General features: G+C 46.1%; 21 non-coding genes across 21 annotated transcripts; 8 read left to right on the top strand and 13 right to left on the bottom strand.

Annotated features, from left to right (window-relative positions):
* Positions 1–33,698: 33,698 nt before the first annotated feature.
* trnaa-ugc (transfer RNA alanine (anticodon UGC)) lies at positions 33,699–33,770 on the bottom strand. The gene has a single exon. It is a non-coding gene; the product is annotated as a tRNA-Ala (tRNA).
* Positions 33,771–35,196: 1,426 nt separating this feature from the next.
* On the bottom strand, positions 35,197–35,268 carry trnaa-ugc (transfer RNA alanine (anticodon UGC)). Its single transcript has one exon. It is a non-coding gene; the product is annotated as a tRNA-Ala (tRNA).
* A 472-nt stretch (positions 35,269–35,740) lies between these two features.
* Positions 35,741–35,812, bottom strand: trnaa-cgc (transfer RNA alanine (anticodon CGC)). The gene has a single exon. It is a non-coding gene; the product is annotated as a tRNA-Ala (tRNA).
* Positions 35,813–36,061: 249 nt separating this feature from the next.
* On the top strand, positions 36,062–36,133 carry trnaa-cgc (transfer RNA alanine (anticodon CGC)). The gene has a single exon. It is a non-coding gene; the product is annotated as a tRNA-Ala (tRNA).
* Positions 36,134–36,594: 461 nt separating this feature from the next.
* trnaa-ugc (transfer RNA alanine (anticodon UGC)) lies at positions 36,595–36,666 on the top strand. The gene has a single exon. It is a non-coding gene; the product is annotated as a tRNA-Ala (tRNA).
* A 4,411-nt stretch (positions 36,667–41,077) lies between these two features.
* On the bottom strand, positions 41,078–41,149 carry trnaa-ugc (transfer RNA alanine (anticodon UGC)). The gene has a single exon. It is a non-coding gene; the product is annotated as a tRNA-Ala (tRNA).
* A 466-nt stretch (positions 41,150–41,615) lies between these two features.
* Positions 41,616–41,687, bottom strand: trnaa-cgc (transfer RNA alanine (anticodon CGC)). Its single transcript has one exon. It is a non-coding gene; the product is annotated as a tRNA-Ala (tRNA).
* A 1,278-nt stretch (positions 41,688–42,965) lies between these two features.
* On the bottom strand, positions 42,966–43,037 carry trnaa-ugc (transfer RNA alanine (anticodon UGC)). Its single transcript has one exon. It is a non-coding gene; the product is annotated as a tRNA-Ala (tRNA).
* A 447-nt stretch (positions 43,038–43,484) lies between these two features.
* trnaa-cgc (transfer RNA alanine (anticodon CGC)) lies at positions 43,485–43,556 on the bottom strand. Its single transcript has one exon. It is a non-coding gene; the product is annotated as a tRNA-Ala (tRNA).
* A 1,608-nt stretch (positions 43,557–45,164) lies between these two features.
* Positions 45,165–45,236, bottom strand: trnaa-ugc (transfer RNA alanine (anticodon UGC)). Its single transcript has one exon. It is a non-coding gene; the product is annotated as a tRNA-Ala (tRNA).
* Positions 45,237–47,089: 1,853 nt separating this feature from the next.
* Positions 47,090–47,161, bottom strand: trnaa-ugc (transfer RNA alanine (anticodon UGC)). Its single transcript has one exon. It is a non-coding gene; the product is annotated as a tRNA-Ala (tRNA).
* A 457-nt stretch (positions 47,162–47,618) lies between these two features.
* Positions 47,619–47,690, bottom strand: trnaa-cgc (transfer RNA alanine (anticodon CGC)). Its single transcript has one exon. It is a non-coding gene; the product is annotated as a tRNA-Ala (tRNA).
* Positions 47,691–47,939: 249 nt separating this feature from the next.
* On the top strand, positions 47,940–48,011 carry trnaa-cgc (transfer RNA alanine (anticodon CGC)). Its single transcript has one exon. It is a non-coding gene; the product is annotated as a tRNA-Ala (tRNA).
* A 471-nt stretch (positions 48,012–48,482) lies between these two features.
* Positions 48,483–48,554, top strand: trnaa-ugc (transfer RNA alanine (anticodon UGC)). The gene has a single exon. It is a non-coding gene; the product is annotated as a tRNA-Ala (tRNA).
* Positions 48,555–49,979: 1,425 nt separating this feature from the next.
* Positions 49,980–50,051, top strand: trnaa-ugc (transfer RNA alanine (anticodon UGC)). The gene has a single exon. It is a non-coding gene; the product is annotated as a tRNA-Ala (tRNA).
* A 22,196-nt stretch (positions 50,052–72,247) lies between these two features.
* trnag-ucc (transfer RNA glycine (anticodon UCC)) lies at positions 72,248–72,319 on the bottom strand. Its single transcript has one exon. It is a non-coding gene; the product is annotated as a tRNA-Gly (tRNA).
* An 8,518-nt stretch (positions 72,320–80,837) lies between these two features.
* trnaa-ugc (transfer RNA alanine (anticodon UGC)) lies at positions 80,838–80,909 on the top strand. The gene has a single exon. It is a non-coding gene; the product is annotated as a tRNA-Ala (tRNA).
* Positions 80,910–82,621: 1,712 nt separating this feature from the next.
* On the bottom strand, positions 82,622–82,693 carry trnaa-ugc (transfer RNA alanine (anticodon UGC)). Its single transcript has one exon. It is a non-coding gene; the product is annotated as a tRNA-Ala (tRNA).
* A 462-nt stretch (positions 82,694–83,155) lies between these two features.
* Positions 83,156–83,227, bottom strand: trnaa-cgc (transfer RNA alanine (anticodon CGC)). Its single transcript has one exon. It is a non-coding gene; the product is annotated as a tRNA-Ala (tRNA).
* Positions 83,228–83,476: 249 nt separating this feature from the next.
* Positions 83,477–83,548, top strand: trnaa-cgc (transfer RNA alanine (anticodon CGC)). The gene has a single exon. It is a non-coding gene; the product is annotated as a tRNA-Ala (tRNA).
* A 472-nt stretch (positions 83,549–84,020) lies between these two features.
* trnaa-ugc (transfer RNA alanine (anticodon UGC)) lies at positions 84,021–84,092 on the top strand. The gene has a single exon. It is a non-coding gene; the product is annotated as a tRNA-Ala (tRNA).
* Positions 84,093–103,883: the final 19,791 nt, after the last annotated feature.

Here is a 103,883-nt window from a genome sequence, read left to right as displayed (position 1 = left end):
TTTTGATGTTTATTTCAAGGGACAGGAAATAAAAATGAGTGGCAGTTATGTCACAGTTATTCAGAGCTCTGGTTAGAGCTTATTTAGAGTATTGTGTTCAGTTCTGGGCACCGCACCTCTGGCAGGATAAGAACATAAGGAATATGAGCAGGAGTAGGCCTTACGGCCCCTCGAGCCTGCTCCGCCATTCAATGGATCATCTGCTCTTAACTGCCCGATCCCCATATCCCTTGATTGTCTTGTCCAAAAATCTATCAAACTCAATCTTGAATACACTAAACGACTGAACATCCACAACCCTCTGGGGTGGAGAGAACTGTATCGACGAAGATAAAGGGAATGAAATGAACTGTGTCATACAGTTACATTTCGCTGCTCTGTCTGACCATTTTAGTCACGACTTCCCTGCAGAGGGATTTGAAAATTCGATGGAAAAGCGTTGGGTGAAAGATCCTTTTGCTTTCGAAAATCCTGAATCTATAATGAAGCTAAATTTGATGCCTGATCAAGAAAACGGGCTGATGCGACTCACCTGTGACAGCGCACTGAAAACACGCCTCAAGTCATTCAGTTTGTCTTATTTTTGGATCAGTGCTTTCAAAGATTATCCACTGTAAGTAAGATTAGTGTTCTGTTGTTCCTGCCGTTCACAAAAACCTACATCTGCGAACTGGGATTTTCGACTTTGAGAAGGTTAAAAACAAGAGAAAGAAACCGACTCAACCCTGCCTGATATGCGTGGAGCGCTTTCATCTTGTGATCCAGATTGGAACGAGATCATGAACAACAGGCAGACACATCCGTCACATTAAGTAAGTGAAACTCAACCTGAACTTTTATTTACTGTATTGACACAATATTTCAAATGTTTTTCAAGTAACGTCGATGTCTAATTTTAGTTATTACTTGAAATGAAGTGAAGAGCATGGACTGACCTTTATTGGGATTTGATGAAAACTCCAGCCGGAAGATATTATTGTTTTGGATCCCTGGGGGAAGTGTTTTCCTTCCACTGGGTCACGAGGAAAAATGTTTGTGAAACACTGTTCCACATTGTACGGTCAGTGTCTGTTCAGCAAACCGACCCTCAATTCCTCAGTCCGTATTTCGAGAAACGCTTCTGTGCGCGACGCCGGCAAAAAAACACTGACCGACTCCCGGTGACTAATGGCGGCCGGAGGCCCCACAATCCCCCGCGCCCCAGAAACCCGTCCATCTCTCCAAGGCGCTGATTTCGCGATCAGACTGCGCATGCTCCCCAGGCCCGCCCTGCATTCTGGTAGCGCTTCGGTCCTGCAGTTTGTCGCGAGTCGGACTCGGTGGAAACAGGAGAAGAAACCGGGAAGCGGCGGGTGGGACGAGGGAGGCGCTGGATGAGGGGTTTAATGGTGCTAAGGGCACCCGGGCCGCCCGTCCGCCGGGCCCCCCGGCTCTGATTCGGGTTCTGAGCCGCACTCGGTGTTGCTGAGACTCCGCTCGGCCCCGCTCAGTGTCTCGGACCAGCACCGCGCATGCTCAGGCCATGGGCCCTTCCCGCGCCTGCGCGCTGATCCCCTTCGAATTCAGGTAGAACGTATTCTACCGCGCGGGGCATTTTGGGTAAGATTATCGCCATTGTAAAACCCTCTTACCGATATTTCTGTGATGGGGTGTGAAAGGGCGAGGTTTACCAATCAAAAGCAAAATACTGCGGATGCTGGAAATGTGAAACATAAAGAGAAAATGCTGGAAATCCTCAGCAAGTCGGGCAGCATCCGCGAAGAATGAAAGAGAGTTAACGTTTCAGATTAGTGTTAAGGAATTGTCAGAACTTGAAGAAGTGAAAGAATTAACAGTTTTTGAGCAAGTCGAGAGGCAGGGAAAGAGGGGGCGGGGAGGAAAAGAACAAAAAGGAAGGTCTGTGATAGGGTGGAGGGCAGGAGTGATGAAGCAAAAAAAGGGATGATGCTGCAAGGCAAGGTGGGTGGTAATGGGTCAAGTAAATAAACAAAGGATGACTCCAGTGGAGCTTCAAAGGACTGCATTCAGCTGGATGTGTGAATGAGGCCGTGAGCCAAAGGAAGCGAATTTGAAGCGGAGAGAGAGGGACAACCTGTGGAACCGGGCGCAGACACTCATCCGCAGCCCAGACATCACTTCTTTCCCACTCGGCGTGAAAGGACTATATTAATTACAATCATCCGTGTTATTTCATTTTGAATAGTTTAGTTTCTAAATTGAATCATGTTTCTCCAATTATATTTCCCAACTCAGATGCAAGGCCTCCAACCCAACCCAAATGTTGGAGATGGTGCAGAGGGTTTGGGTTTCAGCAGAGGTAGGAGGGTGAGTGTGTGAGACTGGGATTTACTGTCTGGGGGGAATGAGCAGGAAGAATGTTCCATAGAAACTAGAATTGCCTGTTCTGAATTTCTATTCTGTATTCACAGTGAGGACTTTTGTAAACTCCAGTGCACTGATTGCGGAAAGAGCTTTAACCAGTTCCACAACCTGAAAAAAACATCGCACCATTCACAGCGGGGAGAAACCGTACACGTGTTCTGTGTGTGGACGAGGCTTCAACTGATCGTCCAACCTGGAGAGACACAAGGACGATGGAGAAACCGTGGAAATGTGGGGACTGTGGGAAGGGATTCAATTACCCATCCCAACTGGAAACTCATCGACGCAGACACACTGGGGAGAGGCCGTTCACCTGCTCCGTGTGTGGGAAGAGATTCACTCGGTCATCCTACCTCATTGAACATCAACATGTTCACATTGATAAGAGACCCTTTGAATGTTCTGACTGTGAGAAGAGCTTTAAAAGGACAAGGGATTTACTGAGACACCAACGTATTCACACTGGGGAGAGGCCGTTCACCTGCTCCGTGTGTGGGAAGGGATTCACTCTGTCATCCATTCTACTAATACACCAGCGAGTTCACATGTGACTGCAGGGGTTGGATTCTGCTGTTATTACTGCTGTTAATCACATCCAGGACTGAACCGTGTTCATTCTGGCAGTTGGGGGTTGTTTCTGATGTTAATAATCCATTTCACTGGACTGCAGTATTAGAATTCTGTACAAGTGTCAAATAAATCAGCTTTCTTTTAAACACAGTATTTCTTGTCCTTGATATCTCGATGATAAGACAAGGTGATTGAGGACTTATGATGAAGTGAGTGGAATCCATCTTAGAACTGAGTTCCTCCACCTTTTTAAAAGATGGATCTACAAGATGTCCAAGTCTGACAGGACAGAAAATTCTATTATATCACAGGGTCCACTTCAATCAGCCTGAGCAGATTTCCACTACCCTTGTGTGAAAAAGAGATTCCTGATTTCAATGCTAGATGCACAAGCTCTAAATTTAAGTTTATGCCCTCTTGTTCTGGATTGCCCCACCAGAGAAAATAGTTTCTATTTCTACCCTATTGAATCCCTTTATAATTTTAAATATCTGGATCAGATCACCCCTCAACCTTCTAAACTCAAGGGAATGAAACCAAGATTATGCAACCAGTCCTCATAATTGAACCCTTCAAGCCCCAGTATCATTCTGGTGAATCTGCACTGTCCTCCCTCCAAGGGCAATATATCCTTGGTGAGGATCAGTACTCCAGATGGGCTCTGACCAAGGCTCTGTAGAACTGAAGCATCACTTCCTCCCCTTTGTATTCCAGCCCTCGAGATAAAGGCCAACATTCCATTAGTCTGTGATTTTTTTATCTGTGCACGAGCTTTTCGTGATTTGTGTACATGGACACACAAATCCCTTTGCTCCTCCACCGTTCCCAATCTCTCAGTTTATGAAAATACTCCAATGTTTCCTTCTTGCTTCCAAAGTGAATGATCTCACACTTCCCCACATTGAACTCCATCTGCCACAGTTTGTCCATTCACTTAAACTGTCTCTTTGTAACTTCCTGCTCCCATCTACACCACTTACTGTGCCTCCTAACTTAGTGTCACCTGGAAACTTGGATCTACAACTCTCTATTCCTTCATCCAAGTTATTGATAAATATGGTGAAAAGCTGAGGCTCCAGTACAGATCCCTGGGGTCACCACTTGTCACATCCCACCAATCAACGAACGTTCCCTTTATCCCTACTCTCTTCTCCGACCTCCCAACCAATTGCAACCCAAGTCACAAGGTCACTTTCAATTCTGTGCATTTTTATTTATTACATAAGAACATAAGAACATAAGAAATTGGAGCAGGAGTAGGCCAATCGGCCCCTCGAGCCTGCTCCGCCATTCAATAAGATCATGGCTGATCTGATCCCAACCACAAATCTAAAGAACACAAGAAGTCGGAGCAGGACCCGGCCACATAGCCCCTGGGCCCTCTCCGCCACCCACAGGGCATTGACCGATCCGAACTCAGCTTCATGTCCAATTTCCTGCCCGCTCCCCATAACCCCTAATTCCCTTTACTTCTAGGAAACTGTCTATTTCTGTTTTAAATTTATCTAATGATGTAGCTTCCACAGCTTCCTGGGGCAGCATATTCCACAGACCTACCACCCTCTGAGTGAAGAAGTTTCTCCTCATCTCAGTTTTGAAAGAGCAGCCCCTTATTCTAAGATTATGCCCCCTAGTTCTAGTTTCACCCATCTTTGGGAACATCCTTACCGCATCCACCCGATCAAGACCCTTCACAATCTTATATGTTTCAATAAGATCGCCTCTCATTCTTCTGAACTCCAATGAGTAGAGTCCCAATCTACTCAACCTCTCCTCATATGTCCGCCCCCTCATCCCCGGGATTAACCGAGTGAACCTTCTTTGTACTGCCTCGAGAGCAAGTATGTCTTTTCTTAAGTATGGAGACCAAAAGTGTATGCAGTATTCCAGGTGCGGTCTCACCAATACCTTATATAACTGCAGCAATACCTCCTTGTTTTTATATTCTATCCCCCTAGCAATAAAAGCCAACATTCCGTTGGCTTTCTTGATCACCTGCTGCACCTGCATACCAACTTTTTGATTTTCTTGCACTAGGACCCCCAGATCCCTTTGTACTGCAGTACTTTCCAGTCTCTCGCCATTAAGAAAATAACTTGCTCTCTGATTTTTCCTGCCAAAGTGCATAACCTCACATTTTCCAATATTATATTGCATCTGCCAAATCTCTGTCCACTCACCCAGCCTGTCTATATCCCCTTGCAGGTTTTTTATGTCCTCCTCACTCTCTACTTTCCCTCCCATCTTTGTATCATCTGCAAATTTTGATATGTTGCACTCGGTCCCCTCCTCCAAATCGTTAATATAGATTGTAAAGAGTTGGGGACCCAGCACCGACCCCTGTGGAACACCACTGGTTACTGGTTGCCAGTCCGAAAATGAACCATTTATCCCAACTCTCTGCTTCCTGTTCGATAACCAATCCTCCACCCATGCCAGAATATTACCCCCAATCCCGTGATTTTTTATCTTAAGTAATAATCTTTTATGTGGCACCTTGTCGAATGCCTTCTGGAAGTCTAAATACACTATGTCCACTGGTTCCCCTTTATCCACCATATACGTTATATCCTCGAAGAACTCAAGCAAATTTGTCAGACATGACTTCCCCTTCATAAAGCCATGCTGACTTTGTCCTATTAAATTATGCTTATCTAAATGTTCCGTTACTGTCTCCTTAATAATAGACTCCAAAATTTTACCCACCACAGATGTTAAGCTAACTGGCCTATAATTTCCAGCCTTCTGCCTACTACCCTTTTTAAATAACGGTGTTACATTAGCAGTTTTCCAATCTGCCGGGACCTCTCCTGAGTCCAGGGAATTTTGGAAAACTATCACCAAAGCATCCACAATCCCGACTGCCACTTCCCTCAAGACCCTAGGATGGAAGCCATCAGGTCCAGGGGATTTATCCGCCTTGAGTCCCATTATTTTACTGAGTACCATCTCCTGAGTGATTTTAATCGTATTTAGCTCCTCCCCCCCGAGAGTCCCCTGTTTGTCCAGTGTTGGGATATTCTTAGTGTCCTCTACTGTAAAGACTGAAACAAAATATTTGTTCAGCATTTTTGCCATCTCCATGTTTCCCACCATTAATTTCCCGGTCTCATCATCTAAGGGACCTATGTTTGCCTTAGCCACCCTTTTTCTTTTTATATAACTATAGAAACTCTTGCTATCTGTTTTTATATTTTTTGCTAATTTCTTTTCATAATCTAACTTCCCTTTCTTAATCAATCCTTTAGTTACTTTTTGCTGTCTTTTGAAGAATTCCCAATCTTCTATCCCCCCACTAAGTTTGGCTACCTTATATGTCCTTGTTTTTAGTCGGATACTATCCTTGATTTCTTTACTTAGCCACGGATGGCTGTCATTTCTTTTACACCCTTTTTTCCTCAGTGGAATATATTTATTTTGAAAGTTGTAAAATAACTCCCTAAATGAACACCACTGCTCATGTACCGTCTTACCCTTTAATCTATTTTCCCAGTCCACTTTAATCAATTCCGCTCTCATACCATCATAGTCTCCTTTTCTTTTAATCTCTTGTGCTGGACGTTATCAAATGCCTTCTGGAAGTCCATACAGACAACATCCATAGACGCTCCCCTGTCCACCTTGTTAATTACCTCAAAAAATCCAACTAGATTAGTCAGACATGACCTGCCCTTCACAAATCCATGTTGACTCTCTTGAATCAGCTGAGACTTGTTCAAGTGCTCAATCGTTTTTTCTCTGATGATAGATTCCAGTAACTTCCCCACAACTGACCTTAAACTGACAGATCTGTATTTTCCTGGTTTCTTCATCCCGCCTTTCTGAAATAACGGAGTGAGGTTTTCAATTTTCATCTCCAAAGGCACAATTCTTCAGTCTAGAGAGATTTGGAAAATTATGACTCATGTATCTGCAATTTCCCCACCCGTTTCCTTTAATATCCTGGGGTGGAAACCATCAGGTCCTGGAGATTTTATTCATTGTTTGCAGTTATTTATTCACCCGATTGTGTCGAACAAGACTGAGTGTCCCAGCACTGACTGTGTTTGTAACAGGACTGAGTGTCCCAGCACTGACTGTGTTTGTAACAGGACTGAGTGTCCCAGCACTGACTGTGTTTGTAACAGGACTGAGTGTCCCAGCACTGACTGTGTGCATAACAAGACTGAGTGTCCCAGCACGACTGTGCATGGAAAAGGACTAAATGTCCCAGCACTGACTGTGTTTGTAACAGGACTGAGTGTCCCAGCACTGACTGTGTTTGTAACAGGACTGAGTGTCCCAGCACTGGCTGTGTGCATAACAGGACTGTGTGTCCCAGCACTGGCTGTGTGCATAACAGGACTGTGTGTCCCAGCACTGGCTGTGTGCATAACAGGACAGTGTGTCCCAGCACTGGCTGTGTGCATAACAGGACTGTGTGTCCCAGCACTGACTGTGTGCATAACAGGACTGTGTGTCCCAGCACTGACTGTGCAGAACAGGACTGAGTGTCCCAGCACTGACTGTGTGCATAACAGGACTGTGTGTCCCAGCACTGGCTGTGTGCATAACAGGACTGTGTGTCCCAGCACTGGCTGTGTGCATAACAGGACTGTGTGTCCCAGCACTGACTGTGCAGAACAGGACTGAGTGTCCCAGCACTGACTGTGTGTATAACAGGACTGAGTGTCCCAGCTTTGACGATATAACAGGAATCTGTATCCCAGCATTGACTGTGTGTATCAGAGAACTGAGTGTCCCAGCACTGTGTGTGTATGAGAGGACTGACTGTTCCAGCACTGAGTATGTGTCTTAAAGGACTGAGTGTCCCAGCACCGCCTGTGTACATAACAGGACTGAGTGTCCCAGCACTGACTGTTCTTCCAGTCTCCATGGGCTGTGGAGGAGATAAATGGGTCGGTTAGGATCCATGATAGGGTGGAATAACATGGGGTTGTCCGTGGAGATCAAATCGGTTGGAGGAGGTTACAGAGATAGGGAGGGGGCGAGGACAATGGTGGGACTTGAACACGAGGATGAGGACCTTAAAATCGAGGCTTTGCCGGACCGGGTTCCAATGTAGTAACACACGAACAGAAACTTAAGGTTCACTGCCCGGCAGACAGGTGGAGAAGACATTGATGTCCGCGGGGGAACAGTCAGGGTCACAGCAGCAGTTGAGGTCTCAGACTCCGCCAGTCAGGTCACAGGTACAAATGGGAACGGCTGGAACAAGACACACAGTGAGATCTTACAACAGAGCACGGACGGTCTCAAAGACCACCTCCCTCCCTTGTCTGAATCCACGATCACCGTCTTCACCATCTCCCAAAATCAATCTGCAGACTTATCCTCCCACTGCTTTCTACTCACCGAATTACAGCTTCCAGATACCCAGCACAACCCACTTAATAAATAATAATAATTATGTGGAGAGAATAGAGAAGCTGGGATTACTCTCTTTGGAGCAGAGAAGGTTCAGGGGAGATTTACCAGAATGGTCCCGGGGATGAGAGACTTCAGTTACCGGGAGAGACTGGAGAAGCTGGGATTGTTCTCCTTCGAGCAGAGACGGTTTCGGGGAGATTTAATAGAGAGGTTCAAAATGAGGAGGGGATTTGATGGAGTCGATGGGGAGAAACTGTTGCCACTGGCGGGAGGGTCGGTATCCAGAGGACACAGATTGAAGGGAATTGGGAAAAGAGCCAGAGGGAGATGAGGAGAATGTTTTTCGGCAGCGAGTTGTTCTGATCTGGAATTCACTGCCTGAAAGGGCGGTGGGAGCAGATTCAATAATAACTTTCAAAAGGGAATCGGGTCAATCCTTGAAGGGGGGAAATTTGCGGGACTTTGGGGAAAGAGCAGGGGGAGTGGGACGAATGGGATCGCTCTTTCACAGGGCCGGCACAGGCGCGATGGGCCGAGCGGCCTCTCTCTGTGCTGTTTGATTCTCGCTCACTTTTGGGCTCCGACCCACGGCCCGTTTGAAGGGGAGGCGGGAGAGTGACTCCCCCCCGAGCCCAGCTCGACACCGGGCGCTGACAGAGTGGAGATTCACGGGGCCCGCAGGAGGCCCCGAATAACAGCCCCGTCTCCCCTCCACCACACCTGCTCTCCCCTCTCAGGCCACTCCCGGGTGCGGGCCCTCCCTCTGTCGGCCTCGCCCCCGCCCACAGCAGCGCCCGCCCGCCCGCCGGCCCGAGGACGCCATCATCATGCTCCCGGCGTCGGCCTGTTGCGAAGGGAACTCGGCACAGGGACAGCGCGGCGCATGTGCGGCGTCCATCGGGCCGGAGCGGCACGTACGCGTCGTGACGTTAGCGCGCAAAGATGGTTGACGCTGCCCCGTGTCACGTGATGGGAAGTGTCAGCCCAGGAGGATGGCGGGGATGTGAGAGCTGTCAATCAAACGGCCCGGATTCAGGACTCACTGCGCACAGGGTTTGGAGAATTTGTTTCGAAATGCAAAATCTGCAAGAATGAAATCAAATTAGAAATGTACAGAAAGAGAGAAAAATTGCAATTGCAATATTCGGAATTAAAAACAGAAATGTCCGAACTCACATAAGGCTGATGTATTGGGTCCTCCTGCCACTGTTAGTCTTCTCTGCCTGGCACAGGGTGAGCAGAATGCTTGAATGCATTTTAATGCTGAGGGTGCTGGATCTATAGAATGGACCAGCGAGGGAGGCAGTGGGGCCTGATTGTAGCAGCAAATTCCAGAGAGTTGGCTAAGTATCTGACAGAGGTACCTTGGGATATGACAGCCGAGACATTGGGATTTATTTTGTACATGTGCACTAACTCTTAGTGATTGCTGTAGCTGGACACCTAAGTCCCTTTGCTCCTCTACAGTCGCTAGTTTCTCACCATTAAGAAAATACTCCTATTTCTCACCTGGTGCCTGCAATAGATGCTCTTTTTACAGATCCCCACATCTTTACTCTCCACCAATGTTTCCTATGTTCACGGACCAATAACAACAGGTGCGGTGAGACTAGAAAATGTTTGCACTATTTGAAAATATACTTTATTTCATAAAATTCATGGGTATACAAAGTTCGATGTAAATATCACAATTACAATTCAAAACATTAGAATAGATATCGTACACATCCCGATTCCATTATTACAATTGAAAACACAGAATATATTTTCCAATATATGCTGTACAATACAAGATGGGATGGCCTTACTCGGTGGCATTTCCAACATACAGACTTATCACAGGCCGCACCTCGCTTCCTTGCGTCCCACAGCACGTATTCCTGGACCTTGGAGTTTGCCAGGTGGCAACACTCGGTCATGAACAGCTCCTTCAACTGGAAGGCCAGCAGGTTTCGGGCGGACCAAAGGGCCTCCTTCACCGAGTTGATTGTTTTCCAGCAGCAGTTAATATCTGTCTCGGTGTGAGCTCCGAGCAACTGCCCGGATAGCACAGCGTCCTCTGTTACCAAGCTGTTGGGGGTGAAACCCTCTTCGACTCCACGGTATAGAGGTCCTGCCTCTGTGGAGGGGTTATCACCTTTTACTCGAAATCATCGATCCATTTACCCACATTTATGTTAGTGTTTTGCAAACACTGTCCGATGTCTTTCACACACCTGTCGAACCTTGGGGTCAGAGACGTAGGGGGTAATTTCACCTTCACTGCTTGGGCGGTAAACTGACGGAGCAGAAATTAAAATCGGGGCGGTTCTTTTTTTTTATTCGTTCACGGGATGTGGGCGTCGCTGGGCGAGGCCGGCATTTATTGCCCATCCCTAATTGCCCTCTAGAAGGTGGTGGTGAGCCGCCTTCTTGAACCGCTGCAGTCCGTGTGGTGACGGTTCTCCCACAGTGCTGTTAGGAAGGGAGTTCCAGGATTTTGACCCAGCGACGATGAAGGAACGGTGATATATTTCCAAGTCGGGATGGTGTGTGACTTGGAGTGGAACGTGCAGGTGGTGTTGTTCCCATGTGCCTGCTGCTCTTGTCCTTCTAGGTGGTAGAGGTCGCGGGTTTGGGAGGTGCTGTCGAAGAAGCCTTGGCGAGTTGCTGCAGTGCATCCTGTGGACGGTACACACTGCAGCCACAGTGCGCCGGTGGTGAAGGGAGTGAATGTTTAGGGTGATGGATGGGGTGCCAATCAAGCGGGCTGCTTTATCTTGGATGGTGTCGAGCTTCTTGAGTGTTGTTGGAGCTGCACTCATCCAGGCAAGTGGAAAGTATTCCATCACAGTCCTGACTTGTGCCTTGTAGATGGTGGAAAGGCTTTGGGGAGTCAGGAGGTGAGTCACTCGCCGCAGAACACCCAGCCTCTGAGCTGCTCTCGTAGCCACAGTATTTATATGGCTGGTCCAGTTCAGTTTCTGGTCAATGGTGACCACCAGGATGTTGATGGTGGGGGATTCGGCGATGGTAATGCCGTTGAATGTCAAGGGGAGGTGGTTAGACTTTCTCTTGTTGGAGATGGTCATTGCCTGGCACTTACCTGGCGCGAATGTTACTTGCCACTTATGAGCTAAAGCCTGGATGTTGTCCAGGTCTTGCTGCATGCGGGCTCGGACTGCTTCATTATCTGAGGGGTTGCGAATGGAACTGAACACTGTGCAGTCATCAGCGAACATCCCCATTTCTGACCTTATGATGGAGGGAAGGTCATTGATGAAGCAGCTGAAGATGGTTGGGCCTAGGACACTGCCCTGAGGAACTCCTGCAGCAATGCCCTGGGGCTGAGATGATTGGCCTCCAACAACCACTACCATCTTCCTTTGTGCTAGGTATGACTCCAGCCACTGGAGAGTTTTCCCCCTGATTCCCATTGACTTCAATTTTACTCGGGCTCCTTGGTGCCACACTCGGTCAAATGCTGCCTTGATGTCAAGGGCAGTCACTCTCACCTCACCTCTGGAATTCAGCTCTTTTGTCCATGTTTGGACCAAGGCTGTGATGAGGTCTCGAGCCGAGTGGTCCTGGCGGAACCCAAACTGAGCATCGGTGAGCAGGTTATTGGTGAGTAAGTGCCGCTTGATAGCACTGTCGACGACACCTTCCATCACTTTGCTGATGATTGAGAGTAGACTGATGGGGCGGTAATTGGCCGGATTGGATTTGTCCTGCTTTTTGTGGACAGGACATACCTGGGCAATTTTCCACATTGTCGGGTAGATGCCAGTGTTTTAGCTGTACTGGAACAGCTTGGCTAGAGGCGCAGCTAGTTCTGGAGCACAAGTCTTCAGCACTACAGCTGGGATGTTGTCGGGGCCCATAGCCTTTGCTGTATCCAGTGCACTCAGCCGTTTCTTGATATCACGTGGAGTGAATCGAATTGGCCGAAGACTGGCTTCCGTGATGGTGGGGATATCGGGAGGAGGCTGAGATGGATCATCCACTCGGCACTTTTGGCTGAAGATGGTTGCAAACGCTTCAGCCTTGTCTTTTGCACTCACATGCTGGACTCCGCCATCATTGAGAATGGGGATGTTTGCAGAGCCTCCTCCTCCCGTTAGTTGTTTAATTGTCCACCACCATTCACGAATGGATGTGGCAGGACTGCAGAGCTTTGATCTGATCCGTTGGTTGTGGAATCGCTTGGCTCTGTCTATAGCATGTTGCTTCCGCTGTTTAGCATGCATGTAGTCCTGAGTTGTAGCTTCACCAGGTTGGCACCTCATTTTTAGGTACGCCTGGTGCTGCTCCTGGCATGCTCTTCTACACTCCTCATTGAACCAGGGTTGATCCCCTGGCTTGTTGGTAATGGTAGAGTGAAGAATATGCCGGGCCATGAGGTTTCAGATTGTGGTGGAATACAATTCTGCTGCTGCTGATGGCCCACAGCGCCTCATGGATGCCCAATTTTGAGCTGCTAGATCCGTTCTGAATCTATCCCATTTAGCACGGTGGTAGTGCCACACAACACGTTGGATGGTGTCCTCAGTGCGAAGACGGGACTTCATCTCCACGAGGACTGTGCGGTGGTCACTCCTACCAATACTGTCATGGACAGATGCATTTGCGACAGGGAGATTGGTGAGGACGAGGTCAAGTAAGTTTTTCCCTCGTGTTGGTTCGCTCACCACCTGCCGCAGGCCCAGTCTAGCAGCTATGTCCTTCAGGACTCGGCCAGCTCGGTCAGTGGTGGTGCTACCGAGCCACTCTTGGTGATGGACATTGAAGTCCCCCATCCAGAGTACATTTTGTGCCCTTGCTACCCTCAGTGCTTCCTCTATAAGGGGCGGGTGATTCGCTCCACCAGTTCAGCCCCCAGCGATGGTGACAATTTCCCCCCCACGTGTTGTGAACCGATGCAGTTTCATAAAATGGACCAGCTTGTGGGCATCAAAGATTGATACTAGGGCGTCGGTCAATAAAAGGTGTGGCCGATTTTACTTATCCCCGCCTGGTGGAAATGGGGTCGTAAAGGTTTGCAAATTGTGTCAGGTCACTTACCGCCCTTTTCACACGGGCGTTCCTGCCTCCGATATCGTGGGTAAGGTCCTGAGAAGAGCGGCCGGAGCAACACCCACCTGTTTCCGGTCAGGTCACGTGTAATATCTAAATCAGAGTATTATGATGTGCACGAGACATCATTTAATTTTGGTTACAAATGGGTGGAGGAGCCGCCCTTTCGATGGGCATTGAGTGGTCCAGAACACTGAGAAGTTCCTTTTTAACATATATTTTACGGGGCAAGGAGGAGCAGGAGAGCTTTTCCTTGGCTTGATGCGGCCGTGAGATATGTCCCGGCCTCTCATCCTCTCAGAAATGTATCAGGAGGTTTCCTTATATATCTGTGTAACCAGGCCCAGCCTCATGTCCCATTAAACTCCCTGCACTGAGTAAACATTGCTGAACAGCAACTCAGAGAGGAAACGATCTCCGGAACTCCCCACTGGAGTTTGAAATTAAATTAATATTTTACCAGTTAGTAACGGTCCGGGTGTTGGTCCATTATTATTCTGTTCTGGTCAAAACAAATGTCCCAATGAACAGGACGCTGTCTGACACTGACAGCTCACCCTCAGTCCATCCGACCGGGCAGTGTGTGTGATGGGAAATAATCATCAACCGAAAAAGAGGATTTGATTTTATTCATTTCAGGATTAAACGTTTAATATTGAAATTATATTATTTGCAGAATAAAAAACAGCAAACCGTTTCATGTTAGAATCACATCTTTGTATCATTTCACAACACCGCATTTGTCGGGTAAAATATAATTCCTGTCTGTTATTTCCAAATTTAATTAAAGTATTGGATTGATATCAGTTACTTTAGTGAACTCATTGATGTCAATGGACAGTAAATAATGGCGCAGTGAATAACGGGTGCTCGATCCGCTGCCGCCCGTCTTACGCCACCGCCAAACGTGAAAAACTACTCTAATTTACCTTTTATTTAATTTTGGATGAAAAGTCTTGAGATGTTTCTATGATTTAACTAATGTAACAATTAGATTCAGTGGGTATTTCAGCCCGAACTTCAGCTCCTCTCTGAATTTAGTCTGGGTCACAGCATAAATACACGTGTTGGTGCAGGAACTGAGAAGTTGAAGCATGAATCCGGCTGACTCAATGTCACTGACCGTATAGAACTGGGCGTTTGTTACACGCAGAGAGATAAAATAAAAAACTTCTGCGCTCCATAACAATATAAAACTGCCTGATATACTGAAGAGTAAAATGATGGATTTCCTTCGGTTCTCCATCTCTGGATCCTTCTGATTCTCTCCATTGCTGCGGCCCCGGAGTCCCCTGCGGACTCTACTGGCCGCTAAAATGTGCCTGGCGGTGAGAACATTGAACAGCAAAATCAGAATGAATGGGAGACAAGGCATTAACACAAGATTAAATAAGTCAAACGCTGCCCATGTGGGTGAAGTGAAAAATGTCGGTTTCAAGACACAACCCCGGGGTACATTGTCCATTATATATTCCGGGTCAAATACAAAGTACCCGGGAATGTTTAGTAAACAGCTCAGCGCACTCACCGCCCCGATAACAGCAGCCGCCGTTTTCTCGGTGCAATATTTTGTTTTCAGCTTCTGACAACAAATGGCCACAAATCGATCAAAGGTGAAAACCACTGTGAACCAGACAGAGGCCGCTGTGACTGCTAAACTTAGGATGACAATGAGACGGCACACGGGGGTAATGGTCAAGAATGAAACTGGGAAATAAATCTCACCAATCCCCATCAATATAATATCAGTGATAACGACCAGGAGGTCGGCCGCCGCCATTCCCACCAGGTAGCGAGTGATACATTTGGAGAGTCCGCACTTTCCTCGGGACAGGATCACAATCGCCACCAAGTTAACTGTAAGAGAGAGAAAAGGATGCAGAGAAATTACTGATCAGACCTGGAGACAAGGCAGCAGTTTGACAGGATCAGGTGTAAAATTTCCAGCTTTTTTGCTGCATCAAACGGTGGGAACTCATTCACTGACCTGGGCAGCGCTTTCGGACAGAGAAATGTTTTTAAACACAATTGTAAACGATGAATTTGGAAATTGATACAGAAAGTGAATCAAATGAGCACCGGATCCACTGGGAGACGAGAGAGAGCGCAGAGCCGTTGGGGAAGGGAGAAGGGGTTTTACGGACCGTGAATCCAACAGGTTAAATCCGAATTTGGGCTCCAGATGGATGGGAAAGTGACCGAGAGCCGGGAAGGTGATGGGACAGGAGGAGGTGCTGCTGGTTTGTTACTCTGGGTGAAGAGAGCCGACAGGGGCTGGCACAAGACGGGGAAGATTGACATCCATGGCGGTGAGTTTGAGGCTTCGGATCGGATTGGAAGAGGCCGCTGGAGGCCGAGCCAGTAAGTGAGATTCGGAGGGAGACAAGGAAAATGACAGAAGAATTGGAGGGGATCCAGGAGCACGTGGTTTGGAAAAGCGGATCAAATGAAAGAATGCATAAGGAGGCAGAGAATTCAATGAAGCGGGAGGAGAGGCTGGGATTCACCGGGAGAGACTGCAGCAGAGTGTTGGAGGAAATCTAATCTATTGGTCCCAGTAACACAATCCAATTAAAGAATTCAAATTTTAATTTTTGTGGTTATTGGTTGCATAATGTTTCCAATAAATTCACTTTGCACATTCAATTAAAATTAAATTTCAATGCCATTATTAAATTCACCTCGTTCTTTGAAGCTGACACATGGCTTCTAGAATACAGCATCCTAATAATTCAATGCTATCAAGAAATCACTGATTTTATTCATAAAATACATTTCAGTTTTGTTTATTTATTCAGTCAGTAAACAAGTGAAATGAACATTCACATAAACAGACTGAGGATCTGATAGTGATAAACACACCCGGAGAGAGTACAATAAAACTCTCACAATCTGACAACATCCTAATAACATTTTCAAGTCACATTTCCTCTTCATAATTTTACTGGAAGTTTCAGTAATTCATTCCGGTGAATTATTCACATCGCTGTCGCTCTCTCTCTTCCCCTCTGTCCCATTCTGTGCGTGTCTCTCTCGATCTCTCTCCCGCTCATTGTCTATGTATCTCTCTCTGTCTCTCTCTATTCCTCTCGTTCCTTCTCCCCCTCCCTTTCCTTTTCCATCTAAGTCGCGTTCTCTAACTCTCCTCTCTATCTCTCCGCACTCTCTCCTCTCTTTCTCAATGCCGCTTTTCACATCCGAGTAAATCCTAACATCCTGCGCCTGCTTTCTCCTCACCAGCCCCGTGTTCCAAAGATCCTATTCTTAGTGTCAGTTTGTTGAATAGTGAACCCTCTGTGAACAGTTTAATGTTTCTACAGATCATCCCGTTCTCCACCTGTTCAACTACACTGTTCACTTCATCTACAGTTCATGGAATAAACACAATCGAATGCCTCTTCCAGACACACCTCACAATGATTGAAATTCCTTCTCCTGTAATTACAAAGTACACCGTTAGATGGCGGCATTGTTCAATTAACAAAACGCCAACATCACCGCTGCAACGGATAATCTACAGATAAATAGAAAGTCTCCTGATTCCAACAGATAAAGTTCAAACTGATACAACATAACCTCAAAACATTGCATTTTACAGTGAATTCATCCACAGTGAAGCAGATATTGAGATATGAAAGAATCAGCAACAAACTCAGTTCAGCAGCCAGACTTCTGGAGCTGCGACAGACACACACATAACGAAATATTTCATAACAGTGAGAACCAATAAGTGGATTGAAATCCCAGTTAAACTGAACCATGTTATTGTGGAGGGAGGACATTGCGCTGCCTCCTTGTAACACTGAGACCGTGAGCTGTCTCATTATCAATCACTTTAAACACATTTATGGAAATATTTTTCACAACATGAAACTGTTCCAGCTCCTGATGGTCTGATACCAGCTCTTAACCCACACAATGCATTCAGTACAGAGAATAATCCAGTAACAATGCCAGGGTTGGATAAACAATGTTCACGGCAGAAATAATGCAATTGCTACAGGACCGAAGGGTAGACCATTATTCGAGCATAAATTCAGTGCAAAGAATAATCCAGTAGCAACACTTGTGTTGGATATGGAAAGATCATAACAGATATAATGCAGCTGTTACAAGACTGAAAGTTTTGAAGTTAAGGACATGCCATTATTCAACATTATATTCAGTACAGAGAACAATCCAGTAACAGTGCAAGGGTTGGATATACAATGTTCATTACAGATATAACACAGCTCCAACAAGACTGAAAGAGCAGAGACTTTAAACATTCCATCATTCAACTGAAATAAGAAAACGGCTGGCTGCGTAAAATATGGTGGGAGAAAAAATAATTTGCCAAGTACAGCAGCACAGTTAACACCGATTTACAATATTGACAGATGAGATAACGGCTTACCTGGAACTCCAATGGCTGCAAGAACAGGATAGTAAATGCGTTCTATCTGAAAAATTACTGAATATCCCATTTCTGTGAGAAGCAGCGACTTCTGTTCAACTGAAAACCGCAGCTCCGGCAGGCACTCTGAGCTGATACATTGCAACAAGCCCTGATTTATACAGAGGATGAATCTCCATTGACACGGTTATACCCTGGATCATTGCTGTTACATACAGTCGCCTGAACAAATACATTGCATCAGCAGCTTTGTCTCCAATGTAAATAATGACGTGAATATATCACAAACATCTCAAAGTCCAGAACATTATCTTAATGAGACCTCTCTCAGCAATAAAGTTAAAAGCTGTGCCCAGAAAGGACTGGTCCAACAACAATGAAAGGCTTCATTTACAGTTTTCATATAATTGTATTGACCATGTTCACTCCTGACGATTCATCTATAAATTTTACCGATTTCTCTGAATGTACACTGAATCCAGGGGCACAAACAGACCCGTTTCACTGTTCCTGCAGATTCTCGGTCAAAATATGAATTTTGTGTCTCTGGCACAGGGACAATTAAAGGGCACGTTGAGGATTGTAGCCGAGAAATGACAGTGGGTGATATTGGGGGTTGGACACTGAACGAGCTTTATTGCCATTCCTCTCTCCGTTATTTTACTGCAGATGTTTACCCGTTTATTTTACATTGGTTGATGGCTCCAGTACATTGGTCCGGTGTAAACCCGCTTCCCTCACCCGCCTTCATTCATTCCTCAGCCAATTGTCATTGAAACCCTCATCAATGCCTCTGTCCCCTCCAGACCCCATTCCTCCAGTTCACTCCTGACGGCCAGCCACCCTCCACCTTCCAACCAGCAGCAGGTCCTGCTCGGCCTCACTGACCCTCACTGACTCCTAGTTCCTGATCGCCCAATAGTTCACATTTTCATCCATGGCCCACCTCTCCCAATCTCCGCCCTCTCCTCAACACCTACAGGAAACCCACCCGTCACCTCCTCATTCATCGATCGTTGGCCTCTTTTGGTGGGACATCCCTCGCTTGTTTCCACTCACCTCTCTGATCATAGCCAGGAGAAGCTTCTCTTCCCACCCTATCACCGTTATATCTGATGTCTCCAAAGGTTCAATCCTTGGCTCCCTCCTCTTCCTCATCTACATGCTGCCCTTTGGTGACATTGTCCACAGACATGGACCAGTTTTCAACTGGACTTCCAAAGTCTTTGAGTTGTCAGAGCGACGTCCTGTTTAGATGAGCCATGAATTCAGCCAGTAAAAAATTGGGAAGTCATGTTCTTTGACCCCACAATCTCCACATCATTTCTACTGATTTCATCCACTCTCCTCTCTTTTTGATTGGAGAGTCCATCACTAATCATTCAACTCCTCACTGGCTTCCTGTCTCCTAAGCCTGTAGTTTATTTTTATTCTTTCTTACACTTAAATCCACCGGGGCCTCGCTCCTCCTTATCTCTGTAACCTCATCCAGCCCTGCAGCCCCTGCCAAAGACTCTGCTCATCCATCTGTGGCCGCTTGTGCAGCTTCAGTCCATTTGCCCTACTTTTGACAGCCGTGCCTTCAGCCATATCCACGCTCCAGAATTCCCATTCTATGCCACTCTATCTCCCTCTCCACCTTTCAGGTTTCAGTCGTGGTTCACTGGCAGCAGTCTCGCTTCTGAGTTAGAAGATTATGAGTTCAGTTACAGTCCAGAGACTTGAACACATAATTCAAGCTGACATTGCAGTGCATCACTGAGGGAGCATTGGACTGTCGCAGGTGTTCACTTTCTTAGGACAAGTTAAACGGAAAACCCATCTGCCATCTCAAGTAGATGTAAAAGATTCCACGGAAGTATTGGAAAAAGAACAGAGGAGTTATCCTGCTTTCCTGGATAATATTTATCCCTTAACCAACTTTACTAAAACCGATTTTCTGGTCATTTATCTCATTGCAGTTTGTGGGAGCTTGCTGCGTGCGAATTGGATGCCACGTTTCCTACATTACCACAGTCACTGCACTTCAAAACGTACGTCATCAACTGTAAAGCGTTTTGGGATGTCCTGAGGTCTTGAAAGGTGCGATATGAAGGCAAGTTTTTTCCTTCTTTCAGACTTTCTATGAAAGACATCCCTTGATTCATGATTTTGTCATCCCTCGTAACATCGCCTTCTTTGGCCGGGGTCCATTTTTGTCTGATTGTACCTCAGTAAATCGCCTTAGGATATTTATCTATGTTAAATCCGCTATATAAATTCAAATAGTTATTTTTATATTTTACCATCCTCCACTCTCTTCATCCCACCATTGGCGGCCATTCCTTCAGACAACTAAATTCTACTTTCAAAAACCAACCTTATCCCCTCCATCTCTCCATTTGCTTCTTATCCTTTTACACCCTCCTTACACCTACTCGTTGACCAAGGTTTTCGCCAGTCCTCCTGATATCTTCTTATTCCTTTAATGCCCGTCTTTACCCACCCCTCCGTGAAGCCCCCTGGGAATGTTTATTACATTAAAGGCGGTCTGTGAATGCGAGTTGTTGTTAACTTTCATTGGACTGTGTTCATTAGTTGTCCACTGAATGAACAAATGTAATTTCTGGGCTAATATTCTTGTACCAGAAAGAGATTTGTATAATAGACGGACTTGTCGAGATAAATTAACATTGGCCATTATTTGTTGACACTGTTTTGTTCGAACAGCATAACTCGGTTTATCTACAACCATCGCATTGCAATAGAGGGCATTCTAGTGCATGGATATCGCTGAAGGCAGGGCTGTCAAAAATGGGACAAATGGACTGCGGAGGCAGCCTTTAGGGAGTCGTCTATGTATAATGAGACCAGTTACAGTGACCAAGGTGAAGGTTTATTAGTTATTTGCCTTTTTTCTCTTTGGTAAAACCTGGTTTACTTCTGGCTCGGGCTGATAGGAACATTTAAACATAGAAAACAGGAGCAGGAGTAGGCCATTGGGCACTTCGAGCCTGCTCCGCCATTCAATATGATCATGGCTGATCCTCTATCTCAATACCATATACCCGCTCTCTCCCCATACCCCTTGATGCCTTTTGTGTCTAGAAATCTATCCAGCTCCTTCTTTAATATATTCAGTGACTTGGCCTCTGCAGCCTTCTGTGGTAGAGAATTCTGCATGTTCACCAGCCTCTGAGTGAATAAATTTCTCCTCATCTCAGTCCTAAATGTCCTACCCCGTATCCTGAGACTGTGACCCCTCAGCCAGGGGAAACATCCTCCCTGCATCCAGTCAGAACTTTATACGTTTCAATGAGATCCACTCTCATTCTTCGAAAAGCTCGTGAATACAGGCCTAGTTCACCCAATCTCTCCTCATGCGACGGTCCTGCCATCCCAGGAATCAGTCTGGTGAACATTCGCTGGACTCCCTCTATGGCAAGTATATCCTTTCTTTGGTAAGGGGACCAAAGCTGCACAGTATACTCCAGGTGTGGTCTCATAGAGGTCTCATACTTGCCATAGAGGGAGTCCAGCGAATGTGCACAGTATTATTTAAATGGTGATAAATTGGGAAATGTTGATATACAAAGAGACATGGGTGTCCTTGTCCACCAGTCACTGAAAGCAAACATGCAGGTGCAACAAGCAGTTCGGAAGGCAAATGGTATGTTGGCCTTCATTGCAAGAGGATTTGAGTACAGGAGCGAGGATGTCTTAATGCAGTTTCACCCGTCCTTGTTGATACCACACCTGGAGTGTACTGTGCACGTAATATTGCATCTGCCATGTATTTGCCCATTCATTCAACTTGCCTAATTCGCCTTGAAGCCTCTTTGCATCCTCCTCACAACTCACAATCCCACCAAGTTTTGTGTCGTCAGAAAACTTGGAAATATTACATTAGGTTTCCTCATCCAAATCATTGATATATATTGTGAATAGTTGGGGCCTAAGCACTGATCCCTGGGGTATCCCACTAATCACCGCCTGCCACCCTGAAAAAGACCAGTTTATTCCTGCGCTCTGTTTCAAAAGACCCATTTATTCCTACTCTCTTAATATGATGCAGCTTTATGAGTGACTCTCTTTGGTTAAAGCCCGTAGATCCAGAGTACAGTCTGCGGTTTTGACGGCCATTATAGAAACTGCACTCAACCCATAGAAAGCACAATGTTGATTATCTCGAACGAGGCCAGGGAAGGGAAGCTGTATGAGGAAAGACGTGAAATTCCGGGAATTTTTCTATGGAAATGGAGGAGAGGAAACATCAATTTCAAATCATGAAGTTGTTTGATAGAGTAATAGAGAATTACTGTATCCTCTGGTTGTGAGGATCAGTGATAGAGTAATAGAGAATTGCTGTATCCTCTGGTAGTGAGGATCAATGATATAGTAATAGAGAATTACTGTACCCTCTGGTTGTGAGGATCCGTGATAGAGTAATAGAGAATTACTGTATCCTCTGGTTGTGAGGATCAGTGATAGAGTAATAGAGAATTACTGTATCCTCTGGTTGTGAGGATCAGTGATAGAGTAATAGAGAATTACTGTATCCTCTGGTTGTGAGGATCAGTGATAGAGTAATAGAGAATTGCTGTATCCTCTGGTTGTGAGGATCAGTGATAGAGTAATAGAGAATTGCTGTATCCCCTGGTAGTGAGGATCAATGATATAGTAATTGAGAATTACTGTACCCTCTGGTTGTGAGGATCCGTGATAGAGTAATAGAGAATGATTGCATCCTCTGGTTGTGAGGATCAGTGATAGAGTAATGGAGAATTACTGTATCCTCTGGTTGTGAGGATCAGTGATAGAGTAATAGAGAATTGCTGTATCCTCTGGTTGTGAGGATCAGTGATAGAGTAATAGAGAATTACTGCATTTTCTGATTGTGAGGATCAGTGATAGAGTAATAGAGAATTACTGTATCCTCTGGTTGTGAGGATCAGTGATAGAGTAATAGGGAATTACTGTATCCTCTGCCTGTGAGGATCAGTGATAGAGTAATAGAGAATTACTGTATCGTCTGGTTGTGAGGATCAATGATAGAGTAATAGAGAATTGCTGTATCCCCTGGTAGTGAGGATCAATGATATAGTAATTGAGAATTACTGTACCCTCTGGTTGTGAGGATCCGTGATAGAGTAATAGAGAATGATTGCATCCTCTGGTTGTGAGGATCAGTGATAGAGTAATGGAGAATTACTGTATCCTCTGGTTGTGAGGATCAGTGATAGAGTAATAGAGAATTGCTGTATCCTCTGGTAGTGAGGATCAATGATATAGTAATAGAGAATTACTGTACCCTCTGGTTGTGAGGATCCGTGATAGAGTAATAGAGAATTACTGTATCCTCTGGTTGTGAGGATCAGTGATAGAGTAATAGAGAATTACTGTATCCTCTGGTTGTGAGGATCAGTGATAGAGTAATAGAGAATTACTGCATTGTCTGATTGTGAGGATCAGTGATAGAGTAATAGAGAATTACTGTATCCTCTGGTTGTGAGGATCAGTGATAGAGTAATAGGGAATTACTGTATCCTCTGCCTGTGAGGATCAGTGATAGAGTAATAGAGAATTACTGTATCGTCTGGTTGTGAGGATCAATGATAGAGTAATAGAGAATTAATGTATCCTCTGGTTGTGAGGATCAATGAGAGAGTAATAGAGAATTACTGTATCCTCTGGTTGTAAGGATCAGTGATGGAGTAATAGAGAATTACTGTATCCTCTGGTTGTGAGGATCAGTGAGAGATTAATAGAGAATTACTGTATCCTCTGGTCGTGAGGATCAATGATAGAGTAATAGATAATTGCTGTATCCCCTGGTAGTGAGGATCAATGATATAGTAATTGAGAATTACTGTACCCTCTGGTTGTGAGGATCCGTGATAGAGTAATAGAGAATGATTGCATCCTCTGGTTGTGAGGATCAGTGATAGAGTAATGGAGAATTACTGTATCCTCTGGTTGTGAGGATCAGTGATAGAGTAATAGAGAATTGCTGTATCCTCTGGTTGTGAGGATCAGTGATAGAGTAATAGAGAATTACTGCATTGTCTGATTGTGAGGATCAGTGATAGAGTAATAGAGAATTACTGTATCCTCTGGTTGTGAGGATCAGTGATAGAGTAATAGAGAATTACTGTATCCTCTGGTTGTGAGGATCAGTGATAGAGTAATAGAGAATTACTGTATCCTCTGGTTGTGAGGATCAGTGATAGAGTAATAGAGAATTGCTGTATCCTCTGGTTGTGAGGATCAGTGATAGAGTAATAGAGAATTGCTGTATCCCCTGGTAGTGAGGATCAATGATATAGTAATTGAGAATTACTGTACCCTCTGGTTGTGAGGATCCGTGATAGAGTAATAGAGAATGATTGCATCCTCTGGTTGTGAGGATCAGTGATAGAGTAATAGAGAATTGCTGTATCCTCTGGTTGTGAGGATCAGTGATAGAGTAATAGAGAATTACTGCATTGTCTGATTGTGAGGATCAGTGATAGAGTAATAGAGAATTACTGTATCCTCTGGTTGTGAGGATCAGTGATAGAGTAATAGGGAATTACTGTATCCTCTGCCTGTGAGGATCAGTGATAGAGTAATAGAGAATTACTGTATCGTCTGGTTGTGAGGATCAATGATAGAGTAATAGAGAATTGCTGTATCCCCTGGTAGTGAGGATCAATGATATAGTAATTGAGAATTACTGTACCCTCTGGTTGTGAGGATCCGTGATAGAGTAATAGAGAATGATTGCATCCTCTGGTTGTGAGGATCAGTGATAGAGTAATGGAGAATTACTGTATCCTCTGGTTGTGAGGATCAGTGATAGAGTAATAGAGAATTGCTGTATCCTCTGGTAGTGAGGATCAATGATATAGTAATAGAGAATTACTGTACCCTCTGGTTGTGAGGATCCGTGATAGAGTAATAGAGAATTACTGTATCCTCTGGTTGTGAGGATCAGTGATAGAGTAATAGAGAATTACTGTATCCTCTGGTTGTGAGGATCAGTGATAGAGTAATAGAGAATTACTGCATTGTCTGATTGTGAGGATCAGTGATAGAGTAATAGAGAATTACTGTATCCTCTGGTTGTGAGGATCAGTGATAGAGTAATAGGGAATTACTGTATCCTCTGCCTGTGAGGATCAGTGATAGAGTAATAGAGAATTACTGTATCGTCTGGTTGTGAGGATCAATGATAGAGTAATAGAGAATTAATGTATCCTCTGGTTGTGAGGATCAATGAGAGAGTAATAGAGAATTACTGTATCCTCTGGTTGTAAGGATCAGTGATGGAGTAATAGAGAATTACTGTATCCTCTGGTTGTGAGGATCAGTGAGAGATTAATAGAGAATTACTGTATCCTCTGGTCGTGAGGATCAATGATAGAGTAATAGATAATTAATGCATCGTCTGGTTGTGAGGAACAATGATAGAGTGATAGGGAATTACTGTATCGTGTGGTCATTTGGATCAGTGATAGAGTAATAGAGAATTACTGTATCCTCTGGTTTTTTGTATCAGTGACAAGAGATCAACAATTCCAGCTCATCATGAAAGAGTTTAATTTTAAATTCTTCACGCAAAGATTTTTTGGAGCATGGAATATTTTACCATCGGGAATGGAATAACCAGAAAAGGTACAATAACAATTTTTACCATTGTATCATTTAAGAGAAAATTGAATACATATTTGAAATTGATGAAGATAAAGGGCACTTGGGAGAAAGTTTGCCATTGCATACATTTTGAATTGCTTTAACCATGAACTGGCACTGACACGATGGGCCCCTGTTCTGTAAACCTCTAAGCTTCATGTTTCTCTTAGATTGTGATTTGTGACGTGCTTGAATGATCCTGGAGGCCGGTGTGCTGCCCCGTGTCTAACAATATGACGGTGTAACCCAGGGATGTAACAATAGTTCCCCCTTCTAATCTAAACTGGATAGTCAAGTTCCTGCACTGCCCAATGTCTAACAATATGATCGTGTAATTCAAGGATGTAACAATAGTTCCCCTTATGATTGGAACTGGATATTCATGTTTCTGCACTGTCGAATATCTAACAATATGACAGTGTAAGCCAGGGTTTAATAATACTTCCCTCCTTATAATCTGAGCTGGACATTCATGTTTCTGCACTACCGAATACCTAACAACATGATAGTGTAGCCCATTAATGTAACAATAGTATCCCTTTATAATCTGAACAGGATATTCATGTTTCTGCACGGTCCAATATCTCACAATACAATAATGTAATCCACGAATGTAACAATAGTTCCGCTTTTAATCTGGCCTGAATATTCGTGTTTCTGCACTATCCAATATCTCACAACACGACAGTGTAACCCAGGGATGTAACAATAGTTCTCCCTCTATTCTGGCCTGAATATTCGTGTTTCTGCACTATCCAATATCTCACAACACGACCGTGTAACCCAGGGATGTAATTATCGTTCCCCCGTGTAATCTGAACTATATAATCATATTCTGCACTGTCCACTTTCTAACAATAGAATCATAGAATCATAGAAGTTACAACATGGAAACAGGCCCTTCGGCCCAACATGTCCATGTCGCCCAGTTTATACCACTAAGCTAGTCCCAATTGCCTGCACTTGGCCCATATCCCTCGATACCCATCTTCCCCATGTAACTGTCCAAATGCTTTTTAAAAGACAAAATTGTACCCGCCTCTACTACTGCCTCTGGCAGCTCGTTCCAGACACTCACCACCCTTTGAGTGAAAAAATTGCCCCTCTGGATCCTTTTGTATCTCTCCCCTCTCACCTTAAATCTGTGCCCCCTCGTTATAGACTCCCCTACCTTTGGGAAAAGATTTTGACTATCGACCTTATCTATGCCCCTCATTATTTTATAGACTTCTATAAGATCACCCCTTAACCTCCTACTCTCCAGGGAATAAAGTCCCAGTCTGTCTAACCTCTCCCTGTAAGTCAAACCATCAAGTCCCGGTAGCATCCTAGTAAATCTTTTCTGCACTCTTTCTAGTTTAATAATATCCTTTCTATAATAGGGTGACCAGAACTGTACACAGTACTCCAAGTGTGGCCTCACCAATGCCCTGTACAACTTCAACAAGACATCCCAACTCCTGCATTCAATGTTCTGACCAATGAAACCAAGCATGCTGAATGCCTTCTTCACCACCCTATCCACCTGTGACTCCACTTTCAAGGAGCTATGAATCTGTACTCCCAGATCTCTTTGTTCTATAACTCTCCCCAACGCCCTACCATTAACGGAGTAGGTCCTGGCCCGATTCGATCTACCAAAATGCATCACCTCACATTTATCTAAATTAAACTCCATCTGCCATTCATCGGCCCACTGGCCCAATTTATCAAGATCCCGTTGCAATCCTAGATAACCTTCTTCACTGTCCACAATGCCACCAATCTTGGTGTCATCTGCAAACTTACTAACCATGCCTCCTAAATTCTCATCCAAATCATTAATATAAATAACAAATAACAGCGGACCCAGCACCGATCCCTGAGGCACACCGCTGGACACAGGCATCCAGTTTGAAAAACAACCCTCGACAACCACCCTCTGTCTTCTGTCGTCAAGCCAATTTTGTATCCAATTGGCTACCTCACCTTGGATCCCATGAGATTTAACCTTATGTAACAACCTACCATGCGGTACCTTGTCAAATGCTTTGCTGAAGTCCATGTAGACCACGTCTACTGCACAGCCCTCATCTATCTTCTTGGTTACCCCTTCAAAAAACTCAATCAAATTCGTGAGACATGATTTTCCTCTCACAAAACCATGCTGACTGTTCCTAATTAGTCCCTGCCTCTCCAAATGCCTGTAGATTCTGTCCCTCAGAACACCCTCTAACAACTTACCCACTACAGATGTCAGGCTCACTGGTCTGTAGTTCCCAGGCTTTTCCCTGCCGCCCTTCTTAAACAAAGGCACAACATTTGCTACCCTCCAATCTTCAGGCACCTCACCTGTAGCGGTGGATGATTCAAATATCTCTGCTAGGGGACCCGCAATTTCCTCCCTAACCTCCCATAACGTCCTGGGATACATTTCATCAGGTCCCGGAGATTTATCTACCTTGATGCGCGTTAAGACTTCCAGCACCTCCCTCTCTGTAATATGTACACTCCTCAAGACATCACTATTTATTTCCCCAAGTTCCCTAACATCCATGCCTTTCTCAACCGTAAATACCGATGTGAAATATTCATTCAGGATCTCACCCATCTCTTGTGGTTCCGCACATAGATGACCTTGTTGATCCTTAAGAGGCCCTACTCTCTCCCTAGTTACCCTTTTGCCCTTTATGTATTTGTAGAAGCTCTTTGGATTCACCTTTGCCTGATCTGCCAAAGCAATCTCATATCCCCTTTTTGCCCTCCTGATTTCTCTCTTAACTCTACTCCGGCAATCTCTATACTCTTCAAGGGATCCACTTGATCCCAGCTGCCTATGCATGTCATATGCCTCCTTCTTATTTTTGACTAGTGCCTCAATCTCCCGAGTCATCCAAGGTTCCCTACTTCTACCAGCCTTGCCCTTCACTTTATAAGGAATGTGCTTACCCTGAACCCTGGTTAACACACTTTTGAAAGCCTCCCACTTACCAGACGTCCCTTTGCCTGCCAACAGACTCTCCCAATCAACTTCTGAAAGTTCCTGTCTAATACCATCAAAATTGGCCTTTCCCCAATTTAGAATTTTAACTTTTGGGCCAGACCTATCCTTCTCCATAGCTATCTTAAAACTAATGGAATTATGATCACTGGTCCCAAAGTGATCCCTCACTAACACTTCTGTCACCTGCCCTTCCTTATTTCCCAAGAGGAGGTCAAGTTTTGCCCCCTCTCTAGTCGGGCCATCCACATACTGAATGAGAAATTCCTCCTGAATACACTCAACAAATTTCTCTCCATCCAAGCCCCTAATGCTATGGCTGTCCCATGTCAATGTTGGGAAAGTTAAAGTCCCCTACTATTACCACCCTATTTTTCTTGCAGCTGTCTGTAATCTCCTTACATATTTGCTCCTCAATTTCCCGTTGACTATTTGGGGGTCTGTAGTACAATCCTATCAAAGTGATCTCTCCCTTCTTATTTTTCAGTTCTACCCATATGGACTCAGTGGGCGAACCCTCGGATATATCCCCTCTCACTACTGCCGTGATGTTCTCCCTAATCAAGAACGCAACTCCCCCTCCTCTCTTACCTCCTGCTCTATCTTTCCTATAGCATCTGTACCCTGGAACATTGAGCTGCCAGTCCTGCCCCTCCCTTAGCCATGTTTCAGTAATAGCTATAACATCCCAGTCCCATGTACCCATCCATGCCCTGAGTTCATCTGCCTTGCCCATCAGACTTCTTGCATTGAAATAAATGCAGTTTAATCTAGACTTCCCTTGGTCTTTGCCCTGCTTTCTCAGACCATCTGTCCGGTCATGTTCTGTACACTCTCCCTTACTGCCTTTTGTTTCTGTCACCACTTTATTTCCCACTGACTTCCTGCATCGGTTCCCATCCCCCTGCCACATTAGTTTAAACCCTCCCCAACAGCACTGGCAAACACTCCCCCTAGGACATTGGTTCCAGTCCTGCCCAGATGCAGACCGTCCAATTTGTACTGGTCCCACCTCCCCCAGAACCGGTTCCAATGGCCCAGGAATTTGAATCCCTCCAGCTTGCACCATCTCTCAAGCCACGTATTCATCTTAGCTATCCTGTCATTCCTACTCTGACTAACCCGTGGCACTGGTAGCAATCCTGAGATTATTACCTTTGAGGTCCTACTCTTTAGTTTAACTCCTAACTCCCTAAATTCAGCTTGTAGGACCTCATCCTGTTTTTTACCTATATCGTTGGTGCCTATATGCACCACGACAACTGGCTGTTCACCCTCCCCCTCCAGAATGTCCTGCAGCCGCTCCGAGACATCCTTGACCCTTGCACCAGGGAGGCAACATACCATCCTGGAGTCTCGGTTGCGTCCGCAGAAACGCCTGTCTATTCCCCTTACAATCGAGTCCCCTATCACTATAGCTCTGCCACTCTTTTTCCTGCCCTCCTGTGCAGCAGAGCCAGCCACGGTGCCATGAACCTGGCCACTGCCACCTTCCCCTGGTGAGCCATCTCCGCCAACAGTATCCAAAACGGTATACCTGTTTTGGAGGGAGATGACCGCAGGGGACCCCTGCACTGCCTTCCTACTCTTCCTCTGTCTGTTGGTCACCCATTCACTATCTCCCTCAGTAATTTTTATCTGCGGTGTGACCAACTCACTGAACGTGCTATCCACGACTTTCTCAGCATCGCGGATGCTCCAAAGTGAGTCCATCCGCAGCTCCAGAGCCGTCAAGCGGTCAAACAATAGCTGCAGCTGGACACACTTCCCGCAGGTGAAGGAATCAGGGATACAGGAAGGAGCCCTTTATTCCCACATCCCACAAGAGGAACATGACACGGCGCTGGGATCTCCTGCCATGACTTAACCCTTAAATTAGCTTAAGAACAACTACAATGTCAAGAGAAAAAAAAAGGAAAGAAAAACTACTTACCACTTCCTTTAAGGAGTTTACTCCTTTAAATTGTTCTCAATTTAGAGAATGTTAACTACACTGGGGACCTTGATTCACTAAAAAATAAACGCTACTTCCTATAAGACCTGCAGACCTTCCCTTTCCTTTTACTTCAGTTACTGTCGATAAGTAGAAATACTCACCTGAACCTACTCCCCAATCAGGTGCCTCCCCTGTGTCGCGTCCCGATCTGATTCCTGACGTCACTTCGAACTCGGTCGCAGCTCTGCTCGGCTCCTCTCAGCGCTCTGAAATCCCGCCTGTTATCGGACGCTCCCTCCGCTCGGCTCGGCTCCTCTCAGCTGTTCTCAGCGCTCTGAAATCCCGCCTTTTATGGGACGCTCCCTCCGCTCGGCTCGGCTCCTCTCAGCTGCACTCAGCGCTCTGAAATCCCGCCTTTTATCGGACGCTCCCTCCGCTCGGCTCCTCTCAGCTGTTCTCAGCGCTCTGAAATCCCGCCTTTTATCGGACGCTCCCTCCGCTCGGCTCGGCTCCTCTCAGCTGTTCTCAGCGCTCTGAAATCCCGCCTTTTATCGGACGCTCCCTCCGCTCGGCTCGGCTCCTCTCAGCGCTCTGAAATCCCGCCTGTTATCGGACGCTCCCTCCGCTCGGCTCGGCTCCTCTCAGCTGTTCTCAGCGCTCTGAAATCCCGCCTTTTATGGGACGCTCCCTCCGCTCGGCTCGGCTCCTCTCAGCTGCACTCAGCGCTCTGAAATCCCGCCTTTTATCGGACGCTCCCTCCGCTCGGCTCCTCTCAGCTGTTCTCAGCGCTCTGAAATCCCGCCTTTTATCGGACGCTCCCTCCGCTCGGCTCGGCTCCTCTCAGCGCTCTGAAATCCCGCCTTTTATCGAACGCTCCCTCCGCTCCGCTCGGCTCCGCTCGGCTGTTCTCAGCGCTCTGAAATCCCGCCTTTTATCGGACGCTCCCTCCGCTGGGCTCGGCTCCTCTCAGCTGTTCTCAGCGCTCTGAAATCCCGCCTTTTATCGGACGCTCCCTCCGCTCCGCTCGGCTCCTCTCAGCTGTTCTCAGCGCTCTGAAATCCCGCCTTTTATCGGACGCTCCCTCCGCTCGGCTCGGCTCCTCTCAGCCTAACGCAAGGATGCATCAACAGATTCCTTTTTAAACTGAACTGTACATTCGTGTTTCTGGACTGCCACATAACTAATAATAACACAGTATAACCCAGGGATGTGACAGTAATTCCCCATATAATCTGAACTGGATATTCGTGTTCTGCACTGCCCAATATCTAACGATGCGATAGTTTAACCCACGGATCTAACAGTAGTCACCCATTGGATTAAACGGACAGTGGCAGCGCGGATACAAAATTGACTAGGAGACAGAAAGCAGAGAGTAATGGTGAACGGTGTTTTTTCAGACTGGAGGGAAGTATACAGTGGTGTTCCCCAGGGGTCACTATTAGCACCACTGCTCCATATGATATATATTAATATCCTGGACTTGGGTACAGAGGGTATCATTTCAAAGTTTGCAGATGACACAAAGCTCGCAAAAGTAGTAAATAATGTGGAGGATAGTAACAGTCTTCAGGAGGACATGGACAGACTGGTGAAATGGGAAATACATGGCAGATGAAATAGAATCACAGAAGTGTGAAGTGATGCATTTTGGCAGGAAGAATGAGGAGAGGCGGCTGTTCTTTTCCCAGTGAATAGTGAGCCTCTGGAATGCGTTGCTGTCTCGTGTAGTGGGTGCTTACTCTCTGTCTGCCTTCTCCAGGGAACTGGACCGGTTTTTGGCAGGGGCAGAGGTCACAACATATAAAAGGTAAGAGGATTTACAGTTAGTGTACGTACGATTCATGTGATCTCCTGGACTGGTTTAGATCACTTGAGGGGATCGGGGATGAATTTTCCAGTGTATTCTATCCCCTAAAGGCACAGGATTTTTTCTCAGGATCTTTGCCTCTTCCGGGAGATTCCATGGCTGCGGGCGGGGGGAGGGGGAGTAAGTGTCAGTAATGATGCTCCAGCCATCCCGAGTGAGGGGCAGGCTTGATGGACCAGCTGGTCTTTTACTGCCCGTCATTTCCGTTTGTTCGTGTGCGTCCCCAGCTCGTCAAGGTATTTTCAATGAAGCGATCGTCACACAAACCCACTCCTGCGGCATGTCCTGCGTCTGCCTTTCGTGAAACGAGACTCAATGTCTGTGCGTCTCACGTTATTCTCCTCTGAAGCTCAAGGGCTCGAAATATTCTTTCAGGCCTCTGCTGCAATGTGCCTGAGAATTTCTCGTCCCGTCCAACCGTCCGGTACGTGACTAGGTGGCTGTTGTCTGCTTGGAGCACAAGAGGAGATGATTTTAAGCCCAGTAAATCATTGGGTGGTCTTAAGACAGTGAACACCCAGTTCTTCTACCCTTGGTTATAGGTCTATTGGATTCGGGGTTGCAGCTCAGTGGTATAGCGCCTGCTTTGCGTGTATAAATTTCTGGGTTCAATATCTAACACCTCCACCATTTATTTTCACCAGAATGTCCAACAGAAAGACGAATCGTGCTTTCAGAGGGAAGCGAGTTCCAACTTCTGAGACAAACATTCAATTGTCCCGAAGCAGGATTTCATCTCACGGTCCCCTCAGCAGCTCAGCTCATAACAGCCGCCGACTGACCAGAATTCAAAAGGTAAAGTGTTTGGGCATAGAACCTGAGACCTCACACACGCGAAGCATGCGGTCTTTCACTGAGCTCCATCACCAGATAATAACGATCTCGAACCAAGTGTAAAATGACTGAGTGCCTCACTTTCCTAAAGAAACCCGAGGACTTAATCTGCTGAAAAGCATTTCCTCTTTTCAGATACTTGAGGTATGCGGACCTGATACTAGTATTTTAATTCCAGATTGTATTTAATGAATTCAATTTTTAATTAGTTGAAATTGAATTCCCTCGTTGCCGTGGCGGGATTTGAATTCATGAAGCTGGATTATTCGATCAGGTCTCGGGATTACCAGTCCAGTAACCTAATGATACCACCGAACCCGCTGGGTGAACAGAAGAAACCAGGTCTCGTCACTCAGAGAAATGAGAAAGGGAGCGTTGCGAAGAAAGTCTGGGAGAGAGGAGAGTCTCCTCGGGCTGTGCCGACCAGCATTTCTGTTTCAGGTCGCCGTTCTTCGAACTGCTCGCTGGACATTGCACCCTCAAACATTCCGATCAGTCGGTGGCTGTTTTGAACTGAGCTGCTGAGCAGTCCGTGAGATGAAATCCTGCTCAGGGGCAATTTGATGCTTGTGGAGCCTCAGAGGTTGGAATTCGCGGCACACCGAAATCAAGATTCGCCTTTCTGTGGGTAATTCTGGTGAGAAAATAGCTTTGGAGATGCTGGGGACTGAACCCAGGACGTCATACATGCAAAGCACGCGCTCTACCACTGAGCTACATCCCCAGATAGGAGCACATTCCAACGAAGAGCTGATCTCCTTCATTTTATGTGACCACAAAAGATTTTTTTTTGGGCTTCAATTCATCTCCTTTTCTGCTCCAACCAGACAATTAAACATGAAGTTTGCGGACCTGATATAATTGTGGGTGAACGGAAGAAACCAGGCCTCGGCACTCAGAGCAATGTGAAAGGGGGCGTTGAGAAGAAATGCTGGGAGAGGGGGAGAGTCTCCTTTGGCTGTGCTGTCACCATCATTCCGATTTCAGGGCACATTTTTCGAACGCTCCCGTTATCAGTCACTTTGCTTACGGTTGGACGGGACTAGAAATCCTCAGGCACATTGTAGCAGAGTTCGGCAAGAATATTTCGAGTCCCTGAGCTTCAGAGGAGGGTAAGGTGAGACACAGACAGCATTGAGTATAATTTCACTGCAGACGGATGCAGGACTTGCCCCTGGTGTGGTTTTGTGTTTAAAGATCACTTCACTGAAAAGACCTTGACCAGCTGAGGTTACAGACGGACATGATGGTCAGGAAAAGACCAGTTGGTTCATCAATCCTGCCCCACATGCCTGGAGCATCGTGACCAGACACATCCTACCGACATCACCCGCCCCTCCCACCGGAAACATGTAATCTCCTGGGAGCGGCGACAAACCAGAAACAAATCCAGCGCCAATAAGGAGGGGAAATTCTGGGAAATTCCTCCCCGAATCCCTCCGGCGATCGAATCGAGTTCAGTGGATCACACTGACCATGTGTCGGTTAACTGTAAAACCACTCACCTTCTATATGATGCGATCTCTGCCTCAGTCAAGAACTGGTCAAGATCCATCCAGAAGGCAAAGAGAGAGTCAACACCCACCACACCAGCCTGCACTGCATTCCAGAGACTCAGTACTCTCTGGGAAAAGAAGAACCGCCGAACATCCAGACTATTCCTACCTCTGTGTAGTCTGAACGCCTGTCCGCTGCTCCTCCCCGATCTGTGAAACTGGGAATAATCTATTTCTTCACTCAGAGGGTGGTGAACGTGTCGAATTCTCCACCATAGGATACTGTGGAGGCCAAATCACTGAATATATTTAAGAAAGACAGATTTGTGCACACAGAAGGCAACAAAGCGTATGGAGAGAGAGCGGAAATGTGGTATTGAGATAGAGGATCAGCCATGATCATATATAATGGCGGAGCAGGCTCGAAGGGCCCAATGGCCGACTCGTGATCCTATTTTCTCTGTTATTATTTCTGGGCTCGATCTCCAGCCCCGGGATGGGAGCCATTTCAAAGGCGCGTGTGTGCTTCCATTGAATTTTATCGTGTGCAGAGCGTTCGGTTTTTCTCGAGGTGAAGAAACCCTTTCCTGTCCTTGTGTGTGAAGGTGAGGTGAGGACAAGAGGGTCTTTTCAAAATTCGAAACATAAAGCGTTTGGAGATGCCGGGGATTGAACCCGGGACCTCATACATGCAAAGCATGCGCTCTTCCACTGAGCTACATCCCCTACCCACAACTACTTCAAATTTAGAATAACAAAAGTGGGCTTCCCGCTCTGTCTCTCCCGGACAACGCGATGCCCAGTCGTCACACGTGCTCACAATGTTCAACCTCTGCTTCAGTTCACGGGGTTTCTGCTCCTCTTTACTTTAAACTTTCCAAAAACAATGTCAGCGGAAATAAAAAATATATATAATTGCCACTACTCAGTAACGAGGTTCACATCCAAATTCTGAATCATAAAGTGAGATGGATGAATGACACAGCGTCAAACAAGAGCTGGGAATGCTCGCTCGACATTGCACTGTCACACATTCCAGTCAGTCGGCGGCTGCTATGAGCTGAGCTGCTGAGGGGACCGTGAGATGAAGTCCTGCTCCGGGATAATTTAATGCTTGTGGAGCCTCAAAAGTTGGAACTCGCTGCGCTTCGAAAGCGCGATTCGCCTTTCCGTGCGTAATTCTGATGAAAAATATTTTTGGAGATGCTGGGGATTGAACCCAGGACCTCATACATGCGAAGCATGCGCTCTACCACTGAGCTACATCCCCACACAAGAAATCAGTCTAACCAGGGAAAGAAGAGCTGATGCATTCCAGAGACTCACTACTCTCTGGGAAATGTAGATCCGACTAACATCCAGCCTATTCTTACCTCTGTGTCGTCTAAACGCCTGTCCCGTGCTCCGCCCCAATCTTTGAAACTGCAAATAATCTATCACGTGGCAGATCCACCTTGGACGGGCTCAGAAAATGAGAACGGTCAGTTCTTCTTTCCTTGGTTAGCTATTTATTGCATATGGGGATGTAGCTCAGTGGTAGAGCGCATGCTTCGCATGTATGAGGTCCTGGGTTCAATCCCCAGCATCTCCAAAAAATCTTTTTTCATCAGAATTACGCACGGAAAGGCGAATCGCGCTTTCTGAGCGCAGCAAGTTCCAACTTCTGATGCTCCACAATTGTCCCGTCGCAGGAATTCATCTCACGGTCCCCTCAGCAGCTCAGCTCACAGCAGCCGCCGACTGACCGGAATGTGTGACGGTGCAATGTCGAGCGAGCAGTCCCAGCTCTTGTTTGACACTGTGTTATTCATCCATCTCACTTTATGATTCAGAGGTTGGATGTCAGCCTCGTCACTGACTGTTGGCAATTGTATTTTTTTAAATTCCGCTGACTTTTTTTTTGGAAGGTTCAAAGTAAAGAGGAGCAGAAACCCCGTGAACTGAAGCAGAGGTTGAACATGGTGAGCACGTGGAACGACTGGGCATCGCATTGTCCGGGAGAGACAGAGCGGAAAGCCCACTTTTACTCTAAAGTGGAGGGCTTGTGCCCGTGGGGATGTAGCTCAGTGGTAGAGCGCATGCTTTGCATGTATGAGGTCCCGGGTTCAATTCCCGGTATCTCCAAACGCTTTATGTTTCGAATTTTGAAAAGACCCTCTTGTCCTCACCTCACCTTCACACACAAGGACAGGAAAGGGTTTCTTCACCTCGAGAAAAACCGAACGCTCTGCACACGGTAAAATTCAATGGAAGCACGCACGCGCCTTTGAAATGGCTCCCATCCCGGGGCTGGAGAGCGGGCCCAGTGATAAGAACAGAGAAAATACGATCACGAGTCGGACATTCGGCCCTTCGAGCCTGCTCCGCCGTGATATATGATCATGGCTGATCCTCTTTCTCAATACCACATTCCCCCTCCCTCCCCATACCCGTTGATGCCTTCTATGTGTCGAAATCTCTCTTTCTTAAATATATTCAGTGACTTGGCCTCCACAGCCTTCTGTGGTGGAGAATTCCACAGGTTCACCACCCTCTGAGTGAAGAAATAGATTATTCCCAGTTTCACAGATCGGGGAGGAGCAGCGGACAGGCGTTCAGACTACACAGAGGTAGGAATAGTCTGGATGTGAGGCGGTTCTTCTTTTCCCAGAGAGTACTGAGTCTCTGGAATGCATTGCCGGCTGGTGTGGTGGGTGCTGACTCTCTCTTTGCCTTCTGGATGGATCTGGACCAGTTCTTGACTGAGGCAGAGATCGCATCATATAGAAGGTGAGTGGTTTTACAGTTAAACTACACATGGTCAGTGTGATCCACTGAACTCGATTCGATCGCCTGAGAGATTCGGGGAGGAATTTCCCAGAATTTCCCCTCCTTATTGGCGCTGGATTTGTTTCTAGTTTGTCGCCTCTCCCAGGAGATTACATGTTTCCGGTGGGTGGGGCGGGTGGTGTCGGTAGGAAGTGTCTGGTCACGATGCTCCAGGCATGTGGGGCAGGATTGATGAACCAACTGGTCTTCTCCTGACCATCATGTCCGTCTGTAGCCCCAGACCATCAAGGTGTTTTCAGTGAAGTGATCGTTAAACACAAAACCACACCTGGGGCAAGTCCTGCATCCGTCTATAGTGAAATTATACTCAATGCTGTCTGTGCCTCACCTTACCCTCCTCTGAAGCTCAGGGACACGAAATATTCTTGCCGGCCTCTGCCACAATGTGTCTGAGGATTTCTAGTCCCGTCCAACCGTAAGCAAAGTGACTGATAACGGGAGCGTTCGAAAAATGTGCATGAAATCGGGAGGATGGTGACAGCACATCCAAAGAGTCTCTCCCCCTCTCCCAGCCTTTCTTCTCAACGCCCCCTTTCTCATTGCTCTGAGTGCCGAGGCCTGGTTTCTTCCGTTTACCAACAATTATATCAGGTCCGCAAACTTCACGTTTAATTGTCTGGTTGGAGCAGAAAAGCAGATGAATTGAAGCCCGAAAAAAATCCTTATATCCTCATAAAATGAAGGAGATCATCTCTTCGTTGTAATTTGCACCTATCTGCGGATGTAAGCTCAGTGGTAGAGCCCGTGCTTTGCATGTGTGAGGTTTTGGTTTCAATCACCAGCATCTCCAAAGCTATTTTTTTCACCAGAATTACCCACAGAAAGGCGAATCTTGATTTCGATGTGCCGCGAATTCCAACCTCTGAGGATCCGCAAGCATCAAATTATCCCTGAGCAGGATTTCATCTCACGGTCTCCTCAGCAGCTCAGTTCACAGCAGCCGCCGACTGATCGGAATGTGTGACGGTGCAATGTCCAGCGAGCATTTGGAAGAACAGCGACCTGAAACAGAAATGCTGGTCGGCACAGCCCGAGGAGACTCACCTCTCTCCCAGACTTTCTTCGCAACGCTCCCTTTCTCATTTCTCTGAGTGACGAGACCTGGTTTCTTCTGTTTACCCAGCGGGTACAGTAGAATTGTGGTTAGTTTACTGGACTCGTAATCCAGAGGCCCGGACTAATAATCCCGCCACGGCAGCTGCGGAATTCAATTTCAATTGATTAAACATTGAATTAATTAAATAAAATCTGGAATTAAAATACTAGTATCAGGTCCGCAGACTTCAGGTATCTCCTATGCTTAAAAGAGGAAATGCTTTTCAGCACAGTAAATCCTCGGGTGGCCTTAGGAAAGTGAGGCACTCAGTCCTTTTACACTTATGATATGGAGATGCCGGTGATGGACTGGGGTTGACAATTGTAAACAATTTTACAACACCAAGTTATAGTCCAACACATTTATTTTAAATTCCACAAAATTTCGGAGGGTTCCTCCTTCCTCAGGTGAACGGTGTGGAAATGAAATTTTCGAATCCTTCGCATTTGAAAATCACAGAACAATGCCTGGTGATTACTGCCCGTTGCCAAGGCAATCACAGTGAGCAGACAGAAAGGTGTCACCTAAAAGGCCAGCGAATACACAAACCCCCCAAAAAAAAGAGAGAGAGAGAGAAGGAAGACAGTCAATGACCCGTTATATCAAAAACAGATAACATTTGTTTGCTGGTGGGGTAACGTATAGTGTGACATGAACCCAAGATCCCGGTTGAGGCCGTCCTCATGGGTGCGGAACTTGGCTATCAATTTCTGCTCGACGATTTTGCGTTGTCGTGTGTCTCGAAGGCCGCCTTGGAGTATGCTTACCCGAAGGTCGGTGGCTGAATGTCCATGACTGCTGAAGTGTTCCCCGACAGGGGGAGAACCCTCCTGTTTGGCGATTGTTGCGCGGTGTCCGTTCATCCGTTGTCGCAGCGTCTGCATGGTATCCCCAATGTACCATGCTCTGGGGCATCCTTTCCTGCAACGTATGAGGTAGACAACGTTGACCGAGTCACAGGAGTATGAACCATGCACCTGGTGGGTGGTGTCCTCTCGTGTGATGGTGGTATCTGTGTCGATGATCTGGCATGTCTTGCAGAGGTTACCGTGGCAGGGTTGTGTGGTATCGTGGACGCTGTTCTCTTGAAAGCTGGGTAGTTTGCTGCGAACGATGGTCTGTTTGAGGTTGGGTGGCTGTTTAAAGGCGAGTAGTGGAGGTGTGGGGATGGCCATAGCGAGGTGTTCGTCATCATTGATGACATGTTGAAGGCTGCGGAGAACATGGCGTAGTTTCTCCGCTCCGGGGAAGTACTGGACGACAAAGGGTACTCTGTTGGTTGCGTCCCGTGTTAGTCTTCTGAGGAGGTTTACGCGATTTTTCGCTGTGGCCCGTCGGAACTGTCGATCGATGAGTCGAGCGTCATATCCTGTTCTTACTCGGGCGTCTTTCAGCGTCTGTAGGTGTCTATCGCGTTCCTCCTCGTCTGAGCAGACCCTGTGTATTCGCAGGGCCTGTCCATAGGGGATGGCCTCTTTGACGTGGTTAGGGTGGAAGCTGGAAAAGTGGAGCATCGTGGGGTTGTCCGTGGGCTTACGGTAGAGTGAGGTGCTGAGGTGCCCGTCTTTGATGGAGATTCGTGTGTCCAAGAAAGACACTGATTCTGAGGAGTAGTCCATGGTGAGCTTGATGGTGGGATGGAACTTGTTGATGTTATCTTGTCGTCTCTTCAGTGATTCCTCGCCGTGGGTCCATAGAAAGAAAATGTCGTCGATGTATCTGGTGTATAGCGTTGGTTGGAGGTCTTGTGCAGTGAAGAAGTCCTGCTCGAACTTGTGCATGAAAATATTGGCGTATTGGGGTGCGAATTTGGTCCACATGGCTGTTCCGTGTGTTTGGGTAAAGAACTGGTTAGTGAAGGTGAAGACATTGTGATCGAGGATGAAGCGGATGAGTTGTAGGATGGCGTCCGGAGATTGGCTGTTGTTGGTGTTGAGTATTGATGCTGTCGCAGCGATGCCGTCATCGTGGGGGATACTGGTGTATAGTGCCGAGACGTCCATCGTGGTGAGAAGTGTTCCTGGTTCAACAGGTCCGTGGGTGCTGAGTTTTTGTAGAAAGTCTGCAGTGTCGCGACAGAAGCTGGGGGTTCCCTGCACGATGGGTTTCAGGATGCCCTCGATGTATCCAGAGAGGTTCTCACACAGGGTTCAGTTGCCTGATACGATGGGACGTCCGGGTGTGTTGGCTTTGTGTATCATTGGGAGGCAGTAGAAGTCTCGCACGCGGGGAGTACGTGGGATGAGAGTGCGTAGGATGTTTTGAAGGTCTGGATCGAAGGTCTTGATCAGTTTGTTGAGCTGATGGGTGTGTTCTTTGGTCGGGTCTGTGGGGAACTGTCTGTCGTGTTCCTGGTTGTCCAGTTGTCGGTGTGCTTCTTTGCAAGCGTCCGTTCTGTTCTGTCTGACAAATTTCTCTGTTATTATCACTGGGCCCGCTCTCCAGCCCCGGGATGGGAGCCATTTCAAAGGCGCGTGCGTGCTTCCATTGAATTTTATCGGGTGCAGAGCGTTCGGTGTTTCTCGAGGTGAAGAAACCCTTTCCTGTCCTTGTGTGTGAAGGTGAGGTGAGGACAAGAGGGTCTTTTCAAAATTCGAAACAAAAAGCGTTTGGAGATATCGGGGATTGAACCCGGGACCTCACACATGCAAAGCATGCGCTCTACCACTGAGCTATATCCCCTCAGCAAAACCGCTTCAAATTTAGAATAAAAAGTGGGCTTTCCGCTCTGTCTCTCCGGAAAACGCGATGCCCAGTCGTCACACGTGCTCACAATGTTCAACCTCTGCTTCAGTTCACGGGGTTTCTGCTCCTCTTTACTTTGAACTTCCCCAACAAATGTCAGCGGAAATAAAAAAAATGCAATTGCCAATCGTCAGTGACGAGGCTGACATCCAACCTCTGAATCATAAAGTGAGATGGATGAATGACACAGCGTCAAACAAGAGGTGGGACTGCTCCCTCGACATTGCACCGTCACACATTCCAGTCAACCAGCGGCTGCTGTGAGCTGAGCTGCTGAGGGGACCGTGAGATGGAGTCCTGCTCCGGGACAATTTCATGCTTGTGGAGCCTCAGAAGTTGGAACTCGCTGCGCTCAGAAAGCGCGATTCGCCTTTCCGTGCGTAATTTTGATGAAAAATATTTTTGGAGATGCCGGGGATTGAACCCGGGACCTCATACATGCGAAGCATGCGCTCTACCACTGAGCTACATCCCCAGATAAACTAAATAGGTATCAAAGCAATGAAGAACTTAAGGGGGAGTTGAGAAGAAAGTATGGGAAAGTGGGGAGAGACTCCTTGAACCGTGCTCTGACCACCCTTACTATTTCAGGGCACATTTTTCGAACGCTCCCGTTATCAGTCACTTTGCTTACGGTTGGACGGGACGAGAAATCCTCAGGCACATTGTGGCAGAGGCCGGCAAGAATATTTCGAGTCCCTGAGCTTCAGAGGAGGGCAAGGTGAGACACAGACAGCATTGAGTATAATTTCACTATAGACGGATGCAGGACTTGCCCCAGGTGTGGTTTTGTGTTTAAAGATCACTTCACTGAAAACACCTTGACGATCTGGGCTTACAGACGGACATGATGGTCAGGAAAAGACCAGTTGGTTCATCAATCCTGCCCCAGATGCCTGGAGCATCGTGACCGGACACTTCCCACCGACACCACCCGCCCCTCCCACCGGAAACATGTAATCTCCTGGGAGCGGCGACAAACTAGAAACAAATCCAGCGCCAATAAGGCGGGGAAATTCTGGGAAATTCCTCCCCGAATCACTCCGGCGATCGAATCGAGTTCAGTGGATCACACTGACCATGTGTAGGTTGACTGTAAAACCACTCACCTTCAATATGATGCGATCTCTGCCTCAGTCAAGAACTGGTCCAGATCCATCCAGAAGGCAAAGAGAGTGTCAGCACCCACCACACCAGGCGGCAATGCATTCCAGATACTCAGTACTCTATGGGAAAAGAAGAACCGCCTAACATCCAGACTATTCCTCCCTCTGTGTAGTCTGAACACCTGTCCGCTGCTCCTCCCCGATCTGTGAAACTGGGTATAATCTATTTCTTCACTCAGAGGGTGGTGAACCTGTGGAATTCTCCACCACAGAAGGCTGTGGAGGCCAAGTCACTGAATATATTTAAGAAAGAGAGATTTCTGCACACAGAAGGCATCAAACCGTATGGAGAGAGAGCGGGAATATGGCATTGAGATGGAGGATCAGCCATGATCGGAAATAATGGCGGAGCAGGCTCGGAGGCCCAATGTCCGACTCGTGATCCTATTTTCTCTGTTATTATTTCTGGGCTCGCTCTCCAGCCCCGGGATGGGAACCATTTCAAAGGCGCGTGCGTGCTTCCATTGAATTTGATCGTGTGCAGAGCGTTCGTTTTTTCTCGAGGAAAAGAAACCCTTTCCTGTCCTTGTGTGTGAAGGTGAGGTGAGGACAAGAGGGTCTTTTCAAAATTCGAAACATAAAGCGTTTGGAGATACCGGGGATTGAACACGGGACCTCAAACGTGCAAAGCATGCGCTCTACCACTGAGCTACATCCCCACAGCCAAACTAGCTTCACTTTAGAATAAACAATTGAGATTTCCGCTCCATCTCCCCGGACAACGAGATGCTCAGTCATACCACGTGCTCACAATGTTCAACCTCTGCTTCAGTTCACGGGGTTTCTGCTCCTCTTTACTTTGAACTTTCCAAAAAAAAAGGCAGCGGAAATAAAAAAAATACAATTGCCAATAGTCAGTGACGAGGCTGACATCCAACCTCTGAATGACACAGTGTCAAACAAGAGCTGGGACTGCTCGCTCGGCATTGCACCGTCACACATTCCGGTCAACCAGCGGCTGCTGTGAGCTGAGCTGCTGAGGGGACCGTGAGATGAAGTCCTGCTCCGGGACAATTTCATGCTTGTGGAGCCTCAGAAGTTGGAACTCGCTGCGCTCAGAAAGCGCGATTCGCCTTTCCGTGCGTAATTTTGATGAAAAATATTTTTGGAGATGCTGGGGATTGAACCCAGGACCTCATACATGCGAAACATGCGCTCTACCACTGAGCTACATCCCCAGATAAAATAAATAGGTAACAAAGCAATGAAGAACTTATTGTTCTCATTTTATGAGACCACCCATGGTGGGACTGCCAGATGATAGATTATTTCCAGTTTCAAAGATTGGGGAGGAGCAGGGAACAGGCGTTTGGACCACACAGAGGGAAGAATAGTGTGGATGTTAGGCGGCTCTTCATTTCCCAGAGAATAGTGAGTCTCTGGAATGCATTGCCGGCTGGTGTGGTGAGTGCTGACACTTTGTATACTTGGCTTAAAATCATCTAGTTTTCTGCTCCAACCTGACAATTAAAGATGAAATTTGCGGACCTGATACAACTGTGGGTGAACGGAAGAAACCAGGCCTCGGCACTTAGTCTAATGAGAAAGGGGGAGTTGAGAAGAAAGGCTGGGAAAGTGGGGAGAGACTCCTTGAACCGTGCTGCACCACCCTTACTATTTCAGGGCACATTTTTCGAACGCACCCGTTATCAGTCACTTTACTTACGGTTGGACGGGACGAGAAATCCTCAGGCACATTGTGGCAGAGGCCGGCAAGAATATTTCGAGTCCCTGAGCTTCAGAGGAGGGCAAGGTGAGACACAGACAGCATTGAGGATAATTTCACTATAGACGGATGCAGGAATTGCCCCAGGTGTGGTTTTGTGTTTAAAGATCACTTCACTGAAAACACCTTGACGATCTGGGGCTACAGACGGACATGATGGTCAGGAAAAGACCAGTTGGTTCATCAATCCTGCCCCACATGCCTGGAGCATCGTGACCAGACACTTCCTACCGACACCACCCGCCACTCCCACCGGAAACATGTAATCTCCTGGGAGCGGCGACAAACGAGAAACAAATCCAGCGCCAATAAGGAGGGGAAATTCTGGGAAATTCCTCCCCGACTCCCTCAGGCGATCGAATCGAGTTCAGTGGATCACACTGACCATGTGTAGGTTAACTGTAAAACCACTCGCCTTCTATATGATGCGATCTCTGCCTCAGTCAAGAACTGGTCCAGATCCATCCAGACGGCAAAGAGAGAGTCAGCACCCACCACACCAGCCGGCAATGCATTCCAGAGACTCAGTACTCTCTGGGAAAAGAAGAACCGCCTAACATCCAGACTATTCCTACCTCTGTGTAGTCTGAACACCTGTCCGCTGCTCCTCCCCGATCTGTGAAACTGGGAATAATCTATTTCTTCACTCAGAGGGTGGGGAACCTGTGGAATTCTCTACCACAGAAGGCTGTGGAGGACAAGTCACTGAATATATTTAAGAAAGAGAGATTTCTACACATAGAAGGCATCAACGGGTATGGGGAGGGAGGGGGAATGTGGTATTGAGATAGAGGATCAGCCATGATCATAAAAAATGGCGGAGCAGGCTCGAAGGGCCGAATGGCCGACTCGTGATCCTATTTCCTCTGTTATTAATACTGGGCCCGCTCTCCAGCCCCGGGATGGGAGCCATTTCAAAGGCGCGTGCGTGTTTCCATTGAATTTTATCGTGTGCAGAGCGTTCGGTTTTTCTCGAGGTGAAGAAATCCTTTCCTGTCCTTGTGTGTGAAGGTGAGGTGAGGACAAGAGGATCTTTTCAAATATCGAAATATAAAGCGTTTGGAGATACCGGGGATTGAACCCGGGACCTCATACATGCAAAGCATGCGCTCTTCCACTGAGCTACATCTCCACGCAAAAAAGCCCTCCACTTTCGAATAAAAAGTGGACTTTCCGCTCTGTCTCTCCCGGACAACGCGATGCCCAGTCGTTCCACGTGCTCACAATGTTCAACCTCTGCTTCAGTTCACGGGGTTTCTCCTCCTCTTTACTTCGAACTTTCAAAAAAAAAAGTCAGCGGAAATAAAAAAATACAATTGCCAATAGTCAGTGACGAGGCTGACATCCAACCTCTGAATCATAAAGTGAGATGGATGAATGACACAACGTCAAACAAGAGCTGGGACTGCTCGCTCGACATTGCAGCGTCACACATTCCAGTCATGTCGGCGGCTGCTGTGAGCTGAGCTGCTGAGGTGACCGTGAGATGAAGTCCTGCTCCGAGACAATTTAATGCTTGTGGAGCCTCAGAAGTTGGAACTCGCTGCGCTCAGAAAGCGCGATACGCCTTACCGTGCGGACTTCTGATGAAAAATGTTGCTGGAGATGCTGGGGATGAAACCCACGTTCTCATACATGCAGAAGCATACGCTCCACCACTGAGCAACATCCCCAAATGAAAATTCAGTCTAACCAGGGAAAGAAGAGCTGATTGTTCTCATTTTATGAGACCACCCAAGGTGGGTCTGCCACGTGAGAAGAAAGGCTGGGAGAGGGGGAGAGTCTCCTTTGGCTGTGCTGTCACCATCCTCCCGATTTCAGGGCACATTTTTCGAACGCTCCCGTTATCAGTCACTTTGCTTACGGTTGGACAGGACTGGAAATGCTCAGGCACATTGTGGTAGAGGCCGGCAAAAATATTTCGAGTCCCTGAGCTTGAGAGGAGGGTAAGGTGAGGCACAGACAGCATTGAGGATAATTTCACTATAGACGGATGCAGGACTTGCCCCAGGTGTGGTTTTGTGTTTAACGATCACTTCACTGAAAACATCTTGACGATCTGGGGTTACAAACGGATATAATGGTCAGGAAAAGACCAGTTCGTTCATCAATCCTGCCCCACATGCCTGGAGCATCGTGACCAGACATTTCCTACCGACACCACCCGCCCCACCAACCGGAAACATGAAATCTCCTGTGCGCGGCGACAAACTAGAAACAAATCCAGCGCCAAGAAGGAGGGGAAATTCTGGGAAATTCCTCCCCGACTCCCTCAGGCGATCGAATCGAGTTCAGTGGATCACACTGATCATGCGTGGGTTAACTGTAAAACCAATCACCTTCTGTATGATGCGAGTTCTGTCCCAGTCAAGAACTGGTCCAGATCCATCCAGAAGGCAAAGAGAGAGTCAGCACCCACCACACCAGCCGGCTAATGCATTCCAGAGACTCAGTACTCTCTGGGAAATGAAGAACCGCCTCACATCCAGACTATTCCGACCTCTGTGTAGTCTGAACGCCTGTCCGCTGCTCCTCCCCGATCCGTGAAACTGGGAATAATCTATTTCTTCACTCAGAGGATGGTGAACCTGTGGAATTCTCCACCACAGAAGGCTGTGGAGGCCAAGTCACTGAATATATTGAAGAAAGACAGATTTCTGCACACAGAAGGCATCAAAGCGCATGGAGAGAGAGCGGGAATGTGGTATTGAGATGGAGGATCAGCCATGATCACAGACAACGGCGGAGCAGGCTCGAAGGGCCCAATGGCCGACTCGTGATCCTATTTTCTCTGTTCTTATTTCTGGGCCCGCTCTCCAGCCCCGGGACGGGAGCCATTTCAAAGGCGCGTGCGTGCTTCCATTGAATTTTACCGTGTGCAGAGCGTTCGGTTTTTCTCGAGGTGAAGAAACCCTTTCCTGTCCTTGTGTGTGAAGGTGAGGTGAGGACAAGAGGGTCTTTTCAAAATTCGAAACATAAAGCGTTTGGAGATACCGGGGATTGAACCCGGGATCTCATACATGCAAAGCATGCGCTCTACCACTGAGCTACATCCCCACGGGAACAAGCCCTCCACTTTAGAATAAAAGTGGGCTTTCCGCTCTGTCTCTCCCGGACAATGCGATGCCCAGTCGTTCCACGTGCTCACCATGTTCAACCTCGGCTTCAGTTCACGGGGTTTCTCCTCTTTACTTTGAACCTTCCAAAAAAAAAGTCAGCGGAATTTTAAAAAATACAATTGCCAATAGTCAGTGACGAGGCTGACATCCAACCTCTGAATCATAAAGTGAGATGGATGAATAACACAGTTTCAAACAAGAGCTGGGAATGCTCGCTCGACATTGCACCGTCACACATTCCGGTCAGTCGCCGGCTGCTGTGAGCTGAGCTGCTGAGGGGACCGTTGGATGAAGTCCTGCGACGGGACAATTGTGGAGCCTCAGAAGTTGGAACTTGCTGCGCTCAGAACGCGCGATTCGCCTTTCCGTGCGTAATTCTGATGAAAAATTTTTTTTGGAGATGCTGGGGATTGAACCCAGGACCTCACACATGCGAAGCATGCGCTCCACCACTGAGCTACATCCCCATATGCAATAAATAGCTAACCAAGGAAAGAAGAACTGACCGTTCTCATTTTCTGAGCCCGTCCAAGGTGGGTCTGCAACGTGATAGATTATTTGCAGTTTCAAAGATTGGGGCGGAGCACGGGACAGGCGTTTAGACCACACAGAGGTAAGAATAGGCTGGATGTTAGTCGGATCTTCATTTCCCAGAGAGTCGTGAGTCTCTGGAATGCATCAGCTCTTCTTTCCCTGGTTAGGCTCTTTTTTTATCTGGGGATGTAGCTCAGTGGTAGAGCGCATGCTTCGCATGTATGAGGTCCTGGGTTCAATCCCCAGCATCTCCAAAAATATTTTTCATCAGAATTACGCACGGAAAGGCGAATCGCGCTTTCGAAGCGCAGCGAGTTCCAACTTTTGAGGCTCCACAAACATTCAATTGTCCCGGAGCAGGACTTGATCTCACGGTCCCCTCATCAGCTCAGCTCATAGCAGCCGCCGACTGACTGGAATGTGTGATAGTGCAATGTCGAGCGAGCAGTCCCAGCTCTTGTTTGACGCTGTGTCATTCATCCATCTCACTTTATGATTCAGAATTTGGATGTGAACCTCGTCACTGAGTAGTGGCAAATATATATTTTTTTTATTTCCGCTGACATTGTTTTTGGAAAGTTCAAAGTAAAGAGGAGCAGAAACCCCGTGAACTGAAGCAAAGGTTGAACATTGTGAGCATGTGTGATGACTGGGCATCTCGTTGTCCGGGAGAGACAGAGCGGAAAGCCCACTTTTTTATTCTAAATTTGAAACGGTTTTGGTGAGGGGATGTAGCTCAGTGGAAGAGCGCATGCTTTGCATGTATGAGGCCCCGGGTTCAATCCCCGGCATCTCCAAGCGCTTCATGTTTCGACTTTTGAAAAGACCCTCTTGTCCTCACCTCACCTTCACACACAAGGACAGAAAAGGGTTTCTTCACCTCGAGAAAAACCGAACGCTCTGCACACGATAAAAGTCAATGGAAGCACGCACGCGCCTTTGAAATGGCTCCCATCCCGGGGCTGGAGAGCGGGCCCAGTGACAAAACAGAGAAAATAGGATCACGAGTCGGCCATTGGGCCCTTCGAGCCTGCTCCGCCATTCTATATGATCATGGCTGATCCTCTATCTCAATACCACATTCCCGCTCTCTCTCCATACGCTTTGATGCCTTCTGTGTGTACAAATCTGTCTTTCTTAAATATATTCAGTGACTTGGCCTCCACAGCCTTCTGTGGTAGAGAATTCCACAGGTTCACCACCCTCTGAGTGAAGAAATAGATTATTCCCAGTTTCACAGATCGTGGAGCAGCAGCGGACAGGCATTCAGACTGCACAGAGGTTGGAATAGGCTGGATGTTCGGCGGTTCTTCTTTTCCCAGAGAGTACTGAGTCTCTGGAATGCATTGCCGGCTGGTGTGGTGGGTGCTGTCTCTCTATTTGCCTTCTGGATGGATTTGGACCAGTTCTTGACTGGGGCAGAGATCGCATCATATAGAAGGTGAGTGGTTTTACAGTTAACCTACACATGGTCAGTGTGATCCACTGAACTCGATTCGATCGCCGGAGGGAGTCGGGGAGGAATTTCCCAGAATTTCCCCTCCTTATTGGCGCTGGATTTGTTTCTAGTTTGTCGCCGCTCCCAGGAGATTACATGTTTCCGGTGGGCGGGGCGGGTGTTGTCGGGAGGAAGTGTCTGGTTACGATGCTCCAGGCATGTGGGGCAGGATTGATGAACCAACTGGTCTTTTCCTGACCATCATGTCCGTCTGTAACCCCAGATCGTCAAGGTGTTTTCAGTGAAGTGATCTTTAAACACAAAACCACACCAGGGGCAAGTCCTGCATCCGTCTGCAGTGAAATTATCCTCAATGCTGTCTGTGCCTCACCTTACCCTCCTCTGAAGCTCGGGGACTCGAAATATTCTTGCCGGCCTCTGCTACAATGTGTCTGAGGATTTCTAGTCCCGTCCAACCGTAAGCAAAGTGACTGATAACGGGAGCGTTCGAAAAATGTGCCCTGAAATCGGAATGATGGTGACAGCACAGTCCAAGGAGACTCTCCCCCTCTCCCAGCCTTTCTTCTCAACGCCCCCTTTCTCATTGCTCTGAGTGCCGAGGCCTGGTTTCTTCCGTTCACCCACAATTATATCAGGTCCGCAAACTTCATGTTTAATTGTCTGTTTGGAGCAGAAAAGGAGATGAATTGAAGCCCAAAAAAAAATCTTTTGTGGTCACATAAAATGAAGGAGATCAGCTCTTCGTTGGAATGTGCTCCCATCTGGGGATGTAGCTCAGTGGTAGAGCGCGTGCTTTGCATGTATGAGGTCTTGGGTTCAATCCCCAGCATCTCCAAAGCTATTTTCTCACCAGAATTACCCACAGAAAGGCGAATCTTGATTTCGGTGTGCCGCGAATTCCAACCTCTGAGGCTCCACAAGCATCAAATTGCCCCTGAGCAGGATTTCATCTCACGGTCTGCTCAGCAGCTCAGTTCAAAACAGCCGCCGACTGATCGGAATGTTTGAGGGTGCAATGTCCAGCGAGCAGTTCGAAGAACAGCGACCTGAAACAGAAATGCTGGTCGGCACAGCCCGAGGAGACTCTCCTCTCTCCCAGACTTTCTTCGCAACGCTCCCTTTCTCATTTCTCTGAGTGACGAGACCTGGTTTCTTCTGTTCACCCAGCGGGTTCGGTGGTATAATTAGGTTACTGGACTGGTAATCCCGAGACCTGATCTAATAATCTAGCTTCATGAATTCAAATCCCGCCACGGCAACGAGGGAATTCAATTTCAACTAATTAAAAATTGAATTCATTAAATACAATCTGGAATTAAAATACTTGTTTCAGGTCCGCATACCTCAAGTATCTGAAAAGAGGAAATGCTTTTCAGCAGATTAAGTCCTCGGGTTTCTTTAGGAAAGTGAGGCACTCAGTCATTTTACACTTGGTTAGAGATCGTTATTATCTGGTGATGGAGCTCAGTGATAGACCGCATGCTTCGCGTGTATGAGGTCTCAGGTTCTATGCCCAAACACTTTACCTTTTGAATTCTGGTCAGTCGGCGGCTGTTATGAGCTGAGCTGCTGAGGGGACCATGAGATGAAGTCCTGCTTCGGGACAATTGAATGTTTGTCTCAGAAGTTGGAACTCGCTTCCCTCTGAAAGCACGATTCGTCTTTCTGTTGGACATTCTGGTGAAAATAAATGGTGGAGGTGTTAGATATTGAACCCAGAAATTTATACACGCAAAGCAGGCGCTATACCACTGAGCTACAACCCCGAATCCAATAGACCTATAACCAAGGGTAGAAGAACTGGGTGTTCACTGTCTTAAGACCACCCAATGATTTACTGGGCTTAAAATCATCTCCTCTTGTGCTCCAAGCAGACAACAGCCACCTAGTCACGTAGCGGACGGTTGGACGGGACGAGAAATTCTCAGGCACATTGCAGCAGAGGCCTGAAAGAATATTTCGAGCCCTTGAGCTTCAGAGGAGAATAACGTGAGACGCACAGACATTGAGTCTCGTTTCACTAAAGACAGACGCAGGACATGCCGCAGGAGTGGGTTTGTGTGACGATCGCTTCATTGAAAATACCTTGACGAGCTGGGGACGCACACGAACAAACGGAAATGACGGGCAGTAAAAGACCAGCTGGTCCATCAAGCCTGCCCCTCACTCGGGATGGCTGGAGCATCATTACTGACACTTACTCCCCCTCCCCCCGCCCGCAGCCATGGAATCTCCCGGACGAGGCAAAGATCCTGAGAAAAAATCCTGTGCCTTTCGGGGATAGAATACACTGGAAAATTCATCCCCGATCCCCTCAAGTGATCTGAACCAGTCCAGGAGATCACATGAATCGTACGTACACTAACTGTAAATCCTCTTACCTTTTATATGTTGTGACCTCTGCCCCTGCCAAAAACCGGTCCAGTTCCCTGGAGAAGGCAGACAGAGAGTAAGCACCCACTACACGAGACAGCAACGCATTCCAGAGGCTCACTTTTCACTGGGAAAAGAAGAGCCGCCTCTCCACATTCTTCCTACCAAAATGCATCACTTCACACTTCTGTGATTATATTTCATCTGCCATGTATTTCCCATTTCACCAGTCTGTCCATGTCCTCCTGAAGACTGTTACGATCCTCCACATTATTTACTACTTTTGCGAGTTTTGTTTCATCTGCAAACTTTGAAATGATACCCTCTATACACAAGTCCAGGATATTAATATATATCATATCGAGCAGTGGTCCTAATACTGACCCCTGGGGAACACCACTGTATACTTCCCTCCAGTCTGAAAAAACACCGTTCACCATTACTCTCTGCTTTCTGTCTCCTAGTCAATTTTGTATCCGCGCTGCCACTGTCCGTTTAATCCTATGGGTGACTACTGTTAGATCCGTGGGTTAAACTATCGCATCGTTAGATATTGGGCAGTGCAGAACACGAATATCCAGTTCAGATTATATGGGGAATTACTGTCACATCCCTGGGTTATACTGTGTTATTATTAGTTATGTGGCAGTCCAGAAACACGAATGTACAGTTCAGTTTAAAAAGGAATCTGTTGATGCATCCATGCGTAACACTGTCATATTGTTAGAAAGTGGACAGTGCAGAATATGATTATGTAGTTCAGATTACACGGGGGAACTATAATTACATCCCTGGGTTACACGGTCGTGTTGTGAGATATTGGGTAGTGCAGAAACACGAATATTCAGGCCAGAATAGAGGGAGAACTATTGTTACATCCCTGGGTTACACTGTCGTGTTGTGAGATATTGGATAGTGCAGAAACATGAATATCCAGTTCCAATCATAAGGGGAACTATTGTTACATCCTTGAATTACACGATCATATTGTTATACATTGGGCAGTGTTGGAACATGACTAACCAGTTTAGATTAGAAGGGGGAACTATTGTTACATCCCTGGGTTACACCGTCATATTGTTAGACACGGGGCAGCACACCGGCCTCCAGGATCATTCAAGCACGTCACAAATCACAATCTAGGAGAAACATGAAGCTTAGAGGATTACAGAACAGGGGCCCATCGTGTCAGTGCCAGCTCATGGTTAAAGCAATTCAAAATGTATGCAATGGCAAACTTTCTCCCAAGTGCCCTTTATCTTCATCAATTTCAAATATGTGTTCAATTTTCTCTTAAATGATACAATGGTAAAAATTGCTATTGTACCTTTTCTGGTTATTCCATTCCCGATGGTAAAATATTCCATGCTCCAAAAAATCTCTGCGTGAAGAATTTAAAATTAAACTCTTTCATGATGAGCTGGAATTCTTGACCTCTTGTCACTGATACTAACAACCAGAGGATACAGTAATTCTCTATTACTATATCACTGATCCTCACAAACAGAGGATACAGTAATTCTCTATTACTCGATCACTGATCCTCACAACCAAAAGATACAGTAATTCTCTATTTCTCTATCACTGATCCTCACAACCAGAGGATACAGTAATTCTCTATTACTATATCACTGATCCTCACAACCAGAGGATACAGTAATTCTCTATTACTCGATCACTGATCCTCACAACCAGAAGATACAGTAATTCTCTATTTCTCTATCACTGATCCTCACAACCAGAAGATACAGTAATTCTCTATTACTCTATCACTGATACTCAGAACTGGAGGATACAGTGATTCTCTATTACTCTATCACTGATCCTCACAACCAGAGGATACAGTAATTCTCTATTACTCGATCACTGATCCTCACAACCAGAAGATACAGTAATTCTCTATTACTCGATCACTGATCCTCACAACCAGAGGATATAGTAATTCTCTATTACTCGATCAATGATCCTCACAACCAGAAGATACAGTAATTCTCTATTACTCTATCACTGATCCTCACAACCAGAGGATACAGTAATTCTCTATTACTCTATCACTGATCCTTATACCAGAGGATACAGGAATTCTCTATTACTCTATCACTGATCCACATACCAGAGGATACAGTAATTCTCTATTACTCTATCACTGATTCTCATTCCAGAGGATACAGTAATTCCCTATTACTCTATCACTGATCCACATATCAGAGGATACAGTAATTCTCTATTATTCTATCACTGATCCTCGCAACCAGAGGATACAGTAATTCTCTATTACTCTATCACTGATCCTCACAACCAGAGGATACAGTAATTCTCTATTACTCTATCAAACAACTTCATGATTTGAAATTTAAGTTTCCTCTCCTCCATTTCCACAGAAAAAATCCCGGAATTTCACGTCTTCCCTCATACAGCTTCCCTTCCGTTGCCTCGTTCGAGATAATCAACATTGTGCTTTCTATGGGTTGAGTGCAGTTTCTATAATGGCCGTCAAAACTGCAAACTGTACTCTGGATCTACGGGCTTTAACCAAAGAGAGTCACTCATAAAGCTGCATCATATTAAAAGAGTAGGAATAAATCGTCTTTTGAAACAGAACGTATGAATAAATGGGTCTTTTTCGGGGTGGCAGGCGGTGACTAGTGGGATACCCCAGGGATCAGTGCTTAGGCCCCAACTATTCACAATATATATCAATGATTTGGATGAGGAAACCAAATGTAATATTTCCAAGTTTACTGACGACACAAAACTTGGTGGGATTGTGAGTTGTGAGGAGGATGCAAAGAGGCTTCAAGGCGATGTAGGCAAGTTGAATGAATGGGCAAATACATGGCAGATGCAGTACAACGTGGCAGAAAGAAAAAAAGAAAGGCACAGTATGATTTAAATAATGATAAATTGGGAAATGTTGATGTACAAAGGGACATGGGTGTCCTTGTACAACAGTCACTGAAAGCAAACATGCAGGTGCAGCAAGCAGTTCGGAAGGCGAATGGTATGTTGGCCTTCATTGCAAGAGGATTTGAGTCCAGGAGCGAGGATGTCTTACTGCAGTTTTACCCGTCCTTGGTGAGACCACACCTGGAGTATACTGTGCAGCTTTGGTCCCCTTACCTAAGAAAGGATATACTTGCCATAGAGGCAGTCCAGCGAATGTTCACCAGACTGGTTCCTGGGATGGCATTACTGCTGCATGAGGAGAGATTGGGTCAACTAGGCCTGTATTCACTAGCGTTTCGAAGAATGAGAGGGGATCTCATTGAAACGTATAAAGTTCTGACTGGATGCAGGGAGGATGTTTCCTCTGGCTGAGGGGTCACAGTCTCAGGATACGGGGTAGGACATTTAGGACTGAGATGAGGAGAAATTTATTCACTCAGAGGCTGGTGAACCTGTGGAATTCTCTACCACAGAAGGCTGTGGAGGCCAAGTCACTGAATATATTAAAGAAGGAGCTGGATAGATTTCTAGACACAAAAGGCATCAAGGGGTATGGGGAGAGAGCGGGTATATGGTATTGAGAGAGAGGATCAGCCATGATCATATTGAATGGCGGAGCCGGCTCGAAGTGCCCAATGGCCTACTCCTGCTCCTGTTTCCTATGTTTATATGTTCCTATCAGCCCTAGCCAGAAGTAAACCAGGTTTTACCAAAGAGAAAAAAGGCAAATAACTAATAAACCTTCACCCTGGTCACTGTAGCTGGTCTCATTATACATAGACGGCTCCCTAAAGGCTGCCTCCGCAGTCCATTTGTCCAATTGTTGACAGCCCTGCCTTCAGCGATATCCATGCACTAGAATGCCCTCTATTGCAATGCGATGGTTGTAGATAAACCGAGTTATGTTGTTCGCTCAATACAGTGTCCACAAGTAACGGCCAATGTTAATTTATCTTGACAAGTCCGTCTATTATACAAATCTCTTTCTAGTACAAGAATATCAGCCCAGAAATTACATTTGTTCATTCAATGGACAACTAATGAACACAGTCCAATTAAAGTTAACAACAACTCGCATTCACAGACCGCCTTTAATGTAATAAACATTCCCAGGGGGCTTCACGGAGGGGTGGGTAAAGACGGGCATTAAAGGAATAAGAAGATATCAGGAGGACTGTCGAAAACCTTGGTCAACGAGTAGGTGTAAGGATGGTGTAAAAGGAGAAGAAGCAAATGGAGAGATGGAGGGGATAAGGTTGGTTTTTGAAAGTAGAATTTAGTTGTCTGAAGGAATGGCCGCCAATGGTGGGATGAAGAGAGTGGAGGATGGTAAAATATAAAAATAACTATTTGAATTAATATAGCGGATTTAACATAGATAAATATCCTAAGGCGATTTACTGAGGTACAATCAGACAAAAATGGACCCCGGCCAAAGAAGGCGATGTTACGAGGGATAACAAAATCATGAAGCAAGGGATGTCTTTCATAGAAAGTCTGAAAGAAGGAAAAAACTTGCCTTCATATCGCACCTTTCAAGACCTCAGGACATCCCAAAACGCTTTACAGTTGATGACGTACGTTTTGAAGTGCAGTGACTGTGGTAATGTAGGAAACGTGGCATCCAATTCGCACGCAGCAAGCTCCCACAAACTGCAATGAGATAAATGACCAGAAAATCGGTTTTAGTAAAGTTGGTTAAGGGATAAATATTATCCAGGAAAGCAGGATAACTCCTCTGTTCTTTTTCCAATACTTCCGTGGAATCTTTTACATCTACTTGAGATGGCAGATGGGTTTTCCGTTTAACTTGTCCTAAGAAAGTGAACACCTGCGACAGTCCAGTGCTCCCTCAGTGATGCACTGCAATGTCAGCTTGAATTATGTGTTCAAGTCTCTGGACTGTAACTGAACTCATAACCTTCTAACTCAGAAGCGAGACTGCTGCCAGTGAACCACGACTGAAACCTGAAAGGTGGAGAGGGAGATAGAGTGGCATAGAATGGGAATTCTGGAGCGTGGATATGGCTGAAGGCACGGCTGTCAAAAGTAGGGCAAATGGACTGAGGCTGCACAAGCGGCCACAGATGGAGGAGCAGAGTCTTTGGCAGGGGCTGCAGGGCTGGATGAGGTTACAGAGAAAAGGAGGAGCGAGGCCCCGGTGGATTTAAGTGTAAGAAAGAATAAAAATAAACTACAGGCTTAGGAGACAGGAAGCCAGTGAGGAGTTGAATGATTAGTGATGGACTCTCCAATCAAAAAGAGAGGAGAGTGGATGAAATCAGTAGAAATGATGTGGAGATTGTGGGGTCAAAGAACATGACTTCCCAATTTTTAACTGGCTGAATTCATGGCTCATCTAAACAGAATGTCGCTCTGACAACTCAAAGACTTTGGAAGTCCAGTTGAAAACTGGTCCATGTCTGTGGACAATGTCACCAAAGGGCAGCATGTAGATGAGGAAGAGGAGGGAGCAAAGGATTGAACCTTTGGAGACATCAGATATAACGGTGATAGGGTGGGAAGAGAAGCTCCTCCTGGCTATGATCAGATAGGTGAGTGGAACCAAGCGAGGGTAGTCCCACCAAAAGAGGCCAATGATCGATGAATGAGGAGGTGACGGGTGGGTTTCCTGTAGGTGTTGAGGAGAGGGCGGAGATTGGGAGAGGTGGGCCATGGATGAAAATGTGAACTATTGGGCGATCAGGAACTAGGAGTCAGTGAGGGTCAGTGAGGCCGAGCAGGACCTGCTGCTGGTTGGAAGGTGGAGGGTGGCTGGCCGTCAGGAGTGAACTGGAGGAATGGGGTCTGGAGGGGACAGAGACATTGATGAGGGTTTCAATGGCAATTGGGTGATGAATGAATGAAGGCGGGTGAGGGAAGCGGGGTTTACACCGGACCAATTTACTGGAGCCATCAACCAATGTAAAATAAACGGGTAAACATCTGCAGTAAAATAACGGAGAGAGGAATGGCAATAAAGCTCGTTCAGTGTCCAACCCCCAATATCACCCATTGTCATTTCTCGGCTACAATCCTCAACGTGCCCTTTAATTGTCCCTGTGCCAGACACTCAAAATTCATATTTTGACCGAGAATCTGCAGGAACAGTGAAACGGGTCTGTTTGTGCCCCTGGATTCAGTGTACATTCAGAGAAATCGGTAAAATTTATAGATGAATCGTCAGGAGTGAACATGATCAATACAATTATATGAAAACTGTAAATGTAGCCGCTCATTGTTGTTGGACCAATCCTTTCTGAGCACAGCTTTTAACTTTATTCCTGAGAGAGGTCTCATTAAGATAATGTTCTGGACATTGAGATGTTTGCGATATATCCACGTCATTATTTACATTGGAGAAAAGCTGCTGATGCAATGTATTTGTTTCGGCGACTGTAAGTAATAGCAATGATCCAGGGTATAACCGTCTCAGTGGAGATTCATCCTCTGTATAAATCAGGGCTTGTTGCAATGTATCAGTTCAGAGTGCCTGCCGGAGCTGCGGTTTTCAGTTCAACAGAAGTCACTGCTTCTCACAGAAATGGGATATTCAGCAATTTTTCAGATTGAACGCATTTACTATCCTGTTCTTGCAGCCATTGGAGTTCCAGGTAAGCCGTTATCTCATCTGTGAATATTGTAAATCGGTGTTAACTGTGCTGCTGTACTTGGTTAATTATTTTTTCTCCCACCATATTTTACACAGCCAGCCGTTCTCTTATTTCAGTTGAATGATAGATTGATTAAAGTCTCTGCTCTTTTGGTCTTGTCGAGCTGCATTATATCTGTAATGAACATTGTATTTCCAACCCTGGCACTGTTACTGAACTCTTCTTTGTACTCAATATACTGTTGATTAATGGTATGTCCTTAACTTCAAAACGTTCAGTCTTGTAACAGCTGAATTATATTTGTTATGATCTTTACATATCCAACACAGGCATTGTTACTGGATTATTCTCTGCACTGAATTTATTGTGGAATAACGGTCCATCCTTCGGTCCTGTAGCAATTGCATTATTTCTGCCGTGAACATTGTTTATCCAATCCTGGCATTGTTACTGGATTATTCTCTGTACTGAATGTATTGGAATCAGGTGTGTGGGCTAAGAGCTGGTATCAGACCATCAGGAACTGGAACAGTTTCATGTTGTGAAATATATTTCCATAAATGTGTTTTCAGTGATTGATAATGAGACAGCTCACGGTCTCAGTGTTACAAGGAGGCAGCGCAATGTCCTCCCTCCACAATAACATGGTTCAGTTTAACTGGGATTTCAATCTACTTATTGGTTCTCACTGTTATGAAATATTTCTAAACAATTTTACAACACCAAGTTATAGTCCAGCAATTTTATTTTAAATTCACAAGCTTTCGGAGGCTACCTCCTTCCTCAGGTGAACGATGTGGAAAACATCGTTCACCTGAGGAAGGAGGTAGCCTCCGAAAGCTTGTGAATTTAAAATAAAATTGCTGGACTATAACTTGGTGTTGTAAAATTGTTTACAATTGTCAACCCCAGTCCATCACCGGCATCTCCACATCATGAAATATTTCGTTATGTGTGTGTCTGTCGCAGCTCCAGAAGTCTGGCTGCTGAACTGAGTTTGCTGCTGATTCTTTCACATCTCATTCTCTGCTTCACTGTGGATGAATTCACTGTAAAATGCAATGTTTTGAAGTTATGTTGTATCAGTTTGAACTTTATCTGTTGGAATCAGGAGCCTTTCTATTTATCTGTCGATGATAAGTTGCAGCGGTGATGTTGGTGTTTTGTTAATTGAACAATGCCGCCATCTAACGCTGTACTTTGTAATTACAGGAGAAGGAATTTCAATCATTGTGAGGTGTGTCTGGAACAGGCATTCGATTCTGTTTATTCCATACATTGTAGATGAAGTGAACAGTGTAGGTGAACAGGTGGCGACTTGGATGGTCTGAAGAAACATTCACAGAGACTTCACCATTTAACAAACTGACACTAAGAATAGGATCGTTGGAACACGGGGCTGGTGAAGAGAAAGCAGGCGCAGGATGTTAGGATTTACTCGGATGTGAAAAGCGGCATAGAGAGAGAGTAGAGAGAGTGCGGAGAGCTGGAGATGGGCGTTAGAGAACGCGAATGAGATGGAAAACGAAAGGGGGAGAGAAGGATCGAGAGGAATAGAGAGAGACAGAGAGAGACGCATGGAGAATGAGGGAGAGAGAGAGAGATACACACAAACAGAATGGGACAGAGGGGGAGAGAGACAGAGCGACAGCGATGTGAATAATTCACCGGAATGAATTACTGAAACATCCAGTACAATTATGAAAATGAAATGTGAATTGAAGGTGTTATTATGATGTTGTCAGATTGTGAGAGTTTTATTGTACTCTCTCCGGGTGTGTTTATCACTATCAGGTCCTCAGTCTGTTTATGTGAATATTCCGTTCACTTGTTTACTGACTGAATAAATAAACAAAACTGAAATGTATTTTATGAATAAAATCAGTGATTTCTTGATAGCATTGAATTATTAGGATGCTGTATTCTAGAAGCCATGTGTCAGCTTCAAAGAACGAGGTTAATTTAATAATTGGATTTTATTTTAATTTTAATTGAATGTGCGAAGTGAATTTATTGGAAATATTATGCAACCAATAACCACAAAAAATAAAATTTGAATTCATTAATTGCCTTGTGTTACTGGGACGAGTAGATTAGATTTCCTCCAACTGCAGTCTCTCCCGGTGAATCCCAGCCTCTCCTCCCGCTTCATTGAATTCTCTGCCTCCTTATTCATTCTTTCATTTGATCCGCTTTTCCAAACCACGTGCTCCTGTCTCCCCTCCAGTTCTTATGCCATTTTCCTTGTCTCCCTCCGAATCTCACTTACTGCCTCGGCCTCCAACAGCCTCTTCCAATCCGATCCGAAGCCTCAAACTCACCGCCATGGATGTCAGTCTTCCTCGACTTGTGCCAGCCCCTGTCGGCTCTCTTCACCCAGAGTAACAAACCAGCAGCACCTCCCCCTGTCCCATCACCTTCCAGGCTCTCAGTCACTTTCCCGTCCATCTGGAGCCCAAATTCGGATTTAATCTATTGGATTCACTGTCCGTAAAACCCCTTCTCCCTTGCCCACCGGCTCTGCGCCCTCTCTCGTCTCTTTGAGTGGATCCGGTGCTCACTTTATTCACTTTCTGTATCAATTTCCCAATTCATTGTTTATAATTGTGTTTCAAAACATTTCTCTGCCCGAAAGCGCTGCCCAGGTCAGTGAATCAGTTTCCACCGTTTGATGCAGCAACAAAGCTGGAAATTTCACCCCAGATCCTCTCAAACTGCTGCTTTGTCTCCAGGTCTGATCAGTAATTTCTTTGCTTCCGTTTCTCTCTCTTACAGTTAACTTGGTGGCGATTGTGATCCTGTCCCGAGGAAAGTGCGGCCTCTCCAAATGTATCACTCGCTACCTGGTGGGAATGGCGGCGGCCGATCTCCTGGTCATTATCACTGATGTGATATTGAGGGTGATTGGTAGGATTTATTTCCCAGTTTCATTCTTGACCATTACCCCCGTGTGCCGTCTTATTGTCACCATGACTTTTTCAGCCACAGTGGCCTCTGTCTGGTTCACAGTGGTTTTCACCTTTGATCGATTTGTGGCCATTTGTTGTCAGAAGCTGAAAACTAAATATTGCACCGAGAAAACGGCGGCTGTTGTTATCGGGGTGGTGAGTGCGCTGAGCTGTTTACTAAACATTCCCTGGTACTTTGTATTTGATCCGGAATATATAATGGACAATGTACCCCGGGGTTGTGTCTGGAAACCGACCTTTTTCACTTCACCCACATAGACAGCGTTTGACTTGTTTCATCTTGTGTTAATGCCTTGTCTCCCATTCATTCTGATTTTGCTGTTCAATGTTCTCACCGCCAGGCACATTTTAGCGGCCAGTGGAGTCCGCAGGGGACTCCGGGGCCGCAGCAATGGAGAGAATCACAAGGATCCAGAGATGGAGAACCGAAGGAAATCCATCATTTTACTCTTCAGTATATCAGGCAGTTTTATATTGTTATGGAGCACATTCGTTTTTTATGTTATCTCTCTGCATACAAAAAACGCCCAGTACTATACGGCCAGTGACATTGAGTCAGCCGGATTCATGCTTCAACTTCTCAGTTCCTGCACCAACACGTGTATTTATGCTGTGACCCAGACTAAATTCAGAGAGGAGCTGAAGAACGGGGTGAAATACCCACTGAATCTAATTGTTACATTAGTTAAATCATAGAAACGTCTCAAGACTTTTCATCCGAAATTGCATAAAAAGTCAATGAGAGTGGATTTTCCGGTTTGGCGGTGGTGTAAGTCGGCGGTAGCTGATCGGCCGCCTGTTATTCACTGCGCCTGATTTTACTATCTATTGACATCAATGAGCTCACTAAAGTAACTGATATCAATCCAATACTTCAAATAAATTTGGAAACAGCGGACAGGAATTATATTTTACCCGACAAATGCGGTGTTGTGAAATGATACAAGATGCGATTCTAACATGAAATGGTTTGCTGTTATTAGTCTGGAAATAATACAATTTCAATATTAAATGTTTAATCCTGAAATGAATAAAATATGAATTTCCCATCACACACACTGCCCGGTGGGATGGACTGAGGTTGAGCTGTCAGGGTCCTGTTCATTGGGACATTTGTTTTGACCAGAACAGAATAATAATGGACCAACACCCGGACCGTTACTAACTGGTAAAATATTAATGTAATTTCAAACTCCAGTGGGGAGTTCCGGATATCGTTTCCTCTCTGAGCTGCTGTGCAGCAATGTTTACTCACTGCAGGGAGTTTAATGGGACATGAGGCTGGGCCTGGTTACACAGATCTATAAGGAAACCTCCTGATATATTTCTGAGACGATCAGGAGGCGGGAGATTTCTCACGGCCGCAGCAGGCCAATGGAAAGCTCTCCTGCTCCTCCTCGCCACACAAAATATATGTTAAAAAAAACTTCTCAGTGTTCTGGATCACTCAATGCCCATCGATAGGGCGGCTCCTCCACCCGTTTGTAACTGACATTAAATGGTGTCCCGTGTAGGTAATAATACTCTGATTTACATATTACACGTGGTCTGACCCGGAAACAGGTGGGTGTTGCTCCGGCCGCTCTTCTCAGGACCCGACCCACGGTGGTGGAGGCAGGAACTCCAACGTTAAAGGGGCGGTAAGTGACCTGACACCATTTACTCGCCTCTACCGCCCCATTTCCGCCCGGCGGGGATGCATAAAATCGGCCACACTTTTCCTGACCTACGCCCTCGTATCAATCTTCGATGCCCATAAGCTGGTCCATTGTCTCAAACTGCACCGGTTCACAACACGTGGAGGGAAATTTTCACCATCGCTGGGGGCTGAACCGATGGAGTGGATCACCTCCCCCCCCCCCCTTAACGAACCGGCCCGATTTTAATTTCTGCTCCGTCAGTTTACCGCCCAAGCAGTGAAGGTGAAATTACCCCCTACGTCTCTGACCCCAAGCTTCTACAGGTGTGTGAAAGACATCAGACAGTGTTTGCCAAACACTAACATGAATGTGGGCGAATGGATCCATGTATTCGGGTAAAAGGTGATAATCCCCATCCACAGAGACAGGATCACTATACAATGGAGTCGAAGAGGGGTTCACCCCCGACAGCAGTGGGACACACTGAAGCGAGGTGCGGCCTAGGCAAAGGCTCTATGGGGAAAGGCCACTGTGTAAGGCTATTTCACCTTGTATTGTACATCATGTCCGAGAAAATATATACTGTGTGTTGAATTGTAAAAATAGAATCGTAGTGTGCACGATCTGTATTGATTGTTTTGAATTGTAACTGGAATATTTACATTGATCTGTGTGTATTCATTGTTTTTATGAAATAAACTATATTTTGAAATACAAAAAAAAGTTCCAATCTCGCCGTCTCTGTTGTTATTGGACAGTGAAGAGAGTAAACACTGCCAGACTGTAAAGATGCGGGGAGTAATACAAAGAGCATCTGTAGGGACTGTCGAGGAGCAAAGCGGCTTTGGTGTCCAGGTGCACCAATCAGTAAAAGTCTGTTATTATTGGATGGCGAAGATTGGAAATCTAGTGCACATGTATCAAAAACAACATTGAAGATCCCAATTTCGAGGCTGTCATATCCCAAAGAATAGAAAGATATGCTGTTAGGGTTAGATGAAGAAGGGTGACAGGAGGCTCATGCAGAGCATAAACACCGGCCTTCTGTACATTCACTTGGCACCAAGTGAGAAATAGGAGACTTTTCTTAACGGTGAGAAACTAGGGACTGTAGAGGAGCAAAGGGGTTTAAGTGTCCAGGTACACAAATCACAAAAAGCGAGTGCACATGTACCAAAATAATTTTAAATTTCGAGGCTGTCGTATCCCAAGGTACCACTATCAGGTACTTCGCCAACTCTCTGGAAATTGCTGATACAATCAGGCCCCACAGTCTCCCTCGCTGGTCCATTCCATACATCTGCATTAAAAAAAGTTACATTCAAGCATTCTGCTCATCCTATGCCCCAGGTCGAGAAGACTAATAGTGGCGGGAGGACCCAGACCATCAGCCTTATGTGAGTTTAGACATTTCTGTTTTAAATTCAGATTATTGTATTTGCAGTTTTTTTTCCCTTTTTGGTACATTTCTAATTTTATTTCATTCTTGCACATTTTGCATTTTAAACAAATTCTCCAAACCCTGTGCGCAGTGAGTGCTGAATCCGGGCCCTTTGATTGACAGCTCTCTCCTCCGGCCGACTCCTGGGCTGACACCTTCCACCACGTGACACTCTGAAGCGTCACTCACCTTTGCGCGCTGACGTCACGAGGCGTATGTGCCGCTCGGGCCAGAGGGATGCCGCACATGCGCCGCGCGGTTCCTGTGCCGCGTTCCCTCAGCAACAGGCCGGCGCCGGGAAGATGATGGCGGGCGGGCGGTGCTGTGGGCGGGGGCGAGGCCGACAGAGGGAGGGCCCGCACCCGGGAGTGGCCTGAGAGGGGAGGGTGGGGAGACGGGGGAAGTTACTCGGGGCCTCCTGCGGGCCCCGTGAATCTGAACTCTGTCAGCGGCCGGTGTCGAGCTGGGCTCGGGGGGGAGTCACTCTCCCGCCTCCCCGTCAAACGGGCCGTGGGTCGGAGCCCAAAAGTGAGCGAGAATCAAACAGCACAGAGAGAGGCCGCTCGGCCCATCGCGCCGGTGCCGGCTCGGTGAAAGAGGCCGCTCGGCCCATCGCGCCTGTGCCGGCCCTGTGAAAGAGCGATCCCATTAGTCCCACTCCCCCCTGCTCTTTCCCCACAGTCCCGCAAATTTCCCCCCTTCAAGTATTGACCCGATTCCCTTTTGAAAGTTATTATTGAATCTGCTCCCACCGCCCTTTCAGGCAGTGAATTCCAGATCAGAACAACTCGCTGCCAAAAAAACATTCTCCTCATCTCCCTCTGGCTCTTTTCCCAATTCCCTTCAATCTGTGTCCTCTGGTTACCGACCCTCCCGCCAGTGACAACAGTTTCTCCCCATCGACTCCATCAAAACCCCTCCTCATTTTCAACCCCTCTATTAAATCTCCCCTTAACCGTCTCTGCTCGAAGGAGAACAATCCCAGCTTCTCCAGTCTCTCCCGGTAACTGAAGTGCCTCATCCCCCGTACCATTCGAGTCAATCTCCCCTGAACCTTCTCTGCTCCAAAGAGAGTAATCCCAGCTTCTCTATTCTCTCCGTATAATTATTATTATTAAGTGGGTTGTGCTGGGTATCTGGAAGCTGTAATTCGGTGAGTAGAAAGCAGTGGGAGGATAAGTCTGCAGATTGATTTTGGGAGATGGAGAAGACGGTGATCGTGGATTCAGACAATGGAGGGAGATGGTCTTTGAGACCGTCCGTGCTCTGTTGTAAGATCTCACTGTGTGTGTCTTGTTCCAGCCGTTCCCATTTGTACCTGTGACCTGACTGGCGGAGTCTGCGAACTCGACTGCTGCTGTGAACCTGACTGTTCCTCCGCGGACATCAATGTCTTCTCCACCTGTCTGCCGGGCAGTGAACCGTAAGTTTCTGTTCGTGTGTTACTACATTGGCTCCCGATCCGACAAAGGCTCGATTTTAAGACACTCATCCTCGTATTCAAATCCCTCCATGGTCCTCGCCCGCTCCCTATCTCTGTTACCTCCTCCAACCGAATTAATCTCCACCGACAAACCCATGTCACTCCACCCTATCATGGATTCTACCCCACCCATTTATCTCCGCCCACAGCCCATGTACACTCGACGCACAATCATTGCTGGGACACTCAGTCTTGTTATACACACAGTCAGTGCTGGGACACTCTGTCCTGTTATACACACAGTCAGTGCTGGGACACTCAGTCCTGTTATACACACGGTCAGTGCTGGGACACTCAGTCCTGTTATACACACAGTCATATAAATAAATAACTGGAAAAAAAGAATGAAATCTCCAGGACCTGATGGTTCCCACCTCACGGTATTAAAGGAAACGGGTGGGGAAATTGCAGATGCATTAGTCATGATTTCCCATAGCTCTCTAGACTGAGGAATTGTGCTTTTGGATATGAAATTTGAAAATGTCACTCCGTTATTTAAGAAAGGAGGGAGGGAGAAACCAAGAAAATATAGACCTGTCAGTTTAAAGTCAGTTGTTGGGAAATTACTGAAATCTATCATCAGAAACAAAATGAGCTGTTCAAAGAGAGTGAAGATGGATTGTGAAGGGCAGCTCATGTCTGAGTAATCTAGTTGAACGTTTTGAGCTCTCGAACAAGGTGGACAGGGGATTGAATATGGATGTTGTCTATATGGACTTCCAGAAAGCATTTGATAAGGTTCAGCACAAGAGATGAATGAATAAAAGTGCACAAAATTGAAAGTTGCTTTGTGACTTGGGTTGGAATTGGTTGGGTGGTCGGAGAAGAGAGTAGGGATAAAGGGAATGTTCTTTGATTGGCGAATTTTAAAAATCGTATCCCCAGGGATCTGTACTCAGCTTTTCACCATATTTATCAATAACTTGGATGAAGGAATAGAGAGTTGTAGATCCAAGTTTCCAGGTGACACTAAGTTAGGAGGCACAGTAAGTGGTGTAGATGGGAGCAGGAAGTTACAAAGAGACAGTTTAAGTGAATGGACAAACTGTGGCAGATGGAGTTCAATGTGGGGAAGAGTGAGATCATTCACTTTGGATGCAAAAAGGAAACATTGGAGTATTTTCTTAAAGTGAGAGACTGGGAACGGTGCAGAAGCAAAGGGATTTGGGTGTCCATGTACACAAATCACTAAAAGCTAGTGCACAGATACAAAAATAATCACAGACTAATGGAATGTTGGCCTTTATCTCGAGGACTGGAATACAAAGGGGAGGAAGTGATGCTTCGGAACAAGAGGGCATAAGCTTAAATCAAGGGTAGTGGAAATCTGCTCAGGCTGATTGAAGTGGACCCTGTGATATAATAGAATTTTCTGTCCTGTCAGACTTGGACATCTTGTAGATCCATCTTTTAAAAAGGTGGAGGAACTCAGTTCAAAGATGGATTCCATTCACTTCATCATAAGTCCTCAATCACCTTGTCTTATCATCGAGATATCAAGGACTAGAAAAACTGTGTTTAAAAGAAAGCTGATTTATTTGACATTTGTACAGAATTCTAATACTGCAGTCCAGTGAAATGGATTATTAACATCAGAAACAGCCCCCAACTGCCAGAATGAACACGGTTTATTCCTGAATGCGATTAACAGCAGTGATAACAGCAGAATCCAACCAATGCAGTCACATGTGAACTCGCTGGTGTATTAGTAGGCTGGTTGACAGAGTGAATCCCTTCCCACACACGGAGCAGGTGAACGGCCTCTCCCCAGTGTGAATACGTTGGTGTCTCAGTAGATCACTTGTTCTTTTAAAGCTCTTCTCACAGTCAGAACATTGAAAGGGTCTTTTATCAGTGTGAACATGTTGATGTTCACTGAGGTAGGATGAACGAGTGAATCCCTTCCCACACACAGAGCAGGTGAACGGCCTCTCCCCATTGTGAATATATTGGTGTGTCTGCAGGTTGGATGACTGACTGAATCTCTTCCCACACTCAGTGCAGGTGAACGGCCTCTCCCCAGTGTGAGTACGTTGGTGTGTCAGTAGATCCTTTTTTCTTTTAAAGCTCTTCTCACAGTCAGAACATTTAAAAGGTCTTTTATCAGTGTGAACAAGTTGATGTGTCAGAAGGCTGGATGAATGAGTGAATCCCTTCCCACACACGGAGCAGGTGAACGGCCTCTCCCCAGTGTGAATTCGCTGGTGTCTCAACCGGTGGGATGATCGAGTGAATCCCGTCCCACACACGGAGCAGGTGAACGGCCTCTCCCCAGTGTGAACTCGCTGGTGTATCAGGAGGCTGGATGACTGAGTGAATCCCTTCCCACACATGGAGCAGGTGAACGGCCTTTCCCCAGTGTGAGTGCGTTGGTGTGTCAGCAGATCACTTTTTCTTTTAAAGCTCTTCTCACAGTCAGAACATTTGAAAAGTCTCTTATCAGTGTGAACAAGCTGATGTTCAATAAGGCTGGATGACTGAGTGAATCCCTTCCCACACACGGAGCAGGTGAACGGCCTTTCCCCAGTGTGAACTCGCTGGTGTGTCAGCAGGTTGGATGACTGAGTGAATCCCTTCCCACACTCATTGCAGGTGAACGGCCTCTCCCCAGTGTGAGTGCGTTGGAGTTTCAGCAGCTCATTTCTGCTTTTTGAACTCTTGTCACAGTCAAAATATTTAAGAGGTCTCTTATCAGTGTGAACAAGTTGATGTTCAATGAGGCTGGACGAGAGAGTGAATCTCATCCCACACATGGAGCAGGTGAATGGCCTCTCCCCAGTGTGAACTCGCTGGTGCGCCTGCAGGTGGGATGACTGAGTGAATCCCTTCCCACACACGGAGCAGGTGAACGGCCTCTCCCCAGTGTGTCTGCGTCGATGAGTTTCCAGCTGGGACGGGTAATTGAATCCCTTCCCACAGTCCCCACATTTCCACGGTTTCTCCATCCGACGGGTGTCCTTGTGTCTCTCCAGGTTGGACGATCAGTTGAAGCCTCGTTCACACACAGAACATGTGTCCGGTTTCTCCCCGCTGTGAATGGCGCGATGTTTTTACAGGTTGTGGAACTGGTTAAAGCTCTTTCCACAATCAGTGCACTGGAGTTTACAAAAGTCCTCACTGTGAATACAGAATAGAAATTCAGAACAGGCAATTCTAGTTTCTATGGAACATTCTTCCTGCTCATTCCCCCAGACTGTAAATCCCCGTCTCACACACTCACCCTCCTCCCTCTGCTGGAACCCAAACCCATCGCACCATCTCCAACATTTGGGTTGGGTTGGAGGCCTTGAATCTGAGTTGGGAAATATAATTGGAGAAACATGATTCAATTTAGAAACTGAACTATTCAAAATCAAAGAACATGGATTATTGTAATTAATATAGTCCTTTCACGCCTAGTGGGAAAGAAGTGATGTCTGGGCTGCGGATGAGTGTTTGCGCCCGGTTACACAGCGTGTCCCTCTCTCTCCGCTTCAAATTCGCTTCCTTTGGCACATGGCCTCATTCACGCATCCAGCTGACTGCAGCCCTTTAAAGGTCGACTGGAGTCATCCTTTGTTTATTGACTTGACCCATTGCCACCCACCTTGCCTTGCAGCATCATCCCTTTTTTTGCTTTATCACTCCTGCCCTCCACCCTATCACAGACCTTCCCTTTTGTTCTTTCCCTCCCCGCCCCCTCTTTCCCTGCCTCTCTACTTGCTCAAAAACTGTTAATTCTTTCACTTCTTCAAGTTCTGACAAAACCTTAACACTAATCTGAAACGTTAACTCTGTTTCATTCTCCGCGGATGCTGCCCGACTTGCTGAGGATTTCCAGCATTTTCTCTTTATGTTTCACATTTCCAGCATCCGTAGTATTTTGCTTTTGATTGGTAAACCTCGCCCTTTGACACCCCATCACAGAAATATCGGCAAGAGGGTTTTACAATGGCGATAATCTTACCCAAAATGCCCCGCGCGGTAGAATACGTTCTACCTGAATTCGAAGGGGATCAGCGCGCAGGCGCGGGAAGGGCCCATGGCCAGAGCATGCGCGGTGCTGGTCCGAGACACTGAGCGGGGCCGAGCGGAGTCTCAGCAACACCGAGTGCGGCTCAGAACCCGAATCAGAGCCGGGGGGCCCGGCGGACGGGCGGCCCGGGTGCCCTTAGCACCATTAAACCCCTCATCCAGCGCCTCCCTCGTCCCACCCGCCGCTTCCCAGTTTCTTCTCCTGTTTCCACCGAGTCCGACTCGCGACAAACTGCAGGACCGAAGCGCTCCCAGAATGCAGGGCGGGCCTGGGGAGCATGCGCAGTCTGATCGCGAAATGAGCGCCTTGGAGAGATGGACGGGTTTCTGGGGCGCGGGGGATTGTGGGGCCTCCGGCCGCCATTAGTCACCGGGAGTCGGTCAGTGTTTTTTTGCCGGCGTCGCGCACAGAAGCGTTTCTGGAAATACGGACTGAGGAATTGAGGGTCGGTTTGCTAAACAGACACTGACCGTACAATGTGGAACAGTGTTTCACAAACATTTTTCCTCGTGACCCAGTGGAAGGAAAACACTTCCCCACAGGGATCCAAAACAATAATCTCTTCCGGCTGGAGTTTTCATCAAATCCCAATAAAGGTCAGTCCATGCTCTTCACTTCATTTCAAGTAATAACTAAAATTAGACATCGACTTTACTTGAAAAACATTTGAAATATTGTGTCAATTTGGTAAATAAAAGTTCAGGTTGAGTTTCACTTACTTAATGTGACGGATGTGTCTGCCTGTTGTTCATGATCTCGTTCCAATCTGGATCACAAGATGAAAGCGCTCCACGCATATCAGGCACGGTTGAGTCGGTTTCTTTCTCTTGTTTTTAACCTTCTCAAAGTCGCAAATCCCAGTTCGCAGATGTAGGTTTTTGTGAACGGCAGGAACAACGGAACACTAATCTTACTTACAGTGGATAATCTTTGAAAGCACTGATCCAAAAATAAGACAAACTGAATGACTTGAGGCGTGTTTTCAGTGCGCTGTCACAGGTGAGTCGCACCAGCCCGTTTTCTTGATCAGGCATCAAATTTAGCTTCATTATAGATTCAGGATTTTCGAAAGCAAAAGGATCTTTCACCCAACGCTTTTCCATCGAATTTTCAAATCCCTCTGCAGGGAAGTAGTGACTAAAATGGTCAGACAGAGCAGCGAAATGTAACTGTATGACACATTTCATTTCATTCCCTTTATCTTGGTCGATACAGTTCTCTCCACCCCAGAGGGTTGTGGATGTTCAGTCGTTTAGTGTATTCAAGATTGAGTTTGATAGATTTTTGGACAAGTCAATCAAGGGATATGGGGATCGGGCAGTTAAGAGCAGATGATCTATTGAATGGCGGAGCAGGCTCGAGAGGCCGTAAGGCCTACTCCTGCTCATATTCCTTATGTTCTTATCCTGCCAGAGGTGCGGTGCCCAGAACTGAACACAATACTCTAAATAAGCTCTAACCAGAGCACTGAATAACTGTGACATAACTTCCACTCATTTTTATTTCCTGTCCCTTGAAATAAACATCAAAATACCATTACCATTTTAACTTATTTTTGCACCTTTTAGTGAATTCTGTACTTGGTCTCATTAACCCCTCTGCTCATCCACAGTTCCTAGTTTCTTGCCCTTTAGAAAATACTCTGATCGATCTTTTTATGGTTCAAAGTGGATGACCTCACACTTCCCCACGTTGAACTCCATCTGCCACAGTTTTGCCCACTCACTGAATCTATCAATGTCCCTTTGCAACTTTCTGCTCCCATCTATAATGTTTACGGTGCTACCTAACTTAGTGTCATCAGCACACTTGGATATAAGGCTCTCTACATAAGAATATAAGAAATAGGAGCAGGAGTAGGCGATACGATACGCGAGCCTGCTCCGCCATTCAATCAGATCATGGCTGATCTTCGACCTCAACTCCACTTTCTCGCCCCATCCCCATATACCTTGATGCCATTAGCGTCCAAAAATCTATCGATCTCAGCTTTGAATATATTCAACGACTGAGCATCCACAGCCCTCTGGGGTGAAGAATTCCAAAGATTCAAAACCCTTTGAGTGAAGAATTTTTTCATCATGTCGATGCAAAATGGCCGACCCCTGATCTTGATACTCTGACCTCAAGTTCTTGACTCTCCAGCCAGGGGAATCAGCCTCTCCGCATCTACCCTGTCAAGCCGTCTAAAAAATTGACACGTTTCAATGCGATCATCTCTCATTCTTCTAAACTCCAGCGAATATAGGCCAATTTTACACAATATGTCCTCATAGCACAATTGCAACAAGTCCTTATTACTCTTATATTGCAACACCGTTGCAATAAAAGCTCACATATCATTTGCCTTCCTCACTCTTGTTAGACCCTTGGTAGCTCACTATTTCCAGTATATTTGTCATCTATTCCTTCTATCGGAAAGATAAATTAACGTTGAAAACATTTTGCTGCAATTATACCAGTTTATGTTTTGGAAACAATATCCAGCTGAACTGCAACAAATTCGATGGCAAACCTAATGATGGAAATAATTTAATAAGAATACTGAAATGCGATGGCCGGGAATCGAACCCGGGTCAACTGCTTGGAAGGCAGCTATGCTCACTACTATACCACCATCGCTGACAATCGGGGATGATCAAATTGCTCTCAAACATCAAACCCTGAACAGACACTGCAGGCTGTTGGATTTTGTTCTTCATTTGAACTGGTTTCTGACGGATCCTTTCTCGCTCTGTTGCAGTTCCCGTTTCCGCCCAGTAGATGTCGCCAACTCCCAATCAATGGAAATTACACAACAGCCAGTAATTCTTCACCTGATATCGGACTGAAGAGACAGTCGATACCTGCACATTCCTCCAGAACTCCCCACTGGAGTTTGAAATTACATTAATATTTTACCAGTTAGTAGCGGTCCGGGTGTTGGTCCATTATTATTCTGATCTGGTCAAAACAAATGTCCCAATGAACAGGACGCTGTCTGACACTGACAGCTCACCCTCAGTCCATCCCACCGGGCAGTGTGTGTGATGGGAAATAATCACCAACCGGAAAGGAGGATTTGATTTTATACATTTCAGGATTAAACATTTAATATTGAAATCATATTATTTCCAGACTAATAACAGCAAATAATTTCATGTTAGAATCACATCTTGTATCATTTCACAACACCGCATTTGTCGGGTAAAATATAATTCCTGTCTGCTATTTCCAAATGTATTTAAAGTATTCGATTGATATCAGTTACTTTAGTGAACTCATTGATGTCAATAGATAGTAAAATCAGGCGCGGTGAATAACGGGCGCCCGATCCGCTACCGCCCGTCTTAGGCCACCGCCAAACGTGAAACTCTAATTGACTCTAATTGACTTTTTATTTAATTGCGGATGGAAAGTCTTCAGACGTTTCTATGATTTAACTAATGTAACAATTAGATTCAGTGGGTATTTCACCCAGTTCTTCAGCTCCTCTCTGAATTTCGTCTGGGTCACAGCATAAATACACGTGTTGGTGCAGGAACTGAGAAGTTGAAGCATGAATCCGGCTGACTCAATGTCACTGGCCGTATAGAACTGGGCGTTTGTTATTCGCAGAGAGATAACATAAAAAACTTCTGCGCTCCATAACAATATAAAACTGCCTGATATACTGAAGAGTAAAATGATCGATTTCCTTCGGTTCTCCATCTCTGGGTCCTTGTGATTCTCTCCATTGCTGCGGCCCCGGAGTCCCCTGCGGACTCTAATGGCCGCTAAAATGTGCCTGGCGGTGAGAACATTGAACAGCAAAATCAGAATGAATGGGAGACAAGGAGTTAACACAAGATTAAACAAGTCAAACGCTGCCCATGCGGGTGAAGTCAAAAACGTCGGTTTCAAGACACAACCCCGGGGTACATTTTCCATTATATATTCCGGGCCAATTACAAAGTACCAGGGAATGTTTAGCAAACAGCTCAGCGCACTCACCACCCCGATAACAACAGCCGCCGTTTTCTCGTTGCAATATTTTGTTTTCAGCTTCTGACAACAAATGGCCACAAATCGATCAAAGGTGAAAACCACTGTGAACCAGACAGAGGCCGCTGTGGTTGCATAGATCAGGATGGCGATGAGACGGCACACGGGGGTAATGGTCAAGAATGAAACTGGGAAATAAATCTCAGCAATGCGCCACATTATGACATCAGTGATAACGACCAGGAGATCGGCCGCCGCCATTCCCACCAGGTAGCGAGTGACACATTTGGAGAGGCCGCACTTTCCTCGGGACAGGATCACAATCGCCACCAAGTTAACTGTAAGAGAGAGAAACGGAAGGAGAGAAATTAATGATCAGACCTGGAGCCAAAGCAGCAGCTTGAGAGAATCTGAGGTGAAATTTCCAGCGTTGTTGCTGCATCAAACGGTGGAAACTGGTTCACTGACCTGGGCAGCGCTTTCGGGCAGAGAAATGTTTTCAAACACAATTATGAATAATGAATTGGGAAATTGATACAGAGAGTGAATAAAGTGAGCACCAGATCCACTGGAAGGGCCGAGTGAGGGGGCAGTGCCGGTGGGGAAGGGAGGACGTATTTAAACACCGGGAGTCCAACAGGTTGAATCCGGATTTGGGCTCCAGATGGACGGGAAAGTGAGCGAGGGCAGCGAAGGTGAGGGGACAGGGGGAGGTTTGTTGCTCTGGGTCGAGAGAGCCGACTGGGGCTGGCACAAAACGGGAAAGACCGAGATCCGTGGGGGTGAGTTTGAGGCTTCGTATTGGATTAGAAGAGGCAACTGGAGGCCGAGCGAACGAGTGCGTTTGGGAGGGAGACCAAGGAAAAGGACATGTATGAACTGGAGGGGAATCAGTAGCAGATAGTTTGGGAAAGCGAATGAACTGAAGGAACGGATGAGGAGACAGAGGATTCGATGCCGTGGGAGGAGAGGCTGGGATTCACAGGGAGAGACTGCAGCAGAGTGTTAGAGGAAATCTAATCAAGAGGTCCAACTCACACAATCCAATTAACGAATTCAACCATTAATTTATTGGTTATTGGTGTCAATGAACTGCTCGTTGGTTACATAATGTGTTCAATAAATTTTCTTTGCATATTCAACTAAAATTACATGAAAATACAATCATTGAATTCGCTTCGTTCTTTATTGAATAAAACTGACACATAGCTTCTAGAATGCAATATCCCCATAATTAAATGCGATAAAGAAATCAATGATCCTATTCTTTAGATACATTTCAATTATGTTTATTTATTCAATCAGTAAACAAGTGAAAGGAACATTCACATAAACAGACTAAGGAGCTGATAGTGATAAACACACCCGGAGAGAATACAATAAAACTCTTACAATCTGACAACATTCTAATAACACCTTCAAATCACATTTCCTCTTCATAATTGTACTGGAAGGTTCAGCAGTTCATTCCGATTAATTATTCACACCGCTGCTGCTCTCTCTCTCTCCCCTCTCTCGTTCTCCGTGTGTGCATTTCTCTCTCTGTCTATCTCTTCCTCTCTTTCCTCCTCACCGTCCCTCTCGTTTTCCTTCTCAGTCGCGTTCTCTATCGCTGCACTCTATCTCTCCGCACTGTCTCTACTCTTTCTCAATGCCCCCTTTCATTTCCTAGTAAATCCTAACATCCTGCGACTGTTTTCTCTTCACCAGCCCCGTGTTCCAACGATTCTATTCTCAGTGTCAGTTTGTTAAATGGTGAAGCCTCTGTGAATATTTTAATGTTTCCACAAATCATCCAAGTCTCCAGCTGTTCACCTACACTGTTCATTTCATCTACAATTCATGGAATAAACAGAATCGAATGCCTCTCCCAGACACAACTCACAACAATTGAAATTCCTTCTCCTGTAATTACAAAGTACAGCGTTAGATGGCGGCATTGTTCAATTAACAAAACGCCAACATCTCCGCTGCTGCTTCCAATCTATCAATAAATAGAACGGCTCATGATCTCAACAGAAACAGTGCAAACTGACAAAACGTAACCTCAAAATATTGCATTTTACATTGAATTCATCCAAAGCGAATCAGAGAACGAGATGTGAAAGAATCAGCAACAAACTCAGTTCAGTAGCCAAACATCTGAAGCGGTGTCAGATACACACACAATGAAGTCATCTTTCATAACAGTGATAACCAATAAATACATTAAAATCCCTGTTAAACCGTACCATGTTATCGGGGAGGGAGGACATTGCGCCGCCTCCTTGTGACACCGTGACCGTGAGCTGTCTCATTATCAATCACTGAAAACACATTGATGAAAAAATATTCCAGGAGAGGTTAGTTCCACAACATGAAACTGTTCACAGCTCCTGATGGTCTGATACCAGCTCTTAGCCCAGACACCTGATTCCAATACATTCAGTACAGAGAATAATACAGTAACAATGCCAGGGTTGGATATACAAGATCATAAGGCACACAATGCAGCTGCTATAAGACAACAATAGCAGAGACTTAGGACAATCGATCAACTGATAGAACAGAACAGTCCACTGTATAATACACGATGGGAGAAAAATAATGCCAAGTACAGCAGCAGAGTTAATACCGATTTAGACCATGAACAGCTGAGATAATGGCTTACCTGGAACTCCAACGGCTGCAAGAACTGGATAATAAATACATTCTATCTGATACATTATTGAATATCCCATTTCTGTGAGAAGCAATGATTTCTGTTGGCCTGGAAACCGCAGCTCCGGCAGGCAGTCTGTGTTGATTCATTACAGCGATCCCTGATTTATACAGGGGGTAAATCTCCACTGACACGGCTATACCCCTGATCATTGCTATTAGTTACAGTCATTTGAACAAACACATTTCTTCAGCAGCTTTGCCTCCTTGTAAATGATGACGTGGATATATCACAAACATCTCAAAGTTCAGAACCTTGTCTTAATGAGACCTCTCTCAGGAATAAAGTTAAAAGCTGTGCTCAGAAAGTACTGGTCCAACAACAATGAGCGGCTTCATTTACAGTTTTCATATAATTGTATTGACCATGTTCACTCCAGCCGATTCAATTATAAATTTTACAGATTTCTCCACATTGTGCATTGAATCCAGGGACACAAGTAAACCCGTTTCACTCTGTTCCTGCAGTTTCCCAGTTAAAGTATGAATTTTGAGTCTCTGACACGAAGACAGTCTCTAAAAGGGACTCCATCCTTTCAGGCAGTGCTTAACAACCCTCTGTGTAAAAAATATGCTCCACATTTCCCCTCTAGTTGTTTTGGCATTTATTTTAAACCTATGACCTCTCGTTACCAATCCAGTTGCCAGAGTATGCAGTTTCCACTATTTGCTCTATAAAAAACCCTCATTATTTTGAACACCACTAATGGTCTCCCTGAGCCTTCTCTGATCTAAGGAGGACAATCCCAGCTTCTCCAATCCCTCCACATAACTGAAGTCACTCATCCCTGGCATCACCCTGGTAAGTCTTCTCTGTACCCTCTCCAATGCCTTGACATCCTTCTTAAAGTGTGATGCCCAGTGTTGCACACAATACTCCAGCTGAGGCCTAACCAGTCTTTTTGTGAAGGTTTAACATGACTTCCCTATTTGTTTATTCAATGCCCCTATGTAAAAACCCGTGTATCCCATACGCTTGCTTAACCACCTTATCAACTTGCCCTGCCACTTTCAAAGATTTGTGAATATGCACCCCCAGGTCCGACTGCGCTTCCACCGCCCTCAAAACAGTACATTGAGTTACATCGAAACCACAGCACAGAAACAGGCCATTCGGCCCAACTGGTTTATGCCAGCTTTTAGGCTCCACACGAGCCTCCTCCCTCCCTACTTCATCTATCCCTATCAGGACACCATATTTCTTTCTCCCTCTTCTTCTCATCTAGCTTCCCTTTCAATGCATCTACGTTATTTGCCTCAACTATTCCCTGTGGTATCGCGTTCCACAGTCTAACCACTCTTTAGGGAAAGACGTTTAACCTGAATTCCTGGATTTATTAGTGACTATCTTATATTTATGACCTCTAATTTTGGTCTCCCTCACAAGTGGAAACATTTTCTCTACATCTACCCTCCCAAAACCTTACAGAATAGAGATCCATCCTGTTCAGCCTTTCCTGATAAGGATAACCTCTCAGTTATGGTATCACCCTTGTGAATCTTTTTTGCACCATCTCCAATGCCTTTATATCCTTCCTATAATATGGCGACCAGACTGTGCACAATACTCCAAGTGTGGCCTAACCAAGGCTCCATAAACGTTTAACATAGCTTCTTTGCTTATCAATTCTATTTCTCTAGATTTGAAACCCAGTGCTTGATTTGCCTTTTTTTAACCTGCGTCGCTACTTTTCGTGATTTGTGTATTTGTGCCCGAAGATTTTATTAAAATTTCAAAATATACTTTATTTCTTAAAATTTAAGGATATACACATTTCAATGTAAATCACAATTACCGTTCAAAACAATACAGATCGTTCACACAATGACCTCATTATTATAATTCAAATCACAGAACATATCTTCGAATGCATGCTGTACAATACAATGTGAAATGGCCTTATACAGTGGCCTTTCCCCATAGAGCATTTATGTAGGCCGCACCTCATTTCATTACATCCCTCAGCACGTACTCCTGGAACTTGGAGTGTGCCAGTCGGCAACACTCGATCATGGACAGCTCCTTCAGCTGGAAGACCAGCAGGTTTCGGGCGGACCAAAGGGCCAACTTCACCGACTTGATGGTTTTCCAGAAGCAGTTGATTTCTGTCTTGGTGTGCGTCCTGGGGAACTGCCCGTAGAGCACAATGTCCTGTGTTACTGAGGTGTTGGGGATGAACCCGGACAGATAAAAATACATCTGTCTCCACATCTTCTGCACCAAGGGTCAGCCCACCAGGAGATGGACGATGGTCTCCTCCTTGCTGCAGTCTCGAGGGCAGCTCGCGGTGGTTCTGAGATTGCGTGAGTTTTGGAAGGACCGCAGTGGCAGGGCCCTTCTCACCATCATCCAGGCTACATCCTGGCGCCGGTTGGTCAGTTCTGGCAATGAGTCATTCTGCCAAATGGCATCGACCGTCTGGTCGGGGAACTGCTGGAACAGATCCACCCTCTCCTTTACCTGCAGGACTCCCACTGTCTGGCGGCCTTGTGGTCGTCAGGATCCTCTCCACCTGGGACAGGTGGGGTTGGGGGATTCCGGTTCAGTTGGCCGAGACGTCTTGCGTCTGCTCGGCCAGCGTGGCCAGACCCAGCCTTCTCAGTGTGGGGGACAGGTAAAAACGCAGCACGTAGTGACACTTGGTGTTTGCGTACTGGGGCTCTACACATATCCCCAGGCAGCCACACACAAAGGTGGCAATCAGCATCAGAGTAGTTTTGGGGACAGTCTTCCCCCCTTTGTCTGGGATCTTGGACGTGGTGTCCCTGCGGACAAGTTCTGCCTTGGACCTCGAGACAAAGTGCAAGATAGCTCGGGTGACTGTGACGGCGGATCAGCGGGGTATGGGCCAGACCCTGGCCACGTGGAGCAAAACTGCGAGTACCTCACACCTTATCACCAGGTCCCTGCCGGTTATGGAGAGGGAGAGCCCCACCTACATAACAAGCTTCTGTTTGGACTTGGCGACCCGCTCTCCCCGTTTCATGGTGCAGGCCAGGGACCCCCCGAACCACATGCCCAGCACCTTCATATAGCCGAACCTAACAGTGAAGGGGACAAAGGACTTGGCCTCCACTTGCCAAATAACATGGCCTCGCTTTTATTTCGGTTCACTCTCGCCCCCGAGGGCAGCTCGAAACGGTCGCAGATGCCCATCAGTCTGTGAACCGACCGCTGATCAGAGCAGAAGACGGTGACGTCGTCCATGTAGCGGAAACCTTTAACCTGAGAGCCTCCACTGCCTGGGATCGTCACCAACCCATCCCCCCCCTCCCCCATGCCTGCGACCTTCCTGATGGATGCAGCAAACGGATCGATACAACACACAAACAAGACCACAGAGAGAAACAGCCCTGCCTGACTGCAGATGTGAATGGAAAGCTCTCGGACTCCCAACCATTGATTAGGACTGCGCTATAGATTTCTGTGTAGAGCGGTCGGATCCAATCGCAGATTGCCTCCTCAAACTACATTTTAAAGAGCACGTCCATCATGTACATGTGGGATATTCAGTCGAAGTCCTTCTGCTGGTCCAGGCTGATGAGCCAGGTGTTCACCCCGCATCCTGCACGTAGGCGGTCGTATCACTGAGTAGTGCCAGGCTATCAGGCATCTTCCTGCCAGGTACAGGACAGGTATGATCCGGGTGGATCAGCAGCTCCAGAGCAGAGCCGGTTGGGAGGACCTCAGACAGAATCTTGTAGTCAACATTTAGCATGGAAACGGGTGCCTAATTTCTGATTTCTTCCCTCTCGCCCTTCCGCTTGTCGATTAGGATGATGATGCCTTTCCTCATGGACTCTGACATGTTGCCTGTCAGAAGCATACCCCCGGACACTTCCACTTCTTTGAAACTGGAAATAATCTACCACCTGGCAGACCCACCTTGGATGGTCTCATAAAATGAGAACAATCAGTTCTTATTTCCCTGTTTAAAAAAGCATTTTATCTGGGGATATCGCTCAGTGGTGGAGCGCAAGGTCCTGTGTTCAATCCCCAGCATCTCCAAAAAAAGTTTCAACAGAATTACGCACGGAAAGGCGAATCGCGCTTTCTGAGCGCAGCGAGTTCCAACGTCTGAGGCTCCACAAGCATGAAATTGCCCCGGAGCAGGACTTCATCTCACGGTCTCCTCAGCAGCTCAGCTCATCGCCGCCGCCGACTGACTGGAATGTGTGACAGTGCAATGTCGATCGAGCAGTCCCAGCTCTTGTTTGACACTGTGTCATTCATCCATCTCACTTTATGATTCAGAGGTTGGATGTCAACCTCGTCACTGACGATTGGCAATTGTATTTTTTTATTTCCGCTGACTTTTTTTTTGGAAAGTTCAAAGTAAAGAGGAGCAGAAACCCCGTGAACTGAAACGGAGCTTGAACATTTGGAGCACGTGTGAGGACTGGGCCTCTCGTTGTCCGGGAGAGACAGAGCGGAAAGCCCACTTTTTTATTCTAAAGTTGAAGCGTTTTTTCCTGAGGGGATGTAGCTCAGTGGAAGAGCGCATGCTTTGCATGTATGAGGTCCCGGGTTCAATCCCCGACATCTCCAAACGCTTTATGTTTCGAATTTTGAAAAGACCCTCTTGTCCTCACCTCACCTTCACACACAAGGACAGGAAAGGGTTTCTTCACCTCGAGAAAAACCGAACGCTCTGCACACGATAAAATTCAATGGAAGCACGCACGCGCTTTTGAAATGGCTCCCATCCGGGGCTGGAGAGCGGGCCCAGTAATAATAACAGAGAAAATAGGATCACGAGTCGGATATTCAGCCCTTCGAGCCAGCTCCGCCATTGGATATGATCATGGCTGATTCTCCATCTCAATACCCCATCTTCCCGCTCTCTCTCAATACCCCTTGATGCCTTCTGTGTCTGGAAATCGATCTATCGCCTTCTTAAGTAGATTCAGTGACTTGGCCTCCACAGCCTTCCGTGGGACAGAATTCCACAGGTTCACCACCCTCTGAGTGAAAAAATCGATTATTCCCAGTTTCACAGATCGGGGAGGAGCAGCGGACAGGCGTTCAGACTACACAGAGGTAGGAATAGGGTGGGAGAGGGGGAGAGTCTCCTTTGGATGTGCTGTCACCATCCTCCCGATTTCAGGGCACATTTTTCGAACGCTCCCGTTATCAGTCACTTTGCTTACGGTTGGACGGGACTAGAAATCCTCAGACACATTGTGGCAGAGGCCGGCAAGAATATTTCAATTCCCTGAGCTTCAGAGGAGGGTAAGGTGAGAAACAGACAGCATTGAGGATAATTTCGCTGCAGACGGATGCAGGACTTGCCCCAGGTGTGGTTTTGTGTTTAACGATCACTTCACTGAAAACACCTTGACGGTCTGGGGCTACAGACGGACATGATGGTCAGGAAAAGACCAGTTGGTTCATCAATCCTGCCCCACATGCCTGGAGCATCGTGACCAGACACATCCTACCGACACCACCCGCCCCTCCCACCGGAAACATGTAATCTCCTGGGAGCGGCGACAAACTAGAAACAACTCCAGCGCCAATAAGGAGGGGAAATTCTGGGAAATTCCTCCCCGAATCTCTCAGGCGATCGAATCGAGTTCAGTGGATCACACTGACCATGTGTAGTTTAACTGTAAAACCACTCACCTTCTATGTGATGCGATCTCTGCACCAGTCAAGAACTGGTCCAGATCCATCCAGAAGGCAAAGAGAGAGTCAGCACCCACCACACCAGCCGGTAATGCATTCCAGAGACTCAGTACTCTCTGGGAAAAGAAGAACCGCCCAACATCCAGACTATTCCTACCTCTGTGTAGTCTGAACGCCTGTCCGCTGCTCCTCCCCGATCTGTGAAAGTGGGAATAATCTATTTCTTCACTCAGAGGGTGGTGAACCTGTGGAATTCTCGACCACAGAAGGCTGTGGAGGCCAAGTCACTGAATAAAGTTAAGAAAGAGATTTCTACACACAGAAGGCATCAAGTGGTATGGGGAGCGAGCGGGAATATGGTATTGAGATGGAGGATCAGCCATGATCATATATAATGGCGGAGCAGGCTCGAAGGGCCGAATGGTCATCCTATTTTCTCTGTTATTATTCCTGGGCATGCTCTCCAGCACTGGGATGGGAGCCATTTCAAAGGCGCGTGCGTTTTTCCATTGAATTTTATCGTGTGCAGAGCGTTCGGTTTTTCTCGAGGTGAAGAAATCCTTTCCTGTCCTTGTGTGTGAAGGTGAGGTGAGGACAAGAGGATCTTTTCAAAATTCGAAATATAAAGCCTTTGGAGATACCGGGGATTGAACCCGGGACCTCATACATGCAAAGCATGCGCTCTCCCACTGAGCTACATCCCCACGCAAAAAAGCTCTCCACTTTCGAATAAAAAGTGGGCTTTCCGCTCTGTCTCTCCCGGACAATGCGATGCCCAGTCGTTCCACGTGCTCACAATGTTCAACCTCTGCTTCAGTTCACGGGGTTTCTGCTCCTCTTTACTTTGAGCCTTCCAAAAAAAAAGTCAGCGGAATTTAAAAAAATACAATTGCCAATAGTCAGTGACGAGGCTGACATCCAACCTCTGAATCATAAAGTGAGATGGATGAATAACACAGTGTCAAACAAGAGCTGGGACTGCTCGCTCGACATTGCACCGTCACACATTCCGGTCAGTCGGCGGCTGCTGTGAGCTGAGCTGCTGAGGGGACCGTGAGATGAATTCCTGCGACGGGACAATTGTGGAGCCTCAGAAGTTGGAACTTGCTGCGCTCAGAAAGCGCGATTCGCCTTTCCGTGCGCAATTCTGATGAAAAAAGATTTTTTGGAGATGCTGGGGATTGAACCCAGGACCTCATACATGCGAAGCATGCGCTCTACCACTGAGCTACATCCCCATATGCAATAAATAGCTAACCAAGGAAAGAAGAACTGACCGTTCTCATTTTCTGAGCCCGTCCAAGGTGGATCTGCCACGTGATAGATTATTTGCAGTTTCAAAGATTGGGGCGGAGCACGGGACAGGCGTTTAGACGACACAGAGGTAAGAATAGGCTGGATGTTAGTCGGATCTTCATTTCCCAGAGAGTAGTGAGTCTCTGGAATGCATCAGCTCTTCTTTCCCTGGTTAGACTGATTTCTTGTGTGGGGATATAGCTCAGTGGTAGAGCGCATGCTTCGCATGTATGAGGTCCTGGGTTCAATCCCCAGCATCTCCAAAAATATTTTTCATCAGAATTACGCACGGAAAGGCGAATCGCGCTTTCGAAGCGCAGCGAGTTCCAACTTTTGAGGCTCCACAAGCATTAAATTATCCCGGAGCAGGACTTCATCTCACGGTCCCCTCAGCAGCTCAGCTCATAGCAGCCGCCGACTGACTGGAATGTGTGACAGTGCAATGTCGAGCGAGCATTCCCAGCTCTTGTTTGACGCTGTGTCATTCATCCATCTCACTTTATGATTCAGAATTTGGATGTGAACCTCGTCACTGAGTAGTGGCAATTATATATTTTTTTTATTTCCGCTGACATTGTTTTTGGAAAGTTCAAAGTAAAGAGGAGCAGAAACCCCGTGAACTGAAGCAAAGGTTGAACATTGTGAGCACGTGTGACGACTGGGCATCGCGTTGTCCGGGAGAGACAGAGCGGGAAGCCCACTTTTGTTATTCTAAATTTAAAGTAGTTGTGGGTAGGGGATGTAGCTCAGTGGAACACCGCATGCTTTGCATGTATGAGGTCCCGGGTTCAATCCCCGGCATCTCCAAACGCTTTATGTTTCGAATTTTGAAAAGACCCTCTTGTCCTCACCTCACCTTCACACACAAGGACAGGAAAGGGTTTCTTCAACTCGAGAAAAACCGAACGCTCTGCACACGATAAAATTCAATGGAAGCACGCACGCGCCTTTGAAATGGCTCCCATCCCGGGGCTGGAGAGCGAGCCCAGAAATGATAACAAAGAAAATAGGATCACGAGTCGGCCATTGGGCCCTTCGAGCCTGCTCCGCCATTATATATGATCATGGCTGATCCTCTATCTCAATACCACATTTCCGCTCTCTCTCCATACGCTTTGTTGCCTTCTGTGTGTACAAATCTGTCTTTCTTAAATATATTCAGTGACTTGGCCTCCACAGTATCCTATGGGAGAGAATTCGACACGTTCACCACCCTCTGAGTGAAGAAATAGATTATTCCCAGTTTCACAGATCGGGGAGGAGCAGCGGACAGGCGTTCAGACTACACAGAGGTGGGAATAGTCTGGATGTTCGGCGGTTCTTCTTTTCCCAGAGAGTACTGAGTCTCTGGAATGCAGTGCAGGCTGGTGTGGTGGGTGTTGACTCTCTCTTTGCCTTCTGGATGGATCTTGACCAGTTCTTGACTGAGGCAGAGATCGCATCATATCGAAGGTGAGTGGTTTTAAGTTAACCTACACATGGTCAGTGTGATCCACTGAACTCGATTCGATCGCCGGAGGGATTCGGGGAGGAATTTGCCAGAATTTCCCCTCCTTATTGGCGCTGGATTTGTTTCTGGTTTGTCGCCGCTCCCAGGAGATTACATGTTTCCGTTGGGAGGGGCGGGTGGTGTCGGTAGGAAGTGTCTGGTCACGATGCTCCAGGCATGTGGGGCAGGATTGATGAACCAACTGGTCTTTTCCTGACCATCATGTCCGTCTGTAACCTCAGCTGGTCAAGGTGTTTTCAGTGAAGTGATCTTTAAACACAAAACCACACCAGGGGCAAGTCCTGCATCCGTCTGCAGTGAAATTATACTCAATTCTGTCTGTGTCTCACCTTACCCTCCTCTGAAGCTCGGGGACTCGAAATATTCTTGCCGAACTCTGCCACAATGTGGCTGAGGATTTCTAGTCCCGTCCAACCGTAAGCAAAGTGACTGATAACGGGAGCGTTCGAAAAATGTGCCCTGAAATCGGAATGATGGTGACAGCACAGGCAAAGGAGGCTCTCCCCCTCTCCCAGCATTTCTTCTCAACGCCCCCTTTCTCATTGCTCTGAGTGCCGAGATCTGGTTTCTTCCGTTCACCCACAATTATATCAGGTCCGCAAACTTCATGTTTAATTGTCTGTTTGGAGCAGAAAAGGAGATGAATTGAAGCCCAAAAAAATATATTTTGTGGTCACATAAAATGAAGGAGATCAGCTCTTCGTTGGAATGTGCTCTTATCTGGGGATTTAGCTCAGTGGTAGAGCGCGTGCATGTATGAGGTCCTGGGTTCAATCCCCAGCATCTCCAAAGCTATTTTCTCACCAGAATTACCCACAGAATGGCGAATCTTTATTTCGGTGTGCCGCGAATTCCAACCTCTGAGGCTCCACAAGCATCAAATTGCCCCTGAGCAGGATTTCATCTCACGGTCTCCTCAGCAGCTCAGCTCAAAACGAGAGACCTGAACTGATAATGTGGCGTTATGAATTCGAATCCCGCCACGGCAGCTGGGGAATTTAACATTAATTAATTAAATAAAATCTGGAGTTAAAATACTCGTATCAGGTCCGCATACCTCAAAGCAGCTAAAAAGAGGAAATGCTTGTCAGCACATTAAATCCTCGGGTTTCCTTACGAAAGTGAGGCACTCAGTCCTTTTTCACTTGGTTTGAGGTCGTTATTATCTGGTGATGGAGCTCAGTGAAAGACCGCATGCTTCGCGTGTATGTGGTCTCAGGTTCTATGCCCAAACACTTCACATTTTGAATTCTGGTCAGTCGGCGGCTGTTTTGAGCTGAGCTGCTGAGGGGACCGTGAGATGAAGTCCTGCTCTGGGACAATTGAATGTTTGTCTCAGAAGTTGGAACTCGCTTCCTTCTGAGAGCACGATTCGTCTTTCTGTGGGACAGTCTGGTGAAAATAAATGGTGGAGGTGTTAGATATTCAACCCAGGAATATATACACGCAAAGCAGGCGCTATACCACTGAGCTACAACCCCGAATCCAATAGAACTATAACCAAGGGTATAAGGACTGAGTGTTCACTCTCTTCAGACCACCCAATGATTTACTGGGCTGAAAATCATCTCCTCTTGTGCTCCAAGCGGACAACAGCCACGTAGTCCCGCAGCGGACGGTTGGACGGGACTAGAAATTCTCAGGCACATTATAGCAGAGGCCTGCAATAATATTTCGCGTCCTTGAGCTTCAGAGGAGAATAACGTGAGACACAGAGACATTGAGTCTCGTTTCACTAAAGACAGACGCAGGACATGCCCCAGGCGTGGGTTTGTGTGACGATCGCTTCATTGAAAATACCTTGACGAGACGGGCATGTAGACGAACATACGGAAATGACGGGCAGTTAAAGACCAGCTGGTCCATCAAGCCTGCCCCTCACTCGGGATGGCTGGAGCATCATTACTGACACTTACTCCCCCTCACCTCGCCCGCAGCCGTGTAATCTCCTGGGAGAGGCAAAGATCCTGAAAAAAATCCTGTGCCTTGAAGGAATAGAATACACTGGAAAATTCATCCCCGATCCCCTCAAGTGATCTAAACCAGTCCAGGAGATCACATGAATCGTACGTACACTAACTGTAAATCCTCTTACTTTTTATATGTTGCGACCTCTGTCGCAGCCAAAAACCGGTCCAGTTCCCTGGAGAAGGCAGACGGAGAGTCAGCACCCACCAGACGAGTCATCAACACATTCCAGAGGTTCACTACTCACTGGGAAAAGAAGAGCCGCCTCTCCACATTCTTCCGACCAAAATGCATCACTTCACACTTCTGTGATTATATTTCATCTGCCATGTATTTCCCATTTCGCCAGTCTGTCCATGTCCTCCTGAAGACTGGTTACTATCCTCCACATTATTTACTACTTTTGCGAGTTTTGTTTCATCTGCAAACTTTGAAATGATACCCTCTATACACAAGTCCAGGTCATTAATATATATCATATAGAGCAGTGGTGCTAATAGTGACCCCTGGGGAACACCACTGTATGCTTCCCTCCAGTCTGAAAAAACACCGTTCACCATTACTCTCTGCTTTCTGTCTCCAAGTCAATTTTGTATCTGCGCTGCCACTGTCCGTTTAATCCCATGGGTGACTACTGTTAGATCCGTGGGTTAAACTATCGCATCGTTAGATATTGGGCAGTGCAGAACACGAATATCCAGTTCAGATTATATGGGGAATTACTGTCACATCCCTGGGTTACACTGTGGTATTTTTAGTTATGTGGTAGTCCAGAAACACGAATGTACAGTTCAGTTTAAAAAGGAATCTGTTGATGCATCCTTGCGTTACACTGTCATATTGTTAGAAAGTGGACAGTGCAGAATATGATTATCTAGTTCAGATTACAAGGGGGAACTATAATTACATCCCTGGGTTACACGGTCGTGTTGTGAGATATTGGGTAGTGCAGAACCACGAATATTCAGGCCAGAATAGAGGGGGAGCTATTGTTACATTCGTGGATTGCATTATAGTATTGTGAGGTATTGGAGAGTGCAGAAACATGAATATCCTGTTCAGATTATAAAGAGATATTATTGTTACATTACTGGGCTACACTATCATGTTGTTAGGTATTCGGTAGTGCAGAAACATGAATGTCCAGCTCAGATTATAAGGAGGGAACTATTGTTACAGCCCTGGCTTACACTGTCATATTGTTAGATATTCGACAGTGCAGAAACATGAATATTCAGTTCCAATCATAAGGGGAACTATTGTTACATCCTTGAATTACACGATCATATTGTTAGACATTGGGCAGTGCAGGAACATGAATATCCAGTTTAGATTAGAAGGGGGAACTATTGTTACATCCCTGGGTTACACCGTCATATTGTTAGATACGGGGCAGCACACCGGCCTCCAGGATCATTCAAGCACGTCACAAATCACAATCTAGGAGAAACATGAAGCTTAGAGGATTACAGAACAGGGGCCCATCGTGTCAGTGCCAGCTCATGGTTAAAGCAATTCAAAATGTATGCAATGGCAAACTTTCTCCCAAGTGCCCTTTATCTTCATTAATTTCAAATATGTATTCAATTTTCTCTTAAATGATACAATGGTAAAAATTGCTATTGTACCTTTTCTGGTTATTCCATTCCCGATGGTAAAATATTCCATGCTCCAAAAAATCTCTGCGTGAAGAATTTAAAATTAAACTCTTTCATGATGAGCTGGAATTGTTGACCTGTTGTCACTGATACTAACAACCAGAGGATAAAGTAATTGTCTGTTACTCTATCACTGATCCTCACAACCAGAGGATACAGTAATTCTCTATTACTCTATCACTGATCCTCACGACCACACGATACAGTAATTCCCCATTACTCTATCATTGATCCTCACAACCAGAGGATACAGTAATTCTCTATTACTCTATCACTGATCCTCACAACCAGACCATACAGTAATTCGCTATTACTGTATCACTGATCCTCACAACCAGAGGATACAGTAATTCCCGATTACGTTATCACTGATCCTCACAACCAGAGGATACATAATTCTCTATTACTCTATCACTGATCCTCACAACCAGAGGATACAGTAATTCTCTATTACTCTATCACTGATCCTCACAACCAGAGGATACAGTAATTCTCTATTACTCTATCACTGATCCTCACAACCAGAGGATACAGTAATTCTCTATTACTCTATCACTGATCCTCACACCAGAGGATACAGTAATTCCCCATTACTCTATCATTGATCCTCACAACCAGAGGATACAATAATTCCCTATTACTCTATCACTGATCCTCACAACCAGGCGATGCAGTAATTCTCTCTTACTCTATCAGTGATGCTCACAACCAGAGGATACAGTAATTCTCTATTACTCTATCGCTGATCCTCACAACCAGGCGATACAGTAATTCTCTGTTACTCTATCACTGATCCTCACACTAGAGGATACATAATTCTCTATTACTCTATCAGTGATCCTCACAACCAGAGGATACAGTAATTCTCTATTACTCTATCACTGATCCTCACAACCAGAGGATACAGCAATTCTCTATTACTCTATCACTGATCCTCACAACCAGAGAATACAGTAATTCTCTGTTACTCTATCACTGATCCTCACACTAGAGGATACAGTAATTCTCTATTACTCTATCACTGATCCTCACAACCAGGCGATACAGTAATTATCTATTACTCTATCACTGATCCTCACAACCAGAGGATACAATCATTCTCTATTACTCTATCAAACAACTTCATGATTCGAAATTTAAGTTTCCTCTCCTCCATTTCCATCGAAAAATTCCCGGAATTTCACGTCTTTCCTCATACAGCTTCCCTTCCCTGGCCTCATTCGAGGCAATGAACATTGTGCTTTCTATGCGTTGAGTGCAGTTTCTATAATGGCCGTCAAAACTGCAGACTGTACTCTGGATCTACGGGCTTTAACCAAAGAGAGTCACTCATAAAGCTGCATCATATTAAGAGAGTAGGAATAAATGGGTCTTTTGAAACAGAGCGCAGGAATAAATGGGTCTTTTTCGGGGTGGCAGGCGGTGACTGGTGATGTGCCCCAGGGATCAGTGCTTAGGCCCCAACTATTCACAATATATATCAATCATTTGGGTGAGGAAACCAAATGTAATATTTCCAAGTTTTCTGACGACACAAAACTTGGTGGGATTGTGAGTTGTGAGGAGGATGCAAAGAGGCTTCAAGGCGAATTAGGCAAGTTGAATGAATGGGCAAATACATGGCAGATGCAATATAACGTGACGGAAGCAAAAACAGAAAGGCACAGTATTATGTTAATGATGATAAATTGGGAAATGTTGATGTACAAAGGGACATGGGTGTCCTTGTACAACAGTCACTGAAAGCAAACATGCAGGTGCAGCAAGCAGTTCGGAAGGCGAATGGTATGTTGGCCTTCATTGCAAGAGGATTTGAGTACAGGATCGAGGATGTCTTACAGCAGTTTTACCCGTCCTTGGTGAGACCACACCTGGAGTATACTGTGCAGTTTTGGTTTCCTTACCTAAGAAAGGATATACTTGCCATAGAGGGAGTGCAGAGAAGGTTCACCAGACTGGTTCCTGGGATGGCAGGACCGTCGCATGAGGAGAGATTGGGTCAACTAGGCCTGTATTCACGAGCGTTTCGAAGAATGAGAGGGGATCTCATTGAAAGGTATAAAGTTCTGATTGAATGCAGGGAGGATGTTTCCTCTGGCTGAGGGGTCACAGTCTCAGGATACGGGGTAGGACATTTAGGACTGAGATGAGGAGAAATTTATTCACTCAGAGGCTGGTGAACATGCAGAATTCTCTACCACAGAAGGCTGTGGAGGCCAAGTCACTGAATATATTAAAGAAGGAGCTCGATAGATTTCTAGACACAAAAGGCATCAAGGGGTATGGGGAGAGAGCGGGTATATGGTATTGAGAGAGAGGATCAGCCATGATCATATTGAATGGCGGAGCAGGCTCGAAGGGCCCAATGGCTTACTCCTGCTCCTGTTTTCTGTATTTATATGTTCCTATCAGCCCGAGCCAGAAGTAAACCAGGTTTTACCAAAGAGAGAAAAGACAAATAACTAATAAACCTTCACCCTGGTCACTGTAACTGGTCTCATTATACATAGACGACTCCCTAAAGGCTGCCTCCGCAGTCCATTTGTCCCATTTTTGACAGCCCTGCCTTCAGCGATATCCATGCACTAGAATGCCCTCTATTGCAATGCGATGGTTGTAGATAAACCGAGTTATGTTGTTCGAACAATACAGTGTCCACAAGTAATGGCCAATGTTAATTTATCTCAACAAGTCCGTCTATTATATAAATCTTTTTCTGGTACAAAAATATTAGCCCAGAAATTACATTTGTTCATTCAGTGGACAACGAATGAACACAGTCCAATGAGAGTTAACAACAACTCGCATTCACAGACCGCCTTTAATGTAATAAACATTCCCAGGGGGCTTCACGGAGGGGTGGGTAAAAACGGGCACTAAAGGAATAAGAAGATATCAGGAGGACTGGTGAAAAAACCTTGGTCAAAGAGTGGGTGTAAGGAGGGTGTAAAATGAAGAGAAGCAAATGGACAGACGGAGGGAATAAGGTTGGTTTTTGAAAGTAGAATTTAGTTGTCTGAAGGAATGGCCGCCAATGGTGAGATGAAGAGAGTGGAGGATGGTAAAATATAACAATAACTACTTGTATTTATACAGCGGATTTAACATAGATTAATATCCTAAGGCGATTTACTGAAGTATAATCGGACAAAAATGGACCCCCGGCCAAAGAAGGAGATATTAGGAGGGATAACAAAATCATGAAGCAAGGGATTAGTAATGTTGGTTAAGGGATAAATATTATCCAGGAAAGCAGGATAACTCCCCTGTTCTTTTTCCAATACTTCTGTGGAATCTTTTACATCTACTTGAGAGGGCAGATAGGTTTTCCGTTTAACATGTCCTAAGAAAGTGAACACCTGCGACAGTCCAGTGCTCCCTCAGTGATGCACTGCAATGTCAGCCTGAATTATGTGTTCAAATCTCTGTGACTGAACTCATAACCTTCTAACTCAGAAGCGAGACTGCTGCCAGTGAACCACGGCTGAAACCTGAAAGGTGGAGAGGGAGATAGAGTGGCATAGAGTGGGAATCCTGGAGCGTGGATATGGCTGAAGGCACGGCTGTCAAAAGTAGGGCAAATGGACTGAGGCTGCACAAGCGGCCACAGGTGGAGGAGCAGAGTCTTTGGCAGGGGCTGCGGGGCTGGATGAGGTTACAGAGATAGGGAGGGGTGAGGCCCCGGTGGATTTAAGTGTATGAAAGAATAAAAATAAACTACAGGCTTTGGAGACTGGAAGCCATTGAGGATTTGGATGATTAGTGATGGACTCTCCAATCAAAAAGAGAGGAGAATGGATGAAATCAGTCGAAATGATGTGGAGATTGTGGGGTCAAAGATCATGACTTCCCAATTTTTTACTGGCTGAATTCGTGGCTCATCTAAACAGAATGTCGCTCTGACAACACAAAGAAGTTGGAAGTCCAGCTGAAAACTGGTCCATGTCTGTGGACAATGTCACCAAAGGGCAGCATGTAGATGAGGAAGAGGAGGGAGCAAAGGATTGAACCTTTGGAGACATCAGATATAACGGTGATAGGGTGGGAAGAGAAGCTTCTCCTGGCTATGATCAGATAGGTGAGTGGAACCAAGCGAGGGATGTCCCACCAAAAGAGGCCAACGATCGATGAATGAGGAGGTGACGGGTGGGTTTCCTGTAGGTGTTGAGGAGAGGGCGGAGATTGGGTGAGGTGGGCCATGGATGAAAATGTGAACTATTGGGCGATCAGGAACTAGGAGTCAGTGAGGGTCAGTGAGGCCGAGCAGGACCTGGTGCTGGTTGGAAGGTGGAGGGTGGCTGGCCGTCAGGAGTGAACTGGAGGAATGGAATCTGGAGGGGACAGAGGCATTGATGAGGGTTTCAATGACAATTGGCTGAGGAATGAATGAAGGCGGGTGAGGGAAGCGGGTTTACACGGAACCAATGTACTGGAGCCATCAACCAATGTAAAATAAACGGGTAAACATCTGCAGTAAAATAACGGAGAGAGGAATGGCAATAAAGCTCGTTCAGTGTCCAACCCCCAATATCACCCACTGTCATTTCTCGGCTACAATCCTCAACGTGCCCTTTAATTGTCCCTGTGCCAGAGACACAAAATTCATATTTTGACCGAGAATCTGCAGGAACAGTGAAACGGGTCTGTTTGTGCCCCTGGATTCAGTGTACATTCAGAGAAATCGGTAAAATTTATAGATGAATCGTCAGGAGTGAACATGGTCAATACAATTATATGAAAACTGTAAATGTAGCCGCTCATTGTTGTTGGACCAGTCCTTTCTGAGCACAGCTTTTAACTTTATTCCTGAGAGAGGTCTCATTAAGATAATGTTCTGGACATTGAGATGTTTGCGATATATCCACGTCATTATTTACATTGGAGACCAAGCTGCTGATGCAATGTATTTGTTTCGGCGACTGTAAGTAATAGCAATGATCCAGGGTATAACCGTTTCAGTGGAGATTCATCCTCTGAATAAATCAGGGCTTGTTGCAATGTATCAGTTCAGAGTGCTTGCCGGAGCTGCGGTTTTCAGTTCAACAGAAGTCACTGCTTCTCACAGAAATGGGATATTCAGCAATTTTTCAGATTGAACGCATTTACTATCCTGTTCTTGCAGCCATTTGAGTTCCAGGTAAGCCGTTATCTCATCTGTGAATATTGTAAATCGGTGTTAACTGTGCTGCTGTACTTGGTTAATTATTTTTTCTCCCACCATATTTTACGCAGCCAGCCGTTCTCTTATTTCAGTTGAATGATAGATTGTTTAAAGTCTCTGCTCTTTTGGTCTTGTCGGAGCTGCATTATATCTGTAATGAACATTGTATTTCCAACCCTGGCACTGTTACTGAACTCTTCTTTGTACTCAATATACTGTTGATTAATGGTATGTCCTTAACTTCAAAACGTTCAGTCTTGTAACAGCTGAATTATATCTGTTATGATCTTTACATATCCAACACAGTCATTGTTACTGGATTATTCTCTGCACTGAATTTATTGTGGAATAACGGTCCATCCTTCGGTCCTGTAGCAATTGCATTATTTCTGCCGTGAACACTGTTTATCCAACCCTGGCATTGTTACTGGATTATTCTCTGTACTGAATGCATTGGAATCAGGTGTGTGGGTTAAGAGCTGGTATCAGACCATCAGGAACTGGAACAGTTTCATGTTGTGAAATATATTTCCATAAATGTGTTTTCAGTGATTGATAATGAGACAGCTCACGGTCTCAGTGTTACAAGGAGGCAGTGCAATGTCCTCCCTCCACAATAACATGGTTCAGTTTAACTGGGATTTCAATCTACTTATTGGTTCTCACTGTTATGAAATATTTCGTTTTGTGTGTGTCTGTCGCAGCTCCAGAAGTCTGGCTGCTGAACTGAGTTTGCTGCTGATTCTTTCACATCTCATTCTTTGCTTCACTGTGGATGAATTCACTGTAAAATGCAATGTTTTGAAGTTATGTTGTATCAGTTTGAACTTTATCTGTTGGAATCAGGAGCCTTTCTATTTATCTGTAGATTATAAGTTGCAGCGGTGATGTTGGTGTTTTGTTAATTGAACAATGCCGCCATCTAACGCTGTACTTTGTAATTACAGGAGAAGGAATTTCAATCATTGTGAGGTGTGTCTGGAACAGGCATTCGATTCTGTTTATTCCATACATTGTAGATGAAGTGAACAGTGCAGGTGAACAGGTGGCGACTTGGATGGTCTGAAGAAACATTCACAGAGACTTCACCATTTAACAAACTGACACTAAGAATAGGATCGTTGGAACACGGGGCTGGTGAAGAGAAAGCAGGCGCAGGATGTTAGGATTTACTCGGATGTGAAAAGCGGCATAGAGAGAGAGTAGAGAGAGTGCGGAGAGCTGGAGATGGGCGTTAGAGAACGCGAATGAGATGGAAAACGAAAGGGGGAGAGAAGGATCGAGAGGAATACAGAGAGACAGAGAGAGACGCATGGAGAATGAGGGAGAGAGAGAGAGAGATACACACACACAGAATGGGACAGAGGGGGAGAGAGACAGAGCGACAGCGATGTGAATAATTCACCGGAATGAATTACTGAAACATCCAGTACAATTATGAAAATGAAATGTGAATTGAAGGTGTTATTATGATGTTGTCAGATTGTGAGAGTTTTATTGTACTCTCTCCGGGTGTGTTTATCACTATCAGGTCCTCAGTCTGTTTATGTGAATATTCCGTTCACTTGTTTACTGACTGAATAAATAAACAAAACTGAAATGTATTTTATGAATAAAACCAGTGATTTCTTGATAGCATTGAATTATTAGGATGCTGTATTCTAGAAGCCATGTGTCAGCTTCAAAGAACGAGGTTAATTTAATAATTGGATTTTAATTTAATTTTAATTGAATGTGCAAAGTGAATTTATTGGAAATATTATGCAACCAATAACCACAAAAAATAAAATTTGAATTCATTAATTGCCTTGTGTTACTGGGACGAGTAGATTAGATTTCCTCCAACTGCAGTCTCTCCCGGTGAATCCCAGCCTCTCCTCCCGCTTCATTGAATTCTCTGCATCTTATTCATTCTTTCATTTGATCCGCTTTTCCAAACCACGTGCTCCTATCTCCCCTCCAGTTCTTATGCCATTTTCCTTGTCTCCCTCCGAATCTCACTTACTGCCTCGGCCTCCAACAGCCTCTTCCAATCCGATCCGAAGCCTCAAACTCACCGCCATGGATGTCAGTCTTCCCCGTCTTGTGCCAGCCCCTGTCGGCTCTCTTCACCCAGAGTAACAAACCAGCAGCACCTCCCCCTGTCCCATCACCTTCCAGGCTCTCAGTCACTTTCCCGTCCATCTGGAGCCCAAATTCGGATTTAATCTATTGGATTCACTGTCCGTAAAACCCCTTCTCCCTTGCCCACCGGCTCTGCGCCCTCTCTCGTCTCTTTGAGTGGATCCGGTGCTCACTTTATTCACTTTCTGTATCAATTTTCCAATTCATTGTTTATAATTGTGTTTAAAAACATTTCTCTGCCCGAAAGCGCTGCCCAGGTCAGTGAATCAGTTTCCACCGTTTGATGCAGCAACAAAGCTGGAAATTTCACCCCAGATCATCTCAAACTGCTGCTTTGTCTCCAGGTCTGATCAGTAATTTCTCTCCTTCCATTTCTCTCTCTTACAGTTAACTTGGTGGCGATTGTGATCCTGTCCCGAGGAAAGTGCGGCCTCTCCAAATGTATCACTCGCTACCTGGTGGGAATGGCGGCGGCCGATCTCCTGGTCATTATCACTGATGTGATATTGAGGGTGACTGGTAGGATATATTTCCCAGTTTCATTCTTGACCATTACCCCCGTGTGCCGTCTTATTGTCACCATGACTTTTTCAGCCACAGTGGCCTCTGTCTGGTTCACAGTGGTTTTCACCTTTGATCGATTTGTGGCCATTTGTTGTCAGAAGCTGAAAACTAAATATTGCACCGAGAAAACGGCGGCTGTTGTTATCGGGGTGGTGAGTGCGCTGAGCTGTTTACTAAACATTCCCTGGTACTTTGTATTTGATCCGGAATATATAATGAACAATGTACCCCGGGGTTGTGTCTGGAAACCGACCTTTTTCACTTCACCCACATGGACAGCGTTTGACTTGTTTCATCTTGTGTTAATGCCTTGTCTCCCATTCATTCTGATTTTGCTGTTCAATGTTCTCACCGCCAGGCACATTTTAGCGGCCAGTAGAGTCCGCAGGGGACTCCGGGGCCGCAGCAATGGAGAGAATCACAAGGATCCAGAGATGGAGAACCGAAGGAAATCCATCATTTTACTCTTCAGTATATCAGGCAGTTTTATATTGTTATGGAGCACATTCGTTTTTTATGTTATCTCTCTGCATACAAAAAACGCCCAGTACTATACGGCCAGTGACATTGAGTCAGCCGGATTCATGCTTCAACTTCTCAGTTCCTGCACCAACACGTGTATTTATGCTGTGACCCAGACTAATTTCAGAGAGGAGCTGAAGAAGGGGGTGAAATACCCACTGAATCTAATTGTTACATTAGTTAAATCATAGAAACGTCTCAAGACTTTTCATCCGAAATTGCATAAAAAGTCAATGAGAGTGGATTTTCCGGTTTGGCGGTGGTGTAAGTCGGCGGTAGCTGATCGGCCGCCTGTTATTCACTGCGCCTGATTTTACTATCTATTGACATCAATGAGCTCACTAAAGTAACTGATATCAATCCAATACTTCAAATAAATTTGGAAACAGCGGACAGGAATTATATTTTACCCGACAAATGCGGTGTTGTGAAATGATACAAGATGTGATTCTAACATGAAATGGTTTGCTGTTATTAGTCTGGAAATAATACAATTTCAATATTAAATGTTTAATCCTGAAATGAATAAAATATGAATTTCCCATCACACACACTGCCCGGTGGGATGGACTGAGGTTGAGCTGTCAGGGTCCTGTTCATTGGGACATTTGTTTTGACCAGAACAGAATAATAATGGACCAACACCCGGACCGTTACTAACTGGTAAAATATTAATGTAATTTCAAACTCCAGTGGGGAGTTCCGGATATCGTTTCCTCTCTGAGCTGCTGTGCAGCAATGTTTACTCACTGCAGGGAGTTTAATGGGACATGAGGCTGGGCCTGGTTACACAGATCTATAAGGAAACCTCCTGATATATTTCTGAGACGATCAGGAGGCGGGAGATTTCTCACGGCCGCAGCAGGCCAATGGAAAGCTCTCCTGCTCCTCCTCGCCACACAAAATATATGTTAAAAAAAACTTCTCAGTGTTCTGGATCACTCAATGCCCATCGAAAGGGCGGCTCCTCCTCCCATTTGTAACTGACATTAAATGGTGTCCCGTGTAGGTCATAATACACTGATTTACATATTACACGTGGTCTGACCCGGAAACAGGTGGGTGTTGCTCCGGCCGCTCTTCTCAGGACCCGACCCACGGTGGTGGAGGCAGGAACTCCAACGTTAAAGGGGCGGTAAGTGACCTGACACCATTTACTCGCCTCTACCGCCCCATTTCCGCCCGGCGGGGATGCATAAAATCGGCCACACCTTTCCTGACCTCCGCCCTCGTATCAATCTTCGATGCCCATAAGCTGGTCCATTGTCTCAAACTGCACCGGTTCACAACACGTGGAGGGAAATTTTCATCATCGCTGGGGGCTGAACCGATGGAGTGGATCACCTCCCCCCCCGCCCTTAACGAACCGGCCCGATTTTAATTTCTGCTCCGTCAGTTTACCGCCCAAGCAGTGAAGGTGAAATTACCCCCTACGTCTCTGACCCCAAGCTTCTACAGGTGTGTGAAAGACATCAGACAGTGTTTGCCAAACAATAACATGAATGTGGGCGAATGGATCCATGTATTCGGGTAAAAGGTGATAACCTCCATCCACAGAGACAGGATCACTATACAATGGAGTAGAAGAGGGGTTCACCCCCGACAGCAGTGGGACACACTGAAGCGAGGTGCGGCCTAGGCAAAGGCTCTATGGGGAAAGGCCACTGTGTAAGGCTATTTCACCTTGTATTGTACATCATGTCCGAGAAAATATATACTGTGTGTTGAATTGTAAAAATAGAATCGTAGTGTGCACGATCTGTATTGATTGTTTTGAATTGTAACTGGAATATTTACATTGATCTGTGTGTATTCGTTGTTTTTATGAAATAAACTATATTTTGAAATACAAAAAAAAGTTCCAATCTCGCCGTCTCTGTTGTTATTGGACAGTGAAGAGAGTAAACACTGCCAGACTGTAAAGATGCGGGGAGTAATACAAAGAGCATCTGTAGGGACTGTCGAGGAGCAAAGCGGCTTTGGTGTCCAGGTGCACCAATCAGTAAAAGTCTGTTATTATTGGATGGCGAAGATTGGAAATCTAGTGCACATGTATCAAAAACAACATTGAAGATCCCAATTTCGAGGCTGTCATATCCCAAGGAATAGAAAGATATGCTGTTAGGGTTAGATGAAGAAGGGTGACAGGAGGCTCATGCAGAGCATAAACACCGGCCTTCTGTACATTCACTTGGCACCAAGTGAGAAATAGGAGAATTTTCTTAACGGTGAGAAACTAGGGACTGTAGAGGAGCAAAGGGGTTTAGGTGTCCAGGTACACCAATCACAAAAAGCGAGTGCACATGTACCAAAATAATTTTAAATTTCGAGGCTGTCGTATCCCAAGGTACCACTATCAGGTACTTCGTCAACTCTCTGGAAATTGCTGATACAATCAGGCCCCACAGTCTCCCTCGCTGGTCCATTCCATACATCTGCATTAAAAAAGGTACATTCAAGCATTCTGCTCATCCTATGCCCCAGGTCGAGAAGACGAATAGTGGCGGGAGGACCCAGACCATCAGCCTTATGTGAGTTTAGACATTTCTGTTTTAAATTCAGATTATTATATTTGCAGTTTTTTTTCCCTTTTTGGTACATTTCTAATTTTATTTCATTCTTGCACATTTTGCATTTTAAACAAATTCTCCAAACCCTGTGCGCAGTGAGTGCTGAATCCGGTCCCTTTGATTGACAGCTCTCTCCTCCCGCCGTCTCCTGGGCTGACACCTTCCACCACGTGACACTCTGAAGCGTCACTCACCTTTGCGCGCTGACGTCACGAGGCGTATGTGCCGCTCGGGCCAGAGGGATGCCGCACATGCGCCGCGCGGTTCCTGTGCCGCGTTCCCTCAGCAACAGGCCGGCGCCGGGAAGATGATGGCGGGCGGGCGGTGCTGTGGGCGGGGGCGAGGCCGACAGAGGGAGGGCCCGCACCCGGGAGTGGCCTGAGAGGGGAGGGTGGGGTGACGGGGGGAGTTACTCGGGGCCTCCTGCGGGCCCCGTGAATCTCCACTCTGTCAGCGGCCGGTGTCGAGCTGGGCTCGGGGGGGAGTCACTCTCCCGCCTCCCCGTCAAACGGGCCGTGGGTCGGAGCCCAAAAGTGAGCGAGAATCAAACAGCACAGAGAGAGGCCGCTCGGCCCATCGCGCCTGTGCCGGCTCTGTGAAAGAGGCCGCTCCGCCCATCCCGCCTGTGCCGGCTCTGTGAAAGAGGCCGCTCGGCCCATCGCGCCTGTGCCGGCTCTGTAAAAGAGGCCGCTCGGCCCATCGCGCCTGTGCCGGCCCTGTGAAAGAGCGATCCCATTAGTCCCACTCCCCCTGCTCTTTCCCCACAGTCCCGGAAATTTCCGCCCTTCAAGGATTGACCCGATTCCCTTTTGAAAGTTATTATTGAATCTGCTCCCACCGCCCTTTCAGGCAGTGAATTCCAGATCAGAACAACTCGCTGCCGAAAAACATTCTCCTCATCTCCCTCTGGCTCTTTTCCCAATTCCCTTCAATCTGTGTCCTCTGGTTACCGACCCTCCCGCCTGTGGCAACAGTTTCTCCCCATCGACTCCATCAAAACCCCTCCTCATTTTCAACCACTCCATTAAATCTCCCCTTAACCGTCTCTGCTCGAAGGAGAACAATCCCAGCTTCTCCAGTCTCTCCCGGGAACTGAAGTCCCTCAACCCCGGTACCATTCTGGTAAATCTCCCCTGAACCTTCTCTGCTCCAAAGAGAGTAATCCCAGCTTCTCTATTCTCTCCACATAATTATTATTATTTATTAAGTGGGTTGTGCTGGGTATCTGGAAGCTGTAATTCGGTGAGTAGAAAGCAGTGGGAGGATAAGTCTGCAGATTGATTTTGGGAGATGGTGAAGACGGTGATCGTGGATTCAGACAAGGGATGGAGGTGGTCTTTGAGACCGTCCGTGCTCTGTTGTAAGATCTCACTGTGTGTCTTGTTCCAGCCGTTCCCGTTTGTACCTGTGACCTGACTGGCGAAGTCTGCGAACTCGACTGCTGCTGTGACCCTGACTGTTCCTCCGCGGACATCAGTGTCTTCTCCACCTGTCTGCCGGGCAGTGAACCGTAAGTTTCTGTTTGTGTGTTACTACATTGGCTCCCGATCCGACAAAGGCTCGATTTTGAGACACTCATCCTCGTATTCAAATCCCTCCATGGTCCTCGCCCCCTCCCTATCTCTGTAACCTCCTCCAACCGAATTAATCTCCACCGACAACCCCATGTCACTCCAACCTATCATGGATTCTACCCCACCCATTTTTCTCCGCCCACAGCCCATGTACACTCGACGCACAATCATTGCTGGGACACTCAGTCTTGTTATACACACAGTCAGTGCTGGGACACTCAGTCCTGTTATACACACGGTCAATGCTGGGACACTCATGTCTGTTATACACACAGTCAATGCTGGGACACTCAGTCCTGTTATACACACAGTCAGTGCTGGGACACTCTGTCCTGTTATACACATTGTCAGTGCTGGGACACTCATGTCTGTTATACACACAGTCATTGCTGGGACACTCAGTCCTGTTATACACACAGTCAGTGTGGGACACTCTGTCCTGTTATACACATTGTCAGTGCTGGGACACTCATGTCTGTTATACACACAGTCAGTGCTGGGACACTCAGTTCTGTTATACACATTGTCAATGCTGGGACACTCATGTCTGTTATACACACAGTCAGTGCTGGGACACTCAGTCCTGTTATACACACAGTCAGTGCTGGGACAATCAGTCCTGTTATACAGTCAGGGCTGGGCCATTCAGTCCTGTTATACACACACTCAGCGCTGAAACACTCAGTCCTGTTATACACAGTCATATAAATAAATAACTGGAAAAAAAGAATGAAATCTCCAGGACCTGATGGTTCCCACCTCACGGTATTAAAGGAAACGGGTGGGGAAATTGCAGATGCATTAGTCATAATTTCCCATAGCTCTCCAGACTGAGGAATTGTGCTTTTGGATATGAAATTTGAAAATGTCACTCCGTTATTTAAGAAAGGAGGGAGGGAGAAACCAAGAAAATATAGACCTGTCAGTTTAAAGTCAGTTGTTGGGAAATTACTGAAATCTATCATCAGAAACAAAATGAGCTGTTCAAAGAGAGTGAAGATGGATTGTGAAGGGCAGCTCATGTCTGAGTAATCTAGTTGAACGTTTTGAGCTCTCTAACAAGGTGGACAGGGGATTGAATATGGATGTTGTCTGTATGGACTTCCAGAAAGCATTTGATAAGGTTCAGCACAAGAGATGAATGAATAAAAGTGCACAAAATTGAAAGTTGCTTTGTGACTTGGGTTGGAATTGGTTGGGTGGTCGGAGAAGAGAGTAGGGATAAAGGGAATGTTCTTTGATTGGCGAATTTTAAAAATCGTATCCCCAGGGATCTGTACTCAGCTTTTCACCATATTTATCAATAACTTGGATGAAGGAATAGAGAGTTGTAGATCCAAGTTTCCTGGTGACACTAAGTTAGGAGGCACAGGAAGTGCTGCAGATGGGAGCAGGAAGTTACAAAGAGACAGTTTAAGTGAATGGACAAACTCCGGCAGATGGAGTTCAATGTGGGGAAGAGTGAGATCATTCACTTTGGATGCAAAAAGGAAATATTGGAGTATTTTCTTAAAGTGAGAGACTGGGAACGGTGGAGGAGCAAAGGGATTTGGGTGTCCATGTACACAAATCACTAAAAGCTCGTGCACAGATAAAAAATCACAGACTAATGGAATGTTGGCCTTTATCTCGAGGGCTGGAATACAAAGGGGAGGAAGTGATGCTTCGGAACAAGAGGGCATAAGCTTAAATCAAGGGTAGTGGAAATCTGCTCAGGCTGATTGAAGTGGACCCTGTGATATAATAGAATTTTCTGTCCTGTCAGACTTGGACATCTTGTAGATCCATCTTTTAAAAAGGTGGAGGAACTCAGTTCTAAGATGGATTCCACTCACTTCATCATAAGTCCTCAAACTGCGTGTCTTATCATCGAGATATCAAGGACTAGAAAAACTGTGTTTAAAAGAAAGCTGATTTATTTGACATTTGTACAGAATTCTAATACTGCAGTCCAGTGAAATGGATTATTAACATCAGAAACAGCCCCCAACTGCCAGAATGAACACGGTTTATTCCTGAATGCGATTAACAGCAGTGATAACAGCAGAATCCAACCAATGCAGTCACATGTGAACTCGCTGGTGTATTAGTAGGCTGGTTGACAGAGTGAATCCCTTCCCACACACGGAGCAGGTGAACGGCCTCTCCCCAGTGTGAATACGTTGGTGTCTCAGTAGATCACTTGTTCTTTTAAAGCTCTTCTCACAGTCAGAACATTGAAAGGGTTTCTTATCAGTGTGAACATGTTGATGTTCACTGAGGTAGGATGACCGAGTGAATCCCTTCCCACACACAGAGCAGGTGAACGGCCTCTCCCCATTGTGAATATATTGGTGTGTCAGCAGGTTGGATGACTGATTGAATCTCTTCCCACACTCAGTGCAGGTGAACGGCCTCTCCCCAGTGTGAGTACGTTGGTGTGTCAGTAGATCCTTTTTTCTTTTAAAGCTCTTCTCACAGTCAGAACATTTAAAAGGTCTCTTATCAGTGTCAACAAGTTGATGTGTCAGAAGGCTGGATGAATGAGTGAATCCCTTCCCACACACGGAGCAGGTAAACGGCCTCTCCCCAGTGTGAACTCGCTGGTGTATCAGTAGGCTGGATGACTGAGTGAATCCCTTCCCACACACGGAGCAGGTGAACGGCCTCTCCCCAGTGTGAGTGCGTTGGTGTTTCAGCAGATCACTTTTTCTTTTAAAGCTCTTCTCACAGTCAGAACATTTGAAAAGTCTCTTATCAGTGTGAACAAGCTGATGTTCAATAAGGCTGGATGACTGATTGAATCCCTTCCCACACACGGAGCAGGTGAACGGCCTCTCCCCAGTGTGAACTCGCTGGTGTGTCAGCAGGTTGGATGACTGAGTGAATCCCTTCCCGCACTCATTGCAGGTGAACGGCCTCTCCCCAGTGTGAGTGCGTTGGAGTTTCAGCAGCTCATTTCTGCTTT

The sequence above is a fragment of the Heptranchias perlo genome, unplaced genomic scaffold (genome assembly GCF_035084215.1).
Source record: "Heptranchias perlo isolate sHepPer1 unplaced genomic scaffold, sHepPer1.hap1 HAP1_SCAFFOLD_70, whole genome shotgun sequence".
Taxonomy (NCBI): Eukaryota; Metazoa; Chordata; class Chondrichthyes; order Hexanchiformes; family Hexanchidae; genus Heptranchias; species Heptranchias perlo.
This window is presented reverse-complemented; position numbering and strand designations above follow the sequence as displayed.